Raw genomic sequence first — 144179 nt, 5'->3', positions numbered from 1 at the left:
GAACCAGTGCAATTCTCCAGCACAGAAGAGAGTTGAGCTAAGTTGTTAAATATATGCAAGGAATTAGATCCCATGTTAATGGCTAAAGCAATTAAGGGATTTACAAAGAAAGCAGGAATAAGGTGGTGAATTTGAAAGACCTGCCATCCTCATACTAAATGCTCAAATGGTCTGATCCTACTTTCTTGATTTCTTTTTTCCATGCGTTCAATGCTAAATTTTTGGGAGTTATTGAAATACTTGGCAAGAAATTAAATCTGGCTAATTATGCATTGCTCAGTCCACAATGATATGCTTGAGTGCAGTTTCTCTGAAGTACTTTGCAGAAAGGAGGATTCCCAGGGCTTTGATGGCAACATGCCAGCTGCGGGCACATCTTTCATTTCATGTTAACAACCTATTTCCACATTCGAGTGTAATTTTACTCATAATTATTTGACAGGTATTATTCTGCAAGTCCTTTTCTCTGCCACTGTGCTACAGCAAAGCAGACAGGTAACTAATTTTGATTGATTCCAGTGGTGTGTTGATGTGGGTGCTTATTTGAAATTATATTTCAACATGTTACGTAATGTCACATCTCATTGGAGCATTCATTCATTGTTTGTGCTTTTAAGATTATGCAGAAGTTGTCATTCCAAGAAAGAAAACGTGGTGAGTGTTTTCATTTATTGCATTATTGTAGACTAGGAAGTGATAACTTCATTGAAATATCACTGAACCATGTAAAAATTACTTCTCAAGATGGTGGCTGGTGACTGTTGCCTGTATTGGGGAGAATGGAGCCAGGGTTTTATTCTTTAAAGAAAAGATTGATCGTTTTAGGCTGTGATGGAATGTAATGTCTTGCAGGGTTGTGAATCTTTGGAATATTATGATCTGTAGTTCATTCAAGACAACTCGATAACTTTATAGGTGCTACAGATATAAATGAAATGGAAGGATCAGCCAAGATGGTGAAGTTGAGATTAATGAGATTAAAGATCAAACATAGAGATGTTGGAGGAACTCACCCAGTCTCCCAGCGTCCATAGGAGATAAAGATATATTGCTGAAATGTTGGTAATCCATCTTTACCTCCTATAAACTCTGCAGTACCTGCTGAGTTGCTCCAGTATTTCTTTGCTTTGACTTCAATCACATCTGCAGTTTTTGATGTTTCACTTGAAGATCAAACATGACCTGATTGAATGGAGGAGCAGTTAAATGCCCAACTCCTGATCCTCCTCCCCCACATTGATATGGTTATTTGGTGTTTGCCAGTGATTATTCTAAATTTCTCCCCTCAGTGTTCACCTAAATTTTGTTCTACTTTATGATGGGGCATGGGTCTTGGGCCTCAAAATTAAATGGCAAATTTTGGGTGATTTCAAGAACATCTGTAATGGCAAGCAATTTGACCTGATGACTTAAGAATGTTTTTGAATTTTTAACAGGCTCTCATGGGCAACAAGCATGTACTGCCCAAAATACACCCATGTGACCAATTAACTGACTAACCTTGTATGTCTTTGGAACACATACAGATTTGCATAATATTTTATCACATTAAAATATTTAAGTAATTTTAATATGAAATCTGCAAGTGCATGGGGTGAAATGGAATAAATGTTCCATTTGAAGACTCCAACTCTTCCTTTGTTATGTTGACAACTACTTTGGTGCTGCCTCCTGCACCTATGAGCTCGTCAGCTTTATCCACTTTGCTGCTAACTTTCACCCCAACTTCAAATTCACTTGGTGCATCTCTGGCCACATTGTTATCATTTTCTATATCTTTCCATCATGTGAGGCAGATATTTTGTACAAACCTACCAACTATCAGAGTTAACTCGACTACACCTATTCTCATTATTATGAGCCCAGAGGACTCCAAAACCCAGCAGCAATAGAAATTCTCCAAGATAATTGTGACTTAAACAAAAGTTGCCTTTAATTTTCTTTAAACATAATAACAAGATCAATCTTAAACTTATTACTATTAACTTAATTTAACCTAACTTAACCCCCTTCTAATTCTAAGTGCACGTGTATGCCATGTATATATTTTCAGGAAAGTTCTCCGTTTCACTGTCCATTCATTCACTTTTCACTTCTCCAAGTTCACAGGTATCAGGCAATTCTCATACTGTGCACAGAATTCAACATTTATAATTTCCACCAGGCTCTGGTGCTTAAAGTTGAATGGTTACCGCTAGGAAGGTTCTTGTTGTTTTCAGAGAGAAATTTGTTGCTTGTTGGACACACAAACTGATTTCCTCCAATCAGTTAGTTACTTCAGTGTCTTGCTGAAGAAACTTAGCCCATCATGGGTTTTCCAAATGATAACCCCTTCTGGCAGGTCACCACAGAGTTCCTCTTGTTTCCCTTATTTCAGGAGGAACACTCTAGACAGCCATTTCCTCTTGTAAGGACCACAAGGGTTTTTAACAGGCTGAACTCAGAACTCACCACCTATCTTCAAAATGGGAATTTTCAACAAGCCTGCCAGCTTGCCATTTTGCAGTCTCATCTGCTGCTGTTGAACTGACCTCTCTCTCAAAAGAGAAATCACCTGTCTGTTTTTCCTCTCTCTGCTTATAAAAACCATATGACTTCTTACAGGGCTCCAAACCCAATCTTTGAAAGATCTTATCTGTCTCTGCCTGGTCATTTTTCCATTTTCACCTCCTTGTGAAGTTCTTTCCAAACCAGTTCCATTGTCTCTACATAAAGTTCTTTCATTTTAAATGAGATTTCTTTTGTGAAGTGTAATCTAAACTAAACTCCCACAATCTATCTCTCATAAAGAACTATTTTACCCATAACTATTCTAACATATCCTGTAACAGCATCCTGTCCCCTGTAAGGATTCTATTCCTTTCTCTCAATTCTTCTGCCTCTGTCTCATCTGTTCCCAGGATGAGGTCTTCCATTCCAGAACATCTGAAGGGTTCTTTTTTAAAAAAGTGACTTCCTCTCTATGGCCATCACTTAGCATCTCTATCTGCCTTGGACCCTGCCACCCCAAGCCACAACCAGGATGACAGGATTCTCCTAGTCCTCACCTACCAGCCCACAGGCCTCTGCATCCAACATATTATTCTCCACAATTTCTGCCACCTACAATGTGATCCTGCCACCTACAATGTGATCCCACCACTAGATATGTCTTCTTTGCTTTCCACAGGGACTGCTCCCTCTGGGACTCACTTGTCCACTCATTAACTCTCAATAATTGCCCCCTCAGAGCCTTGACCGGCACCCACACTGCCATTCAGGGCCGTAAACAAACCTTCCAAGTAAAGCAACACTTTTGTGAAAATGGAGGGGTCATCTACTGCATCCGGTCCTGCTGTTATGGCCTCCTCTACATTGAAAGACTGGATACAGAATGGGAAATTGTCTAATTGAGCACCTTCTTTCTGCTGTAATAATAGAGACCTCCCAGTGACCAACATTTTAATTCCATACACCATTCCCGCACCTGTAAGTCTGTCCATGGATACGTGAGCTGCCAAACCGAGGCTATCCTGCAAATTTAATTTTTAAATTTTATTTACAACATAATAGAATCCGATTCCAGCCATTTAAACCCATGATGCCCTATTGCAGTCAAATTAACCTGCAACCCTGGACCTTTTGAAGGGTGGAAGGAAACCGGAGCACCTGGAGGAAACTCAGGCAAGGTCCTTATGGGGAGAACATACAAACTCCTTGCAGTCAGTGCTGGATTTGAATCCGGATTACTGACACTGTGATAGCATGGTGCTAACTACAATTGAAGGAACAACATCTTAATATTTCATCTGGGTACTATCCAACTAGATGGCATTAGCAATGACCTCTCTCTCGTTTTTATTAAACCCTTCCCCTGAGACTCTTTATTCCAATCCCTCTGCCTCCTTTCCTCCAATTTTCCATCCAGGGAGCTCCCTCCTTCCACAATCACTTCTCAGCTTTTTTCTTTCCTTCCTCCCAAATTCACCTATGACCTCTTGCCTGATAGCCTGTACTCTCCTCTGCCCCTTCCTCCCTCCTCTCCTCGCCCTACTTTCTTACTCAAGTGCCTGTCTGCGTTTTGTTCATCCCTTGACAAAGGGCTCAGGCATGAAATACTAGTTTACCCTTGAATTTTTAAAGATGCTGTTGTGTGTGACCTGCTGAGTTTCTCCAATAGTTTTGTGTATTGCCTACAATCACTGCATCTGCATTCTTTCCCATTTAACTAAATATTAATGATAATGTATTTATTGTTCTATACATAACTACAAATGCACAGAAATTCTTACTTCCTGTAGCCAAACAGGTACAGGACTTTGCAAAAAAAAAAGAAAAACAAACTGCAATATTGTACATTAAACTATTGCAATACAGAAATATAATAAAGATAATGGATAGATAATAAATATTGACAGAGTACTGCAAAAAAAAAGTAGATTTTTTATAATGGTGATGCTAGAGTTTTGATTAGCGTAGTGAGGGGAGGTTCAAGACCTTGATGTCTGTTGGGGAAAAAAGAGCTTGTCTTGGACTAGAGGCGCTGGTCATTAGGCTTTTTCCTGAAATGGAAGGAGGAGGCTTTTCATGATTAGCGTAGCAGTTAGCGCAACACTGTTACAGCGCCAATGACCAGGGGTTTGAGTCTGACAGTGACTGTAAGGAGTTTGTACTTTCACCCCGTGCTCCATTTTCCTCCCACTACAATACAGGGTCATGGGCCTGTTTCTGTGCTGTATTTATTAATGCTTCAGTGGATCATTTTGGTACTTTGATTTCTTTGTAGCGAGGTAAGTCATGAAATTGCAAATGTAAATTTAATAATTGTTCAGTATATCATTTCTTTTGTTCATTAGGGACAAGCTCGCTGTCCTCCAAGCTCTTTCAGCTACAGTGAACAGAGTGAGTATTTTTTTTCCATCTTGAATTTACTAAAGGAAGGGGAAGTTTTCTTGTCATGCTGTAAAATATTCAGTGTTTATTTGCTTTGTCATAGGACCCAACAGCTGCACATTACAGATTCCAAGATGATCCATACCTTCTACCCAGGACATCACCTGAGTTTGTAAGTCCTCCACCTTGGCAAACTTGCTCTGCCAGTTTGTATGTTCCATTTGAGTCATTTTACATGTCACAGAACCCAGCAACAAAGAGGAATTTAGTAATACGTCGTGTCTTGTTGTGGGCCCACTTTATGAAATCAGTTATTGCCTGTGACTTTGTGAAAGTCTATTTTTCCCTCGTCGTTTTCACTACCATTCAATCTGGTGTTTTTGTGGCCATTTAATAGCAAAATAAAATGCTGGGTTTCTGTATATGGAGATGGTAGAAAGTTGGAAGGAGCACTTAAAGTATAGATGAAATAAAGTTGCAATTCAGGTTATGAACTTTTAATAAAAATCTCATTCATTGAGCTCTGAAGATGAGAGCATTTCCCAGCAAGATGCTTATTAGAAAATCTACCAGTAGGCCTTTTCACACCCGGGAACCCCCCCCCCCACCTTGAAACTGAGGAGTGAAAAAATCAGCCCAGGAATTTTAAACTGGTCCGCGGCCCTACCTATGAACCTGAGTAATTTTCCCGGACTACCCTCTCCTTGCGATGTGAAAAGCCAAATGACCAAGCGGGGGAAGAAGCCTCATGACGTCAGCGCTTGCGTGCTGCATCACATAGACGATTAAAATTAAAAGATTCGCACCTACTAACAACAGTGGGCCACTTTGACACATTACGACGGCAGCATAATGCAGGATGAATAGCCATCCTCGTTAGCCATAATCCCTCGCGCAGCTGGAACCGATTTGTTTTTCCCAGAGAGGTTCCAGCTGCATGAGGGATTATGGGAAATGAAGTTGGCCATTCATCCTGCATTGTACCGTGGTTTCAACGTGCTGAAGCGGTCCTGAAGCGCAGAGGGTGGGGCGGACAGGCAACTGACTAATAGACAGCTGAGGAGGGAGCGGGGAGGGAACTTGCTCTTACTCCTGTGAGTGTGTAACACAAGATCATTTGGGGGCGGGACCCCCCTAAATTGCCAGAGAGTGCAAATTCCCAGGAATTTGGACCACGGTGTGAAAGGCCCAGGAGGTCCTTCATTCCCAGGAATTTCACCAGGTCCAAGTGGGGTCACCGCTCGTCCTTGGTGTGAAAAAGCCTATATTTGCTTTTGACCTTTATGTCGGATGAATGGCAAAGATTGGTCCAAGTTCTGAGGCTTTACAACAGCAATGTACATTGCAGTTACACTGAATTTGATAGCAACTCATTACTACCATATTGCTCCATAAGATCAAAATCCAGATTGGGAAGTCCAATTAGGAAATGGGAAGTATTTTTAATCATGTCATTAACTTCTGAAACTGTTCTTGGATGAAGTTGATCATGTTCTATAGCTCTCACTGTAAATATCTTGCTCTTTCAGCGTCTTTACTCCCTATCGCAGGAGTCTGGGTGTAATGCAGCCAGGTACATCGTTAACAATTATCCCAAGCTTTTCCAAAAGAATATTGCTGAACCTTCTATACCAGTAAGTTGCTTCCCTTTGGGAAATATAATGTTATATAATTATTTACAATGTAAACTATTTAAATTGTGCTATAACATTTCAGTACTCATGGGATTCATGGATGGGAATCTTGGTTTGTTTTGTGGACAGTGGTTTAGAGGACATGAACATTTCTTGCAATTCATTTGCATGGCCTTTCTTTAAATTGGCGGAAAAACTTGCAGTATTAATCTCTGGTATTTCCTTCTCTGTGCTCTCCTTTATCACCAGTAGCTTTACTAGTATTTTGTATTTTCCATCAATTATATTTTTCATGCCCCTTTGAGAGCATTGTGATGTTTTTATAGCCAGAAATTTCAGATGTATAATTACAGTTGTAGTAAACGCACGGTACCGCACGGATGGCAGTCTCTTCAATCTGAGGCGCCTGTAAGCTCACACCAAGACACAAGAGAAACTTGTCCGTGAACTACTCTTTGCAGATGATGCCGCTTTAGTTGCCCATTCAGAGCCAGCTCTTCAGCGCTTGACGTCCTGCTTTGCGGAAACTGCCAAAATGTTTGGCCTGGAAGTCAGCCTGAAGAAAACTGAGGTCCTCCATCAGCCGGCTCCCCACCATGACTACCAGCCCCCCCACATCTCCATCGGGCACACAAAACTCAAAACGGTCAACCAGTTTACCTATCTCGGCTGCACCATTTCATCAGATGCAAGGATCGACAATGAGATAGACAACAGACTCGCCAAGGCAAATAGCGCCTTTGGAAGACTACACAAAAGAGTCTGGAAAAACAACCAACTGAAAAACCTCACAAAGATAAGCGTATACAGAGCCGTTGTCATACCCACACTCCTGTTCGGCTCCGAATCATGGGTCATCTACCGGCACCACCTACGGCTCCTAGAACGCTTCCACCAGCGTTGTCTCCGCTCCATCCTCAACATCCATTGGAGCACTTACACCCCTAACGTCGAAGTACTCGAGATGGCAGAGGTCGATAGCATCGAGTCCACGCTGCTGAAGATCCAGCTGCGCTGGATGGGTCACGTCTCCAGAATGGAGGACCATCGCCTTCCCAAGATCGTGTTATATGGCGAGCTCTCCACTGGCCACCGTGACAGAGGTGCACCAAAGAAAAGGTACAAGGACTGCCTAAAGAAATCTCTTGGTGCCTGCCACATTGACCACCGCCAGTGGGCTGATAACGCCTCAAACCGTGCATCTTGGCGCCTCACAGTTTGGCGGGCAGCAACTTCCTTTGAAGAAGACCGCAGAGCCCACCTCACGAACAAAAGGCAAAGGAGGAAAAACCCAACACCCAACCCCAACCAACCAATTTTCCCTTGCAACCGCTGCAATCGTGTCTGCCTGTCCCGCATCGGACTTGTCAGCCACAAACGAGCCTGCAGCTGACGTGGACTTTTTACCCCCTCCATAAATCTTCGTCCGCGAAGCCAAGCCAAAGAAGAAGAAACGCAGTAACCAGTTTCTACACAGGCAGCTTCCAAAATCAAGTGTGATTACAATGAGGTGATCTGTTTTTTGCTGAAGATTGAGGCTAGCCAGGATAAAGAATCTTGTTTCTAAACACGAAAAGCACTAGTGAAATGTAAGTTTCCACTCGTAACAAATGAAGAAAATGTTTTCTTTTATAGTGCTTGATGCCTCAACAGTTGGAGCCCCTGATAAATGAAGTGACTGAGGAGGCCTTAAAAGAACGTGTACGGCTCAGAAGAGTGAGGGATTCTGTTGATCTCTATGACCAACTTGTGCAAGCAGGTAATCTTCAGTTTCCATCCGTTCTAATGTGTCTTCAAACAAAAGTGAGTCACAAAATTCGGACACTTGCCGGCATTTTCTCATACTTTGATGAACTTCTCCAGGATTTTGTATTTTTACTTCAAAACAACATGGGTTAAATTGAATTGTTTGTCATGTGTACCAGCAATAAATGAGAAAGGCAATTTTTGCAAAATTAAACAGAACTGCAGAGTGTTGTTCATTTGAAAACAGATCTTGTAGTAGAGAATAAAACAGAATATACAGGATATGTAAAAGAAGAGAAAAATCCAGGCTTTTTGACCATGGTTTTGTAGACTTTCACCTAAAAATGGTGTTTAGCAGAGCTTCCTAGATGGAGAAAGTTGTTGATCATTATGCATTGAGTCTGAATGGCAGTTCTGCTTTTTCTTTGACTTTAAGTTCGAGCTGATGCTTGATTCTTCATAATTTTATTTCCTGGTGATCGTGTTAATTGGGAGAGGTTAGATTAGTATGGTTTTTTTTAAATTTTCTTCCTTTTTTTGAATATTTTATTTAAATTTCCAGACATGTATTAATGTCCAAGTACAGAAAATATTAATCCTGCATCTCAAATCATAATACATGCTATTTATTTACCCCTAAATCCCATCTTCCCCCCCCCACCCCAAATAATAACCCCAAGACCAGAAAGAAAAAAAAGAAAGCTAGAAAAGAAAATAAAAAGAAAGAAAACACACCTGGTTACTAAAATATCAGTACATTCAATCAACCTTTACAATATTAATCATATACGTATCCTAAGGAGTTGAAAAGGTTCCATGAAGTTCAGGGGTACCTTTTATAAATTAATGCCTATAATATGTAAATATGAGCACCATATTTTTTAAAAGATATCATATTTGTTCCTTAAATTAGATGTAATCTCAAGAGGTGTATAAGAGCATGCCATCTATCCATTCCCACATGGGGATCTGATTTCCTGTCACTGTTATACATTTTCTTGCGACTGCTAATTCAATTTTCACAAATTCCTTTTTGATACAAATTTAATTTCAAATTTGGTCTTATCCCTGAAATATTGTCTAATAAAAAGAGCATTGGATCTTGAGAAAATTCAACTCCTGTAACCTGTTCTAAAAATGCTCCAAAATCTGTCCAAAATGGTCTCAATTTTGGACATGACCATGTGGAATGTAAAAAGGTACCTATCTATTGATTACACTCAAAATATTTATCTGATAAATCTGATTTCAGTCTACTTAATTTTTGTGGAGTAAGATGTACCAGTAATTGATGTATAAAGTTATATTGAACCAGTCTATAACTAACATTTATTGTATTTGTCACACTAGCATAACACCAACCAACTTTTCTCTCCATTACTAACATTTAAATCTGATTCCCATCTCTGTCTAGATCTGTGAATTCCCTATTTGTTTTTTCTTTTTTTTCTTTTTTTTTCTTTTTCTTTTTTTTTGTTTTTTTTTACAGCTAGAAGAGTTTGATTATTTAGATAATCACAACGTATATCTCAGTTTTGGAATGTGAGATGAAATTCTTGTGAGGATTTTTAACTTTTTTTTGATAATTCTATAAGAATGATCTTATAACTTGTATGTGACATATTCTGTATGGTATTATATAAAAGCTATATAATTATTATCTAAACAATAAAGAATGTTTAGATATTAAATATCTTTACTGTCTGAAATATGTTGCATTTAAAGTTGTAGGAAATCTTTTGAAGATGTTTTAAGTGCCTGAGACATGTTAATAACAACACATTTTGTATTTGTACTCTCTCATTCAGGGACTTCTGTGTCTCTCGAAACCACAAATACCCTTTTGGATCTGCTTTGCTTTTATGGAGATCAAGAGCCGCCAAGAGAAAATCAGCTTGAGCCAGAAGCAACTGAAAATCAGGTAAGAAATGCCATCTGCATCTTCTTGGACAGTCCCTTCAGGTCAAGGATGACTGATTCTGAAATGGGACTTTCAGATTCTAGCACAGATGGGGCAGGGTGTGCCTCACAGAATGTGTGGGTTGTGAGGTGTCTTTTATTTGAGAGATGCTGTGCTCCTGCTATTTATATTAAGTTTCTGTGTGTCCCAGACCTAATTGCTATCCAGAATGCTGTTCCTTCATTTTTGAGGGATGATCCAGTATGCCTGTTATGTTCAGTATGCCTGTTATGTTGTACAATAAAACCCCTGGTATCTGGCATCTCTGGGGATTGATAGATACTGGATATTTTAATTTTCTCTTACAATGACTAACTAATATATCTGCACTGAGAATAAACAGTTTAAAAGACAAAAGACAATACTATTCTGTATTTACACTGAACAAACATCACTTGCCTGAATTTATAAAACCTTAAATCATTTTACTTTTATTTTCAGTTACATTCTTTGAAAACATTTTACTGTCGCTGCTTCCGCAGGTTCCTCCCTCTCCACGGATCCGCCCGAAAGACAAATAATAACATAGATAAATAAACCCGCCCCCCCCTGTTAGGTCTGCTTTGTTCATGAATGAGTGAGTCAAACACCAGACTGAGTCGAAATCAAGGTTCTTTGTTCTTTATTGCCGGATTGTAACACTTGCAACTAACAGTGTTAGTTGGAGAAGGCGCATTCTGCCGTTATCAGCAATTGGTGTTTTTTATATACCTTAGGATACGTACTTAGTAAATTATCATACCATGACATTGTCCAATGAATAAACTGTTGCTATCCTTCTCTGCTAGTTTCCTGCACATCAATTTGTCATCCCCACTCTTATCTTGAGAGTACAAGGTCACAACTGCATCTTGTTACGGCCCAGCACTGGGTGACTCCTTCTACATTCCCAGCTCATGATGTTTTTACCTAACACCCCCCACCCCCACCACAAAGTTTACAGATAAAGTCTCTAACCGGAGTGACTCTTATTAAACAGGGACAAGAAGACATTTTAAGAGAGTCACCCCAACAGTGAGCAGGATCAGCCAGTTCTTCATCTTGGGTGATGCCGATGCAGTTTCAAATAACTTTATTCAAACAACTCCCATGAGCAAAGCACGATCAAGGCCCCCCGCTGACTGAATATTTGCTCCCATCTTAACCAAAGGTTTATGTGTTACTTCAGAAATCATTTACTTTTATAACGTGCATATCTTTTAACCCATTATTTTATTCTTATATATTTTAATTTTTTTTCTATTTCTCTTTTTTTTGGTGGTTGCTTGAATTCCAGATAGCAGGGGTTTTTACTGTACTTTCTGTAAGGAATCTGAGAACATTCTTGAATCATTTCCTCTGTGATGTTAATTTCTTGCTGTGGTTGGGCACAAAATAAAGAGCTAATTTCTGACATCTGCTGTTGGATGTGTGAATTTCAAGGCTGGCCAATTGGAGATGGTCAAGGGTAATTAGAGATTGAGTGCTGATATCCTCTGCTCACTGGTGCTTAGAGCTGTTTCTGTTCCTTGAGATACAGTAGAGTTTCCAGTCCCCAAGATCAATGTGGGAAACCTGCATCCTTGAGCCATTTTAATGGGAATATTTCTTGCTGGGTTCTATCCATTGGATCATATTCCTGGTCAGCCACTTTGCTATTGAAGCCAACCAGATCAGGTGACTTTTCAATGCACTCCAGAACCAGCCCTTTGTCAAGAATAATGAGCAGGGAACCCATTGCAATTTTTGCAACAACAGTTTTTCAGATATTTGGTTGGGGCTCAGGTTTGAAAAATGCTGCATCTGTCCCTCAACACTGATGCACCATCAGTGATGTGCTGTTAGCTATTGTCACATCAATATTGCGCTATTTGCAGTAATTTCCCTCTACAAGATTATGTAATAGACTTGCAGTTCAAGCAGTGATCAAGAACTTCAACATTACCTGGAAGACAGCAGCCTGTTTCAGAGATGCTGTAATCAACACCCTTAATATTTGTTTCTTTCAGCACTGATGCACAGAGGTATTGAAAGATGCACCCCTTCAGTCCATCAAATTCACACTGACCATCAACCACACACTGCATGCATCTTACTCCCCACATTCTCATCAACTCCTACCTTCTTCACCATTCACCTATGCACCAGAAGTAATTACCAATCGTCCTGCACATCTTTGAGATGTCTGAGGATATTCACGTGGTCACAAGGACAATGGGCAAACTTTACACGGTCTCTAATGCTGTGAGCCAGCAGCGCCACTGTGTCACCCCACAGCAGCACGCTGATTACTCTTCATAGCTACACTCAGTTCCTCCCATGTCCATCTTAACCACCACTGGGAAGTACATGGACAACAAGAACACAAGAGTGTACTATCAGCATGTTTCCCCTTAAAATTGTGTACCCTCCTGATTTGGGACTATATCCCCAGAACTCCCTCATTGCATAGTCTAAATCAGTGCTCCCCTAAACTCACGTTCTACCTTAAGCAATCTCTATACCATAAGTGCTCTGATTAGTAAGGAATTGCTTAAGGTGGGATGTGAGGGGAAAGAAAAAGGTTTGAAACCCACTGTTTTGATCGTACCCTATTGATTCATTATGTGCAGAGTTTTATAAAGGAAATGGATCACTGACAATTTTTCTCAAAATATTTCAATAACAATTGGATCTAGAGCAGTGTTTCTCAACCTTCCCTTCCCATTCACAAACCACCTTAAACAATCCCTTGCTAATCACAGTGTACTAATGGCATAGAGATGCTTAAGGTGGAATGTGAGTTTAGGGGGGCAGTTTGAAAACCACTGGTCTAAATCCTGAAAATCCCTCATCAACAGCATTGTTGGAATAATCTCAAAAGCACTGCAGTGATTCAAGAAACTGTCTCAATACTACTACCCTCTAAAGTGTGATGAGCGATAAATACTCTCATCCCACAAATCTAATTTTAAAGATTTGGATATTCATTATTTTCAGAAATGTTATAATAATGAATAAGCATTGGCCAGGTCACCAGGGATTCGCCTCTGAAATGTTGGTACTTTGGAATCTTTTGGATGCGTTCATTGGAATGGGTGCCCATTATCCCAACAAATAATGCCGACATTGCAACACATTCTTAGCACTGTTAGAGCATCACCTTAGGTTATAGGCTTTGCATTGTCACATCATTCTTTGGGTATTTTCTGCATTTATTTACTTTAAAAAAAAAATAGTTTTACCATTGCTTCATAAAAAGCAGACTCAGCTTGTCCTTGTAACGTGCACCCTCCATTCTCAGCAGCATTTCTTGAGATTCTCTTCTTAACCCTGTCCTTCCAATTGTAGCGACTAGAACTGGACACAGTGCATGTGCAGTCTCACCAGCATCCTATACAGCTGTAATGTAACAAAGTAAGAGTGTTCAAATTTATTGGCATAGGTATTCAAAATGCATTGATAGAGGTTGGTTCACAAGCAGACCTTGTACGTGGTACAAAAATGCAGGGTTGTCGGGAAAGATCAGTTGGCACAGAGCAAAAGCAACATACATTTTGAGTTTCATTCAGGAATCGAAAGCTCAAAGAAATTTTAAGAGAGCATAGTTAATAATCTTAAAAATATTAGAGTGGAGCGAAAGAAGAGTAGTGTAAGAGGAAGATCTGCAGAGTGCATCTGGAGTTTCTAGACTGCAAAATTCAAAAAGTGCATTTTTTTTCAAATTGTAACGACTTTTTTAATCAAGAAATCATACTAATTCTATCAAGTGGTTTCTTTTAGACCGAAGTGAGTGAAGACTCACAGAAGAGAAGGAAGGGCCGACTACGCAGAGCTGCAGATTTGCTCACTGTCACCTGGAGGTAAAAGGCCAATGCATTTGGGAACCAGTCAGCTTTCCACTTGGTCATCAGCTGGGAGGGTCCACTGGTGTATGAATGGTGATTTAAGTTCAGTTTTGGTCTCTTGACATTTAGGTGTGTTGCAAAATGGGCTTTCATACCTGCTCAGCTTTTAAACATTTGGTAGCAAAGTGCAGAGTTCTGTTTGGAATTGCAGTTTCTGACAATAATGTTAGAAACAAATCTCGTACGTGGATTGTTGTGGACCCAGTGCCATTGGCAGTCTGGTTTGATGTTGAATTTTATGACCCAAGAGGATGCAAGGTTGAATAGTCATTTTTGTACTGAATATTGTGAGGAAAATTAATTCTTGGGATTTGGATAATGCTTGCTCTGCCTCCTTTATTACCTAGGCTGATAACCCTGAAATGTTGAGTGCTTTGAAAATTGGGGTGTGTTCTCAAGGTGATGCACTCAAGTTCCCAGCTTCACCCTGCCTCGTGTCTTTCTTTGAGTTGTGAAATTTTGTGAAATTTAGCTCCTTAATCTTCATTTAAGTTTGTTGAGTGATGGACGATGATGTGGGAGCCTAGTCCCGAGTATTTTTACTTAACCTCTTAAGTTTATTCTTCTTTGTATAAGGATGACCAGGCCACTGCCTAAGTTGTCTACGCTTTTAATGCACATGTATAAACTCCAAAACTCAGGTTAACTCTGTCTGTAAATGGTAATAGACTTGCTGTTATTATTACAGAAGCCTATTTAAACATTAGCATTGTATTAGTAAAGGCAATCTCCAGGTTTACTAGGTCTGTCTTTGACTTGAATTTGTAATTAAAGTCAGAACGTACATACAATCATTAATTTAGCATGTTAAACAATTGTTTATCTTACCATATAGCATATTTAGTTTAAATTTTACCTTTCAATGCATACAAAACACTTCCCAAACATAAGTACAATACATTGTAATGCATTGTACGTTAGCAAATCTAAGATTGATCTCTAAGCAAAACAGATTAGAATTTTATAGCCAGTTCTTAATGACCATATCAATGTCATAAAGTAAAAATAATAAATCACATCAGTTTTATTGGCAATTCAGCACCCACTTCAAATGTCATTAAGTGCTGCAAGCTACTGTAGAAATTATTACTTTGGCAAGGGGGGGGTGGGAGGAGGGAGTACATATGGATCATATTCTGTTTAGTTTTCACTATATTTTTTTTAAAAAAACAAGTTTCACACAGGAGAAGTGGAAATTACCAGATGGCAGCCAGTATTCTCAGAATGGCACACTGTACAGAATGTAGCAGAAGAAAACCAAGAGGAAATCATTTAAAATTCAAGACCCATCAGCAAATACTTTCACTTTTGAGTTTTAACGATGCTAGATTGGAGTACAAGTTTTCATCGCTTACAAAGGTGCTAGCTACCAAAATTAGCAGATAAGAGTTTTATTTGGATGATTTACAACATGGAAAACTGGAGACAATTTTTCCATCTGATTCAGAAGTTATCCAATCCTGGAGAACCATGTTAGGGCGGGTGGGGGGGTGGGAGGGACTGCGTCAGTTGGGGGGCAGGACCGCGGGGTGGGGGGGGGCTGCGTGTCAGGGCGAACAGTGGGGAGACTATGTCGGGGGGAGCGCGTCAAAAATTGTTTAAAAGCGAGCATGTTTTTGAGAAGTAGTTCTCAAACTATGGCTTGATATTTTTGTTTTAAATAGGGAGAATCATAATGCAGAGAGGATTTTCAATTTGATGCCTGAAAGGAATGAACATTCATTTTGTACAATGATTCGAGGAATGATTAAGGTACTGCTGGTCATTTTGTACTCTGAATTATTTTATATTATGAATTTCAGTTCCAATATAGTTGACTTCTCCTTCTTTCTTTATTCAGCATGCTGCCTACACAAAGGCTATCAACATGTACACTGATCTATTAAACAATCGAATGAAAGGTGAGTATTGGAAGAAAAAAATTACAAATATTGAATAGTCTTAGCCATACAATATGGAACAGGTCCTCTGTCCCAACTCATTCATGCTGATCAAGTTGGCATTCAGGGCTAGTCACATTTGCCTGCATTTGGCCTCGCATCCTCAGCCCTTCCTAGCCACATATCTCATGAAATGTCCTTTGAATGTCATAATTGTACTGGTTTTTCTATCTTCCTCTGGGCACCCACAATAAATATAAGAAACAAGGAATAAAGGAGATGTTCGGAGAATACATTGAATGTAAAAAGAATCTTAAAAAAGAAATAAGAAAAGTTAAACGAAGGTACGAAGTGAAAACAGGGTGGAAATAAATCCAAAAGGTTTCTATAAATATGTTAATAGCAAAAGGAGAGAGAGGGATAAAATTGATCCATTAGAGAATCAGACCGGACAACTGTGTGTGGAGCCAAATGAGATGGGGGAGATTTTGAACGTTCTTTTCTTCAGTATTCACCAAGGAGAAGGATATTTAATTGTGCGGGGTAAAGGAAGCAAAGAGTGATTAAGAAAGGGGAAGTACTGGAGCTTTTGAAGCATATAAAGGTGGATACATCTCCAGGTCCCAATGGGATTTTCCCCAGGATCTTGAGAGGTTAGTGAGGAAATAAGAGGCTCTGACAGTGACTTTTTAAATGTCATTAGAGATGGGTATAGTGCCGGAGGATTGGCATACTGCTAATGTAGTTCCTTTGTTTAAAAAGTGTTCAAGGAGTAAGCCTAGCAGTTATAGGCACGTAAGTTTGACGTCTGTGGTAAGTAAGTTAATGGAAGGCGTTCTTAGAGGTAATGTATATAAGTATCTTGAGAGACAGGGTCTGATCAGGAATACTCAACATGGGCTTGTGCATGGAAGGTCATGTTTGATCAGTTGTTGAATTTTTTGAAAAGGTGACTAGGAATGTTGATGAAGGGAAAGCAGTGGGTGTTGTCTATATGGACTTCAGTGAGGCCTTCGATAAGGTTCTACATGGAAACTTAGTTAGAAAAGTTCTATCACTAGGTATTAACTTTGAGATAGTCAAATGGATTTAACAGTGGCTGGAAGGGAGATGCCAGAGTCATAGTGGATAACTGTTTGTCAGGTTGGAGGCCGGTAACAAGCAGTGTGCCTCAGGGTTCTGTACTGGGCCCCTTGCTGTTTGTCATTTACATTAATGATCTGGATGATGGGGTGGTAAATTGGACTGCTTAGAAGAGTGGCCTGAAAGATGGCAGATGGAGTTTAATGCTGAGAAGTGTGAAGTGCTCCATTTTGGAAGGAATAATCAAAACAGGGAATACATAGTAAATGGGAGGGCATTGAAGAATGCAGAAGAACAGAAATATCTAGGAATAACGGTTCATCGTTCCCTGAAGGTAGAACCTCATGTGGATAAGGTGATGAAGAAGGGTTTTAGTATGCTGGCCTTTATAAATCAAAGCATAGAATACAGAACAATGTTGAGACATTGGTGAGGCCAAATTTGGAATACTGTGTGCAGTTCTGATCACTGAATTATAGGGCCCTCAGTTGCATTGCCTGAAGTAAGTTGTCAATCTTACTGTGCTGATGGGAACAGTTTTTGTGAATTTCTTGTGTGTTAGGAGGCTGAAGATCTGTAAATTCTGAAAGGATGTGTTATCATTCCAAATTTGTAAGTTGATTGTTTAAGGTGTCTCGTGTAACTGGAACCAAGAACAGCCTCAAAACATTTTAAATTCCGACTTGACTAACTCCATCAGCAGTATTACATACACAAAGGTTTTGCATGGCACAATATAGAAAAGCAATATCCTTTCAACTGCTTCCAACCAACAGTCCTAAACTGTATTCAAGTAATACACTTTATCATAGCTGTTTTTATTGAACATTATTGGTCAAATTAGCAGTCTACACAGTTGAACTAGTTGTTTCTGATATTCAGAGCGTGGATGATAATGGAACAGAATTTACTGCTTAAATGGCATGGATTTTATTTTGCTAAATACAATCATCTAACTTTGTCTTAATAACTTCTTGTTAATAGCGGATGTTCATACTTTTAATGTGCTAATCTTGGCAGTCCCAGAGGTAAAGGAAGCATATAATGAGAAAATTAATTTTATTCTGGTGAGTAGAAACCTAGAACGCCACTTTCCCCCTCACTTCTGCACTGATTTAATATGATATGTATTTCCAATGCTCCTTGTGTTTGTGTGGATGAGACAGTGACTGGAGATTGAGTGTCATCTGCTCCAGTGATCAAGGCTTGAGACCTTGCCTTGGATGCAGTCTGTGTGAAGTTTGCACATTTGGCTGGAGAATCACAGGAGAGTTGAAAGCAAACTGTTGGAGAACTCGATGAGTTGAGCAGCATCTGTGGGGGCAGATAGAGAACGAATTGTCAATGTTTTGGGTCAAACGCTGCATCACAGGAAGTGAATGACCACATCAAAAGATTGGGATACTTTAGTTGGTGTGGCCATTTCTGATTGGTTTTAAGCCAGAATGCCACCTGTTTTATTTCCCAGAATAAAGGGGTAGATTTGTAAATGGGTGAAGCCATTAAATCCACTTTATTCCCTAGGCCAAATAGCATTAGTAGTCATAGACTGTTAGCCATGCGCAAGAGGATAATCAGCCAAAGAAAGAACATAAGAAATAGGAGCAGGAGTAGGCCATCCGGCCCATCGAGGTTGGCCCGCCATTCAATAAGATCATGGCTGATCTGATCATTGACTCAACTCTACCTACCTGCCTTTTCCCCATATCCCTTAATTCCTTTTATGTAAAAATGTATCAAAATAAACCTTAAATATGTTTAATGAAGTTGCCTCAACCACTTTCATGGGTAGAGAATTCTGTGGATTCACTACTCTGGGGGGGAAAAACAGTTTTTCCTCATCTCCGTCTTAAATCTACTCCCCTCAATCTTGAGCTGTGTCCCCTAGTTCTGGTCTCATCTACCAGTAAAAACAATTTTACTACCTCTATCTTATCTATCCCTTTCATAATTTTATCTTTCTATAAGATATCCTCTCATTTTTCTGAATTCGAATGAGTATAATCCCCGACTGGCTCCAAAGCCAATCTATCCTTTTTCAAGTATGGAGACCAGAACAGCACACAGTACTCCAGGTGTGGCCTCACCAGTACCTTGTACAGTTGCAGCTTGACCTCCCTGCTCTTGAATTCAATTCCTCAAGCGATGAAGGCCAACATTCCATTTGCCTTATTAATAACCTGTTGTACCTGCAACCCAACTTTTTGTGATTAATGCACAAGCACTCCCAAGTCCTTCTGTACAACACAATGCTGCAGTTTTTCACCATTTAAATAATAATCTGCCCTTCTATTTTTCTTACCAAAATGGATGACCTCCCATTTACTATCATTGTAATTCATCTGCCAGACCTTTGCCCACTCACCTATCTTAACTATATCCTTCTTCAGCCTCTCCACATCCTCTGTACAATTTGCTTTTCCACTCAATTTAGTATCATCCGCAAACTTGGCTACTCTACACTCTGTCCCCTCTTCCAAATCATCGATGTAAATGGTGAACAGCTGTGGGCCCAGCACCGACCCCTGTGACACCCCACTTACCACTGTCTGCCAATCAGAACAACACCCATTTATCCTGACTCTGCCTTCTGTCAGTTAACCAATCCTCAATCCATGCCAATATACTTCCCCTGACTCCATTCATCTGTATCACACGTCTGGAAATCCAAATATGTAACATCAACCTGTTACCCTCTATCTACCGCATCCATATCATCAAAGATCTCCAGCAGGTTTGTCAAACAAGACCTGGCCTTTCTGAATCCATTCTGCGTCTGTCTGATGGAACCCCTTCATTCTAAATGTCTCACTATTTCATCTCTAAAGACAGCTGCAAGCATTTTCCCGACTACAGACGTTAAGCTAACTGGCCAATAGTTACCTGTCTTCTACTTACGTCCCATTTTAAAAAAGTGGCGTGACATTTGCTGTCTTCCAATCTGCCGGGACCTGCCCAGAATCCAGAGAATTTTGGCAAATGACTAAACGCATTGACTATAAGTCCCGTCATTTCTCTCAGTACCCTGGGATGCGTCCCATCAGGACCACGGGATTTGTCTGCTTTTAGTTTGCTCATCACTATCTCTTTTGTAACAATTCTCTTATCAAACGAGATGGTGCCTGTGGCTTAAGGTACCCACCTATCAAGTAATTTCCTTTTTAACCCAGCCAGTGAAATGAAACACTCTGATCCCAGTGAAAGCTGAAAGGAAGCAAGGTTCAATGATGAAATTTATTATTTGGCAAAATAATTTGGACATCCTAAACGGTCCATTGTCTGGATGAGAGAAGATTTTGTGTGCTGTAACACAGCCAATGAAGTGGGTAAATTTCTCTGCCTGGGTTTTGCAGATACAAGGTGATTAAAACTCTGATGTTTAATTGTTGATCAATCACTATCATCTGTCAAGTCGTTTTTTTTTTGTTTTGAGTTCCTGTTAGTATTGTTTGCCTACTTTGGATATCTTTTGGTGTCATCTTATTTACCTTTGATTCTGTTGTGCCTTTAGTTACGTTGTCTTTGCCATTTGTTAAAACAGGAGCTACTGACTCAAATGGTACAACAAAAAGTTCAACCGAACTTGTTAACTTTTAATTCTGCATTGAAGAGCCTCCGAAGGTGTGGTTCAATGGCCAAAGGTGTTTCCCTGCAAGTAATTAATGAAATGAAGTTCTTAAATATTGGTACGTGACTGAACATTGTTTGTAGCCCTCATCATCAGTGAATTACTTTAATTTTAATGTTGGTGCTATAATAATTGAACAAAACATGATTATTTTGAACACGGAGCAGATTGGACACATAACAACAAGTTCAGCATTTTGGGGGGTCTTGTCTAATCTCTCCAAAGCCAAGAAGTTGGTTTTCTATATCAACTAGAGATAGTCAACAAATGTTGGCCTTGTTAGTACATGTTTGGTATTCATTTAGCTTTCTCAAGAGGTATGGGAAATGGTCCACATTCTCCAGGATCTCATTGTGAACCTTTATTGACTTGAGAGAAGTGAGTTGCAGGTTGGTAAAGGTCAAAGCCAATCCTCTTGAAAGTTTCATTGAATGTTACTGATGATTGGGAGCTCAGCATTCTTTAAATTTGTTGAAAGGATCAGTGAACCCACACCATTGTCTTCTCCCAGGATACCCAACATCTGCAGCATTGTCTGTCTGAGTGGAACTAGCTTCTCAATGTCACTCAGGAAGAGACAGGAAAAAAATAAGAATGTCCACCAATATGCTATCCCCACTGACTCTTGGGAATCCCTGGCCTATATCTATTCAGTGAAGAAGAAGCATTCAGGGTAGCTTTGAAAATCTTCTAGTCTATTCACCGGGTTCTCACAAAAATCCAACATAAACAGGAAAAGGAGCACATCATCTCAAAACCTCAATCACCAACTATCTATCCCATTTGTGGAGTCTGGAGGAGGTCTCATCTGTCACTTCAGCACCCACTGAACTACGGTGGAGCAAGTCGTCTTCAATCCCAAAATATTGCCTGAGAAGACTGTTGGCATTCATTCTTGTCCTGTGAAATAAAAGAATCATAAATGAATATTTTTTCATGATGCACATAATGGTCATTCATATTTTATCTCCAGAATGAGCTGTTCAATAAATTTCCTTGTTTATTGAGTTAGCCTGTATCAACTGAGGAAGCAATTGAATAAATGTCACTGCCTCTCTCAACTCCAAACTGAAAATCAGCCACTCCTACAGATTGCAGCCCATTTGGGCAACAGTATAAGCAGTAGATAGAGTGCAAAAAGTTCCTTAAAAATGCCTGAGATAAGCGATGACTCTTGTGGTGGGCAGAAGTAAAACACGAAAGACTGCAGATGTCGTGGTTGAAGTAAAAACATCACTGGAGAAACTCAGCAGGTCAAACAGTGTACTTTATGTAGCAAAGATAAAGATACATAGCCAATGTTTCGGCTTGAGGCCTTGATGAAAGTGCCCAAGTAGGCATTTCTCACTTGCCTTGCATGTGTTTGGAAAGCTGCTCTATGAGAAAAAAGACTCAATTGGACCCAGTGACTGGCAAGTTATGAATGTGAATTAACCTCAAGAAAGCACCATCTTAAATTGGTTAACATTGTCTCTGCTAAAAATCACCCTGACCCTTTATGGCGTAAAAAAAGAATGTAATCACTTGGCAATTCTCCTGAGCTGTTTGTATTTCAGCTGAAAGATTTGATGCATTTGCCGGCCCATTTTCTTTTGTTTAAAAACATTTCTAGTCTATTCTAGTGAGTGTTCTAACATTGACCTTCTTTAATTTTAGAACCAAGTTTGGCCACCTTTGATCATTTACTTGGTATATTCTATAAATCTGGTAAGTAATCATTCAAGAGTTTGCTAGCAAGAGTGGATCTTAGTTTAACAAAGTTGGCCACAGTTGGGTGATCGGACAAGTTTATTTTGACATATGGTGGTTCATCTTTGCTGAAGGTTTTGTTTATTTGCCTCTTGGCAAAATGTGTATTGCTCGAAGTTGTGTGATGGGCATGTCCTGATGTACGTTTGTAATGCTGAACCACATAATAAGTCAGTTGCCACATCCTGGTTCATACGGTATCATTTCCCATATGAATTCAGATTTTATCTGTTTCAGGTGTATACTGCTTTATCATGTTCTGGTTATAAAACACTAAATGTAAATGCTGGTGCCCTGTGCATAGTTTCAAGAGACTGCAAGATAGAGTAGGAATTGCAACACACATACTTTGGTGGGGCTTTCATGCCCTCACGTGGTTGTGAGTGGATAGGCAGTTGTGTTAGGAGTAGATTATGTTAAGAGAACAATGTTAAAGGATGGAATAAAGTGTCATCACAAGACCTGATGAACAGAAGTACACAAAAAGAAAAGTTTTATTTTTGGTGTCTTAATTTTCTGTTCCAAGAAAGACTGGTCCATGAAGCAGCTGGCAATGATGAGGGGCGCAGGGGTACAGACCTCAGCTGGATAATGGGAGCTGAGTGTAGCTGTTGTTTGTTTGGCCTACATGTGGTGGGCTTTTCAAGAAACAGCTGCATGAGAACAATCGCCTTTGACTGAGCCACCTGCTGCTGTGAGTGAAAAGTCAGATATTCACGTCTCATGAGTGTAATGTGCAGCTAATTTTGGCGTCATTGAGAGGTTAGATTAGTAGTGTCTTAAGTTTGTATGAAACCTAAAAGTCTGCAAATGCTGTGATTGTAGAAAAAACCCACTGAAATGCTGGAGGAACTCAGCCAGTCTTGCAGTGTCCAGAGGAGAAAAAGATATGAGCCCTTCTTCAATGAATACATCTAAGTTTGTGCAGCTTGCTTGGAAGATTGAAAACTAACCAAAGTGATTGGGTGTGTCACAAGTCTGGGTGAATCCTTTCTTACAGAATGCCAATGTTGCATGGCCATGGAATATTATGCTGGCAAGTTTCCTCTGTAATATGTCAGTGATTGCTGAATGAGCACTATGTACTTGCCACCTCCCAACTGAGTACGGGAACATTTTGTTTTTGCTTGTCTTCTATTTGTAAAGAGGCTGAGCATACGATCCTGGTCAACAGTTCCACACTGTTTCAGTATTCGCAGAGTTTGCTCTCAGTTCTTTGGCTCTGTAGTCTTCATGTGAGTAGAGATTAGCAGAGATGTCCCAATTTTAAACACTGGTGTTGACCAAAAAGAGCTTTAAATGTGTGGTCAGCACATAGTGGTTAACACAACGCTCTTACAGGGTTCAAATCTGGCACTGTCTGTAAGGAGTTTGTACATTCTCCCTATGTCTGTGTAGATTTCCTCCGGGTGCTCCCACCCATTAAAACATAAGTGCTTGTAGGTCAATTGGGTGGTTTTGAGCGGCACGGGCTTGTGGACCGTCCGCAACTCCCTTTCACAGAGACCATCAGATGTGGGATCTTTAAATGATGGTCAGTTTATAACCTTGGCCTGAAAGATGATGGTAACATGGTGTATTTTTATCATGCCTTCTTTGAGTTTGACCTTAAAGATGTAATTAATTTTGATATACAACTATATTAACTTTCCATCTGTTTTGAACATTTTCAACTCTACCAAAATGTTCAACAGCATTGAATAGGCAAGTGTTTGAGGTTTTATTTGACTTGCTTATCACTAGCATTGAAAGGTCATTTCAGGGTTTGTTTCCTTCAGATCAGAACATTAATCTGAGGAAACTGTAGAATGGTGAAATGACATTTAGGCATATTTATGGATTGCAAATGGGACTAGCCCATAAGTTCAATTTGGTCAGTATAGATGAGTAAGGCAGAAGAGTGGTGGCACTTTTTCAATGAAAATTTAACTGTACCTTGGTTTGACTGTTAAGTCAGGGCCTTACTTTCTTTGCTCCAGGTCTTCTAGTGAAGAAGTGCTATGTAGGTATCCTCTTTAGCAGCTAATGTTGTTCTTTCTACATTAACAGCTGCAATGAACCAGCTACAAAATGACATTATCTTTAGAATAGTGGATGAAATGGAAGGGAAGCACTTTGAACCCAAAGATCCCAATGATGGTAAGTGGGATGCAGAGAGACAAGTTAAAAGAGGGCGAAAAGTAATATGATGAGCATGGTGTGCATGGATTTTCAGCACGTGATTAAAGCAACTGAAATGTTAGCTTTTATTGCATAGAGATTGGACCTCAAAAGTAAGAAAGTCTTGCTCTGCCTGATGCTACCTTTGTTCCTTGATTTTTTAAAAGAGCTTGAATTCCAGATAAGAGGGGTTTTACTGTGAATTGAAATATGGTAGATGCTCAGTCACCAGGCAATATCTGATGTTGTCTGATCTTGGTGTTTTCTGCATTGTCATTTTGTATCGGGATCAATATATTGAAGCAGTGCAGCAAAGATTTTTGAGGAAAGATTATGAATACTCTCGGGAGGTTAAAAGAGGGTAATGTCATTTGAAACAATGGAAATTCTAAGAGTATTTGTGGCCTATGTGCCAGTGGGGGATAAATTTGAAGATGATCCAGAATCAAAGGCACATCTCAATGTGTAATGACTGTCAATATTGGAGAAGGAAAAATGGCAATTAAATATTGTTTCAAGGTTAAAATTGTGCAAAGGATTGTCTGTCCAATGGAAAGCTATTTCTGCCTATCAAAAATACAACTGTCAGACTAATAATTAGTACTTTTATTGGGCAAATTGCATTTGGATGATGGCTTTTGGATTGGATATTAAAGTCCCAATTGAATGCGACACCCCATTCATGATTGACATTCTTTGCCTGCTGTGCCTACTAATAGGTCTCATTTCCTTTCTCTGCAGTAAACTTCTTTACCAGTGCTATGAGAGTCGTAAGTATTTGTTTTGTTTTTCTCTGAGGCATTTGAGAGAATGCCTTTTATTGTCATATACAGTAAAATCCCTGTTTGAAAAGGTAGTGTGTTGCATGGATTAGTAAACTAACCGCAAGAGGTGCCAAGTTCAAACTTCCTTAGTTTTTTTTTAACCTATTTATTTTCTATGAATTTTTTTCCCGGTTGCTTGAGGCTGCCAGTTGCTTGAATTCCAGATAACAGATTTTAGTGAAGGTAAGTACATTGTACTGATGCAGAGAAATTTTTCTTGCTGCAGACACAAACATACATTGGAGACATCAATAGTGTAAGTTTACCACTATATTCCATGAGATAGAAAAGGAGATAATGCATATAAAAGGATCGATAAAATGGTTTCTTCTATCAGTCATTTGTTCTAGATTCTGTTCTTTTAATAATGGTAATTTTTATTATCACATATTGTACAATGTACATGTGGATTGTAACTCTTGCTGTAGCAAGAATTAAATTAAAACAGACAATAAATACATATTCAGTCATTCAAATGCCAAAAAATATGACTTGCCACTTTTGTACAGTTGGAGTAGTCTCTGAGTAGCCTTCTCCCCATAAAATTTGATGCCATGGCTAATCAAGAACCTATCCATCTCTGCTTAAAATACACCGAATAACTTGGACTCCACAACTGGCTGTGGCAATAGATTTCACAGATTCACCACTCATTAGCTCAATAAATTTCCCTGCCTTTCTGTTCTAATCTCGAAGTTGTGCCCTCCCACCATGGGAAATAACCTTTCTACATTTACTCTGTCCATGCCTTTCAACATTCAAAATCTTTCAATGGGATCCCTCCTCATTCTCCTAAACAAGCCAAGAGCTATCAAATGCTCCTCGTATAATAACCCTTTCATTCCTGGTATCCTTGTGAACCTCCTCTGAACTCTCTCTAATGTCAGCACATCCTTTCTTAAATGAAGAACTCAAAACTGCTCACAATACTCCATGTGAGGTCTCATCCATGCCTTATAAAGCCTCAACATCACATCCCATGCTCTTGTATTCTATTCCTCTTGAAATGAATGCCAGAATTGCATTTGCCTTCTTCACCACCGATTAACCTGCAAGTTTACCTTCAGAATATCCAGCTCAATTTTCTCCTCATTCAGAAAGTAGTTTGTCCATTTATTTCTTCACCGAAGTATATGACCATACATTTTCCAACAGCATATTTGTCACTTCTCTGTTGATTCTCCTAATCTGCCTAAATCCTTCTGCATCCTCCCTGTTTCCTCATCATGGTCTGCTCCTCCATGTACCTTCGTATCATCTGCAAACTTGGCCAGAAGGCCATTCATTCCATAATTACATTCAGTGATATACAACGTAAAAAAACAAAAGGGCCAACACCAACCCTTGTGGAACAGCACCAGCAAATGGCAGCCAAGCAGAATATGATCCCTGTATTCTGACTCTCTGCTTCCTGCCACTCAGCCAAGTACGATTCCTGTTACTCCATGGGCTCTTGTTAAGTAGCCTCGTGTGGCATCTTGTCTTCTGAAAATCCAAATACACATCATCGACTGCCTTTCATTTTTCTAGCCTGCATTTCACTTCAAAGAATTCCAGTACGTTTGAATTTTAATTGTGTTATGCAGCATGATAACAGGCCCTTCTAGCCCACAAACCCTTGCTGCCTAAATACCCCAATTAACTTATTCTGGTATGTTGTGATTGGTGGGAGGAAACTAGCACCCGGAGGAAGCCCACGCAGACACAGGAAAAACATACAAGCTCCTTACAGAGAGTGCGGGATTTGAACCCAGGTCGCTGACGCTGTATTAGCCTTGATCTTTTACAAGATTAGATCGTCAAGCAAGATTTTCCTTTAATGAAACCATGCTGGCTTTAGCTTATCTTGTCATGTGTTTCCAAAATACTCATGCCCTCATCCTGACACGAATTAAATTTATCTCTCACTTCAAGGTTAAAAGCTCCAAACTCAGCCATCTGTTGAGAATGTATTTTCACCAGAGTATTAAACCTAGTACCAAGTTCAGTCATAATCTTGGATAATCCCTGCATTGTATAAGATAATTTAGATTCAAGATTCACAAAAATCTTTTCAATTGGAAGAGATTTTGGCTCAACAGATTCCTGCTTCTTCTGCATAACCAAAGGATCTTCTGTTCCTTCATTCTGGTTGCCTTCATTGTAGTATGACTGCGTGTGGAAACCCCAGCCACAGCCTCTCCAGCAGTGACTGGAGGATGCTGGCCGGGGTTTTCCCCAGTCCATAATGTATTAAGTTCTCCCAGTACATCAAGTTGTATAGGTTCTTCTATCTCAAGAGGTGCAGTTTGCAGCGCCACCTCTACAGTTGACAAATGCCTTTGAGTAACTCTTTGTTCTAAAGGCTGTTTGGCGCCCTCTTTAGGGGGCTCTATCGATGTAACATACCTCTCTCCTGGGATCCATTTCACGCTGAGTCCCGAACCCTAATAGCAGCTGGACTCGCTACTTTGACCTTTATGGTGCTCCCCTACCTAAAGACTTTAAATTCATCGAACCCTTCGTCAAAACACTACACCCCAAAGCCTTAACTCTCCAACGACACAGAGACTGCAATTCGGTTATTGACCAGCTGGGAAAAACAACACCTTACACTTTACAGCATCAGTAATACTGATCTAAAAGAAAAATGAGGATGGGGGGGGATCAGTACCACTGAGACCAGTAACCTAAGATCAGTAACACTGATCATGGTGAAAGATCAGTATTACTGATCTAAAAGAAAAGTGAGGATTGTGAGAGATGGGAAAACTGATCTAAAATTATGAACATGAAGGAAACTAAAATTCATACATCAGTTAATGGCTGTAACCAGTACAAACAGGATGAGCTTGGGAATTAGGATGCAGGAAAGCAGAGTCAGCACGATTAACATAAGAATCTTCTAGTCTTTGTGACAAGATCAATGAGCCACCATAAGAATAAGATAAGGAGCGGTAAGGAACAATAGAATGTAGGAAGTTGAGGTAGTCTGGATCAGATAAGGGTCTCCTAGCCCTAGACAGAAGTACCAAGTTCTACATATCTAATTAGTTAACCTTACACAGATTTACAAAGTTATACATATTAAATTAGTCAACCCTAGACAGGATGAGCCAACTCTACATACCAAGAGACTGTAGCTCCGAGAATCAGGAAGGTGTGAATAAGGACAATAACATGAGGGACACCGACAGGATACCCCCTGGTCCTCCAAGTATACTGAAACTGCACGTAGGCAGGAAGGATTGCCTCTGCCAAACCCATCCAGGGGGCAGAAGAATGTAAGGGGGAGGGTATTCTGATACTGAAATTTACTGTATAAAAGTTGGGTGAGCCCCAGTATATGTGTGTATTCCCAGGGTAAGGGGAAGCACCCAACTTTGCATTGTTGTTATAATAAATGTTCTTTGTTCTCAATTTTTGTCTCGAGCAATTTCTTTAAAGGTAATTCTGTTTCTAACAAACCTGGTGTCTTTCCTGCAGGTAGGCTCCAAAACTTGAACTTTTGGAAAATGTAGTTTTTTTGATGATCTGTTGTCGTTTTTTTTGGTCTTTTTCACCAATTGTACCATCATAAGTTAAATTAACAGCACTGAAATTATCTAAACTTTTAAAGAATTTTAACGGGCATTTCTAGACAAAACAATAAGATAGAGTCAGGAGAGGACTGAAAGGCACGCCCCCACCCCCCCCCCCCTCATGACCTCATCCTGACAATAGACTCCATCTTCCCAACCACTGATGTCAGGGAAACCAGTGTATAATTTCCTTTCTGTTGCCTCCCTCCCTTCTTGAATAGTGGAATGACATTTGCAATTTTCCATTCTTCTGGAACCATGCTAAAATTTAATAATTCCTGAAATTTCATTAATAACGCCTCCACAGTTTCGACAGCTACTTGTTTCAAACCAAGGGGGCGATCAATATGGTCCAAGAGATTTGTCTACCCTTCAACCATTCAGCTTTCTGAACACCTCCCTTGTAATAATAACTGCACCCACTTCCCTTCCCTTATGTCCTTTGCTAATGTCTTCCACAGTGAAGACCGATGCAAAATACTCATTTAGCTTGTCTCCCATTATTGTTTTTCCAGCGTAATTTTCCTATATCTACTCTGCTTCTCTTTGCAGATTCTCCACATCCTCTGCGTAACTTGCTTTTCTGCTCAATTTGGTCATCAGCAAACTCAGATATGCTAAACTCAGTCCCCTTGTCTAAATCATTAATGCAAATCGTGAACAATTTTGGCCCACCATTGTCCTCTACAGTATTCTCCTCACCACTGATTGCCAGCCAGAGAAACATCTTTTTATCCCACAAATCTGTGAACCCCAGTGGAGTTGGAACTGTTCTTGCGTGGGGTGGGAGGAAGGCAAAAGGAAACTGAATCAGATAAAGTACCATTAGTTGGATTTGTCTCTTCAATTATTATTAAACAATGATTTATTGTTGGGATGTGAGCATAGCATTTATTCCCTTTCCCCATTCGCCCTCAACTGTGTAGCAATTACTATCAACTGCACTAAGTCTGGAGTGGGGTGTCAAAGTAGAGAGGGCAAATTTCCTTCCATACCCCAATCTGTTGACTGAGAAATTGAAATGCTGGATTCTTGTGGTGAGTAGGTAAAGTAACCATTACTAGGTTTGAATTCCAGATCCATTCAACTGAAATTTTTGCCACTGTGGAAGACATTAGCAAAGGACATAAGGGAAGGGAAGTGGGTGCAGTTATTATTACAAGGGAGATGTTTTGATAATTTAACCCAGAATGTGATGTTACCTGTAAAGCAATGTGAGATTCAAGTAATTGCATAATTGTATGTGAGGAACTTTTCTCAATTTCCATCATGTACAGTAAGTGCAGTTGAAATGCTGCAATTACGGAGGGAGATTTAAATGGAGACTTGTGCAATCTCAAACCATTCTTTTACTTCTTTGCAGTGCTTGGATTTGAAAGACCTTGAACTGGCTTACAGAATTCACAAAATTCTTGAAACTGGAAACAACTGGAAATTATTGGGTGATTCATATCAGCAAAGTATTTATTAGTAAGAGCTTCTGATATTTGTTACGAACTGTTCGCAGGCTCTGTAATCTGATGCTCACTCAGTGGGCTCTTGTATTAATGATTTTATTAAGCCCTGATCACTTGTGGAATTTAGAGCAGTAGGCCAATTCACGGAGCCAGAGATTCCTCCTTTTGTTCCAAATGACATGGCAAACCTCTGCTGCCATAGTATATCAAGGAATCTCAAACACAGCATGACACCACTTGGTTATACTGCATGGATTCCAAAGAAAACATTCTTGCAGTTACTTCCTCTTTCTAGCTCTTACTCTGTACCTTTTTGACTGCAGTTTATTCTGTACTTGAGTAGCTCAGTTAAGTCTACCTTCAGCTTGTCCTGTTCTAAAGAAACAACTACTACCAAACCAATCTCTTATCTTTCCAGCTATAGGAAAGATGTTATTAAGCTGGAAAGAGTGAAGTATGTTAACGGAACTGGGAAGATTTAATTGTGAAGAGAGGTGGGGACTTTTTTCTCTGGAGTGTGGAGGGCTAAAGGTAGACCTGTGAGGTTTATCAGGGTCCAGCCTTTTTCCCAGGGTAACAAGATCTAATTTATATATTTAATATGAAAGAGGAAAGATCTGCAAGTGACTGGAAGGGCACAGAGGCCAGTGGGTATATGGAATGAACTGCCATAGGATGGGGTTGAAGTGTGGCAGTTGTGATGTTCAAAAGGATGAATGGGGCATGGATAGGAAAGGTTTAGAGGGATATAGGCTGAACATCTGCAAATGTTGGCATGGACAATTTTAGGCCAATGGGCCTGTTTCTGTGCTGTAGAACTCAAAGATAAAATTTGGTCTTATAATTTAATATATCTAACTACCTTTCAAAAATATTGTATGTTTAGAAATTAATTGCTTTTCTTTTTTCTTACTGGATCCAGAAGTTACAATAGGATTAGTTGGGGAAAAACATGGCAGATGGAACGTAATGGGGAAAAATGCAAGGTCATCCACTGGTGAAAAAAACGAAAATGTAGAGCATTATTTTTAAACTGCTAGATTTATAACACCACTGATTCACCAGAGCTAACAAACAAATAAAGAATACACTCAATCATTACTTTCAGCATATCATGAAGTCGACTTTCTTTTATCAGTCACAATGTTGCATTCTTCAACTCCCCGAACACCACCCAGTCAAACCCCTCTGACCTTTTCATTGGCTCTCTGCCACACAAGTGATCCCGACGCTCTCACTCTCCTCCTGCATCTAAGATTCATCACCTGCATTCTGACGCTTAACACATGTGCTATTACCCCTGCGCGTCACATTGCTTACATCGTCAGGGCCAGCTGGCACCACTCCCAAAGAAGGTAAGTACGCAAACGCACAGCACCTCCCCCTCTTCCCCCCAACCCCAACCCCCAGCCTCTGAGCCATGCAAGGAGGCAACTGAATGGAACTGTCCCACTATGTAACAATCCAGAGAGCTGACAGTTTGGCCCAACTCATACAAGACAGGCGATACATGGACTGGCTGGCAAGGGTGCGACTGGTCCTCTTGAGGGCTGAGTTGGCTGCAGAATAGCCACCTTAAGAATGTTGTATGAGAGATTACCATCCGACCACTAAGATATCCTCCAATTCATAGGCAATCTTCTCTGGAAGACGCTCCAAGAATTAAACCATACTTCATCTTCTGACTCATCACACTGAAGGCAGAGAAACGGGCTTTGAGGATCATGAACCATGCTGGTGCATTATTAAGAAAGGAGGAGGGGAATCTTTAGTTTGACCTCCCCAACTGCCCCTATAAAAGGTTTATCCTCGTCACCATCCATTTTAAATTAGAAGGTACTGTGAACTCATGGGTTCATCACTTGTAACGGCACTGATTCACCACAGCTAACAAACCAATAAAGAATACACTCAATCATTTCTTTCAGCATACCATGAAGTCGACTTTTATCATCCACTAGACACAACAGACTGCAACATGTGGACGTTCAAAGGGACCTCAATGTCCTTATGCATAAATCACTGAAAGCTGAAAGTGATTAGGAAAGTGAAGGTTGTGTTTGTCTTTATTCTGAAAGGAATTGGGTACAGCAGAGTCATAGAGCTATACAGCATGGGACAGGCCCTTCAGCCCAACTTGTCCATGCTGGCCAAGTTGACAACCATTGATTCCATTTGGCCCATGTCTTTCTAACTTGATTTCATAAAGGAAACAGTTAAGACGTCTTGCAACATTTGTGTGGCTTGTTAAGATTGCACCTGAAAGTTCTGTGCAGTATTGGTTGTCTTTCGAAAGGATGTACTTGCCAGAGTGTGAGTGCAGAATCCAAGGAGAGTGGGTTTTTCATCTGAGGAAAAATTAAGTAAATATATGAAAATAGCAAGATGATAACGAATTTATTGTCATACACATTGGTCCATGTATACGTGTACTGAATTGTTGCTGCTGCCAAACAGATACATTTTTTTTAAACTATCATAGTAAACTAATTGAATTAAGTTGAGAGACATTAAATACATAAGATGATAAACATTCACAGTAATCCTAGTGCAAAAAAAAATTGTATAGTCCTTTGTGCTGTTAGGCAGTCCATGATTATTGTAATGGGGGAGGTTTAAGGAATGTTGAAAATAACTGTTCATGGCCACTTGACCTTTTAAGTCTCTCCTGCTATTCAATATAATTGGCTTAGGCCTCAAATCTTCTACACCAATTCTCAACTCCCTGATCTTTCAAAAAATTCTCATTAAATATCCTCAATGATCTACCTTCCATATCCCACCAAGGTAAAGAATTCCAGAGATGCACCACACTGTCTTTAAGAAGTTGTTCCTAGGCATCTCAGTTTGAAATGACGGCCCATTAATCTTGCAACTATCTTCCCTTGTTCCAACAATGGGGTGAATCTTAAACATTTTGACATTGTCTGGTATGGATTTTGTACATTTCAATATACATTTGTTTTCTCCTCTTCTAAACTCCAAAGAATGAAGATCTAACAACTTTGGCTACCTCTGGTAGGACAAAATCTCATCCCAGGAATTAGCCTAGTGAATAATTTTTAAACTGCCTCCAATGCTGGTCCATCCTTTCCTAAATAATGGAATATTATAGCCTCCTTCTGTGACAAGTTCCACATTCTCAAATAGTTTGATATCTGGACAACTCTTTTATGCCCTCTAGTTTTACTCTTCCCTTTAAAGTGGAAGTACTCTGGGTTTACAGGATATTTAGCCTCCCCTTTATAGGTTCAGCTTCCAGTACAATCCTTGTAAATCTTGTATCACGTTCTCTTTTTGTATCAATATCCGGTGCCAGCCTGGTATGGTTGCACACAGTTTTTAGTGCAAGTTCAGAATGTATCTACTATTCATTTTATTCCAGTAATTGTCAACAGTTGATTTACCTGTTGTTGTTTTTTTCAATCAGTGGGAGATTCTTCAGTATCGTATGCATGATGGAGAGCATAGATGTGGTTCTCAAATGGTACAAAGACCTCATTCCATCGGTACGTCTTTTTTATCCTGTTTGGTTTAACTGAATCAATATTGAGTCAGTTCTGAAAATAAAAGTGGGTACAATTTTTTTATATTGTTTCTTTCCAAATGTTGGATAGCAGAAACTTTGACTTGTATCATTCGGAAGAGAAGTAGGCCACTTGTGTTTGCTCTGCCACCTGTGGCTAATCTTTGGATAGGGGTTGGTGAGCATCAGAAAGGGAAAAGGTGTGTTGGCTTATCATCAGTATTTGTTTGAACATTGAACTTGAAAGGACAAAAAATTAGGGAGATGAATGAGCCGTCAGAGATAGCCCAGTTTATAAACCTTGCAGAGGTAGATGTAGGTAGAACAAGGATAAAGAGCAAAGAGGTTGGAGAAGGATTGTTCAATATTGAGAATGTTGTTCAATGGGTATGATCGTAAATGTTGTGCTCGAGTTGAGCGTTTGTTGATCTATGAGTTTCTAGATCTGGCGGAGGATCTAGAAGCCCAAGGCATTTATATTCCTGAAGCTACTTCTGTGTTTCGTTTAGTGAATGTCAAGGAAGAGTGGCAGACATTGAAGAGATGGGGCAGGGGTTCAGATATCTGGAACATTCTGGGGAAGGTCTGACCTGTACAAAAAGGATGGGCTGCACCTGAACTAGAGAGGAACCAATATCCTGGCGGCAGGTTTGCTAGAGCTGTTGGGGAGATTTTAAACTGCTTGGCAGGGGGGTGAATCCAAATGTGAGTGCAGAGATTATAGTATAAGGACAAAAGTATAATGTTATGTCTTCTAAGTTAGTGAGAAAGGACAGATGTAGCCTGTTAGAGGGTTTGAAATGTGTCTACTTCAATGCTAGGATTATTAGGACAAGATTGGCTGAAGCAGGTACAGGGGTTTAGGTATTTTAAAAGGAATAGGATGGGAGGTAGAAAAGGGGGAAGTAGGATTACTGGTCAGGGATAGTATCATGGCTATAGAAAGGGATGACACTGCAGAGAGAATGTCCACTGAGTCGGTGTAGGTAGAAGTCAGAAATGGGAAGGGAGCAATCATTGTGCTGGGAACAGTCTATAGGCTCCCTATAAGGGCATCATGATGAACAGCAAGGCGGGCTAATACACAACGCCCCCTCTCCCCCCCCCCCATGCAATAAATGTTGAATGGGCCCCCTCTAACTACCATTACTACATCGGGCCCATGACTACTAGTGCAAATTAGGGTACATATTCTGAGTGATTATAATACGGAAAGGAACTTAATAATAATTACGGAACATTGTCCTTAAAGCACTCTCTTGGACTGCCTTGGCGTGACATGCTGGACCAGTATTTGCTCGGAGCTGTTCTGGGTGGGATCCATAGATAGTTGGGTCAACGATGACTGCCAGCTTTTGCTGGCCTCCAGGGTTCTACGTGCTGGGCTGCTTGTTGCAGTTACTGGGCTACCCATCTCCACCCCCTCTTTCACTCAGCCCAAGGGTTTGGATTGCCATGGCAGACCACGGCAGGACTGGCTCTACCTCCTCTAGGTGGTGAGGTAGTTCATGGATTTTGGTGTCAGACAATGGCCGCAATTGGTCAAGGTGTCGTTTCCACAGTCTTTCTCCCACTAGAACAGAGTATGAGCAGGGGCTCAACTTTTGTAGGATCACCCCTACCACCAATGGGTCTTTGTATTGTCTGTAATCTTGTACCAGTACTCTTGCCCACCTCCAGCGTTCTAGGTAAGGTTTGTGGTGATGTGGATTTTTCTAAACGGAGGCCCAGATTAGGGTGAGTTGTGGATAGTCTTGTTCGCAGTTTGAGGCCAAATATCAATTCTGAAGAGGTGCGTTTTGTGGTAGAATGCAGTGAATTTCTGTACCCCAGTAGGAAATCTGCAATTCTGAGTCCAGGAGGCAGTTGGGAGTTTCTTGGTTTTCGTTGCCTTTTTGAATATTTGTACAAAGAAGTACTTGGGTGATAGGGTGCTGACAAAATATGTCTGATATTGTCACACATAAATTTCTTTAAAAGTTCTGATGTAAACTGGGGTCCATTGTCCGTGACCAATTCGTGAGGTCATCCATATGTGGCAAACATGGCCCATAGACTTTCAATTGTTTTGGTGATTTTCATATGCTAAACTACTGGCCATTTGGAATACGCATCCACCTCTATAAGGAACGTTTCTCTCATGAATGGCCCTGCGAAGTCTACATGAATCTGACGCCAGAGTCTGGAAAGCTATTTCCATGGGTTGGCCTCGACCTGCCACATTTTTGGCTGCATTAACTGACATATTTTGCATTCTCTCACTGTTGTCTATTGATAGCCACCAAACATGCATCCTGGCCAGCACTTTCATTCATACTATTACTGGATGGTTGTGGTACAGCACTGATATTATGGTGTTTTGCTATTTGTACCCCAAAGTAAACATCCTTCTTCAACTGATAGTTCATGGTGACGTGTGAAGTAAGTTTTCAGGTCTTCTGTTATGACTTCAGATTCTGGCCATTCATTAAGGGTGAAGTATAAGACTTTGCTTAACGTTGCCTCTTTTTGGGTTTCTTTACCGATCATCAGGATGTAATGGGCAGTTGTTGTAGTTGTTCTTGGTTGATAACTGCTGCCTCTGCTCTCCATTCAATAATTTCTTCTTTTTGTTCAGTTTCAGATTGTGGAAGCATGATGAGGCCTCAGCATGGCCGTTGAGTCTTCCCATTTTATCTTTTACTTTGAAGTTTGTGCAGCTAGTAGCATGGCCCATCTTTAAATTCTGGCTGCAGCTAATATTGGTATACCTTTGTGGGGGCCCAGAATCAAACTTAGAGGTTTGTTGTCAGTGATTAGGGTGAAAGTTCTTCTGTAGAGATATTGGTGGAATCTTTTTACACCACATATTATTGCTAATCCTTCCTTCTCCAGTTGTGCGTAATTGCGTTCGCTTGAAGTTCATGTCCACGAAATATATGCCACTGGTTGCTCATCCTTCTCTGTGATTTGGGGCAGTACTGCTTCCAGTCCCGCTGGTGAAGCATCAACGGCTAGAGTCACTTCCTTGTTTGGGTCGTAGTGGATCAGAACCTCATTTGTTGTTGTTAATATTTCTTTTAGTCATTTCTGTATTCCAGTACCATTTTTGATCTTTCTTGAGTAGGTGGCTTAGGGGGCTGCATAATGTAGACATGTTAGGGATATGTTGCTAATAAGGTCTAGAAAAGACTGTAATTCCGACTTGTTGGTTGGATATGGGGCTTTGCAAACAGCTTCTGTGACTGCTGGATCCATACATACCCCCTCCTTGTTGATTGTAAATCCTAAATATGTCACCGAGGGCAGCATGAAGACACACTTATCCTGTCATAGTCGTATGTTGGCCTGTGTAGGACCTTTTCAAGGTTTTGTAAGTGTTCCTTGTTGTTTCGGCCCGTGAAGATGGTAGCATCGAGGTAACATCCCACTGGTATTCCGTGTAGTAATTTGTCCATTGTAGTTTGAAAAGTTGCAGGTGCTCCTGAGATTCTGTATGGCCTGTGTACAGGTGAACAGTCCCAGGTGGGCATTGATTGTCGCATGTTGTCTTGATTCTTTGTCCAACTCTATTTGTTGGTATGTCTGTGACAGATCTAGTTTTGTGAACTTTTGCCCTCCATTTAGTGCTTGAAATAGTTCTGCTTTGGGCATGGGAAGTTCTGGTACTTTTAGTGCCTGATTGATGGTGACTTTGTAATCGGTGCAAATGCAAATCTCACTGTTTGCTTTCCATACAGGTACAATGGGTGTTGCCCATTCACTGTATTCTTTTGGGTCTAATATGCCTTCATCTTTTAATCTATTTAACTCAGCTTCAATTTTTCCTTTCATTGCAAATGGAACTGTCCTAGCTTTGATGAACTTTGGTTCCACATTCTCTTTTCATTGCAGTTTAGTTTGAACCCCTTTGATCTTTACCAACCCTTGTTTGAAGAACACAGCATGGTCATTGAGTTCTTGCTGGGTGTTGTCTTCGTGGTTTAGTCAGTATTGAACTGATCTCCAGTCAGTCTAGGGGAATGTGTTATAGCCAGTTTCTTAAAAGTGCTGGTGCCTGGGTATCTATGATGTAGAGATATAGTGTTTTTGGTTGTTGTTGCTTGTATTGTACCTTGACCGTACATTTCCCAAACACTTTGATTTTGTCTCCTGTAACAGATCTCAGTGTAACTTCAGTTGTTTTCACCTTTGCTTTAAATGTAATGGCATGAGAGACACTGTAGCTCCTGTGTTGAGTTCTATTTTCAGAGGTTGGTTGTTTACTTTTAGTTGAATATAAATTGCTGTGCCTTTTTCGTTTATCTTTCGGATGTGCAAGACTGCAGCTGTTGTTTTGTCGTCTTCAGAGTTGTTGCTATGTTCATTGTCAGACCCTCTCTCTCTCTCTCTCTCTCTCTCTCTCTCTCTCTCTCTCTCTCTCTGCTAGCACTTTGACCTCGGTTGGGTGGTTATCAGCATTTTGAGTTCAGCTTCATTCTACTGTTTCTTTAATTGGACATCTCAATTTGATTTGTCCTTTTTTCTTGCATCGATGGCATTTGGAATTTTTGAAGAAACAGCTTTCTGGGTGATGGTTGTACTTCCCACAATGGAAGCCCTGTTGGCGGGAAAACCTCCCGACCAGCAGGTCTTGTTGGCCCACATCCAAATTTTTGTCTGCCATTTCCAAGCTGCAGACAGTTCTATAAGCGATCTTGAGAGTTCATCATCCATTGCCAGTAATTTCTGTTTTGCCTGGCGATCTGCCAACCCCATCACCGTCGGTGTCTGTCTTGAAGTGCTTGGGTCAGAAACTGCTCGAAATGACAGTACTTGGACAGTTTACACAACACTGCGAGGTATTCACTTACTGCCTCCCCTGGCATTTGTTTCCTTTCATTGAATCGTTAACTTTCTACCATAACCAGTGATCTGGGGCTTAAAAGGAGATTGAATGTTTTTCTGCCCATTATACTGAGGAATAGGGCACGTTTTCAGTTTACCTGGGCTTCAATAATATTATGGGCTACGCAGTAGTGGTTAAATGGTTCTAGGTAATTACCCCAACTTGCATCTGCTTCTTTGATTTCTCCAAACTTTCCCACCACCATCTTGGCATGCTTTTGATTTGATCTTTTGGTGGGAACTCATGGAGTTCGATAGGTAGTCACCTTTTACCTTAATTCTTTTGCTTCCTTTCCCTGGTTGGTGCATGGAGCACGCGTAGGTTTCGTTTCGTTCCTCGTTGCCACTGTCGTGTATGCACTTGCGCAATTAAGACTTGGAGATGTGGTACTTTCTCATTCTTTTATACCATTAGACTAAGGTGGCTACTGGCATTCAGAGAGAGAGAGAGAGATATGGAAGGGTGACATGGCAGGCTTATACACAGCAATATGTACAAAGTTAAGGGAGGAAAATTTAGGGGAGACATCAGGGGTAAGTTTTTTTTTACAGAGTTGTGGGTGCCTGGAATGCCTTGTCAGGGATGGTGGTGGCAGCTGGAATATTAGGGGCATTTAAGAGACTTGGACAGGCACATGGATGGAAGAAAAATAGAGGGTTATGGAGTAGGGTGGGTTTAGTACTTTTTTTAAGGAAAGAATATATGGGGGAGGAGTCACGTGATGGAGTAGTGGCCGGTAGGGGAACTCCAGCCCTCTCGAGAAAAGTTAAAAAAAAGATAGAGAAAAAGCAAAGGCACAAACTTAAAAACCAAAACAAAATGAAAGTAAAAGTGTTAAGAAAATGGCAGCGAAGAAAGAAAAACCAAAAACAACGGGAAGAAAAGAAGAAGGAAAGACGTCGGAAGAAGAAGGTGAAGGCCTTACCTGTCCGAAGAGGCCCGCCGCGGAGAGAGAGGCCCGCTCCCACAGGTCAGTGGAGGTCCCGGGCTCGGGACTACAAAAATGGCTCGCAGAGCCGAGTAAAAGTGCGCAACCGCGCATGCGCGATATGCATGAAAAAAAACACACTGACGAGTGGGGGGGACAGCTGTGGAGTCGATCTCCACAGCTGAGAGAGACATCTGCAGCACAGCAGCAGGTGCAGAACACAGACAATAATGACAACAAGAAAGAAGAGGGTAAAAAGAAAACATGGAAACAACAGATGGTCAACCCAGAGGAAGAAGAAGAAGAAGAACAGAAAGAAGTGGAAGAAGAAGAGAAAAGCAAGACAATGGATGTAGCTCTTTTTAAAGAATATATGGAATCAGTGAAAGAATGGCAATTACAAGAATTTGATGAGATAAAAAGAATTAAGAATGCAGAAGAAAGAATGAATAAAATGGAAGTGGCCATATCAGAATTGGCAAAAAGAGTGGAAAATATGGAAAAACGAGAAACATTTGTAGATATGGAAGTAAAAGAGAAATTAGAAGAATCTAATAAAAAAGCTAAAGAGGCACAGGAGCTGTTAGCTCAGAAGATAGATATGATAGAAAACTATAATAGAAGAAATAATATAAAGATAGTGAGCCTTAAGGAAGATGAAGAAGGCAAGAATATGAGAGAATTTATAAAAGATTGGATCCCCAGGGTCCTGGGAAGACCAGAATTACAGGAAGAAATGGAAATAGAGAGGGCACATAGAACTTTAGCCCCGAAACCACAACCGCAGCAAAAACCAAGAACCATTTTAGTAAAATTCTTAAGATATACAACAAGAGAAAATATATTGGAGAAAGCAATGAAGAAAGTAAGAGAGGACAAAAAGCCACTGGAATATAAAGGTCAAAAAAAAATTTTCTATCCAGACATAAGTTTTGCAATACAGCGAAAACGATCTTATGGAAAAAAGGATATAAATTTATGTTAAGGTACCCAGCGGTACTTAAAATAATTATTCCAGGGCAACAAAACAGACTATTCTCGGATCCAGAGGAAGCAAGGAAATTTGCAGAACAACTACAAAACAAGCAGAGAGATGAAGACATGTAATAAGAGTAAAAATGACCATGATTTATATGTATGTGTGTAAAGGGGTATATGTGTGTGTGTGTATATATATATATATATATATATTGTTGACCAGTTTACCTATCTCGGCTGCACCATTTCATCAGATGCAAGGATCGACAATGAGATAGACAACAGACTCGCCAAGGCAAATAGCGCCTTTGGAAGACTACACAAAAGAGTCTGGAAAAACAACCAACTGAAAAACCTCACAAAGATAAGCGTATACAGAGCCGTTGTCATACCCACACTCCTGTTCGGCTCCGAATCATGGGTCCTCTACCGGCACCACCTACGGCTCCTAGAACGCTTCCACCAGCGTTGTCTCCGCTCTATCCTCAACATCCATTGGAGCGCTTACATCCCTAACGTCGAAGTACTCGAGATGGCAGAGGTCGACAGCATCGAGTCCACGCTGCTGAAGATCCAGCTGCGCTGGATGGGTCACGTCTCCAGAATGGAGGACCATCGCCTTCCCAAGATCGTGTTATATGGCGAGCTCTCCACTGGCCACCGTGACAGAGGTGCACCAAAGAAAAGGTACAAGGACTGCCTAAAGAAATCTCTTGGTGCCTGCCACATTGACCACCGCCAGTGGGCTGATATCGCCTCAAACCGTGCATCTTGGCGCCTCACAGTTTGGCGGGCAGCAACCTCCTTTGAAGAAGACCGCAGAGCCTACCTCACTGACAAAAGGCAAAGGAGGAAAAACCCAACACCCAACCCCAACCCACCAATTTTCCCCTGCAACCGCTGCAATCGTGTCTGCCTGTCCCGCATCGGACTTGTCAGCCACAAACGAGCCTGCAGCTGACGTGGACTTTTTACCCCCTCCATAAATCTTCGTCCGCGAAGCCAAGCCAAAGAAATATATATATATATATATACACACACACACATATATATATATATATATATATATATATATATATCGTGTGCATACATGAATGTATCCGTATTTAGAGGAAAATATAGAGAGTATAGACAAGAATTAATAAGGGAGGGAAATGGAATAGAGGGAATGAGGGAATTAAAAGAGTGACCTTTGTTACATATGAAAATTGAAATCTTTTCTGGGGGGAGCTGGGTGGGGAGGAGTTACGGTCACTGCAAAATCAGCTGACGTTTGCGAGTGAATTCGCAAATCCAAATGGAGAGGGGAGATGTGGTTGTCCGACAAGGGATAAAGGACAACTCAGGAGGGGGAGGGGAGATTGGGGTTAAAGAAGTTTTAAATAGGAGAACAGGGAAAATGTTTGATGTTTTAGAAATGTTGTCTTATAAAGTGTTCAAAACAAGAAAGCAGAAATGGATAAGAAGGAAAGGTAATGATGGAGAAACGGAAAGGGAAGATAAACAAAGTATAAAATAGCTACGCTGAACTATATGACTTTGAATATTAACGGAATACATAACCAAATTAAAAGGAAGAAACTGCTAAATTTACTGAAAAAAGAAAAAATTGATATAGCATTTGTGCAAGAAACACATTTAACTGAATTGGAGCACAAGAAATTAAAGAGAGATTGGGTAGGGCACGTAACAGCAGCGTCATATAATTCAAAAGCAAGAGGAGTAGCTATATTAATTAGTAAAAATGTGCCAATTAAAATAGAAGGGGAAATAATATCTCCAGCAGGGAGATATGTAATGATAAAATGTCAGATATATTCGGAGTTTTGGAATCTACTCAATGTATATTCACCTAACGAAGAAGATCAAAAGTTTATGCAAGATATTTTTTTGAAGATAGCAGATACGCAAGGGAACATATTAATGGGAGGGGATTTTAACCTGAATTTAGATTCAAATATGGACAAAACTGGGAAAAAAAATTAACGGAAAGAACAAAGTAACCAAATTTATAATTAAATCGATGGAAGAAATGCAACTTTTGGATATATGGAGGAAACAACACCCAAAGGAAAAGGAATATTCATATTACTCGGCTAGACATAAAACATACTCAAGAATAGACCTATTTTTGTTATCAGCTCGTATGCAAGATAGAGTAAGAAAAACAGAATATAAAGCTAGAATATTATCGGACCATTCACCCTTAATATTGACAATAAAGTTAGAGGACATCCCTCCAAGAATGTATAGATGGAGATTAAACTCCATGTTACTCAAAAGGCAGGATTTTAGAGAATTCATTGAAAGACAAATTAAAATGTATTTTGAAATAAACACGGAATCAGTGAAAGATAAGTTTATACTATGGGATGCAATGAAAGCGTTCATTAGAGGGCAAATAATAAGTTATGTAACCAAGATGAAGAAGGACTATAATCAGGAAACAGAGCAGTTGGAAAGGGAAATAGTAAATATAGAAAAAGAATTAGCAATGAAGGAAGATACAACTAAAAGAAGAGAATTGGCAGATAAAAAAATAAAATATGAAACACTACAAACATATAAGGTGGAGAAGAATATAATGAAGACAAAACAGAAATATTATGAACTAGGGGAAAAAACGCACAAAATTCTAGCATGGCAGTTTAAGACAGAACAAGCTAAGAAAATGGTATTGGCATCAAGGAAAAAAGACAAGCAAATCACATATAATCCAAAGGAGATCAAGGAAAACTTTAGAGAATTCTATGAACAATTATACCAAACTGAAAACGAAGGGAAAGAAGGGAAAATAGATGAATTTCTAACTAAAATTGAACTACCAAAACTACAAATAGAGGAGCAAAATAAATTAACAGAATCATTTGGAATAGTAGAAATACAAGAGATAATAAAAAAATTACCAAATAATAAAACACCAGGAGAGGATGGATTCCCAATAGAATTCTATAAAACATTTAAAGATTTATTAATTCCTCCCCTCCTGGAAGTAATCAACCAGATTGATAAAACACAAAGCTTACCAGATTCATGTAAAACAGCAATAATTACAGTAATACTAAAGCAAGGGAAAGATCCACTCGCACCAGCGTCATATAGACCAATATCTTTACTTAACACAGATTATAAGATAATAGCTAAACTATTAGCAAACAGATTAGCAGAGCATGTACCGAAAATGGTAAATCTAGACCAAACTGGATTTATTAAAAAAAGACGCACAACAGACAATATTTGTAAATTTATTAATTTAATCCATGCAGTAGAAGGGAGTAAAGCGCCAACAGTAGCAGTTGCTTTAGACGCAGAGAAGGCCTTTGACAGAGTAGAATGGAATTATTTATTCAAAGTATTGCAAAAATTCAGTTTACCAGAGAAGTATATTAATTGGATTAAAGCATTATATAAGGGACCATTGGCGAAAGTGACAGTAAATGGATATGTATCAAAGCAATTTAACTTAAGCAGGTCAACACGGCAGGGATGCCCACTATCACCTTTATTGTTCGCGTTAGCTATAGAACCACTAGCAGAATTGATAAGAACAGAAAATAATATAAAAGGGATAAAAATAAAAGACAAGGAATATAAAATCAGTTTATTTGCAGATGATGTTATAGTATACTTAACAGAACCAGAACTATCAATAAAAGAATTATATAAGAAATTGAAGGAATATGGAGAAGTGTCGGGTTACAAGATTAACGTAAATAAAAAGTGAAGCAATGCCTATGAATAATGCGGATTTCTCAAAATTTAAGAAGGAATCACCATTCAGATGGCAAATGCAAGCAATAAGATATCTAGGTATACAAATAAATAAAAATCTCGGCCAACTATATAAACTCAATTATTATCCACTAATGAAAAAATTACAGGACGATTTAGAGCATTGGAAAGATTTACCACTAACACTAATAGGAAGGATAAACTGTATTAAAATGAACATTTTTCCAAGGATATTATACCTATTTCAGGCATTGCCAATACACCTGACAGAGAAATTCTTCAAGGAGTTAAAGAAAATAATAAGGAAATTTTTATGGAAATGGGGAAAACCGAGGATAGCACTAGATAAATTAACAGAATGGTATAAACAAGGAGGCTTACAACTGCCAAACTTTAAAAATTATTATAGAGCCGCACAATTAAGATACCTATCAGATTTTTATCAAACAAGGGAAAAGCCAGATTGGACTAGATTAGAATTAGATGAAATAGGGGAAAAGATACCTGAACACATATTATATAGATGGGATGGAGGATTGGTGCAGCGTAGAAGTTCTCTAATATTACATCATCTCCTCAATATTTGGAAGAAGATTCATGTAGAGAGAAATAGAACAGATTATCAATTACCAAAACTAATATTGACGCAAGGTAGGTTACTCCCTTTTACAGTGGATGGCCTTTCCTTTGGAGAATGGGAGAGGGGGGGATCGAGAGAATGGAAAATTGTTTTTCAGGAGGTAGATTGTTATCCTTTGAACAAATGAAGGATAAATACAATATGGCTCAGGATACGGTGCTGGCATGTTGCCGATTGAGATCCTACTTGAGGGACAAATTGGGAGGCAGTCTGAGTTTACCGGAGGGAGGTGGCTTTGAGTGTGTGGATACAGATACAATGATAATCAAAAGATTTGCGAGGGGGGGAGAGTGAGGAAACAAATGGTGGAGCTGGACGGGAATGGGAGCAAGATTTAAATATGAAGATAGGGGGTTGTGTCCTGGAACGATGAGAAGTGCAATGGGTGCGAGGTTGCGTGTGATGCAGTGTAGCTGGATGCACAGGCTGTGCATTGCACCTCGGGAGTTGAATAGATGGGGCCCGGCAGTATCTGATAGATGTTTTCGATGTAAGGGAGAGGTGGGAGCGGCGGTGTGAGAAAGTGGAAAGATTTTGGGAGGATCTAAACCAAATATTAAATAAAATTGCAGAGAACAACGTGCCAGGGAATCCAGAGGTCTTCCTCCTGGGTGGCATGGAAAGCAAAGAATTTGGAATTGATTTGGAGGATGCACAAAAAAGATTTGTTAAGATAGCTCTAGCCGTAGCAAAAAAAATGTATTATGTCAACCTGGAAATCGGAAGATAATTTGAAAATACAACAATGGTATATGGAAATGAATAAATGTATTCCATTAGAAAAAATAACATATAGTTTAAGAAATAATATTGAAATATTTGAACAAATATGGGAGCCTTACATGAAACACAATAGCGAAAACCTACCGGGGACATTCACTACCTAAATTAACGAAAGGAGAGGGAAGTGAGAAGAGTTGACTCAGTGGAATTTCTTGTTTATTTTTAATGAATGACAACATTGTTTGACAGGTTTAATGTATCCTAGATTTTGTACTTTAAATGGATGGGAGGGGGGAAGTAGGGAGGGTGGGATGGGAGGAGGGAGGGGGGTGGAGAAAATGGCACTGTATATATTTGAAAAGGAAAAAGTATGTATCATGGTTAATGTGGTTTATGGTGTGAAAAATAAAAAATTTAAAAAAATAAAAAAAAAAGGAAAGAATATATGGGTCGGCACAACATCGAGGGCTGCACAATCTAATGAAGAGTATGAGACTGAAGGGTGAACTCTTTTTTTTCCAGCTATACTATCCCAATGTGCAGGGTGTGAAAGATCTGCTGCAGGCTTTGGACACCGAGAACCAGTTGCAGTTGATTCCACACATCTGGAAAGGTTGGTGCAACTCAGCTGTTCATTGGTGCATGGCAGGGATTTGTCAGTTCCCTGTTCTTGAGTGGAGGCTGTAATCTGACTTTCACCAGCTCAGGGCTGATTGCGGTGCAGTACACACTATTTCAGAGACTGTGGGCTCAAGTCACCCCTGAGGGTCTGGAGCACAAAAATCCAGTCTGATCTATTTTATCGACGACAACAAACATCTCTTGTCTGTTGTCTCAAGTGAGCAGACAAGAATGCATATTTTGAAGAGACCAATTCAGTTTTTAATCACTCATTCATTATCTGGTCATTGTCCTTTAGCTATTTTTGGGAGCTTGCAAAGGACAATTGAGTTTTGCTTACCATTTCATTTGTTGTAAAATACTTTGACATATAATATGCCAAACAAATTGTTTGAGTCTCCATATTTTCCACAGACATTAAGTACCTTGGTCACAGTAACAAGGAGGATCTTGTGGAGGAAGTGCTTGAACTGATGGGTCGGGACAAGCACCCTCCAGAGGTAAGGAACGTCACTGAGATCATTGATATTTCTGTACGTTGTTATTACTGCTACAGTAATAACAATGTAATAAGTGGGGGGAGGGGGGGAGGGGAATTACATTATGTAAGCACAGATGATTTCAACATAAATTCATGGAAGTGGGTGACCCTGCAAGCTGATTGAAGTGTGTTCAGTAACATCAGGGTGATGTTTATTGTTTTTTTATATATATTTAAAATTTTTTTGACCACACATGCAGTCAAGTACAAGGTTAAAAAGTACGTGCAAAAATAAATCCAGAATTTACTCCATGATGGTTAGAGCCCAATCCCCCAACCCACCCAAGAAAGACCCCAAAGAAACGAAAAAGATAGTTTTGGAAAGAAAAGCAAGAAAAAATAAAGCAAAAGGAAAGAAAGAAGAAAAGCAAGATGGATTGGTGAAAAGAGCCGCACACTCCACGGATCATAAATTCATATTCAATTAATTTTTTTTGGAGAAGATCAACAGAGTTTCAAGGATTTGGATGAACATAATTAAAGGTTTACACCAGAGATTTGTAAATATGGATGCCAAACTTGTAAAAATATGTCATACTTATTTAAGTTATAGGAAATTTTCTTGACGGGAATACAACTATGTATTTTTACATTCCAATGTGTCATATTTAGATTGTTGTGGTTTCTTGATGTAATGCTGGCAAACTGCTTCAACCCAGTGGTGGTGGTTAATCCTTGTGGTAGGAAATTGTGGGCTTGACTCAGCAATAATAAATCCGAAGATCGAGCTGAACAATACCGAGAACGTCAGTGGAATCTGCTTTTAAATTGAACAGAATGGGCAATTTTAACTGACCTTCCAGCCAAAATAAGGATTTCTTATGAAATCTGCAACTGAATAACATGGCCAGTTTCACACCTCACTAGATGAGGCATTGTGTTTGAGGCCCAGCGGCTATGTAGAGAACACCAGAATGGGAAAGTTTAGATATGAAGTAATCACTGTGGAAAGGAGCTGAGAATAACCTTGCAGAGATGTTGAAAGTGGTAAACAATTCTTCAGAAAACCCTGACTAAACCTCAGCTCTAAAGACTGAAGAGTACAAATGTAGGAATTGCATCAAACCACAATAACAAATTCATTCAGACTTTGCAATACACAAATGTTCTGGAGAAAGTCGTATATACCTGACGAAAGGCCCAGACCCGAAACATTGGTTATCCTTTACTTCCTATGGAGGCTGCATAGTCCGCAGAATTTTTCTAGCATTGCCCTCAACCCAAGCATCAGGTTTCTTGTTCAACCTTGTACTTTGTTTAAAAGTGGGAAAGTATTCTTACCCAAGGTAAATTTTAAGCACTCAGAAAAAAAAATTGAAAGACGATTTTGATTGATGAGGACAGGAATAGTTAGAAACCAGAACTTGGTGAGGGTTGAGCTGGTTAAGTGAGTGGAGCCTAACACAAGATTATTGTTTGAAACCGAAGTGATGATGGTAGCTTAGCAAGAAGTGATATTATAAATGTGCTGTGATGTTCTATGGTTCTCTCATTTCCCATAAACGTGCTTGTATGGATTAGAAGTTCCAAATCCAGCATGTAGTAGACTGACCAACAGACAGGCATGATGGTCAATATTTTTTAGTAGCATGGAACAGAACAGCATAGAATTGGCAGCATGGTCTTGGCACAATTATGAGTGTTCCGAATGAACAGTGGAATAAATAATGGGGTGGAAGGTGTATATTAAGGTGTATGGGGAAACAGCCAAACATAGATATTAGCAAGAAACAAGACCAGTCTCCAAGCAAGTCCAGGCTTTAAACAGGACAGAATCCAAAGTGTGATTATATTCCTTTTTGTATGGCTGTGCTGTCACTGGTGCAGATCCAGGAGAACGGAGACACGCTGTTGGTCCAAAGAGTTCAACTACTAATGCCAGCCACTCCAAATAGACTTTAAACTGCCTGTTCAAGAAGCTGATGTTGTTTGTAAGTAAAATACTGCAACCACGGAGGTCTGTGCCCAAGATGGCAGCACCTATGCTCAGCATCAGCCACGAGGGCTTGCAGACCCCGGGCAGTTGGGGACCAGCGCAGGGCACCAGAACCCGGGAGAACACCCCCACCCCCACAACCACCTTTGAGAAGGAGAGGCAAAGGAGACAACTCTCCAGGATGGTGACCACAACAGTGAATCAGCAAGAAGTTTAGCACAGAGACCCACACAGGCTACGGGTGACTTGCAGTCCAGGCAGCTGCAGGAATTGCGGGCTCCTGGAGACTGGCTCATGGGAACAAATATATTGGAGCCAGAATTCGATAGGATGCTGGGGGTAAGAAGGCTTCCTGAAGGGCCTTGAGCACTGAAGGCTTCCTGATTGTGTCAGCAATCTGGAGCTCAGGTTACCAATGGATTGAACTGGAGCCTTTGTGGCTGCAGAAGCGCTGCAGGTGAATCCACAGACACTCAGTGACTCTGCTCTGAAGGGACTCGTTGCTTCTCTTTCTCCCTTACTGTGAGGGGCGCTGGGCAACACTAATGGTGACTCTTCACCTTACAGCAGGCACAAAGCAATTTTGTGTAATATTACGTTTTGTATTATTACATGACAATAAAGGAATCTGATATCAAGTCAAGAATGGGGTCAGGTGTCCAATTTAACACTGAGACATTCTGAATGATTGGGTTCATATCTACCACATTATCCACCTGTTTCCACAAACAAGTCTCATTGTGATACAGAAGGAACATGAGATTCCTAATATTACAGTCCTTGGCACAGGAACCAAAATTAACCAATAAATGTCTTTACAGCTGCAAGCTGCCTTTTCTGACACAGCATTAGATATTAAGGCGACCTATATGAAGGACCAGCAGAAAATCTTGAAATGGACTGCTGCATCTTTGGGAAATGTGACTGTCCTGATTCTAAGAGGAGGTCGATTTCAAGATGCTTGGTAAATATTGTGAAGAGCAACTTGTGGTGAACAAATCAGCTTTAAAATGATTGTTGGTTCAAAAGGAGCTGCTTCATTTTTTTAATAAAGAGTAACCAGCTATTAAAATACACTCTGGCACAATTTCTATAATCATGTTTTTAACAATGAGCCAGGGATAATAAAGTGGTTGGGGATGGCAGGGGGCAAAATGGCAAGTACTGTATTGGCATTTTAACTATTACATGGGGTTTGTATCCAGCACCAAGACTTCTTGAGCATAAGTGCCTTCTCTTTTAGGCTCCATCTAGAAATTTTAATTGAAATTAAATAATATTAGTCCATCATTGTGGACTGGCCACAGCAGTCTACATGATGGTCTGACTTGGAGGACGTAGGTTAGCAGTACAACAGCACAGCTAGCTCAACACTGTCGCACCACCAGCAATTGGGACCAGGGTTTGAATCCCGCTCTGTCCGTAAGGAGTTCATACATTCTCCCCATGTCTGCATGGGTTTTCCCCAGGGCTCCAGTTTCCTCTCACTCTTCAAAATGTACTGGGGGTTGTAGATCAATTGGGTGGTCGGTATAGGCTTGTGGGCAGAATGTCTAAATTTAAAATTTAAGTACAGCCAAGGGTACACTTTGGGAGCATGGAATTAAGCTGTTGCTGAGCTAATGCGTAGGGAACCCAGGTGCATCTAATGATCGTAGACGAGAAACGCTTCAATGCAAAGCACAGTGGTTTCTTTCAATCTAATTCATCGCATAATAAATGCCCAAAGTAGAAAGGTAAGCGAGTACAAAATTTCAAGATCCAGAGAATAAAAGAAAATTATAAATTTCCCAATCTTATTGCCAGGGTGGAAATACCTAATGCTAAGGGAATAGTTTTAAAGTGAGGTGTACAGAGGAGATTTTAGGCACTTTTTTTTGCACAGTATTGTCGGATCATGGGACATGTTCCCAGGTGAAGTGGTGGAAGCAGATACGGCAGCAATGTTTAAGATGCACACAGGCATGAATGTACAAGGGACAGAGCGTTGAGGACCATGTGCAAGCAGAGGGGATTCGTGTAGAGGGCCATCATAATTAGCACAGACGTTGTAGGACTTGGTGTCTCTTCCTTCACTTTGTTCAATGTTCCTAATGTGGTGCATAGTCATTTATGTAAAATGCAATAAGTCTCAATATTAATGTTCCCATTCCACACTTCCACTTAGAAGCCTGTACCACATGCCTGTTTATTTCATATTTAATCTTGTCTAATTGAACACAATATTTGATATGAAAGTGATTTCTATTTTCACCTCTCTTCAAAACTTCAAGTGGAAACTTTCATTCCACATCAACCATGTTCAACCCTTTTATTTATTCCAGAGATGCCTTATCCTGGATCCAATACAAATTAAGGAGATGCTGCTCTTATGGAGAGTCAGAGCAAACTATTTCCCATATTTACTGCATGCCTTTGGCTCCAAAAATGTCTTGGTCTTCATAGGTCACTGGCATTCTTAACTAGTGATGAATCCAGCTTAAAAAGACAGTTTGTGACTTGGCCTGTACAGTTCAATCACTTGTTATCTCTGTCCCTAGGGAGATGCTGCCACTTTTTAAAGCAAACAACAGAGTCCCTAGGTAAGCTGGTCCCCGCACTGATTATTACTTTGTGTGATGTTTATACTTTAAAACAAAAGATGCTTTTGAGGAATATCTGAAGTCTCCTTTTTACTCAGCAAAGTTCTACTGGACGAGTTCCTGGACCACGCAAAGGGAAGCAGCAACAAGACTCTGGCTGTGGACCTAGTGAAGCTGGCTAGTACTTTCAGTCTACCTTCAACCTCTGAGTTCTTGGATCGGGTTATGGCAGAATTTGAGCTGACTGATGAAGAAAGGTAATCTTGTCTACATGCAATAGTTCAAGATGTAACCAGCTATGGCTAACATATCAATCCAAGGGAATGCCTGTTGTGCATTGACTAAGAACACAGTAAAACTCCAATGCTTGGGGTTTGGTGCTGGACTAACCGATTTTCTGGAGTATTGGATGTTATTATTAGCACTCCAGAACACTTTAAATTTTCTATTATTTAATGTTACACCCTTTTTATAACTTCCCAGTTTGCCTGGACAGTTTAAAGGGTATGAAGGAAGTGGCACTCCAGTGAGTTTCAGGGGAGCATGGGAAATATCAGTGTTTCTAGTCTGATAATGGACTATCAGAGTTTAACTGTAAGGTTAAAAACAGATTAGTTAATAACAATGGTTTTCAAAGTATAATTGTGGAATTATTTATTTTCCTCACATAAACAGGAGGACCTTGAAAGAGTTGGATAACAGCAGCAGCGACAACAGTGATTGTGAATGACTCGATCAGGGTGAATCCGTCAAGTTGTGTCCAATTAAAGTGCAGAATGGCCGACTGAGGGTTGGCCATTGTATTTCTTTGATGTATGTGCTGCGCAACTGATTGGACCATGGATGAATGTAGCATAGATGTGGATGTATTAAAAGAAATAAAACTGAGAAAGTGCAAGAGAAGCTACAGTGCACTCATAAAGAGTCCTTTACATTTTAAGGATCTAAGTCATCATCATGGCCCATCCCTTCACAAGCAAAGATGAACGCAGTGCCTTGTCGCTCTTCTGCTCTCACAGAACTTTTTGTAGTTGTTGGCACACTGTGATGTGCCACTGCAAATCGCAGAACGCCATGCAGTGCGATTTGAATTTTTTTGTGAGGCCCTCCCAGTCAGTATGGTTGACATGGAATGACTGGTCAAGTCGAGTTTATTGTCATCTGATTGCACAAGTATAACTGGATGAAACGACTCGACCTCGGTGCAAACCACAAAGACATAAAAACACAAACTGTTGGTAAACTCAGCTGGTCAAATAGTGTCCTTCATGTAGCAAAGGTAAAATTACATCCCGATGTTTCAGGATTGAGCCCCTTATTGAAAGATTGTCGGCAGGCGTTCAAACAAAAGAGTGGAGGAGGGAAAGGGGTGGCAAAGACAGGAGATGATAGGTGGAGAAGGGAAGGAGAGAACAGCAGCAATCAGGGAAGGAGGGGTGGGGGGAGGGGGAAAAAGGTGAGCAGGTTAGGAGAAAGCAGAGAATTTAATGTTAAAGTCCAGACAATAAGGAAATATTGTCTGCAGGTGGTTAGGATGGGATATGTGATTATGGGAGTGTGACTCAGAATTGAAATAGTTGGGAGGTCTCTGTGGTGGCAGAGGGAGCAGAGGTGATCAGCGAAGTGATCTTTTCTGCGACCAGTCTCTCCGATGTAGAGAAGGACACAGAGGGAGCACTGGATGCAGTAAATCAGTCCTGTGGATATACAAGTGAAGTGTTGCATCACTTGTGAGGCCTGTTTGGGGCCCCAAACCTTGGTGAGGGAGGAGGTGTGGGTACAAATGTCAGTGGGGAAATCCTATAGTAAGTGCTAGAAATTTTGGCAGATAGTGTGTTGGATATGGAGGCTGGTGGGGTGGTAGGTGAGGATGAGGAGGATCCTATGTTTGTTGCATCTGGGGGCAGAGGGAACCAGGACAGAGGAGCGGAAAATGGAGGATTTGCAGGAGAGGGCTGAGTTGATAGTGGTGGAGGGGAAGCCACATTTGTGGAAGAAGGCAAACATTTCAGAAGATCTGTACTGGAAGACCTCATCTTAGAAACGTGGTGGAGATTGAGAAGTTTAGAGAAGGGAATAGAATCCTTGCAGGGGACAGGGTGTGAGGAAGTGTAGTCAAGGTAGTTTATATCAGTGGAAAGCTAGTCTCCTGAGGTGAAGGCAGAGATCCAGGAAAAGAAGAGTGTATCGGAGATGGACCAAGTGAATTTGAGATTGGGCCGCGAAGTGGATGGAGTTGACAAATTCACTGCAGGTGCATGAGACATCCCCAATGTAGTCATCTATATACTGGAGGAAGAGTTCTGGACCTGTGTAGGCTTGCAGCATGGATTGTTCTACAAACAGGCAGGTGCAGCTGGGACCCATTGAGGTACCCATGGCTATTCCTTTAATTTGGAGGAAGTGAGATGAGTTAAAGGAAAAATTATTTAAAGTGAAGACCAGTTCTGCCAGGCAGTGGAGGGTGGTGGTAGAGGGTGACTGGTCGGGCCTTTGGTCTCTTCTTTGTAGGGGATGGATGTATCAAGGAATTGGGCATCCATCATGAAGATGATCCAGTCCAGTCCAGGGAAACTGAAGCCATTGAAGAGATGGATGGCATGTGAGGTGTCGCGGGTGTAGATGGGGAGGGGAATTAGACCAGGGGAGAAAATATGGTCAAGGTAAGATGACACTAGTAGACTAGTTCAGTGTCACCCTCCCCCCCCCCCCCTCCCAGTTCTTTTGTTCAGATGCTTAGTGACATTCATATCTTGATGAAGGGCAGATGGATTGCAAGTGCTGCTCCAGTGGGTTTAAGCTAGATTTGCAGGAGGATGGGAACCACAGTGCCAGAGTTGATTGAGGAGTGGAGGAGGGAAAAGATGTGAGAATTCCATGCATTGTTAATGTGGATTGGCATGTGAGATTATAACATTGTGGCCATTAGTGGCAGTTCAATGTTGCAGGCTTCCATTGCTTTCAACAGGATAGACCTGGGCAAGGGGGAGGAGTGGCATTGCTCATCAGGGAAAATATCACAGCTGTGCTCAGGCAGGACAGACCACAGGGCTCATCTACTGAGGCTATATGAGTGGAGCTGAGGAACGGGAAAGGTATGACCCCACTCATGGGGTTTGTATTATAGATTACCCAATAGTCAATGAGAATTGGATGAGCAAATCTATTGAGAGATAACAAAGACAGCTGCAGGAAACAAGGCTGTAATAGTAGATTTTAATTTTCCACATATTGACTGGGACTCCTGTAAAAGGGCTGGATGGCTTGGAGTTTTCAAAATGTGTTCAGGAAAGTTTTATTAAATCAATATATAGAGGTACAAACTTGAGAGAATGTAATACTGGATCTCCTATTAGGGAATGAATAAGTGACAGAAGTACGTGTAGGGGAACATTTTGAATCCAGTGATCATAATGGTATTAGTTTCAAGTTAATTATGGAGAGGGATAGGTCTAGGCTTGGAGTTGAGATTCTAAATTGGAGAAAGGCCAATTTTGAGGAAATGAGAAAGGATCTAGAATGCATGGATTGGGATAAATTGTTTTTGGGCAAGGGTGTGCGAGGTAAGTGGAGGACCTTCAAAGGTGAAATTTAAAGAGTACAGTGTGTATGTTCTTGTCAGGATCAAAGGCATATGGAACCTTAGTTTTTGAGGGATATTGGGGATCTGGTTCAGAAAGAGAGAGGTGTATATCAAGTATCGGCCACACCGAGCAAATGTACTTGTGTATAAAAAAATGTACAAAAATCAAGTAAGGAATCAGGAAGGCTAAACGAAGGTATGAGGTTACTTTGGCAGATAATGTGAAGGAAAATCCTAATGGTTTCTACAGATATATTGAGAGCAAAAGGATCACAAGGGACAAAATTGGTTTGCTTGAAGATCAGAGTGATCAACTTTGTATGAGCCAAAAGAGATGGGAGAGATCTTGAATGTTTTTCATTTCATCAGTAAAAGGACAAAGAGTAATGGGAAGTAAGGAAAACAAGCAGTGGGGTCATGGAGGAAGTGCTTGCTATCTTAAAGCAAATAAGGATGGATAAATTCCCAGGGATTGACAAGATATTCCCTCAAACCTTGACGGAGGCTAGTGTGGAAATTGCAGGAGCTCTGGAAGAAATAATGAGTATTGAAGGATAGTTCACGTTGATCCATTGTTTAAAAAAAGGGCTCCAAAAGTAACCCTGGAAATTATAGGCGAGTCTGATGTCTGTAGTAGATAAATTATTGGAGGGTGCTCTTAAGAGATTGTCTCCATAGACAGAAACTGATTAGAGATAGTCAACATGGCTTTGTGTGTGGTTGGCCGTGTTTAATCAATCTTGTAGTTTCTCAAGAAGGTTAGCAGGAAAATTGATGAAGGAAAGATGGTGAATGTTGTCTACATGGACTTTATTAAGGCCTTTGACAAGGTCCCACATGGGAGGTTAGTCAGGAAGGTTCAGTCATTAGGTTCTGATGAAGTAGTGAACTAGATTTGACAATGGTTGGACAGGAGAAACCAGAAAGTAATGGCAGATGATTGCTTCTCAGACTGGAGGCCTGTTACTGGTGGTGTACCTTAGGAATCGGTGCTGGAAGCCATTGTTTATCATCTATATTAATGATCTGGATGATAACATGGTAAATGGCATCAGCAAATTTGCAGATGATGTTAAGATTGGAGGCGTTGTAGACAACAAAGAATGTTTTCAAAGCTTGCAGAGGGATCTGGACCAGCTGGAAAAATGACAGATGGAATTTAATGCAGACAAGTGTGAGCTGTTGCATTTTGGAAGGACAAACCCAGAAAAGACATATACAGTAAATGGTAGGGCACTGAAGAGTGCAGTAGAACAGAGAGATTTGGGAACATAGAAGCATAATTTCCTGAAAGTGGCATCACAGGTGGATATGGTTGTAAAGAGTTTTTAGCATAGTGGCCTTCATAAGTCAAAGTATTTGACACAGTTTTTTTTTAGTACAGAAGTTGAGATGTTGCGTTAAAGTTGTATAAGACATTGGTGAGGCCAGATTTGGAGTATTGTGTGCAGTTTTGGTCACCTACTACAAGAAAGATATTAAGATAGAAAGAGTGCAGAGATTTACTAGGATGTTGTCTGGGCTTCAGGAAGTTACAGGGAAAGGTTAAACAGGTTAGGACTTATTCCCTAGAGCATAGAAAGATGATGGGAGATTTAATAAGAGTTATTTGAAATTATGAGGGGGAGGGGGGTAGACAGTAAATGTAGATAGGGTTGGTGAGATACAAACCAGAGGACATGGGTTAAGAGTGAAAGGGAAAAGTTTTGGGAGAACTTCACAACAGACAATGGTGGGGGTGTGGAACAAGCTGGCAGCTGAAGTGAATCCAGGTTCAATTTTAACATTAAGTGGACAGGTACATGGATAGGAGAGGTATGGAAGGCTATTGTCTTAGGTGCAGGTCAGTGGGACTAGGCAAAAAAATGATTTGGTACAGACTAGAAGGGGTGAAGAGGCCTGTTTCTGAGCTGCATTATTCTATGATGTGTGTGGCTATGGATCGGAAGGCAATAGAAGTTGGGTAGGAGTTACAGAAGGCAGAGATAAGATGACTTCCTCCTCAGCCTCAGTTCCGTGACCAATGACTTGTTCATCTACAACTCATTGGTGTCTTTCTGCTTTGTAATTGTGTTTTAGAAATTCTTTATTCATTGCTAATCCTGTTAGAATTCACTCCTCAGAATAAATGGTGCTTTATTTCTGAAGAAAGTAACTTGAAACTGCTTTGTGTTGTTGCAAGGTCCTCTTCCTTGCTTGGGATATGGGATTAACCGCTTGAAATAGTGATTATTGACAATCTGAAAAGAAATTAAATAATCATGAACTGATCCTTAAAACGAAGGTTCCTGCAGTGTAATCTCCATAAACATATCATCACACAATAAGAAGCAAGAGTGGTACCATATCATTGGGATATTCCAAACATGAAATTAATATTTTAATGCCTTCCAATCTTCGAATGTTTTAAGTTCTGTGAGCATAAAAGTCTAAACATTTGTGATTTAAGAAATTGCATTTTGATAGTCCAAGGACATCTCCAAGAACTTGAACATAGAACATTACAACATAGTGCAGGTCCTTAGGCCCCCAATATTGTGCTGAACTACATAAACCAACTTCACAACCATCTAATTCTTCCCTGCCTCACACCCATAACCATCTATTTTTCTTGTATCCGTGTGCTTACCCAAGTCTCATGATTGTCCCTATTTTACTCGCCTCCACCATCACCCCTGGCAAACTGGCAAAGCATTCCAGGCACCCACCTGTCTCTGACAGCTCCCCTAAACTTTTCTACACTCACCTGAAACAGATGTCCTCTGGTATTTGTTATTGTTGCTCTGGGAAAAAAAAATGCTCTTCCTATTCTTATACCTTTATCAAGTCACCTCACTTCAAAGAGAAAAGCCCTAGTTCTGTCAACCTTGTTCTTCAATGCAGGCAACATCTTGTTAACTTCCTCTGCCCTTCTCTAAAGTGTGTTGAGCCTTCCTATAATGAGGCAAACAGAAAGCAATGCTTCAAGTGTGTCTAACCAGAATTTTATGGAGCTGCAAGAAATTTAAGATAGTATGGAGCAGGTACTTAGCTCAAAAGCAAGAAATTTGTGAATGGAAAAAAGACAATTCTGGTTGATGAAGGAAGTCAATGCCAAAGCAAGAGAGGGCATACAAGGAAGCAAGAATTCGTGGGAAGATAGAGAACTGGGAAGCTTTTAACCTTTAGAGAAGACAACTAAGAAGGTGATCAGGAAGGAAAAAATGAATTATGAAAGGTTAGCAAATAATATCAGAGGATACTAAAAATGTTTTTGAATGTAAAAGTAGACATAGGATCGATAGAAAATGATGCCGTAGCAATTGTAATGGGAGACAAGGAGAGGAATTGAATATTTTGGATCAGTCTTCACAGAGGAAGAATTTGGAAACATACCAGACTCTCAAGGATCTCTGGGAAGAGAAGTGAGTGCAGTCAAGATCGCAAAAGAGAAGGTACTTGGGAAGCTAAATGGTCCAAGGGTAGATAAGTCTCCCGAACCAGGTGGAATGCACCCTTGGGTTCTAAAAGAGCTAGCTGTAGATTGTGGACACTTTGGTAATATCTTGCAGGAATCAATGGATTCTGGCAATGGTTCCAGTGGACTGGAAGATTTTAAATGTAATTCCACTGCATAAGAAGGGAGGGAGGTAGCAGAAAGGAAATTATAGGCCTATTAACCTGATGTCAGTGGTTGGGAAGGTGTTGGAGTCGATTGTCAAGGATAAGGTTAGTGAGTGCCTAGAGGTGCAAGTCAACAATGATATCCTTAAATATCACAAGTTGGATAGATGGCGGAGTGGATGTAGTTTTTTTTTTAATTTCAAAAGGTCTTCGGCAAGGTGCCACACAAAAGGCTTCTTAACAATGAAATGCCATGGAATTACAGGAAGGATGCCAGCATGGGTAGAGCATTGCTGATAGGCAGGAAACAAAGAGTGGGCACAAATTCAGAATTAAAGGGTGACAATTTAAAACAGATGTGGAGAAATTTCTTGGTCGTCTGTGGAACTTCTTGCCACAGGCAGCTGTAGAAGCGAGATCGTTGGGTGTCTTAAAGGTGGAGATTGACAGGTATTTAATTAGTCAGGGCATCAAGGGTTACGGGGAGGTCAAGGAGTGGAACTGAGGACAAGGATGGATCAGCTCATCATAGAATGGTGGAGCAGACTCAATGGGCTGATTGGCCTATTTCTGCTCTTGTATCTGGTGATCACCTCACAATTCTGTAACTTCATCCCTGTCGAATAAAGGCTAGCACTCTTATGCCTTCCTAACCACCCTATCAACTTGCATGGCAACTTTAAGGGATGCTTTAGCATTTAGGTGCAGATAATAACCTCTAAGAGTGAAATGATGTTCGATTTTTCAATGCTTTTAACTGAGAAGATAAATTTGAAATTGTAAAAATAGATGACAAATTCACTAGCAAGAATGGCTGAGGACATTAAAATACATTTGCTTCCTTCAATGTTCAGCCCACTATGACAATAAAGATTTCCAGTACTTTTGTATCCAATTTGGTCCTTGAACTTCCAATGTTGAAGATATTTTATTCAGTACATGACTTCAGATTACTGACTCGGTTTATTTGTACATTTATTGAATTATTAGACTTATCAAACATTGGCTCTACCATTACCTTAAGGAAATATTTCTAGAGTTTACTGTTATCCTTCTATTAATTTGTAATATGATTATTTTTGTCTTCATCTCAGATGCAAGAGTAATGAGTTTAATGTGTTGCTGGCCAGTTACTGGATGAAGCCATAATAGAATCTTTTGGAATATCCATAAGATGCTACAATCTCACTTAATTGGACTTATCTTAAATGCTAATACTTTACAATTAACAAAAATGGATTTGCACTTTATAAAACAGGAGAGCTTCTAGATCAAGAAAAACTAAATACAGTAAAGCCCCCAGTATCAGGTCCCTATGGGGATTGGTAGATGCTGGATAAGCGAACTTGCTGGTTGTTTGATTCTGTAAACGGCTAGGGGCCACCAATTTTAAACGTTTGTATTTTTTTACCTATTTATTTTCTGCAATTTTTTTGGTGGCTGCTTGAATTCTGGATAATGGGGATGTAACCGTATCTGAATTTTCATGATGTGGAATTGCATTTTAACAAGTGTTATGCAATATTCAAGTCAGGAAGGCATACACTAGTAGAAGATTGTCGGTAATTAGCATGTGGATTGAAGAAACTAAACGGAACAGAAAAATGTCAGGTGCTGTTATGAGGATTATATTTCAATAGATCTTTAAATCTTCCTACATGTATTTGTACTTAAAAGATCAATGGCACAACCTTAAGTTCAGTTGCCTGATCAAGAAGCTTTACGCTAAAGAGTATCTATGAATTTCACTTTGAGGATGATCTTAACAGCCTTCAGGATTATGCTATAAGCGGAGCCTATACTTAGAGCAAATAATTCAGTCTTCTGAAAAATATTAAGATGGATGAGTCTCCAAGGCCAGGCAGAATTTACCCCAGGTTACCATGGAAAGTGAGGGAAGAGATGCTGGGGCATTGAACATCTTTGTGTCCTCCATAGCCTCAGGAGTGGGACTGAAGGGTGGCAATATGTAGTTACATTGTTGAAACAATGTAATTCCTGGGAATTATAGACCACAGAATCTTGGTTAGTGGTAAACAGACTATTGGAGAAGATCCTTAGGGACAGGATTGAGCAAGCGATGGCTTCTCTCTCTTGAGTGACAGGAGATGGCAAATATATTTGCCTTGTTGAAGAAATGCAATAGGGTGAATCCTGGGTTGAACAAACTATGTCTTTTCTCTCTGGAGCGATGAAGGATCAAAGGTGACAATAGAAGAAAACAAGATAATAAGAGGGATACATAGGGTGGACACTCAGCTCCTTTTTTTCCAGGATATACTGGAGGACATCTTTTTAAAGGACACAGTGGTGGTGTCTGGAATGCATTTCCAGGGATAGTGGTACAATAGGGATGTATAAAAGACTTCGATTGGGACATGGATACAAAAATGGAGGGTTATGGGCTGTGAAGGAGGGAAGGGTTACATCAGTGGTTCTCGTCCTTTCTCTTTCCATTCACATACCACTTTAAATATTCCCTATGCCATAGGTGCTATGTGATTAAGGGATTGCTTAAGGTGGTATGTGAGTAGAAAGAAAAAGTTTGAAAACCACTTTTACTCGTACCTAACTGACTCATTATGTGCACGGTTTCATAACTCCACAGGAAATTGACCAATGACAATGTTTATCAAGCAAAATGTTTCAGTAACAAATTGGGTCGAGAGCAGTGGTTCTCAACCTTCTCTTCCCACTCACATCCCACTTTAAGCAATCCTTACTAATCTCAGAGGACCAATGGCATAGGGATGACTTAAAGTGGGATGTGAGTGGAAAGAAAAAGGTTGAGAACCACTGAGTTAGATTGATGTGGCTAAGTTTACATAGGTTAGTACAAAAGAAGTGCCTGTACTGTGTTGTACTCTTCAACAATTCAAGACAAAATCAAAACCTAACTAAACAAATTATTGCAACTCTGGCTGGCTCAGAATTCTGATAATGCTTCATCACAAACTAGTAATTCTGTGTTTATAAAAACAAACTTTCTGTTCAGTGTTTAATTTGGTTTTATTGGTATGCATTTCAAGGGGGGAGAAAATCAACATTCAAGGAGCTGAAATGATTATTTGATACAAAGTCCAATCCATAAAACTATAATACCAAATTACAGAGACATGTTACTTCATTGTGTACCACATACTGGAATATTGAACTCAGTAATAGTGCTTATGGAGACGAAGTCCATTGTTCTGCTGTCTTCAGTTGAATTTATTCAACTTGTGTGGTACCCAAACCCACTGCATTGGCATAAGCTGAAAGGATTTCTATTATTAGCTTTGTTTCTAGGGTTAGACGAGCCTCTCTCAGCCAATCTTGCGCTACCCTTCTTGGTTCTCCACGAAGTTGGTTCACAAATTTAGCTGCAAGCTCCAGGTCACCATGCTCAATGCAGAATGTGGCATATGATAACAGTTTAAATGTGTCCAGGTTGTCCAGGTGAAGTTCATCAGGAGGCTTTGCTACTGGGGGTTCCATTAATAGAAAGGACTGCAGATAGGAAAGGAAGTATTGAAACAGACTATTTCTCGTCTCATCTATCATGGCCACACGCCGTGCTATTTTTCGCACCGTGTAGAACCGATGACGCAATGCCTCTTCACTGTACACTCCACGGGACAGACATTCTTGAGGAAAAGCTTCAGCTAAGGCCTGGGTGAACTTATCATCTCTGCAACTACTTGTAATAGCTTCTACAGCATTCTGCAGAGGTTCTGTTGGGCTATCGCCAGAGACTGTTTTTAATGTGTATTGCAGAGCTTCTATAGACAGCCAAAGTTGATGTGCCTTTCTAGCCTCCTCTTCTGCAACAGCGTGACCTGTAACACAATATTTACTCAACTTAAAGTTGGATAATTAACACTCAAGACTAAAAAAACAAATGCAACGACACAGTCTGAATGATCGTATTTTCTACAGTAACAACAAAAGGTTTGGAAATAGGTTTATACAAGAATGCTATCTGCCCCTTTCTATTCAAACTGAATGGTGGAGATTCCATATCAGTGTGGGATGAGAAATATAAATCAACCCAAGAAATTATGCTTGTGATTCCTGGAGTTTACTATCCATTGCTCATCTGCTGTAAACCTTTACAAATCCTCAGATTCATCTTAAATTTCTCTTAACTATTGCGGCCTACTGTCAAACTTCTTCCCCAGTAAGCAAACCATTCTCAGTATTCTCTTCCCAGGCCAAGATCTTCACCATTGAATGATTTTAATCCTGAATGGCCAGCTATGAAATCTTCCCCTTATTCTGGGCTCTATTAGAATTTTTTGCGTATCTAACTAAGCTATTTATGTAAAGGTTTATAAAAGCAGGAAATCTGGAAAATCTCCTAATTTGAAACTGTTGCCTTTACTCAAAAGGTCAGGAGGACTTGCCAAGAGAAACTAAATTAAGCATTTCTTTTCATCTCAGTTCCTTGATCAGATCAACCTTTTAAGATCAGGATAATACAAAACCTACTCACTGCTACCCATCAACATAATTGAAGCTTTTAAAAGAGAGAGAATAATTCAAGAGATGTGGTTTCCCACTCCACTGCTTGTTTGTGAAATGCTGGAAATTATTGGTTTCCTAAAACGGATCCATAACTTCACTAAAATTCCAAAACAGTTGAAGATGAAAATGTATCAATCCATTAATTGTTTATATTTGTTATCCATGTAGACTAGGATCCAAGGTGGATCGCATCAAAACCCTCAACATCCCACCACCAACCTCAACTTCGCACCACCAACCTCAACTTCGCGCCACCAACCTCAACTTCCCACAACCATGTTCATTTATATTTTTTTTGAAATTGGATTTGTTCTTCTGTCCAATATAATATATTTCAAAACAAAATTGCTCCCAGGATTTGGGTAATGTTGCCCATGCCTACATGTTCCAAAGCACTCGAAACGATGTATGGAATTGGAACTGTATACTATGAAGGAATGCAACTTCACGCTAAATCATTCCTCATCCTTCTTGGTGATTAACAGTGGTTAAGGTGCTGTTGAATTAATCATAGCAACACAAGAAGTATATAACCACACAGAAACAGGCCAGTTTGGCCCGACTAGTCCGTGCCAAACATCTTCTTTCACCTAGTCCCACTGACCCACATTTGGCGCATAACCCTCCAAACCTCTCCCGCTCATATACCTATCCAACCTTTCCTTGAATATTAACATCGATCTCACTTCTACCACCACTGCTAGATGTTCATTCCATTACCCCCACCACCCTCTGCGTGAAGAAACTCCCCCTTGTGTTTTCCTTAAACTTTTCCCCTTTTGCTCTCAATCCATGCCCTCTCGTTTGAATCGCCCCCACTCTCAGTGGAAAAGGCCTATCCACATTGACTCTATCTGTCCCCCTTATAATTTTGAATGCCTCTATCAAATCACCCCTCAACCTTCTACGCTCCAGGAAATAAAGTTCCAGCATGCTCAACCGTTCCCTGTAACTCAAACCTTGAAAGCCCAGCAACATTCTCGCAAACCTCCTCTGCACTAAATTGTTCCTGTAATTCGGCGACCAAAACTGCAGACTATATTCCAAATTTGGACTCAACAATGCCTTATACAATTTCAACATAACATCACAACTCCTGTATTGTATACTCTGATTTATGAAGGCCAACAGACTAAATGCCTTCTTCACCACTATATCCACATGTGATTCAACTTTCAATGAATTATGTACCATGACTCCTAAATCCCTTTGTTCCACTGCACTCCTCAATTGTTTACCATTTAACATTTATGTCCTATTTTGATTAGTCTGATTTAATGTAGCACCTCACATTTATCAGTATTAAACTCCATCTGCCATCTTTCAGCCCACTCTTCTAAATGTCCTATATCACCCTGTAAGATTTGATAATCTTCCTCACTGTCCACAACACCGGCAACCTTTGTATCATCTGCAAATTTACTTATCCAATTTGCCACCCTATCATCTTGACAAACAGCAGTGGATCCAGTACCAATCCCTGAGGCACTCAACTCGTCACTGGCCTCCAATTCAACACACAATTTTCCACCACTATTTTCTGGCATCTCCCATCCAACCACTATTGAATCCATTTCACTACTTCATCATTAATACCTAATGCTTCCACCTTTCTTACTAACCTCTTACGGGGTACCTTATCAAAAGCCTTACTAAAGTCCAAGTAGACAACATCCACCGCCTTCCCCTCATCAACCTTTTTAGTAACCTCCTTGAAAAACTCTTAAGATTTGTTAGACATGATCTACCACGTACAAAACCACTACTTCGAACCAATCCCTGTCTTTCCAAATATAACATCTCTAAGAACTTTCCATTAATTTACCCACCACCGATGTCAGGCTTACAGGCTTATAATTACCAGGTTTACTTTTGGATCCTTTTTTGAACAGCGGAACAACACGACCCACCCTCCAGCCTTCCGACACTTCCCCCGTGGCCAGTGACATTTTAAATATTTCTGTCAACGCCCCCATTATTTGTTCACTAACCTCCCTCAGGGTCCTAGGTAATATTTTGTCAGGACCTGGACATTTATCCACCTTGATCTTTTTCAATATAGCCAACACTACCTCTCATTATTATATTATCCATAACATTAATTTCCTAACATATTTCTTCATTTCATCTGGCTCAATATTCTTTTCCTCTGTGAATACTGAAGAAAACAAATTGTTTAAAATTTCACCCATCTCCTCTAGTTTCTCATGGCCTACCACCCCCCCCCCCCCCCCGCCTCTCCATCTTGGGGTCCAATTTTATCCCTCACTATTCTTTTACTTTTAATAAACCCTTTGGATTTATTTTTACTTTGCCTGCCAAAGCAGTTCCATATCTCCCTTTAGCCATTCTAATTTATTTCTTTTTTTTTACACTTCTTGTATTCCTCAAGCATTTCATCCACTCTCTGCTGTTTATACCTGTTGTACACATCCCTCTTCCTCCAAACCAAGTTCCCTATATCTTTTGAAGACCAAGGCTCCCTACAGTTTCTAACCTTTAATCCTCACAGGCACAAACCTATTCTGCACTCTCAGAACTTCTTTGAATCTCCACCATTTTCTGCTACATTCTTCCCTGAAAATATCTTACCCCAATCCACACCCTCCAAATCTTTTCTCATCCCCTCGTAATTTGCTTCCGCCAATCAAGAATCTCAACCTTTGGCCCACCTCTACTCCTTTCCATTACTAGCCTAAAATAGTATTGTGATCACTAGAACCAAAGTGTTTCCCAACACAAACCTGTCACCTCACCTATCTCATTCCCTAATAGAAGATCCAAATTCTGCCCCCTCTTGAGTTGGTTGTTTTATGTATTGATTAAGAAAACTTTCCTGAACACACTTAACAAACATCCCCTTCCTGCAACCAAGTTTCACTGATGGCCACAATATCGTATTTCCATGTGGCCATCCATGCCTTAATCTCATCCTCCTTATTTACAATGGTCTTTGCATTAAAATATATGCACTTGAGAGACTGTTCTCCACATATACCCCTTTTGTTACCAACTACCTCTATCTTTCCTCTTTAATTTATTTTTACATTCTGTTCCTTCCATTCCTTCCAATCTAGGTATTCTTCCTCCCTTCTCTCCGTACTCTCATTCTGATGCCCACCGGACCCCACCCCCCCCACCCCCGTCAAACTGGTTTAAACCCTCGCAAACACCTCTAGCCAACCTGCCCGCCAGGATATTGGTCCACCTCCAGTTCAAGTGCAGCCCATCCCTTTTGTACAGGTCAGACTTGCCCCAGAAGAGAAACCAATGATCCAGCAGCATAAAGCCACACCGCCCCGAGTCTGATCTGCTTCCAATAAGATAATGGCTGAAGCGATTGTGCAACAGCTCTGATTTACCACAGCTAACAAATAGAGAATACATTCACTTGTTTCGTTCAGCACACCATGAAGTCGACTTTCTTTTTATTATTCACTAGACACAACATTGCATTCTTCAACTCCCCAACCACCACCCCAGCTAAACTCCTCGGACCTTCTTGTTGGTTCACTGTCACAAAGATGCTCCTGACATTCTCGCTGAACTCCTCCTGCATAGAGATTCACCACCCATATACTAATGCTTAACACACCCGCACAACGTGCTATTACCCCTGCACGTTGTATTGCTTACATCATCAGCGCCGGCCGGCACTGGTCCCAATGAAGCAACAATTGTTGACTTCAGTTACACTTTCCTGCCCAATCCCAGAACTCTCAATACTTTAGTGGTCCAAAGATCTATTTTGGCATCCATGGCCCTCATGGATGTAGTGATTCTCTCAGGTTATGAGCAGCTGATTCTACATGTGCTTCATTTCTGAATTTTACACCAGAGGAAACGTCCTCATATTATCAATCCTATTAAGACCCCTCAGATCAAGCATTTCTCCTTCTCCCAAATTCCAAGGCGTCGGCAACATTCTTGTATGTCTACCTATATTATCAATTTGCCATTGATGGGAATGACAGAATGAGTCCCCACACTCAATATTTGTAAAATAAAGGTCCTGAACTAACTTTTCCCGGGGGGGGGGGGGGGGGGGGGGGAATAAAAGGTGGAGGAGTTGCATTCCTTATTAGAGAGAACATTACAGCAGTGCTGTGGCAGGATGGTTTGGTGGGATCGTCCAGCGAGGTTATTTGGGAGAATTGAGGAATGGCAGAGGCATGAATACATTAATGGGAGTGTGTTATAGATCACCAAATGGGCTGAGGGAATTAGAGGAGCAAATTTGTACAGAGATTATGTATATGTGTAATAAACATAAGGTGGTAATTGTGGGAGATTTCAAACACGTCTCCAGAATGGAGGACCATCGCCTTCCCAAGATCGTGTTATATGGCGAGCTCTCCACTGGCCACCGTGACAGAGGTGCACCAAAGAAAAGGTACAAGGACTGCCTAAAGAAATCTCTTGGTGACTGCCACATTGACCACCGCCAGTGGGCTGATATCGCCTCAAACCGTGGATCTTGGCGCCTCACAGTTTGGCGGGCAGCAACCTCCTTTGAAGAAGACCGCAGAGCCCACCTCACTGACAAAAGGCAAAGGAGGAAAAACCCAACACCCAACCCCAACCAACCAATTTTCCCCTGCAACCGCTGCAACCGTGTCTGCCTGTCCCGCATCGGACTTGTCAGCCACAAACGAGCCTGCAGCTGACGTGGACATTTACCCCCTCCTTAAATCTTCGTCCGCGAAGCCAAGCCAAAGAAGAAGAAAAAAAGATTATAGATCACCAAATGGGCTGAGGGAATTAGAGGAGCAAATTTGTACAGAGATTATGTATATGTGTAATAAACATAAGGTGGTAGTTGTGGGAGATATCAAATTTCTGAACATTAACTGGGACACCCATACTATCAAATAACAAGAAAGGTTTAAACCAAGGCTCCAGAAAATATCAACTACTTCCCATATCTCTAGAGCTTGCTCCCAGTAAAGGCAGCTATCACTCACAAAACTCACAGATATCACTCACTCGCTATTCCCCTCACTGTGCCAGCACAACCTTTGTCTGAGGAGTGCTTGATGGCCAAGGTCTGAAACCCAGCCCAAGCTCAGAATATGAGGAGCAACTCCAATCTAGTGGGAACAGTGATTGTACACATCTCTGAATACAAGAGAAAGGACAGTTATACTAATACCTCAGACATCCCCCCCCCCCCCCCCCACCATTGGCAAGATAAGGAAATCAATGTTGACATCCTCTCGCAGACCAGTCTCATCATCAAGGCTCAAACTCAACTCATAGCTCTTAGGGCCAGGCCACGTCTTTCACTTACCAAATACCAGGCAATTTAAACAGGCAATTTACTCTGACCTCCAGAAGGCAGAGGATATTATCAAAACTTGGCAGAAGTAATGTGATATCCTCAGTAACCCATTCAAACCCCTGGCCTACAACCAACTAAAATGAAGAGGCAGATGGAGAGGTGCAGAGAATCTTGAGCTTCTTCATGAAGAAGACAAGGAAGCTCAGACAAGCATTTCATATCTCAACTGCGGCAGAATCGCCCCACACTCCCCCACTGATGCATAGTAGCAGGATTTTTGTTCCAGCATCTACTCATAAGATTCTTTATACATCTTCTAAACCTATAAGCTCATCCAGCTGAAGTACAATGGCAGCAAAGGCATTAGGGGCATCACCATTGGATGTTGTCATGCACCATCCTGACATGGAAATATATCTCTGTTCCCTAGTTAAAATCCTCCCTAACAACCTTGTGGGCATATTCACACCTCAAAGACTACAGCAGGACAAGGGCAATTAGGTACAGCCTAATGGGTTGGCTCTGTCTGCAAGGACAATATCCTTTGAATGAATTTCAAATTTTAAACCGAGCCGCAGCTCGTTGAGAAGCTCAGGAGATGAGACACTCAGAACACTATCCAGACTCTGACTTGCTCCCTTGTGAGGTAAATAAGACCGGTCCTGTTAAGGGTCAATGTTTGTTTCATATAAATTATCCAAAAAGAATTATTTTAATGACTTTCCTCTGACATTTTGTCAGAAATGTCTCCAATAACAAGAATAGTTTTGAAATTACATTGTACCTGATGTCACAGCAATGCAGGTAACGAAAATTCACCATTACACAATTCACAGATCACCACTGAAAATTTGAGGTAGAGAATAAAAACTTGTTCTTAAATTAATTTACAAGGAACAAGTACCTACATAAAAACAAAATGTGAACATGACAAATTTTGCAAATGATTGTGAAGAGTTCCCATGATACCGATGGTTTTCTAGGAACACAACTCCTCTGTAATACGAGGGTGTACCCTACTTGAATTTTGAATACATTTTACTAAAAGTTTTCATAAATTAAACATGTGGAATGACAAGTAATCACTCACTCTCCATTGCTTGTTCAATACCCTTCAGTCTGGAGTAAGCTGTATTCATCTGCAGTGTAAAGTTGTCCAGTTGTTCCTGAGATAAACGCCTGTACTGAATCTCATATTCAGATAATTTTTGTTGCAGCTCCTATGAAGTTTTAAAAAAAGCAACTAATCAAATACCATAACAATTGTATAAACATCTATTTAATAGCATTAATTGGACCAAAACAAATATTTTAGATTGAAATTATACATTTGCTTCTGCTAGTGTGAAATTGAAAAGATTAGTGAGCTCCCCAGAATGGACAGTGAACTGCACAATTTTTTTGACGAGTCCATGCTCAACCCAGATGGTAATCCAAATTGATGACTGCTATTCAGTACTCCATTCTGTTGGTATGTTACTTAGTGTACAAGATAACTAACCAAGAATGCCACAGTGCTGAACAGGCTCACTTTCATATTATGTTCAGAGAGGTTCATCAATGTGCTGAAACCTGACATGAAACCACCATAACATGTCTGTGAAAACTGCTGTTGGGCAGGTTGGAGTGAGTGGTGTGATTAGTCTCCACTGATGTAGTGACCGCAAGCCATTATTGGGATTTGAGGAATTTTAGCTATGCTCCTGTTGAATGGCAGAGCATGTTCAAGGCATGAAATAGCCAAAACTTCAACCTAATTTTTCTGGTTTCTTATGGAAACCAAGTAATGTACAGAATTTTAAATGTAACCAAAACATGAATTACAGAAAAATTTTAAATGACCCTTCCCCCCCCCAACACACATAAAGCGCACGTTATATGCATATTTTACAAACCAGGTACACCTCCCCCCCCACGTTATATGCACGTGTGCACTATATGAGAATATTTTGACATGTTGAAAGAACGCACACAATTAATAGCGGGCATGGGAAAGTCAAACCAGCAATTTATAGCGGGCGTGGGAATATAATAGCAACATGGAAAGAATGCGCACAATTAATAGCGGCTGTGAGAAAAACATGCTGGCAATTTATAGCGAACATGGGAATATGATAGCAAGTATGAGAATATAATAGCGGCAATGAAAGAATGGGCACAATTTATAGTGGGTGTGGGAAATTTTGATCTTTACACTGAATGCCATGGTATTCCTATTCACAGGACATTTTGGCTAGGGCAATGTACCTTATCAATGTTAATTGCCCAGACCCATCCCAGAGGGAGGAGATTAACATTTCAACTCACCTCTGATTTGAGACAACATTAGAATTAAAATCCTGCTCACTCTGAAGCTTGTTTTCGATTTATTTAATTGATTCCTCTCCAATGCTTGTTAATATGTTGGCAGCAGGATATCATCTATATAATGACCAATTGACACCTCTGGCGGAAGTTGATTGAATGTTAATTATGGGAGATCAACTGTGCCAGATACTGGTAATGTGCTTTGACTCATGTCCTATTTAAATAAATGTTTTTCTCACAGCCGCTATTAATTGTGAACGTTCTTTCAATGCCGCTATTATATTCTTTTGCTCACTAATATTCCCACGCTCGCTATAACTTGCTGGTGCATCTTTCCTACGACCACTATTAATGAATTTAGAATACTACACCTGTGCATTAAATGTGTGTGCACGTTATATTAAAATATTTTTACACAATGTATTATATGAGTGAAAATCAGTTATGAGGACAAATCAGATAGGCTCTGCTTGTTTTCCTTCGACCAGGAAAAGTTGAGTGATGATTGAGATATACAAAATTAGGAGGAGCATAAATTGGGTGGATAGTGAGAAACATTTCTCCACAGAGAGGCATCTGTATAACTGGAAAGCATAGGTTTTAGGTGAGGAGTTTGCAGAAGTTTGGTATGACATCGAAAACCTTACCAAACTTCTGCAGAAGTCTATTGGAAAATGTGCTGAAAAGCTGCATCACAGCCTGGTAATAGGGGCACCAATACTTTTGAGCAGAAAGCCCTGCAAAAGGTAGAGGAAACAGTCCAGTGCATCACAGGCAAAACTCTCACCACCATCAAAAATATATACACGGAACGCTGCAGTTGGAGAGCAGCAGCAATCATCAAGGATCCACACCACCCAGGGCATGCTCTCTTCTCACTGCTGCCATCGGGAAAGAGTGCCACAAGATTCATACTACCAAGTTCAAGAACAGTTGCTACCTCTCTTAAACAACAAACTTCATCAGAAACTCATTTCAGGGCTCTTACTTTGCACATTATTTATGATTGAATATTTATTTTCTGTAGTGCAATTGTTTGCAGCCTTTCTTTGTTTACATTTCTCTCTTTTCTACACATATCTTTTGTTGAGTACAGTTTTTTTTCACTACTGATCAATAGAACTTTTGCCTGGCCTGCAGAAAAAAGCATCTCGGGATTGTATGTGATGTCACACATGTACTCTGACAAATAAATTTGAACTTTGAGGAGTAAAAGAATTAGAGGGATCTGAGGAAGAAGTTTTTCATCCAGGTAAATGCAATCAAAAATGCACTGTCTGATAAAAATTAGGGCAGGCAATGTACTCCTTACTTTTAAGAAGCATCTGGATAAGCATTTGAATTTCCAAGGCACAGAAGGCTACAGGCCAAGTGCTGGTAAATCGATTAAGATGGGTATTTGGTGGCACCATTGGATTCCATCAAACAAAGCACCCGCTTCCATGCTGTATGACTCCATGGTACAGAGGAGGAGCTTAAGTTGCCGAAAGCCAATTATTTCAACACCGCAGCAAACTTCCAGGGACAACTATCCCCAGATAGAAATAGATTTCACTGATAATATCTGAATGGAAAGGTTTAGCTGATGCACCCACAGATCACAGTAACAGGCCTAGAAATTTCAGATCTGACAACTAATATTCATGCCACACAAATGCAAGAAAATGAGTATTGCTGGTAAAAGTTTAACCATCGGCCATAATATTAAACATATTGTTAACATCCCCAACAAACCCCCCCCCCCCCACAACCATCAATATTCTAGGGGGTGGAGAGCAGGCGGCAGGGAAAAGTTATTATTAACTTTAAACCTAAACAATGCAGATGTAGCAGGTCAGTAGTTGATTATCATTCACAAAGCAAGGTGGAGGGGCAGGTAGTGATGAGGAAACAGAGGCTGCAGAGAGATTTAGATAGATTAGGATATGGGGCAAAGAAGTGGCAAAATAAATAAAAGGTTGGCCAGTGAATGGTCATGCACTTTCGTAGAAGAAATAGAAGTGCAGACTATTATTTGGAGGAGGAGAAAATCAAAATTGAGAGGTACAAAGGGACATGGACGTCCTCGTGCAGGATACCCTAAAGGTTGACCTCCAGGTTAAGGCAGGGATGAAGAAGGTGAACGCAGTGCTGGTGTTCACATTTAGAGGAATAGGATGCAAGGACAGGAATGTGATGTTGAGCCTTGGAGTAGGGGGTTCAGCTTTGGGCTTCTTATTGAAGAACAGATGTGCTGGGGGGATTCCAGGGAATGATCCCTGGAATGAAGGGATAAGAACACGAGGAAAGTTTGACACTCTTGGACTGTACTTCTTGGAGTTTAGAAGAATGGGGGGATGGGGGTGGAACGTCAGAGAAACATTTTGAACATTGAAGGGCTGAACAGAGTAGATATTTCCCATGGTGGGGGAGTCTAGGACAAGAGGGTACAAGTTCAGGATTGAAGGGCACTGTAGCTGTGTAGCGGTACACTTGGAGGCAGAACCAGTACTAACAGCTCCTGTCTTGTGATGGCAGGACACAATAGCCTCTTATCTACTGGCAATTAGCCACTTCAGCCACGAGGCATATTGACTCAGCAGCACCCGTAGGTCTACTAAGAAGCCTTGGCCTACTATGTCATGAGGTCGTGACCACTTCAGATGTCAGGATGCCAGGTCACATGTCGTGTATCTGTATTAAGCCTAAAAACACTGTAATAAGCGCTCTTCTCTTCGCTGGCTGACAACTTCAGGTATGGTCTCGTCATTTCAACATCATCTGCCACATTGGTGACCCTACAATGGACATGTTCAACGGCAACATACCAATGAGTCAGCCATAAATAACAGACACACTCAACGGCCAAGCTCAAATTAATTTGGTACAGCTACAATAAATAACGGACACGCTCGCTGGACACTCTCACTTGCAGCAACAAGCAGCTTGCTTGCAGTAACGCTCCAATGCGCCAGGAACAAATGACGGACCGCCTGACCCAGTTAAAACTACTTTGCACTGCTCCAGTTGACCGTAGCGACGAATAACTGCAAATCAATCAGTGTCACATCACAGCATCAGCAAATAAATAACCAGGAGGCCAGTCGCTTTTTCCTTCACGGTTGACCGAACAAACAGCAAAGGGTGACATAGAAGGTAACCGTTTGGATGTTTGAAAGACTGTTTTACAACCTACTCACTCACTTTGGTGACTCGGAGTAGGCCAAGCTGTTGTCTAGTGTGCCTCGTGAACTGTGCAACAAGTCTGGCTAACAGGTCGCAAGGACAGGGGAATGCTTATCAGCAACATTTTAAATTGTCTGCGTGGTTTTGCTTGATACAGCATAGCATTAGCGCCTAAGTTTCTCCAGAATGTTACCGCACTCCATTTCGCTGAAGTGGTCATTTATCAGCAAGTTGCCTGCAGCCGGCAGCACAGACATTTAAAACTTGCCTGTTCGAATTCGGGAGGTTTGCATCTCAGCAGCTGTAACCAGAGGGAACATCCCCCATGTTTCACCAGCCTCCCTCAACGACCACTCGACCCAGGAACGACCAGTAACCCCTCCTAGAGAGAAGAAGCCCGCGATCCGGAGGACAACCACTTACTCCCCCGTGGCAAGATAGGGGTAGCCAGCCTCAATCCGATGGAAGATTCTGTGACCCAGGTATTAACCTGAGAACTAAAGCATAAAGAAAAAGCAGCCTGTCAATGATGCCACGGAGACCTTTTCCTGCCAACCAGGCAGACGGTACAGGTTTTTCAGTCCCAACGCAACACTGCTCAGCATAGCACAGCTCACCGGCCTAGTGGCCAGTCTGCAGCAATGGACAGTCGCTCAGCACAGCACCACCTGTCAACTCCTATATGACACTACAGACATTAAGTAGCAACAGAGAGTCACTCCACAGAGCGCCACCTATCACCTCCTGTGTGTCACTGCAGACTTTAGCTGCTACTTGACTTTCTACAGTTAACTCTTTCCTACCAGACTTTGAGATTAGTACTATAGACTCTCACAATTATCAACAATCTGCTTAGAGTATGGAGTTTCAGTTTTGGTAATGCGTCCCAAATGTTTGATACTGTTCTGGATTTCTCATATGTCTTAAATGCAGCTTTCTACTAGATTGAGCCTTATTAGGATGTATAGTGCATATCACTTCCTCCCCCAGCAGCCTTCATGCACGATGCACTGGCACGGCACCACAAATGGCAAGTCGTTTCACTCTCCCTGCTTGGTTCTAGGGCGAAACATCCGCACTAATTCGGAACTGCTGAGCCAGTTGGTTCTGGGGGGCAGCTGTGTAGCGGTACGCTTGGAGGGAGTGGGCAGAACCAGCGCTAACAGCTTCTGCCTTGTGACAGCTAGACACAACAGCCTCCTATCTACTGGCAACTCGCCACCACAGCCATGATGCATAGTGTCTCAGCAGTACCCATTGGTCTACTGGGAATCCCTAGTCTACTCAACGTAGCTATGTCATGAGGTCGTTAGCACTTCAGATGTCATGACGCCAGGTCACATGTTGTGTGTCTACATTAAGCCTGATAACACAAAAAAAAAGCAAAAAAAAAAAAGCCTGATAACACTGTAATAAATGCTTTTCTCTTCACTGGCTGACAACTTCACGTGTGGTCTCATTATTTCAACATGATGGCATGTGAGTACAAATATCATCTGCCACAGCACCCATTTCAAAGAGATATGGAAGAACTGAGGAAGTGAAAACATTGGGAGTATTTAAGGCAGAGAGTGACAGGTTTTTGAATAGTAAGGGTATCAAGGGTTATACTGAGTGGGAGAATGGATCAGCTCATAATGGAATGGCTCAATGAGCCAAATGGCCTACTTTTGCTCCGTTATTTTATGGTCTTCTGGTTATTTTGCTGCTCAGATAGATCCCCTCTCCCCAAAGCTCTTCCACCATCTGCACAGCACAAGTCAGAAGCATAAACAAATGCTCTGTAGCAGGGTTTCCCATACAGGAAAGAAGTGACAGGGAGTTATAATGTTATACCTGTTTTTCTTTAATTTACTTATTTCTTCTGTCCTAATTCGATTTGTTTCTGGGACTGCAGCGAATTGTATACTCCACCCCAAGAAAATAAAAGGTGTGGTGAAACCTGACATCAGCAATGCAGATAGCAGGCCTGAACATCATTTTTAACTAATAAGAATCTGAATTCTTCTAGAGCAAAGCCGGCCATATTTTACCAATATTCCACGTGTGCAATATTATGAACCACAGGTCGACGAATTAAAAAAGAAACTAAGAGACAGGATAATTCCTCTGAAGAAAGTACTGAAGTGTCACCGCTTTTTCCATGAAGAATCTTCAAATACACCTATATCTGAAAAATCAAATGTCATTAAGAAACAAAAATACGGGAGGAGTCACGTGATGGAGTAGTGGCCGGACGGTGAACTCCAGCCCTCTCCAGAAAAGTCGGGAAAAACAAGAGAAAATACAAAGGCACAGAAATACAAGTTAAAGAAAAGTGAGTATAAAGGTGGAAAGAAGATGGAGACAAAAGGAGAAAAATCAAAATCAACGGAAAGAAGAGAGGAAGAGAAGACAACGGAGGAAAAAGGTGAAGGCCTTACCTGTCCGAAGAGGCCCGCTGTGGAGAGAAGACCCCACTACCTCAGGTCGGTAGAAAGAGAACTACAACAATGGCTCATAGAGCCGAGTAAAAGTGCGCAACCGCGCATGCGCGACTCCTCGCGCATGCGTGATGCGCATGAAAAAAAACACACCGACGGGAGGGGGGACCAGCTGGGGAGTCGATCTCCACAGCCGGCAACGACAGCTGCAGAACACCTGCAGCAAGAAGAGACCACAGAAGACAATGGAAACAAGAAAGAAGAGGAGGAAAGGGCAGCAAAGAAACAACAGATGGTCAACCTAGAGGAAGAAGAAGAGGAAGAGGAAGAGTACAGGGAAATAGAAGAAGAAAAGAAAGGCAAGGTAAAGGAGGTACTTGCTCTTGTTAGAGGATACATGGAGTCATTTAAAGAATGGCAAACACAGGAATTCAATGATTTAAGAAGAAGAATAAACAACACAGAAAAGAAAATAAATAAAATGGATATGACCTTAACAGAAATGGGGAAAAAAATGGACAAGATGGAAGAACGGGCAATAGCAGCAGAAATGGAGGTAGAAGACTTAAAAAAGAAATTGGAGGAATCTAATAAAAAAACTAAAGAGACACAAGAATTACTAGCCCAAAAAATAGATATAATGGAAAATTATAACAGAAGAAATAACATAAAGATAGTGGGCCTTAAGGAAGAGGTAGAAGGCAAGAATATGAGGGAGTTTATAAAAGAATGGATCCCTAAGGCCCTAGGATGTCCAGAACTACAGCAAGAAATGGAAATAGAAAGGGCACATAGAGCATTGGCCCCTAAACCACAACCACAACAAAAACCAAGATCTATTGTAGTAAAATTCCTAAGATATACTACAAGAGAAAAGGTACTGGAGAAGACAATGGAAAAAGTAAGAGAGGGCAACAAACCACTGGAGTATAAAGGGCAAAAAATCTTCATTTATCCAGATATAAGCTTTGAACTCCTAAAGAAGAGAAAAGAGTTCAATGCAGCAAAAGCGATTTTATGGAAGAAAGGATATAAATTTACACTGAAGCATCCTGCGGTATTGAAAATATTTATTCCAGGACAACAAAACAGACTATTCTCGGATCCAGAAGAAGCACGAAAATTTGCAGAACAATTACAAAAATAGACTGAGGGATGAAGACGGGTAATGAGAGCAAAAATCATCACGATTTATATGTATGTGGGTAAAGACAAAAATAGACTGAGGGATGAAGACGGGTAAGGAGGGTAAAAATGACCACGATTGATATGTATGCGGGTAAAGAGGTATAAGAGTGAATAGAGACAATGGGCATATGTGAAAGTATCTGTAATTAGAGGAAAACATAGAGAGTATAGACAAGAATTAATAAGGGAAGGTAATGGAATAGAGAGAATAAGGAGGGAACTAAAAGAGTGACCTTTGTGACATATAAAAAACGAAATCTTTTCTGGGGGGGGGCTGGGTGGGGGAAAAGAGCGGTCACTGCAAAATCAGTTGACGCTTGCGAGTGGATTCGCAAATCCAAATGGAGAGGGGAGATGTGGTTGTCCGACAAGGGATAAAGGGCAACTCAGGAGGGGAAGGGGAGATTGGGGATAAAGAAGATAGAAATAGGAGAATAAGGAAAATGTTGGATGTTGTAGGAATGTTGTCTGGTAAAGAGTTGAAAATAAGAAAACAGAAATGGAAAAGGAGGAAAGGTAATGATGGAAAAACGGAAAGAGAAGATAAACAAAATATAAAATGGCTACGCTGAACTATATGACTCTAAATATTAATGGAATACATAACCAAATTAAAAGGAAGAAACTACTAAATTTACTGAAAAAGGAAAAAATAGATATAGCATTTGTCCAAGAAACACACTTAACTGAATTGGAGCACAAGAAATTAAAGAGAGATTGGGTAGGACATGTAACAGCAGCATCGTATAATTCAAAAGCAAGAGGAGTGGCTATATTAATTAGCAAAAATGTGCCATTCAAAATAGAAGAGGAAATAATAGATCCAGCAGGGAGATATGTTATGATAAAATGTCAGATATATTCAGAGCTTTGGAATCTACTTAATATATATTCACCTAACGAAGAAGATCAAAAGTTTATGCAAGATATCTTTTTGAAGGTAGCTAATACGCAAGGGAACATACTAATAGGAGGGGATTTCAATCTGAATTTGGATCCAAATATGGATAAAACGGGGAAAAAAATTAACAGGAAGAACAAAGTAACCAAATTTATAATTAAATCAATGCAAGAAATGAAACTTGTGGACATATGGAGGAAACAAAACCCAAAAGAAAAGGAATACTCATACTACTCGACTAGACATAAAACATACTCAAGGATAGACCTATTCCTGTTATCAGCCCACATACAAGGGAGAGTTAGGAAAACGGAATATAAAGCTAGACTATTATCGGACCACTCACCCCTGTTATTGGCAATAGAGCTAGAAGACATCCCTCCAAGAATGTATAGATGGAGATTAAACCCCATGCTACTTAAAAGACAGGATTTTAGAGAATTTATTGAAAAACAATTAAAAATGTACTTTGAAGTAAATACGGAATCAGTGGAAGATAAGTTTATACTATGGGATGCAATGAAAGCATTCATTAGAGGGCAAATAATAAGTTATGCAACCAAGATGAAGAAGGACTATAATCAGGAAACAGAGCAGTTGGAAAGGGAAATAATAAACATAGAAAAAAAATTAGCAATAAAGGAAGATACAACCAAAAGAAGAGAATTGGCGGATAAAAAAATAAAATATGAAACATTACAAACATATAAGGTGGAGAAGAATATAATGAAGACAAAACAGAAATATTATGAACTAGGGGAAAAAACACACAAAATCCTAGCATGGCAGCTTAAGACAGAGCAAACTAAGAAAATGGTATTGGCAACAAGGAAAAAAGACAAACAAATTACATATAATCCAAAAGAAATTAAGGAAAACTTCAGAGAATTCTATGAACAATTATACCGAACCGAAAACGAAGGGAAAGAAGGGAAAATAGATGAATTTTTGACTAAAATTGAACTACCAAAACTACAAATAGAGGAACAAAATAAATTAACAGAACCATTTGGAACAGTAGAAATACAAGAGATAATAAAAAATTTACCAAATAATAAGACACCAGGAGAGGATGGACTCCCAATAGAATTCTACAAAACATTTAAAGACCTAATAATACCGCCCCTCCTGGATGTAATCAACCAGATTGATGAGACACAAAACTTACCAGATTCATGTAAAACAGCAATAATTACAGTGATACTAAAACAAGGGAAAGATCCACTCTCACCAGCGTCATATAGACCAATATCTCTGCTAAACACAGATTATAAGATAATAGCTAAACTATTAGCGAACAGATTAGCAGAACAGGTACCGAAAATGGTAAATTTAGACCAAACTGGATTTATCAAAAAAAGACGCACAACAGACAATATTTGTAAATTTATTAACTTAATTCATGCAGTAGAAGGAAATAAAGCACCGGCAGTAGCAGTTGCTTTAGACGCAGAGAAGGCCTTCGACAGAGTAGAATGGAATTACCTGTTCAAAGTATTGCAAAAATTCAGTTTACCGGAGAAGTATATTAATTGGATTAAAGCATTATATAAGGGACCGTTAGCGAAAGTGACAGTAAATGGACATGTATCAAAGCAATTTAACTTAAGCAGGTCAACGCGGCAGGGATGCCCACTATCACCATTATTGTTTGCGCTAGCTATAGAACCACTAGCAGAATCGATAAGAAGAGATAATAATATAAAAGGAATAAAAATAAAAGACAGGGAATATAAAATCAGTCTGTTTGCGGATGATGTGATAGTGTACTTAACAGAACCAGAACTATCAATAAAAGAACTATATAAGAAATTGAAGGAATATGGAGAAGTGTCGGGATACAAGATAAACGTAAATAAAAGTGAAGCAATGCCTATGAATAACGCGGATTTCTCAAAATTTAAGGAGGAATCCCCATTCAGATGGCAAACGCAGGCAATAAGATACCTAGGTGTGCAAATAAACAAAAATCTAGGCCAATTATATAAACTCAATTACAATCCACTAATGAAAAAATTACAGGACGATTTAGAGCATTGGAAAGAGCTACCACTAACACTGATAGGAAGGATAAACTGTATTAAAATGAACATTTTTCCAAGGATACTATACTTATTTCAGGCATTGCCAATACAACTGACAGAAAAATTCTTCAAAGAGTTAAAGAAAATAATAAGGAGATTTTTATGGAGAGGGGGGAAACCGAGGATAGCACTAGACAAATTAACAGAATGGTATAAACAAGGAGGCTTACAATTGCCAAACTTCAAAAATTATTATAGAGCCGCACAATTAAGGTACCTATCAGATTTTTATCAAACAAGGGAAAAACCAGACTGGACGGACTAGAATTAGATAAAATAGGGGAAAAGATACCTGAACACATATTATATAAATGGGACGAAAAATTGGTACAACATAGAACTTCTCCAGTATTACACCATCTCCTCAATATATGGAAGAAGATTCATGTAGAAAGAAATAAAATAAATTACCAAATACCAAAACTAATATTGACGCAAAATAAGCTACTCCCTTTTACAATAGACAACCTTGCCTTTAGAAAATGGGAAAAAAAAGGGATTAAAAGAATAGAAAATTGTTTTTCAGGAAGTAGATTCTTATCCTTTGAACAAATGAGAGATAAGTACAATATAACGGGAGATACAGCGCTGGCATATTACCAACTGAGATCCCACTTGAAAGATAAATTAGGAAGCAACTTGAGTTTACCAGAGGGAAGTAACCTTGAATATGTGATTACAGATACAATGTTAATCAAAAGATTTATAAAAAATATGTATATTAAACTGCAAGAAAAGGAAAATGAGGAAACAAATGGTAAAACTAAACAAAAATGGGAACAAGATTTAAATATAAAGATAAAAAAGGAAACATGGGAGAAGTTATGCTCTGGAACGATGAGAAATACAATAAATACGAGGCTGCGTATGATACAATATAATTGGTTACACAGACTATACATTACACCGCAAAAGTTAAATAAATGGGACCCAACAGTATCTGATAGATGTTTTCGATGTAAAAAAGAAAGGGGAACAACAATTCATGCAATCTGGACATGTGAGAGAGTAGAAAAATTTTGGGATGATCTCAATCAGATATTAAATAAAATAACAGAAAACAATATACCAAAGAATCCAGAGATCTTTCTCCTAAGTAACATAAAAAATAAAGAATTTGGAATTGACTTGGAGGATGCACAAAAAAGATTTGTTAAGATAGCCCTAGCTGTAGCAAAAAAATGTATTATGTCAACCTGGAAATTGGAAGATAATTTGAAAATACAACAATGGTATATAGAAATGAATAAATGTATTCCATTAGAAAAAATAACATATAGTTTAAGAAATAATATTGAAATATTCGAACAAGTATGGGAGCCTTACATTAAATACAATAGCGAAAACCTACCGGGAACAAACATTACCTAAGTTGATGGAAGGAGAAGAAAAGAAAAGAATGGACTCAGTAGAATTTCTGGTGTATTTTTGTTGAATGACAACATTGTCTAACTGAATTAATGCAACCTAGATTGTATAACTAAAATGGATGAGAGGGGGGGGGGATAGGGGGGTGGCTTGGGAGGAGGGAGGGGGGAGGGAGAAAAAGTCACTGTAAATGTGTGGAAAAGAAAAAGTGTATATCATGGCTATTGTGATTTATGGTGTGAAAAATAAAAAATTTAAAAAAAAAAAAAAAAGAAACAAAAATACGACAATTATTTGTCGCTTGGATTCACTTTACGTTCTACACTTGATGAGTATTTTCCCAACATTTCTCGTAAGAGCAAGAGATAGGTATAAATCCTTTCGTTGTCACAACCCAACCTGCCAAAGGATATGAAAACCTAATCAGTGTAACATCCAACTTTCAATTGCAGAAAAGATTTAATGATTTTCCACCAATTTTTGGATCAGCCTGAGTAAAGACTATACTTCATTGGGAAAAACTGCTGTGCATTGCCTATTACCATTTTCCACGACTTGCATGTGCAAAGCCAGAATTTTGTATTATGCAGCAACAAAAACAAAATATAGAAACTGACTTGATGCTGCTCCTGGCATCAGGATTCAACTCTCTAATATTGTGCCAACATTAAGATCTATGATGACAAAAAACGATTTCATTCCTCCCATTAAATGCAAATTAGAGCCAATAAATAATTTCAACTTGGAGAATGCTAAGTTTATTTACTTTCTTACTATACTTTTTCATATACCAGGTATTGCAACTGTACATGATGATTAGGGTTCCACCATTTCCAAGTGCTCCCCAAAAGGGTTCCGTGAGCTAAAAGGTTTGGGAAACCCAGCTCTACAGAATGAGTAAAACTCTAGCAGCAGCAGCACCCTATCAGAATAAAGCTGCCTGCTTAAATGGCACACCATAACTTCACTCTTTGTACTACTAATGTACTATGGGTGCAGTATTAACCATCTGCAAAATCCACTCAGCATCTTGAAGGCTTCACAGTGTAAACCAAACATGCAACTGTCAAGAAGAACAAGGAAATTTTACAAAGAAACTCCACATTTTAAAGTTCCCATCCTTCATGATGTAGATATGTTTTGCCCAGAAATTAAACCACTGAACTGATTGACATTATCTAAAGATTACCTTTTAAAGTTGAATTGTTTTGCTTTGCCTCATAGGCAGCACAGGGATATAGTTCACAAATCTGTTGCCTCACAGCTTCAGCAACTTGTGTTCAATCTTGATCTCTGATGCTGACTGTGTGGAGTTTGCACTGTCCTCGTGACCACAAAGATTCCCCTGTCAGAGTTGTACAGCACAGAAACAAGCCCCTCAACCCACCCTGTTCATACTAACTATCTGTATTGATCCATATACCAGCACTTAATCCATAGCACTGGCAATTCAAGTGTTCATGTAGATGTTTAAATATTGACTATCAGTAGGTACCATCCTCTTAAACAATGGCAAACACTCTCTGGGTGATAGAGAAAATCTTCCTTACATTTCCTCTCTCCATACATTAAACCTACACCCTCTGGTTATGTACACCACTATTTCCTGTCTACCCTATGTATATATTTTGTATATATATTACATGTACAAGGACTGCCTAAAGAAATCTCTTGGTGCCTGCCACATTGACCACCGCCAGTGGGCTGATATCGCCTCCAACCGTGCATCTTGGCGCCTCACAGTTCGGCGGGCAGCAACCTCCTTTGAAGAAGATCACAGAGCCCACCTCACTGACAAAAGACAAAGGAGGAAAAACCCAACACCCAACCCCAACCAACTAATTTTCCCTTGCAACCGCGACTGCCTGTCCCGCATCGGACTTGTCAGTCACCAACGAGCCTGCAGCAGACGCGGACATACCCCTCCATAAATCTTCGTCCGCGAAGCCAAGCCAAAGAAAGAAAAAGAAGTACATGGGTGAATGATAGACTCTTGACAAAATGGATGAAACTGTGGAAAAAATGCAGATTAAACAAGTGGAAGAAAGGGATTACTCTGTTAGACAACATTGGAGGACAACACTTCAGGCCACCGAGTTTATATCACATGGAAAATAAATTTACCTCCTTGTATTTTCCTTTCAATTCCTGATCCTGAACCTTCAATACTTCCCTCAGATGGTCAGTGTGCGCAGCAGCTTGCCTGCGTAGCTGAGTTCGCATCTCTGCCTCCATCACTTCTCGTACTTCTTCAATCTGAATTTGAAACAAGATATTTACACAGTAATTTCTAGCGTGACTGACCAATGACATAGTTTCCTCAAAAATGCAGTTACAACAGCTCAAAGAAGCCAGTTGTGCCATATTCACTTTCACTCTTTAACAATGTACTGTAATCACCTGAATTGCCCACTGAGGAACTCTTTCCCTTCCTCATCTAATAAACAGAGAATGACTGAGGCATCCAAAAAAACCTTCAGGTTTACCCATCAGAGTGCAGGATACACATGCTTCTCAAGGCATTTAGATGTGAAATGAAGACGTGCCATTATGTTTCATGGTGAGTACCCAAAATACTGATTTAATATTCAAAATCACCAAAGCATATTACAGTAGTGCAATACACAATTGTGCGAGAGAAACTCAGCATGAAAAACAGAGTCCACAGAAGCAAAGAGATAGAACCAATGCTGAGCTTTTCACCTTCATCAAGATGTGCAGGCATGTGACTGAGATCAAAATAAACAAGGAAAAGAGCCGAGCACTTGCATCAGGCATACAGCGGAGATCAAGGGAGCGCAGTGCCCCTTGCAGGGTTTTTTCTTGGGGGGGGGGTAGTGCCCTCCATTTGGAAAATTTTTGAAAATATATTTGAGCACAATATATCAGACAGATACTACAATCTGTATTGAGACTCCAAGCCCCTTCCAGGTCACCAGGCAGTACCTGCTTGACCTATGCTCAAACCAGAGTGTCTTGTTTTCCTGACCCGAAGCAATACTTGCCCATAACTGGCAACCATCATGCCAAGCAGTGCCCTTGCCCAACTTGCAACCAATCCCCAAGTAGTAACTACTACCCTGCACCCAATCCCCAGGCAGCGCCTCAGTCCAATCTGCACCCAATCCCCAGGCAGCGCCTCAGTCCAATCTGCACCCAATCCCCAGGCAGCACCTCTGTCCAACCTGCACCCAATCCCCAGGCAGCGCCTCCGTCTAACCTGCACCCAAACCCCAGGCAGCACCCCTGCCCAACCTGTCCTCAATCCCCAGGCAGAGCCCCTGCCCATCCTGTCCTCAATCCTAAAGCAGAGCCCCTGTCCATCCTGTCCTCAATCCTCAGGCAGAGCCCCCGCCCATCCCATCCTCAATCCCCAGGTAGAGCCCCCGCCCAATCCATAACCTTTTCTTTGCACTGATGTTTATCTATTACTCGGGGGTCTTTCTCAGCTAATCTTAAAAGCACATAATTTTTCCCAATCGTTTCTCCACACATGGTTTTCAAGATTGGAGTAAAAATGCAAGGAAGTGCCACTGGCATAGCATTGCAACACGTCAGAAATGCTTTACAACCGAGGGAAAGTGCATGGGGATGCGCCACCACTGCTATACTTCAGGAAACATAGCAGCCAGTCAGCAGAGCAAGATCCTTGCTCTACACGGAACAAACAGAGAGAGTCAGAGCAACCTGGAAGGGCACTGATAAAACATGGAGGTGGATTTTAAAAACGCAGAAAATTCACATGCCCGAATGTGAGCAAAAAGCAGAAGTGTCTAAATAAAAAAAGTGAGAGGAGAAGAGGGAAGGAGAAGGGACGGGGAAGGAGCACAGCCCAACAGGCAAGAGGTCTCAGGTGGATATGAGTGGGAGGGCAGAAGAGAAAAAAAAGGTGAGGTAATAGAGTGTTAGGGTAGCTCACTGAATGGAGAGAGAAGGGTTTAGGGAGTTGGAGGAAAGGAGACAGGTTTAGGGAGAGGGAAAGACACCCAACGGAAACTCCAGAAGTCAACAGAGATTGTCCAGATGAAATATTAGGTGTTGTTCCTCCAATTTACAGATGGCCTCTGGCAATGCACTAGTCCATGGGTAGACAGGTAGGTGTGGGATCAGCGTGTGAAATTAAAATGATTGGCCACTGGGAGGTGCCACAATGGGATGCAGCACCCTTGATGTAGCAGATGGCCCCTGTCGATTCACAGGTGAAGTGGTACTTCACTTGCAATGACTGTTGGGGGCCCCCGCACAGTTGTGTGGGAGAAGGTGTGGCCACTTTCCCGCTGTCACAGGGATAGGTACTGAGGGGGCAATTAGTGGGAAGGTACTAAAATCACAGTGTTTTCACACTCTCCTGTTTAACAATATTAAACTGTTGTTTGCAAAATGATATTCAAAAATATCATCAAGTTTTTAATCATGTGGCCACGTAACCGGTCATGTTTATCTATTAGTATTATTTGATATTTCATCTCCAATTCTAAAACAATTCTATGGTTGTGAAAACAATTCTAGAACTGCAACTACTCTAGGACTACAACTAAGAATGTTTACAGTCAAAATGCAGCAACATATCTAGTTTGCTACAATTGTAACCATGCTCTAATTTTGCCAGACACACTTCATTGGCTGAACTTTATAATCACAGATGAACTTTAGAGCTCCACAGAGGAGAAAGTCCCAGCAAAGTGCATTCTGCTCCAAGGCTCTCACATGAACAAGGTTTCAGACCAGTTTGTCACACTATCACCTCAGCAGAGAGCAAGCAGTCTGAATTGTGATGTAGATTATTAACTGATTAATGTTGTCTTGCCTTTTTGTCCTGTTCAAGAAGCCTTTCTGATCTATGGTGTTCCAGAGCTTTTGCCACTGCCATTTCCACTTCTTTCTTGTTCTCCACTTTCTGCTGCTGAAGTGCTATTTCGATGCGCTGCTTCTCTCGAACTCGCTGGTCAGCCAGTTCTCTGTTCAATTGATCAATGCGGCGATGGGCATGGGCAATCAATGAGTTAAGGTCGTCAGTGCTCAGTTGGCTAGCTACAGTGAGAATGAATAAATCATTAGAACAGCACAAGGAGGAAATCCTCCATCAGCAAATCAGGTGACATACATTGCCCATAAAATGCTTTGCACTGAAAAATTTCAGTATCAACCTTCTTCCTCCATAAAGATTGCACATTTAAACATCGGTTAATGTTACATTATGGGAATTTTCAAAAAACTCAATCCACCACATTATATTTACGTAGCAACACTTAGAAAGTCTGCTGTATTCAGTAATAACCATAGAACACTATGGCACAGAAAGTCCCTACAGCAAATCTAGTCCATGCCAAGCTATGTATTCCACCACACCCAGTGACCTACACATGGACCATAGCCATACTGTTCCCATCCATGTAACCTATCCAAATTATTATTAAATTATGAATTCAAACTCATAACACCACCTCCACTGGCAGTTCATTCCATAATCTCACCACCTTCCGAGTGAAACCCCCCCCCCCACCGCAATGTTTCCCTTAAACATTTCACCCTTAACCCATGCCCTCATGGCAGGGCTTCAGGCTGACCATCAACTCCGCCAAATGTCAGTTTGGGCAGGACACAATTGACTTCCTGGGGCATCGGATCAACAGGTACAGGGCAAAACCACTGCCTGAGAAGGTGGACGCTGTTCGGTGGTTCACGAAACATCGCACATTGAAGGGGCTGCAGCAGTTAGCCGGTATAATTAACTTCTTCTTTTTCTTTGGCTTGGCTTCGCGGACGAAGATTTATAGAGGGGGTAAAAAGTCCACGTCAGCTGCAGGCTCGTTTGTGGCTGACCAGTCCGATGCGGGACAGGCAGACACGATTGCAGCGGTTGCAAGGGAAAATTGGTTGGTTGGGGTTGGGTGTTGGGTTTTTCCTCCTTTGCCTTTTGTCAGTGAGGTGGGCTCTGCGGTCTTCTTCAAAGGAGGCTGCTGCCCGCCAAACTGTGAGGCGCCAAGATGCACGGTTTGAGGCGTTATCAGCCCACTGGCGGTGGTCAATGTGGCAGGCACCAAGAGATTTCTTTAGGCAGTCCTTGTACCTTTTCTTTGGTGCACCTCTGTCACGGTGGCCAGTGGAGAGCTCGCCATATAATACGATCTTGGGAAGGCGATGGTCCTCCATTCTGGAGACGTGACCCATCCAGCGCAGCTGGATCTTCAGCAGCGTGGACTCGATGCTGTCGACCTCTGCCATCTCGAGTACCTCGACGTTAGGGGTGTGAGCGCTCCAATGGATGTTGAGGATGGAGCGGAGACAACGCTGGTGGAAGCGTTCTAGGAGCCGTAGGTGGTGCCGGTAGAGGACCCATGATTCGGAGCCGAACAGGAGTGTGGGTATGACAACGGCTCTGTATACGCTTATCTTTGTGAGGTTTTTCAGTTGGTTGTTTTTCCAGACTCTTTTGTGTAGTCTTCCAAAGGCGCTATTTGCCTTGGCGAGTCTGTTGTCTATCTCATTGTCGATCCTTGCATCTGATGAAATGGTGCAGCCGAGATAGGTAAACTGGTTGACCGTTTTGAGTTTTGTGTGCCCGATGGAGATGTGGGGGGGCTGGTAGTCATGGTGGGGAGCTGGCTGATGGAGGACCTCAGTTTTCTTCAGGCTGACTTCCAGGCCAAACATTTTGGCAGTTTCCGCAAAGCAGGACGTCAAGCGCTGAAGAGCTGGCTCTGAATGGGCAACTAAAGCGGCATCATCTGCAAAGAGTAGTTCACGGACAAGTTTCTCTTGTGTCTTGGTGTGAGCTTGCAGGCGCCTCAGATTGAAGAGACTGCCATCCGTGCGGTACCGGATGTAAACAGCGTCTTCATTGTTGGGGTCTTTCATGGCTTGGTTCAGCATCATGCTGAAGAAGATTGAAAAGAGGGTTGGTGCGAGAACACAGCCTTGCTTCACGCCATTGTTAATGGAGAAGGGTTCAGAGAGCTCATTGCTGTATCTGACATCAGCAGCTCAGATCATGCACCCCCTTTTCGCGCTCATGGTGGGAAAAAAAATAAAGACATTTCCTGGAACGGGGAAGCTTTGGAGGTGTTCCAGTAGGCAAAGGATGCTCTGGCTAACACCACCCTTCTGGTTCATCCCAGGCTGGAGGCGCCAACAGCCACATGATGGATGTCTCCAGCACAGCAGTCAGAGGGTTCCTCAAACAGCTGGTCGAAGGGCAATTGCAGCCCCTGGCCTTTTTTAAGCAGGCACCTCCAACCACCTGAACTTAAATACAGTGCCTTTGACACTTCCGATACTTTCTGGATGGGAGACAATTCAAGGTCTTCGCAAACCACAAACTTTTGCCTTCCACAAAGTGGCTGACCCATGGTCGGACAGGCAGCAAGAGGCACCATTCCTACGTGTCCAACAGCATGGAGACAGCAGGTTTTTGATGTGGTGCACAACTTGGCATATCTGGCCATCAGAACCACAGTGAAGATGGTGGCCAGTAGGTTTGTCTGGCACAGGCTCTACCAGCAGGTCAGTCAGTAGGCTAAGACTTGCACACTTGGTCAGGCATCCAAGGTGCAAGCTCACACTAGAGCACCTCCCCAGACTTTTGACCCAGCGCGGCGCAGGTTCATCCATGTCGATATCGTGGGGTTGCTACCGGTTTCCCGTGGGACGAGATACCTCCTCACCATGGTAGACTATTCCACAAGATGGCCAGAGGCAGTACCAATGGCCAACACGACCACTAAGACCTGCGCCGGGCCACTATTCAACAATAGTGGTTGTCCAGATTCAGAGTCCTGGAACATCTAATCTCCGACAGGGGAGCGAAGTTTACCTCGGGACTCTGGGCAGCACTGGCCAAACTATTAGGAACCCAACTCCACCATACCATGCCAATAAGTTGGTAGAGCGGTTCCACAGATATTTAAAAGCAGCCCTGATGGCCCTGCTCAAGAGGCCCAACTGCCTCGAGTCCTTCTGTGGATATGCACGGCGCCAAAAGAGAACTTTAATGCTTCCACAGCAGAAATGGTCTATGGCACACCCTTGGTAATCCTGGGGGAGTTCTTGGCCACTGCCAAGGATCCAGAAACCCCCATGGTGGCACTAAAACAGCTGAGGGAAAAACCCTAGCCCTTTTGCAGCCCCCACTGCAGAGCCATCCCAAATCTTTCATCCCCAAAGACTTACACACCTGCAAATATGTTTTTGTGTGAAGGAGAGCGTACCAGGTACCCCTACAACGGCCAGACAAGGGGACGTACAGAGTATTCAGGCACACTACAAAGTAACCTTTTGGAGTCTTGTGTCGTCTACAAGACAGATGTATGAAGATCACATGGTTTACAAAAAACTGGGGTTGCAACTGTTTAAAATTATAACTGATCACATGATTTAAAGAATTTGAACTGACCTTATTGATGATGTAAGTGGTCACATGATTTGGAGAAATATATTATCAAATTCAGACATTTTTGGGACAGTTCAGTTTGAAGTTTACAGAAGTCAAAACCCTGTCACACACAGGGGTTAAAACCTTGTGAAAGACAGGGTTGAGTTACAGTAACCAGAATAGGTGCTGTTATGTGTGTTACTCCTGGAAAAAGGGAACACACAATCAGTGGCTTTTGAAACAAGGAAGAAGAAAAAGAAAGTTGGGAATAATTTTCTGAGATAATGTAAATGTCCAAAAATCCAGATGCCAGAAATCCTGACCAACGGAGAATCCGGACTTCTCGAAACCTCAACATTTGTGTGCATTAGTGCATGTATGTGTGAGCACCATAGAAGCTTAGCTGCAACAAGTGACCATATGGAAGTTTCATGAATAAACTTATTAAAATTTACCTGTTTATTCTCCTTAAATTATAATTTTAAATGTACTGTCTAAGAATCCAGAAAATCCAAACCAACCCAATCTCCAGGCAGTCTGGATTTTAGGACTCTTACTGTACATCTATTTCAATGCAAGGAATATTGTAGGAAAGGCAAATGATCTTAGTACATGGATCAGCACGTGAACTTATGACATTGTAGCCATTTAGTGAGATTTGGCTGCTGGAGGGAAGGAGTGACAGATCAATGTTTAGGGGTATTGTTTTAACAAGACAGAGATGGAAAGATGGCTAGTCAGGGAAAATGTCACATCAGTGCTCAGACAGAACAGATTAGAGGGTTTGCTAACTGAAGCTAGAGAGGTGGAACTGAGGAATGAGAAATGGATGGCTGTGTTAATGGGATTACATTACAGATCAGTCAATGGTCAGCATAAATTGGAGGAGTACATATGTAGAAATGTAAGTTAGTTGCAAGAAACATGATTTTAATTTTCCACACTGGATGGGTTAGAGCAGGATTTTCCAAACTGCATTCCGTGGAAAGGAGTAAGGGTTCTGTGGAAGAAGTGACAGGGAGTAGTAATGTGATATCTATTTTTCTTTGATTTACTTATTTCTTCTATCCTTAATTTAATTTGTTTCTGGGAAGGCAACAACTGTACACTCCACCACAAGAAAAAAGGCATTGTGAGTCCTGACGTCAGCAGTGCAGACGTCAGGCCTGCACATCATTTTTAACCAATAAGAATCCAAATTCTTCTGGCGTGAAGCAGTTGACCATATTTTACTGATATGGCAGGGAAAACAGACATTATTAACCTTAAACCTAAACAATGCAGATGTAGCAGGTCAGTAGTTGATTATCATTCACAAAGCAAGGTGGAGGGGCAGGTAGTGATGAGGAAACAGAGGCTGCAGAGAGATTTAGATAGATTAGGATATTGGGCAAAGAAGTGGCAAAATAAATAAAAGGTTGGCCAGTGAATGGTCATGCACTTTGGTAGAAGAAACAGAAGTACAGACTTATTTGGAGGAGGAGAAAATCAAAATTTGGAAGTACAAACGGACATGGAAGTCCTCATCACCTTCTTCATCGCTACCAGATACAAGTAAATAGACAGGGAGTGACTGGGGATAGTCTACATTGTTTTCTGCATGGTGGTCATGCCTAACCAATCTTAAGTTGTTTTTTTTTTAAAAATGGTCACCAGGAGGTGGTAGATGCAGGTTTGATGTCAACATTTAAAAAACTGGACAGGTACACAAATGATAGGGGTATGGAGGGCAATTCTCCAGGTTGCACAGACTAGATAAGCTGAAGAGTCATTTCTGCCCAGTGTTATATGGAATAGTGGTGTTTAAGAAGCTTCTTGATTTACACATGAATATGAAGGAAATAGAGTAGTGGTTCTCAACCTTTTTCTTTCCACTCATACCACTTTAAGTAATCCCTATGCTCTGTGATTAGTAAGGGACTGCTTAAGGTGGTAAGTGAGTGGGAAGGGAAGGTTGAGAACCAGTGCTCTAGACCCAATTGTTACTGAAATATTTTGCTTGAGAAAAATGGTCATTGGCCCATTTCCTTTGGAGTTATGAAACCATGCACATAACGAGTCAATTAGGTACGATTAAAATAGTGGCTTTCCAACTTTTTATTTCCACCCTCATATCGCCTTAAGCAATCCCTTACTAATCACAGAGCCCTTATGGCATAGGGAATACTTAAAAATGGTATGTGAGTGGAAAGAAAAATGTTGAGAACCAGTGGACTAGAGCAATATACATCATGTGCAAGCAGAAGAGTTCTAGTTTAATTTGGGCTTCATGCTCATCATAGACAAGTGGACCAAGGGCCTGGCCTGTGTCGTACTGGCCTCTGTTCAATATCTTCATTTATTGCAGTGTTATTAATAATCCTAGAATGAAAAATTGTTAGCATTGATAAACTGAAAGGGAAAATGTTAAAGGAGAAAATTTAATAAAAATTACATTCTGATTTTAATAAGAATATTCTTCTTCTTCTTTGGCTTGGCTTCGCGGATGAAGGTTTATGGAGGGGGTAAAGGTCCATGTCAGCTGCAGGCTCGTTTGTGGCTGACAAGTCCGATGCGGGACAGGCAGACACGGTTGCAGCGGCTGCAGGGGAAAATTGGTTGGTTGGGGTTGGGTGTTGGGTTTTTCCTCCTTTGCCTTTTGCCAGTGAGGTGCCAAACACACACAAAGAGCAATTAAAACATCTCGAAATAATATTGAGATTTTAAAAAATGCATTATATTCTGATCAACAATGTTTTACTTTCCTTTGCACAGGGGATGATAAATATAAAACTCAAGTTCTAAAACCTTCATTTCTTTCTGCTCATCTGTTGAACTATCAGATACGTCGAAAGTTGTAATTACTTCAAATTTTGGAAGTACAAGCTGTGTTAAGGGAAGTATCTATGAGATGCAGCGTATGATAAATGCACTTCAGGTAATACGTATTACTGTAAATCTGGAGGCAAGAACTCCATCCTGGCAATGGAGAAAAATGTTTCAGTAAGTAACCACATTCCTTTATTTCCTTTCCATTTAGTTCACAGTAGTGCAAGCAGTCCCCAGGTTACCATTCCTGAGAACAATTTCAATGAGGGTCAATTAGCATGAACATCATTCCCAGTCTAGTTATAAAAGTACAGAATCAGAATGTCTCACACTGATGGCCTTATAGTATCAATGAGTGTTACGTATAATGATAATAGAAGATGTTGCCTTGTGAGTTACCAATGCAAATCTCAAGTGGCCTTTTTGTTATGACCTAGAAGGTCCTAGGAGGAAAAACCCAACACCCAACCCCAACCAACCAATTTTCCCTTGCAACCGCTGCAACCGTGTCTGCCTGTCCCGCATTGGACTTGTCAGCCACAAACGAGCCTGCAGCTGACGTGGACATTACCCCTCCATAAATCTTCATCTGCGAAGCCAAGCCAAAGAAAGAAAGAAAGAAAGAAAGAGAAGCTGTGTTCTTAAAGATAATTATGTCTGATTAAATTAGGGGTAGGGAATTCATATGGGTACACCAACAAAAATCAGGCTAGCTGGTACAGCTCTGCCCAAAATTGAAAGAAGCCACAGAAGGCTGTGAAAGCAACCCAAAACATCACACAAACCTCCATGCCCTCCACCATTTACAACTGTCTCAACATATTCCCAGTTCCCTGCAAGATTCTCTCCACCATCGCCTTCCGAGGGATTTAATGATCCAAATAATGATTCTTTATATAGGTTTCGACAGTAATATTCGATTGTATGAAAAATTACAGTCAAGTGTAATTACATCCTAAGTGATGCTTCATCCTATTTTCCAGAACAAATGCCTATCTAATTTGTTATTCACTATCCCAGTTTACTGCAAAGTACAAAAACAAACCAATGACTCCCTGAAATTGCAAATTTAACACAGTAACAATTCAACCTAGAATACTTTAAGTCTCTCTCAGTTCATTATGATACCTTTATCTATTAAACAATATTGAAAACAAAAATGCTCATACTTCCATTTTTGAATTCCCAATTCCTCAGTTGTCTTAATCTGACAATTCCTGTATTTAGTTGTGCCCCAATTACATAAAAAATATCATTTCCTTCATAAATGATAGAATTTAAGTTTTCCAAAGTAAAACTACTTTTTTTTAAATTTATTTATTCGTTCAAAATACAGATAATAAGTAACATATATAACAATAAACAAAGCATGAACATTATAATTTATATATATTAAAAAAAGAAAGAAACCCCCCCCCTTTCAGCCAACTCTCCGGAGAGCCATAAAAAAAAGAAAAAAAAATAAAGAAAAGCAAAGCATACATATTAAAATCTAGTCAATATCAATCAAAATGTAAATATTCTGAATATAACAACCACCTATTAATTAAAAAAACTATAGTTATCCATGAAATATATGTAATTTTTTCCATTATTAAACAATATTTCAACTCATTATGCCAAAATTCTCAAATTTAATCATTTCAGGTAAAATCATATCTCTACCAAACACATGTTTTACCAAAGATCGAACTTGATAAAAATACGCTTACGCTTAATCGAACTGTTTAAACCCCGAACATTAAAAGTAGCAAACTTCAACTTTGACATATCCACTAATATTACTAAAAACTAATAATATCAATATATAAAGAGTCAGATCAACGTAAATAGGCCCTCCAATAGGAGAAAAAGAAACCATAAATTAAAGTCTAAATAAAATGAAAATTAAAAAAAGATAAAAAGAAAAAAAAAACCCCAAAAAACTACCAAAAGGTAGTAATCCCTAAACAAAAGTTGGGTGTGGATCACCCACCAGTGGCTGATGACATAGAGCAAATTTCTCCCTCCCTAGCCAAACAAAGAATAACAACAAGATATCATAATGACATAAAAAGAAAATAAAAATAAGAAAGTTCTCTATTCATCCAAGAAATTCCAGACTCGGCGACCCTATTTCAAGGAAACGGACTCTTTCCATTCCCATTTCACCCATTTCTGCCATTTCTTCCATTTCCAGAACAACCAGATTTTTCTTTAGGAGACAATGGTGGGCTACGTCTTTGTCCTCTTACATCTGGCAACGAGTCAGCAAAACTCATTGCTTCATGCTCATTCTCAAAAAACCCAGATTGAAAGTCTCCACAAAATACCTTCAACACTGCCGGATAGCAAAAAGTAGACTTATAACCTTTACGCCACAAAACTTCTTTAACTGGATTAAATCGACGCCGACGCTGAATAACCTCTTGACTCAAATCAGGATAGAAAATAACTCTACTATTCTGAATCATTAATGGAGCTTGTCGTTGTCTCGCGTTTTGCACTGCTAAACGAAGTATCGTTTCTCTGTCCAAATAATTCAAACATCGAATTATCACGGGTCTCGGTGACTGACCTTTACGCATAGGTCCCTGGCATAGGTCTTCTTCTTAAGGTTCTATGAGCTCTTTCCAATACCAGACCTCCAGAGAAAAATTCCTGCCCCAGTATTTGTGGAATCCATTCAGTAAAAAAACGAAGAGGGTCTTGTTCTTCCAAACCTTCTGGCAAACCAACAATCTTCACATTATTCCTTCTACTTTGATTCTCCAAATAATCTACTTTCCTCTCTAACTCCCTCTCACGTTCTCACAATTCCACCTCCAACACTTTTTCTGTATTAGAAGCCACTTGTTGTTGACATTTCAAAAAATCACCCTGAAATTGTTTAAAATCCTCACAAGATGCTTCCACACGTATTTTAACTGTATCCAGTTCCAAACTGAGCCTCTAGTGGATCACTTCCATTTCCCACATCTTTCTAGCATGTAACTTTCAAGTCAATTGGTTCCAAATACCATGATTCCTTGGCCAAGCTCAATCACATCAGAATAAAGCTGCCAAGTTTATTATTACAAAGTCCAAAAAATCTGTCACCATCGGTTGCCTATCCTTCCTCAACTATGTTCAGAACAAGCATAATTAAGGATCAAGTATTATTCATTTGTGTTAGTAAATATTCCACAATTATAATTATCTATCCCTAACACAGCATTTTTGAGATTTAAATATTCAGTCTCTTTTCAATAAATAGCAAAAGTTGGAGTTAAAATTCAATTCTACAAATGGCCTCTTCCAGATATATGGAATCTGTTTTCACTACTCACACATTAAGGCTAATTCTATGATACAATTTACCTGCATGTTTCTCAAATCTTCCACAGTAAAAGGCCTTCATGCAAGTTTGAGAATTTATCTATCAGGTAGTCCCTTCTAAATCTTCAAACACCGAAAACTCAACAAAAATTCAGTCAGCATTACTCAGGTGCTCAGAGCTGCACTTAGACCCAAGTTTATGTGTTAAAAAACCATTTCAGGTCTTGCTGGGAAATTATTATTAATATGCTCATATCAATTATCCTGCTTGCAGCGCTAAATTGAAAAACCATTGAATCTTAATTTATAAGATTTACAACCTTTTCTTAAGGAAACACAAGTTTTGTTCCAAGAAATAAAAATATTGAAAAAGCAGGGAGAAAAAAAATGACAGAAACAAAACTTAATAATAATTCCTCAGTTTCTTAATATAATTAAAACTTTCAAGATTCCTTTATTGTCATATAATAGTACAGAACATGTAATATTGCACAAAATTGCTTTATGCCTGTCGTAAGGATAAAGAGTTGCCATGTTTCATCTGCCGTTGTTGCCATATTAAATATTTTACAAACCAGAAGTGAATTTCTTGTGATCAATTTTACTGCAAATCCTTTAAAAGCACATTAAATCATAAAAACAGTAATCATTCAAAGTTAAAAACAATCATATACTCACTGAGATTTTTCCAGCCAGGTTGTACATCTGGAGTGATGCTTTCCAGTTCTTTTCTGAATTCATCCCTGGCCATAGCAACCAGTTCACTGTATTGAACAACTATTTTGGCTTCTGATTGAGCTGCCTCAACCTAAGTTTTAAAAAATATTTAAACAGGAATATATCAGAATTAATGCAACCCAGAATAAAGCAGCTACAAAAAATTATATTTTTTAAAAAAAATATACAGAATTCTACAAAAATGATTAACTGCTGGTGTTCAGATTTGTTAAACACTGGAATTAACAGAAAAACAGTTTGTTTCAGGTAAATAATCTATCAAATCTGGGTAAAGTTAGAAATCAAACAAGTTTTAGATTGCAGATGAAAAGGGCAGAGAAAAATAAAGAAGATCTGTGATATGATAGAGATCAGAGAGAAGAATGTCCCTTGTGTTATAGAATAAGTTAATAAAATACATTTTAAAAGGGTAAGATTGTGAGGTTTAGTTATCAAGTCACATTTCACAAACAAACATCTATCTCATTTGCCATTCAAGAGCTATATAAGGGTAGACTTCGTGTCTGCAATTTGCTTTGCAGAGACTATGGGAAGTGCTTTCACAAGTAGGTGTTAATGGACCAGCATGTTTGAACAGTGTCCAGGTGCAAGAACTGAGAAATATTTTGGCTGTTATTCTGGTTGAAGTTTGTTGTCCTGAGAGAAGCCACACACACACACACACACACACACACACACACACACACACACACACACACACACACACACACACACGCACACACACACACACAGAGGATTCTGCAATTCTGCAGCAGTTTGTGGTGAATGCTGCAAGTTGGCAGACCTGCTGCAAGACCCCATTTCTAGACAGGTTTTGAGTTTGGAGTTCAGCCTGTTCCAAAACTCTGTAGACAATTGCAGAAGTTGTGGCTGGCTATTGTGTTTCTTCTGGAATAGGAGAAAAAGAATTACTTGTGGTAACCTGGAAGAATAGATTATCTTTTGGAAAAACCCGAGAGGGAGCAAGTTTTTTCGGTAAGACACTTCAGTTACTGGTTAAGTGAGATCAGTTTGTGTGTCCAACGAACAAAGCGTGTCTCTCTGAAACCAACAAAGACCTTCCTGAGTGGTAACAACTTAAGTTAAAACACCAGAGTCTGGTGAATAAAATATCTGTATAATTCTATGCACAGTATTTAGAGGTGGGGTTTGGGAGGAATTGTTCGAGCAGCTTGCACACATACATTTTAAAACACAGAATATTTGCAGGACTTTTGCAGAATGCTTTTTGCAGGAGGCAACAAATTATCAACAGCAGTTTGCCTGGGAGAGCATGTGATCCTTGCAGGCAGTGGAGAAGAGTTTTGCTCTCAGAGAGGGAGGGTGTGAAACAGAGAGGAGAGAGACGGAAATCCATTCCAGAGGGACAAGCTGGCAAACTTTGGAAGGCTGCCTGGTCAAAGGAGAAGACTGGTGGTATGAAAGGTGATCTGAAAGAAAGAGGATCATCTGGAGAACCTTGAAGTGAGATTGAGAAGGAATTAGTTGCTGATGTCCTGGAAAAGGAATCTCTCTCTGAACCTGGTGAACTTTGTTAATGCTAACTTCTGTACACATTACAAGAACTGCCTGCAACCAGTGTGATGGAACTGTGATCCAAATAACTTTTCTAATCTTATATACACATAACACACACCTGCGCTTAGTGTTAGAGGGGGGATTAAGTAATAAGTTTAAGTTTAATTCTGTTTTCTTGTTCAAATATAATTAAAAACAACTTTTGTTTAAGTAACCCTGTGTTGTGGTGCATATCTATAGCTGCTGAATTTTGGGGTCCTCTGGACTCCGTAACACCTGATACCAATGAAATTGAATAAATGAAAAATGAATGTTTAGACAGTGAAAAAGAACTTTTCTGAACACATAAACATTACATACACGTGCACTTAGAATTAAAAGGAGGTAACGTTAGGTTAAGTTAATAGTAATAAGTATTGATCTTTTTATGATTATTATTAAGAAAATAAAACCAGTTTTGTTTAAGTAGCCATTGTCTTGGTGAATTTCCATTGTTGCTGGTGTTTGAGCCCTTTGGGCTTGTAACACTAGGTAGTGATGGTGCCAGCTGAAACAGGGTGGTAAAAATGCTGAATTAAATCTACAAGAGAGGGGAAAATTTCAAATACTGAAAGTATGTCATAATTTTGCAATGGCTGATCAGCAGAAATTATGGAATTCAATGGTACTATTCCTCAAGTTCCATGGGCTCCACTGGGACAGTATAGGAGACTAGAGAGGTAGGTCAACATTTAATTTTCAATCAATTGAAAGATTACTCTTGAAGGTTACATAGACGCTTTCTGTAATTGGTTGTCCTATCTATGTAACTTCCCTGAACACCTTTTAAAAAATAGAAAAGATGCTGAAAACACTGTGGAAAGAGAAACAGAATTACTATCGTGTGCCTGAGACCCATAACTTAGAAAGAGGCAGAGAGGGCAGGGAAAAAAATCTGATAAAATGAAAACAAACGGGTTAGGTTTTACTAACATCCCACAGTTCAGCAACACATAACAGAAGCAGCATTTTCTGTTTCTAACTGCCAGGTTGATTATAGAAAAGTTTATTCAATGTGAAAACAAGTTCAGACTGATAAAGATGTGGAGTAAGATTGGTCAGGCCTCTGTTTAGGAAAGAGATAAAGGGGCATCAAGCTGCCTTAAGGTGGGTGAAGACAAACTGGAGATGTAAAGGACTGGACACAAACCAGATGAGATTATAAAATGTGTCAAGAAGTTAGATGGGAAAAGATTGTCCAAGGTCAGGCAGAATAGGAAATGTACTGTGGGACAAGAAGCTGAAACAATAGATGTGCTTCAATGAACAAGAAAATAGTCCAATTATAAAGCCACTGGTTCGTGTCAACTGGTCTATTGGTAACTCTGCACTTTTGGACCACTTCTTACTTGTGCTCCAGTATGTGAGAGACATCTACTCATCTGCTTGCAAAAAGTCACCCGTCGTTGCATTTTGTGACAATAAACTTGGAAGAAATAGAAGCGAGGAACACAAAGTAACAAATTCAATGACTGAGAAACAACAGCAAAATCATAATTTTTCCTCACAATGTTGTTTCAATATAGAGAAGACAATCAAAAGATTGGGTGACTTGTATCAAATACTTCAATTCAGTCCACAAGTCCAATTGCAAACTTCCAATTCTCCAACAATTTTAACTCTCCATGCCACTTTGACTTCAGTCTCCAATAGTACTAGCTCAATGGGCAGCACTTCATCTTTTGATGGCATAATACAATCTTCAGGACTTAACATTTAATTCAACAATTTCTGAAACATTTAATGTGTCTAAAACATTAATTGTATATCTTTCAACAGAAGCTGCCAGACTGGTGCAAACCTGCAATTTATTTCTGATTTCAAGCATTCACATTACTGATGACTTACTTCATTCTTTCAATTATAATGATAAAAGTTATCAAAGGGTTGATTTTATGGCTTCAATAACTAAATAAAAATCTCCCAAAAAATCTGCAGACAATAGAAATCAGAAATAGAAAAAAAAGTTCTTTTTACAACGGCACAGCCTGACCTGCTGAATGTTTCCGGTGTTTCCATCTTTGTTGAAGTCAGGTGTTTTTCATGATTACATTATTGAGACAATGAAGCAATGGAGAAATGCAGGCACAAAAAGAGATAGGATCCTGCTTTTGAAAGAGGAAACTAAATAATTATATAACCACTTACAGCACAGAACAGGCCAGTTCAGCCCGACTAGTCCATGCCGTAACAAATTCCCACCCTCCTAGTCCCACTGACCAGCTCCCGGTCCATACCCCGAGTCCTTTATCACTTTTAGTGTCATCACCAAGGATATGGTAAGTAAGTTCAAGCAGCTGAATGGAAATAAGTATATTCTTAAAGCATCTGAGAAATTATCAAAAACAATACACAAGGGCAACTTTAACCTGATATGACCACACACAGGTGTAGAGTTTTCTTACTGTTGCCTATATGCCAAAGTAGGGAGTAACAAATTATACTTCATTAATTCAGAACTCAAGAAAGGTAGACATTCGCTTACATTTGGTTAAATCAGATACACAAACCATTCGATAAAAAGATTGTCTTCAAACTACATATTACCCATTAAGAATGTCTTTCAAAGGACTGTTTAATTTGAATAGCACAAAATCTTTGGAGAAATAGCAAGAAGCTCCAGGGAAAGCAAAGCATTAATTACAAATGCATGACCACTGCTAATTTCAATGCAAATGTGGTCACTTTTTAATCAAGAAGGGAAGAGAATTGAGACAGGGCTTCTAATCATGCTTGCCCAACTAACAAAGAAAATGGTAAGCATTTACTTCAAACAGTCTACTGATACCCTGCACCCTGTCTATATATCAGAAATAAAAAGGAGGCACTCAATTTAATTGTCTTGCCACAGGTTGCTGCATCTCAGACAAAAAAAGAGGGAGAAGTAGAGAGCTGTATAAAAATAGAAGCTACTGATTACCTTCTTTACTACCTCATCCAGATCCAATAACATATGGTTAAGATTTTCTTCTGCTGCCAAAAGCTGTGGTCTAACAGCAGGAATCCGAGTATGCTTAGCTTCTTCAATTGTTATCCGAAGATTATCCAATTCTTTTCTAAAATGAAGGAAACAATAAAACAGGAATCTGATCATAGTGTCTTTTTATGAAGGAAGTTGCATTTACCGAGGAAGGTTATTTTTCTCAGTCATGATCAACCTCCTTTTAATCGCACAAACTAATTGGTACTGATCACCCATTTTAGCAGATAGAGAATTGAAAAGTGACATTTGAATATACCATCAACTATTAACTTGTTTTACAAAACATTAATCATACAGTCATTGAAAACAGAAATGTTCCATAAAAACTGTCTAAGCCCACAAGGTACACAACTCGATGTAAAATACCTCTCTTGGAAAACCTTGGTTATTTGTTTTGGCCTTCAAAAATAATTTAATGAACTCCAGAAAAAAAGCCCTCAACCATGCATCTCCTCAATATTCTTCCAACATCAACCTTTTCTTCCATGTTCACTGGTCTATAACTAATCAATGATGCAAAAAAAATGAATATTTGGGAGACTGGATATGAAGTTATTGGTGGTCATTCCCGGTGCTCCTGAAGTCCACGATCATTTCCTTTATCTTGTCCACGTTGAGGCTCAGGTTATTACTCTCGCACCATTTCAGGAGATTTTCCACCTCTTCTCTGTAGTGAGACTCATCATTGTTGCTGATGAGGCCGACAACTGTTGAGTCACCTGCAAACCTGATGATACTGTTGGAGCTGGATCTGGCGATGCAGCTGTGGATCAGTAGTGTGAACAGGAGCAGACTAAGCACACACCCCTGAGGTGCACCAGTGTTTGGCATGACTGTGCTCAACATTCTGCTATCGACCTGGACAGATTGTGGTCTTTCCATTAGGAAGCCCAGAATCCAGTTAAAGAGAGAGGTGTTGAGTCCCAGCAAGGACAGCTTCTCCAACAGCCTCTGAGGAATGATTGCATTAAAGAAATATTAAGGAAAATGTCCTTGTTTGTTGACAAAGAATCAAATGATGGCCTTTCCTGGTATGCAAATGCGAGTTCAAGAGTGAAAAAATATTCAGCAGTACAGCCATATGGCCTCTACCATAATGTACAATCTACATTACTTACAACCATCCGTAAATACGACCAATAAAAAAAACAGCTGTGTGCCATTCGGTAAGCTTATGATTCCCATCTCAGACAATATATTTCCACAAGCTGCACGTTACATTTTAAAGAGCAGCATATGGCTCACGAGCTGCTGCTTGGCCACCCCTGTTCTAGTTGATGGGAATTAACTGGCATATTATACATAATATTGTTACCAAAAGTACTCAATTGCTGATATTAACATTCCTGATCTTAAATCTTAAATGTACGCACAAGCAATCCAGAAAACCTACCTTGCCCTTGTCAGTGCTTCAGCTGCTTTGTCGACAATCTTGCTGCGAGTAGTTAGAGCATTTTCCAAAGCTCGCCATTGTTCTGACTTGCGATTTGCAGAATGCTGGAAAGGGAGAACTTGGCCTCAATAGAAAGGTACTTAGGACGCAATGTCAAAGTAAATCTGATGTCATTACAAAGAAACAACACCAAAAAAAACTACCTCTAATTTCTTGGCTGAACTGCTTCCAGGCCTGCCTAACAATACATAGCAAACAAGTAAGAGTGTACTGGAAAACCACAGATGTGACAGTTGGAACACAAGTTCTTTTACATTCCTCATTTCAAAGAAAATGGAAGAAGCAACCTTTTGTTAGAGGATTTCCATCCAGAATGGCTGGGAAATGTTTGTAAAATCACATTGCTGGAGAAGAACAGCAGGTCACACACATATTTTATAAAGATACATACATGTTTGCAGTTCACAGAAATGTTTCTGGTCAGTTGCTGCATTAATTAATACATACTGTTCAATGCCAGTCCAAGTCAGGAAATGCTGCACAAACAATTCACTGAAAACACTACCGACAATCTAGCTTTAAGATGGCCATTCTGAAGATTTGGGAAAGTATAAATTTTGGCTCATTCTATTTATTTTTTTCAGTCATGTTTTATGATCAGGAAATATCTGAACTCAGTCTTAAGCTCCACAAGCTTAGTCAGTTTATAAATTTGGCTGAAAAGTGAAGAATTCAAAAACGCAAGAGGCTTTCTAGTAGATGCAGAAGGCAATGATGAAATACTTTACATCTCACTTAAGGATAGGATATCGGTACCATCACAGAAGAGAAAGTAGAGGAGAGTTTTAACAGGAATCTGAGGGGAACAATTTTTCAAACAGAGATGGTTGATAATATGGAAAAAGCTGCCAGAAGAGGCAGTTGGGTCAGGAACTATTGCAATGTTTAAGAACATTTAGAGAGATACATGGATGGGATAGGTTTTGAGGGATATGGGCCATACGCAGGAAGATGGGACTAGCATAGGTGGAAAATTTTGGTTGGTGTGGACAGTTGAGCCGAAGGGCCTATTTTCACATGGTTTGACTAATTCTAACTAGACCAAATTAAAATGCAGAATCTTGAGGATAATAATGCAGGAGTTATTACTGGAGTCACATGCAAACTGGCATGGTCTTGAATGAAACAGTATCAAGTGAGTGGTTCAAAGAGAAACACAAGAGACTCTAAGAATTTGCTAACAATTTAATAATTTGGTCTTCATTACCTCAGAATTATCCATGGCTTCCTTCAACCTCTGAGCATGAGAGGTAATGGCTTGAATCGCTGAATCCTGGGCTTCAATTGCCTGGAGTGTTACTTGAGCACTTCTGCCAAGAGCATCCTCTAAAGTTGATGTTATTGCTGCATCAAAATAATGTATATTTTGGTGAGTACTTACAACAGCAGTATAGTTACTTTTTATTTAAAATAAAGAAACCACTCAGTCAGTCCTTAGGAAGTCAAGAATATTAGGTATTCAGTAAAGCAGAATGGGCACAATAAAACTTAACAAGTGATCCGTGGGTGGAACATTTGCAAAATTGTAACTATGACATATGCATTGCCAGAATACACTCAAGAGTACAGTCAGGAAAGAGAATCCCATTTTCAATTTCCCATGATAAAAACAGCTGGTTTACAATCCAAGGCTTAAAATGATAGTGCATTTATTTCACTAAATCTTAAAGAAAGAATACTTGTTCTAGTTTAAACGTGATTCTTATCCCAAATTAACTGGCAGAGACATAGGAATTTGATTGTAAAATAGGCAGTGGTGCATGAGCTGCTGTAATGGCAACACTGCCACTGGTGTGGACCCAGGAGAGCAGGGAGCAGAGGCACAACGCTGTCAAAGATTTCAACCCCCTGCTCTCAATGCCAGCAGCTTAGTACAGGTTTTAAATAGCCTGTTAAAGGAGCCAACGGTATTTACAAGTAAAATCCTGCAACCACGGGGTCTGTGCCCAAGATGGCAGCACCTGTGCTTAGCAGCAACCACTAGGCATTGCAGACACTGGTGGAGCAGCAGACTGGCGCAGGGCACTAGAAATGAGAAGACATCCCCTCACATTGAGAAGAAGCAGAGGAGTCAACCCTACAAGATAGTGATCACGGCAGCAGACCAGCAGAGACTCAGAAGCAGACGGATCCACACAGGCTGCGGGCGATTTACGGTCAGGGGACCCTCACGGGCTGCAGGCTGATGGACACTGGTTCATGGGAACCAGGTATCAGAGTTGGAATTCAAGAGGGGGCTGAGGGCAAGGGCTCCCAAAGGGCTAAAGCTGATCATGTCAGGGCTTTGGATCTGGAGCTCAGGTTGCCGATGAATTGAACAGAAGAGTGGGTGTTAACATCTCCCAATCTGTTCTGGGGCCTCCATAATGATGCAATCACAAAGAAGCGTTGCCAGAGGCTGTACTTTGTGAGGTGTTTGAGGAAATTTGGCATGTCACTGAAGACTCTCAAGAACTTCAACAGGTGAACCGCGGAGAGCATTCTGGCTGTTTGCATCACTGTCTGGTATGGAGGCACCAACTCTCAGGACCAGAGGGTTGTTAACTCAGCCTGCAACATCACAGGCACCAGACTTCACTCCATTGAGGACATCTACATGAGGTGGTGTCTTAAAAAATAAAAGCAACCTTTATCCTCCAAGACCACCCCCTCCAGGCCACGCCCTCTTCACTCCGCTACCATCAGGAGAAAGGTACAGGAGCCTAAAGACAAGCACACAGCGCAACAAGGACAGCTTCTTCCTTGCTACCCTCAGATCCCTGAATAACCAATGAACCAATGATACTGCCTTACTTTTCATGCACTATTTTTTTTTTAATTATTGTTGTAAGGTGGCTGATGTGAATGCTTCCACCGTGACGCTGCCGCAAAACACCGAATTTCATGACTTGTTCATGACAATAAATTCTGATTGACAAATCTGTTCAGTTGTAGAGGCTGTGGGAGCGCTTGAGGCAAATACATGGACACTCAGTGGCTCTCTTTTGCTTCTCTTTCTCTTGTACTGTAAGCAATGCTGAACAAAACTAATGATGACTTTGTCTGTCTTATGGCAGGCAGAAGCTAAATTATATCATGTATGTAACATTTTTAATGTATTATTATGTGACAATAAAAGAAACCGTGGACAAGAAACAAAGATGATAGATCACCTTGGCACTGAGGAAGAGCAGATATGGCTCATGTCGACGCAAGGTATTTAAGCTAGAAAAATCAAGAAATTTAAAAATGAATTTACCTACAACTTTGGCGTGATCCTCTTGCTCTTTCTGAATTAGATGTTTTGCCACCTCTTCAGGTGAACGTTCTTCTACATGTTGTCCCTTCAAGCCTTCAGATTCACAACCACAGCCTTTATCTTTACAAAAAAGGTAATGGACATTTAATTTTAAATGAACAATTGCCCACAAAGCAATCCAAAATAAATTAGTTGACCCAAACTCTCAAAAATATCTTCAAAATACTTTTCCTCTCCAGAACTACATCTCAATGTCCATTCAGTCCTATTATATTGAATGGTATTCTTTATATTTTACACCAATCAATTTTTTCATTTCATCAGCTTTTCTGTCACATATTTTCTAGACTTCAAACATATTTTTCCAAAATAATATCCAAGATTTAAGCAATTGCATATTTTTCACTACAATGACAGAAAATAATTCCTAAATTCAGTGGGATTTGGACTGAAATGCATCTGAAGAGCTAAATTGCTGCTAAAGCAGGGCCATTATCATTGACTCTATTACCATAATAGAAAATGCATTTATGCACATTTACAACAGGAAGGTGTCCCACAAGAGAATTAACTATAACAAAATTTGATTAGAAGTCTCAAGTACATGATCAAATGCTTCGTTTCTGCAACATCCTACTGAGGGAGAATTAAAAGGTCAGGAAATTATTTGGCTTAAGAGTTCATGTAGGCCATCAGTTATACACTGATGAGAAATGAGAATGAGCAAGATAATGTTAACACTGAACAGAAACATAAACATAAGGCACTTTCAGGTGGCCAATCGACCCGCTTGTAAAGCTGCATATTTTGGCAAAATGCGGCTGTGGGAAGGCCACGTGACTGTGCAGGAGGTGCATGCAAGGCGAGCTCGGTAACTCTCCTCTGAGAGGGGTAATTCCCGCAGCACAGTGGCCTCCCCAGCCATCTGAATGCAGCCGCCTAAAAGCGGCTGCATTCGGATGACAGTCAGCTAGCCAGTGCCTGACAGCTCCTCTCTCAGTCCCCATACTGTTGGGAGGCCGGCGCGGACTGTCAGCACAGGGACGTCCCCACACTGATCCCGCTGCCCCGCTCTCTCTCCTCACTCATGAGATCAGTCCCCACAATGTCGGGCAGCCGGTGCGGGCTGTCCCGACAGTGTCGGGACAGATTTTGGGAGTGGGGAGAAGGGACTGGAGTGGCTGGCGGGGGGGGAAAGGGGCTGGCCAAAACAATGCTGGTACTCGACTCAAGCGCCTCCTTCTCCCCCACCGGTGCTCCAGCTTCCTTCCCCCCCCCCCCCACCAAGCCGCTCCAGCCCCGTAAGTGGGGAGAGAGCAGGGCAGCGGGATCAGTGTTGGGACGTCCCCATGCTGACACCCCACGCCAGCCGCCCAAGAGTGTGGGGACTGAATTCATGAGTGGGGAGAGAGTGGGGCAGCGGGATCAGTGTGGGGTCGTACCGCGCAGGACGTCCCCGCGCTTATAGCCCATGCTGGCTGTCCCAGCTGACAGCCAGCCATCCTGAATCGACAGCCCCAGGGACAAAAGCCAGAATGCGCTCAGATACACATCCTGGCGCAGCTGTCCTTTCAGGTGGCCAGCGCTGCGCTTTCAACGCTGCCACCTGAACTGCAATTTAAAGGGATGCTTCTGCTTCTTCAGGCGCATTCTTAGCGGAGAATGCACCTGCAAAAGCTTATCGAAAGCTAAACCTGCTAAGGAATTAAACTCAGCAAATCAGTATATCCCTTGCGAAGTACATTGGCTATCAGATTAGTTTTGAATGAAAAATATAACAACCCAATGATCCAAAGAAACACGATGAAGTTGTAGTGCTCTCCGATTAACTAAAAGCTAGGAATAGAGATTCTTTTTCCTCAAAATATCCACTTCACCTACCATTTTTGTGTTCCATTCCATGCTGACTTGTAGTTTCTGAACCTTGCTCCTGAGCACTGGGTTCAACTTGCACCACAGGAGCAGGTACTGATGGGGCATCGCCAACAGCAGAAATAATTGCAGCTGCATCCTTGGAAGAATCTGAAAAGAGTTTGGGTTTGTGGTGGGGATAAGAGAATTACATTCCTTGCTTTCAAGAGAAATGTGGTCAAGTTCCCATCTCACATTCTGGCTGTTGGCACTAAGAATGATATATTTGTTTAGAAAAGTAAGGATGTACAATAGACAACAAAAGGGAAAATTGCTCTTCGAGGAATTGTTGGAAGCTAAAGCATACCATCTACCACATTTTCTGATTCTTATAATGATACGTCTGTCATTGGCCTCATCCATTGTTAGGGCGAAACCAAGTGTAAACTTGAGGAACAAATCATATTCTTTCTGGACAGGCTTGAACTTAACAGCATGAAAGTTGACTTTTCCAACTCTACTTACCACCCGCCCCCCCCCCACCCCACCCACTCTATCTGGATCCACTATTACCATTTCTTCTTTATCTACTTCTAACTTTTCTTCCTCCATCCCTTTCCTAGTGGTCTCTCCCTCTACCCGTCTTTCCACCTGTCATACCTCCAGTCCTATTTCCATCACCTCTTGGCACCTCCCCCAGATTCTTTCCCCTGTGCAGAAAAAGAATCACATCCTTCTCTCTTTAGTCTCAATAAAGGGTCCAGATAAATCCAAAATGTTTCTCCCATTGATGCTGTCTATAACTCACTGAGTTCCTCCAGCAATTCTTTGTTTGCGCAAGATTCCAGCATCTACATTCTTTGTGATTCTCTACGGGCATTGAAGAGTTGGCCTAATGGCTATTTCTCAGAGATATACCACACAGAAACTGGCACTTCAACCAACTGAGTTCATGCCAACCATCAAGCATCCATTAATCCAACATTAAACTCATCAACTCCATCCCTCACCCCACACTCCCCAGCCACAGATTCCACCATTCAACTAAACTAAGGACAATTTACTGTGGTAATTAACCTACCATATATTTTTGGGATATGAGCACTTAGAGAGGGAATGTGCAAGCACTACTCGAAGAACCAGAAATCAAGAATGAACCAAGAGGCTCTACTTTGTGTAACTCTATTAGGAACAATTAGAAACTTGAAATAATCAAAATCAAGTTTTAAACATGCACGAAACTCCGCTAACTTATTTCACCAATGGACAAGCTGACCAAACTGAGTCCGACATGTGTTGTCCTTTTCTCTACACCCACATATTGATGACCCAATTAAAATAGAGATGACCTCTATACAAAAAAAGGCAGATTAGTTTTCTCCGGTGGAGAATGAGGAGACACAGCACTCTTCCGCAGGGTTTTACCGCTCAGTCCAACTACTGACGGCTCTGTACAAGTTTCAAACAGCCTGTTAAAGGAGCCAACGGTGGTTACTTTTAAAATCCTGCAACAGCGGGGTCTGGATCCAGGCTGGCAGCGTCTATGTTCAGCACCAACCTTGAGGGGTTGCAGACACCAGGGGAGCAGAGGACTAATGCAGGGGACCAGAAAATGGGAAAAACCCCCATCCTCCACCGTTTGAGAAGGAGAAGCAGAGGAGACAATCTACGGGATGTTAACCATGGCGGCAGACTGTTGGGGACTTGAGGCAAGGAACCCACTCAGGCTGCAGGCAACTGTGGTGAAAGGACTCACACCAGGCTGCGGACTGCTAGAGACTGGCTGAAGAGGTACCAGCTATCAGAACCGAGATGCGTAAGGGTGCTGAGAGGGGCATTCCCTCTCAAGTTACTCAGTTTCTACCCATACTCCAAAAATATATGATAGATTAATTACCACTGTAAATTGTCGCTAGTTTAGGTAAAAGGTGGAATTTATGGCTGGGTGAGGGATGGAGTTAATGATATTTGTGTTGGATTAATGGATGCTTCATGGTTGGGATGAACTTGGTTGAAACACCTGTTTCTGTGCTGTATATCTCAATGAGAAATAGCCATGAGGCTTCATGATCATGTTAGAGATGCAGATCTGGAGCTCGGGTTACTGATAGTTTGGGCTGGAGCTTGTGTGGCTGCAGGAATGCTGAAGGCAAATCCAGATACTCAGCAAGCCTTTGGGGGGGAGGGGGATGGTGAAAAAGAGAGCCGGAATTGGTGGGGGGGGCGCACTCTCTTTTGTTTCTCTTTCTGATTGCAAGAGGCGCCCGGCAATTTCTGCTGATGGCGAATTGGTCTGCCCTATGGTAGACTTGAGTAATGTTACACCCGTTTTATTACACAATGAAGGAATCTTGAATCTGGATCTTTTTCTACTTGGGCACTTCATCCATCAATCCTTCACAATGCTGCAGAATATTTTCCAACAATATTAAACAGGATCCACTAAAATCTTAAATTACATGAACCAGAATTACCTTCTCCTGCAGTCTCTTCAAAGGGTAAAGCTTCTTTATCTTTATGACGCATGGTTTTCGGCAGTTTGGAATCTTTAAACACTTCAGTCGTCGTTGATATTTTCAATGGTCCCTCTGCATCCTTAAAAAAAAATGAAGTGTCGAATTAATCAGTACAATCCTACATATTTCAAAATTATCGACAGAACTGAACAGAACTAAGCACAGACAAGTTCCTGGCAAGAATTGACTTCACTGAAAAATGTATATTTATATGGCACTGCAATTCCCACTCTAAAATCTATTTCAGAATAAAAATAAAATTCTACAAATGTTAGGAGTAAAACACAAAAGTCTGCAGACACTGAGATTGAAGTAAAAACACAACATTGGAGAAATTCAACAGATCAAACAGTGTACTTTATGTTATCTTTACCTTTGCTACATAAAATACACTGTTGACCTGCTGAGTTTCTCCAGCATTGTGTTTTTACTTCTACAAGTGTCAATCATTATAACTTTTAAAAATTAATTATTTGCGTCACTATATCTTGTAATGTGTGAGCAACAAGTACAAAAATATATTTGAGCAAATTCTTGGAGTACAATTTTAATATAAAGTCAAACAAGTTCATTTGAGTCCATACACTTAACATCTACTTCTGTAATGTTTTCCAGCTCAAACTTATTTCAAAGGATTCTCTAACAACACGACGAGCTTTACATTAAGGTAAATTTTAGAAGTATTCCATTCACGGGCAGTGCTTGTGGGACATGTCCTCCTGAACGAGTTGAAAAAAAGTTATTTTAGGGTGGCATGGTTAGTGTAGTAGTTAATACAACACCATTTCACCGCCAGCGACCTGAGTTTAAATCGGGTACTGTCTGCAAGGAGTTTGTACAATCTCGCAGTGTCTGCTTGAGCTTCCTCCTACGTTCCAAAAATGTATGGGGTTTGTAGATTAATTGATGTATTTGGCTCATGAGCCAAAAGGTCCTGTTACTGTGCTATATCTCAAAATTAAATCATAGCTTCAAGCAGTTTCTTGACTATGGACTATCCTTAAGGAGTAGTCATCAGGATAGAAATGTTCCTTCAGACAGACACAGCATGGATTCATGAAGGGCAGATCATGTTTAATTATTTCATTGGAGCTCCTTGTGTATATGAGCACTATGGATAAAACAGGAGAATGTTGTATACTTAGATTTTCAGAAAGCATTCAACAAGGTGCCACATAACAGACTTCTGCATAAGGATGTATGAAGTTGGAGGTTATGCATTAGCATGTTCAGAGGATTGGTTAACAAATAGAAGGCGAAGAATTGGGATAAATGGGTGTTTCTTTGAAGCGGAGTGTCACAGGGATCAGAGCTGCACTCATAAATGCTTGGGGGGGGGGGGGAGAAACAAAGTATCGTGCAGCTAAATTTTGCAAAAACGCTAAACTTGTTGATAAAGAAATTTCTGTAGAGCAGAGAGAGAGAGTCTGCAGAGAGATATAGATAGGTTACGTGAGTGGGAAAGAGGTTTGCAGATAAAGAGCCACATTAATAAATGTAAGGTCATCCATTTTGGCAGGAAAAGTAGTGAATCGGGCTATTGCTTAAATGGTGAAAATTTATGAAGAGACCTGGGGGTGCTTATATATGAACTGAAAAAAGCTAATGTGCAAGGCCTGCAGATGGTCAAAAAGACAAATGGGAAGTTGGCCTTCATTGCAAGAGGGATTAAGTTTAAAAGCATGTGGGTTCTGCTGTGACTGGACAGGGTACTGGTGAAGCCTTCTTCATATTTGAGGAAGGAATATGGCAGAACGGAGGAGGCTCACTGGGTTGATTCTGAAAATGAGATGATTAGTTTACAAGGAGAGAGTGAGTAACCTGAAACTAAACTCATTAAAAGTTAGGATGGTGGGTGAAGGGGGAAGGAATCTTATAGAAATATAAAATCATGAAAAGAATAGATTAGAAGCAAGAAAGTTGTTTGATTGGTTAATGATACCAGAATTGGGGACATAATCTCAAGGTTCAGAGTAGAATTAAGACAGATGAGGTGAAACTGCTTCTTCCAGAGTGTAGTGAATCTGAATCTGTGGAATTCTCAGCTTTACAAGGACATGTTGGCCTTGAACTCTTAGGGCGGCACAGTTAGCGCAACACCTTTACAGAGCCAGCGATCAGGTCCAGACCTGGGTTCAAATCCCACGCTGTCTGTAAGGAGTTTGTACATTCTCCTCATCTCTGCGTGGGTTTCCTCCGGAGCTCTGGTTTCCTCCCACCCTTCAAAAATGTACTGGAGTGTAAGTTAATGTTGAAGGGCCAAATTGGCCTGTTACAGTGCTGTATGTCTAATTAAAAAATTTAATTTAATTTATTTCTTGCTGTTTCTCTTTTGAATGCTTCCCACTTGGCAGATGTAGATTTACGTGCAAGTAGATGCTCTTGCGAACCAAATATACAATTCAGAGAGACATGGAGAGTTAGAGTCTTTTCCACCCAGGATGGAAATGTCAAAATTTGAATGCACTGTTTTATGGTGAGGGGAAAAGTTTAATGGAGATTTTTTTTAAAGTTTTTTTAATTTTTCACACTGTGAACCATATCAATCAAAATACATACAAACATTTCCCTCTTAAATATACACAGTGGCATTTTCTCCTCTTTTTTCCCCTCTACCTTCCCTCCCCCCTCCAAACCCATTAAACGTTCAACATATACAATACAATAAACCCATTAAACAATGTCATCACACAATGAAAATAAACAAGAAAATTGTGTCATCTACTTTTACACACTGGGTCAGTTCATTTCGTCTTCTTCTCATTCTATCATTTTAGGGGGTGGAGGTCTGCGGTAGGTCTTCTCTGTTATGTTCCATGTACGGTTCCCAAATTTGTTCAAATAATGTGAATTTATTTTTTTAAATTATATGTTATTTTTTCCAATGGAATACATTTATTCATTTCTATGTACCATTGCTGTACTCTCAGGCTCTCTTCTGATTTCCAAGTTGACATTATACATTTTTTTGCTACTGCTAAGCCTATCATAATAAATCTTTTTTGTGCTTCATCCAGTTTTAGGCCTAATTCTTTACTTCTTATATTACTTAGAAGAAAGATCTCTGGAATTTTTGGTATGTTGCTTTTTGTGATTTTATTTAATACATGATTTAGATCTTCCCAAAACTTTCTCACTTTCTCACATGCCCAAATTGCATGTACTGTTGTTCCCATTTCCTTCTTGCAGCGAAAACATCTATCCGATAATGTTGGATCCCATTTATTTAACTTTTGGGGCATGATATATAACCTGTGTAACCAATTATACTGTATTATTCGTAACCTTGTGCTTATTATATTCTTCATATTTCCAGAGCTTAACTTTTTCCATGTTTCATTTTTTATCTTTATGTTTAAATCTTTTTCCCACTTTTGTTTGGGTTTATAGCTTATTTCATTATTTTCCTTCTCTTGCAGCTTGATGTACATGTTCGTTATAAATCTTTTTATTATCATTGTTTCTGTAATCACATATTCAAAGCTGCTTCCTTCTGGTAACCTCAGTCTGTTTCCCAATTTATCCTTTAAGAAGGCTTTCAGTTGATGGTATGCAAACATTGTACCATGAGTTATTCCATATTTGTACTTTATTTGTTCAAATGTTAATAAATTATTTCCCAAAAAACAATTCTCTATACTTTTAATTCCTTTTCTCTCCCATTCTCGAAAGGAGATGTTAAAGGGATTAGATGATTTTGAGTCAATAATAATTTTGGTTGTTGGTAATTTGTTTTTTTTCCTTTCGAAGTGAATCTTCTTCCATATATTTAGTAAATGATGCAGTACTGGTGAGCTTTTATATTGCACCAGCTTTTCATCCCACTTATAAAGTATATGTTCCGGTACTTTCTCCCCTATTTTATCTAGCTCTAACTTCGTCCAATCTGGTTTTTCCCTTGTCTGATAAAAATCTGATAAACACCTTAATTGTGCTGCTCTATAATAATTTTTAAAGTTTGGTAACTGCAAACCACATTTTTTGTACCACTCTGTTAATTTATCTAACACTATCCTCAGTTCCCCCCCCCACCCCCACCTTTCCATAAAAATTTCCTTATTATTCTCTAGTTCATTGAAGAATTTCTCTGTTAAGGGAATTGGTAACGATTGAAATAAGTATTGTATCTTTGGGAAGACATTCATTTTAATGTAATTTACCCTCCCTATCAACAATAGTGGTAATTCTTTCCAATGTTCTAAGTCTTCCTGTAATTTCTTCATTAATGGCTGATAATTTAATTTGTTCAGGTGGCTTTATTATTAGATTAGTATCTAACCTGATACCTAGGTATCGGATTGCTTGTGTTTGCCATTTAAATGGTGATTCTTTTTTAAATTCTGTATAATCCGCATTACTCATTGGCATCGCTTCACTTTTATTTGCATTGTTAAGTTTAATGGAAATTTGAGGTAAGTATTTTTTTAAAAAGAAATGGTAGATACCTGGAATGCATCACAAGGGAAGGTGGAAGAAGCAGATATCATAGCAATATTCAAAAGACATTTAAACAGACACAGGATCAGATGTGTAATAAAGTGATAAGGATTACATACAGGCAAATGACATTAATTTAGATTGGTATCATGGTTGGTGCAGACATGGCAAGGCTGAAGGGCCTGTTTACAGGGTCTTCAACCTGAAATATAAACTTGTGTAGCGGGAGCAACACTGCTAACTGAAGGATCGCACAACCAGAAGTGGAGTTCAGTGAGCAAAGACTGATTTATTGCAGGCTGCCTGGCTGGTCTTATACTCCCAGCTCGGATCTAGCTTAGAACCGCACTGGGGGCCCCGACATCACCAGAGCATCACGTGGGTCCCCAAGCGCGGTCTTCTGATCCCGGTGCTGAGGTCGGGAGGAAACCCCCGACGGCACCATTTTGGCCAGCTGCCCCACCACGTGCGTGACAAGCGGGGGCGGTTCGCCTGCCTAATGGCGTACCGCCACACAGCCCCCCCGCCCCAGAACTGCCGCCAATGTCCTTCTTTGTCAAGCGGCCTCGCTTCTTGAGTTGGGCCAAAACTACTGGTTCGGTGGGGATGAGATGGGCTGGCTTTAACCTGTCCACCATAAACAGTTCCCTCTTACCACCGATGTCCAGCGTGAAAGTAGATCCTGAATGCTGGACGACTTTGTATGGCCCTTCGTATGGTCTTCGTAGAGGTGCTGTGGACAGGCCCCGCCTGATTAAAACGTACTCTGCGGAGTACAGCTCGCTGGGGATGTAAGAGGCCCGTGTGCCATGTCTGGGCGGCGGTGGGGTTGTGAAAGAGTCCAACTGGGCCTGGAGGTGGGAAAGTAGACTGTGCGGTGACTGCTGGGGGTTGTGAGGTGTGTTAACGAACTCACCGAGTAGGGCTAGCGGTGCACCATAGACCAGCTCGGCTGATGACGCCTGTAGGTCTTCTTTGGGTGTCGAGCGGATGCCCAGGAGCACCCAAGACAGCTCGTCCAACCAGTCGGGGCCGGTGAGGCGGTGCAATCGCTCGACTAGCCCATTGGCCTGTGGGTAATAGGCAGAGGTGAATTGGGCGCCCCGATCATTGGTGAGGTGGTTCAGAACACCGAACCAGGCAACCCAACCTTTCAAAAGCACTCGGGAGCAGGAGTCCATTGAGGCACCTGGCATCGGGATCGCCTTGGGCCAGCGAGTGGTGTGGTCTACCACTGTGAAAAGGTAACGGTTACCTCGGGAAAAGGGTAAGGGTCTGATGATGTCCACATGTATGTGGCTGAACTGCTCCCGGACATGTTCAAAATCTTGTACGGGCACTCTGGTGTGCCTGTGTACCTTGGAAAGCTGGCAATAGGTGCAGGTTCTGGCCCAGTCCGCAATCTGCTTCCGAAGCCCGTGCCAGACGAAACGTTCTGACACCATATGGACCGTGGATCTGATGGAAGGGTGGGAAAGGTCATGGATATAGTGGAAGACTTGTCTGCACCAATGCTGGGGAACCACTGGTCGCAGGGTGCTCATGGAAACATCGCACAGGACAGTGCCCTCACCGTGAGGAGTCGGGAGGTCCTGGAACCGCAGGCCCGCAATGGCAGTCCTGAAGGCCGGCGTCGCCTCGTCGGACTTCTGGTCCCAGGCAAGCTGGTCAAAGTTGAGGCCGGGTGTCAGTGCGCAAATGGCTGGTCGTGAGAGTGCGTCGGCGACCACGTTGTCTTTCCCTGCCTTGTGCCGAATGTCGGTGGTGAACTCCGACACAAAGGAGAGGTGACGCTGTTGGTGGGCCAACCAGGGATCTCTTGCCATAGCGAGCGCCTGAGTGAGGGGTTTTGGTCGGTAATAATGGTGAAAGGCTTCCACTCCAAGAAATAGCGGAAATGATGCACCGCCAGGTACATGCCAAACAACTCACGATCGAAAGCGCTATAGTTGCACTCTGGTAGACGAAGAAGTCAGCTAAAGAATGCCAGTGGTTTCCACTGTCCGTTTACCTGCTGCTCCAGGACGGCGCCAACGGCTGGGGCAGAGGCATCGACGGAGAGCACCATATGCAGGTCGGTGCGTGGGTGAACAAGCATGGTAGCCTTCGCGAGGGCATCTTTTGTGGCTTCAAATGCCTTGCTGGTCTCTGGAGTCCACCATAAACAGGGATCCACCAAATCCCTGCCAACCTGAAAAACTCCCACTTATCCCGACTCTCTGCCTCCTGTCAGACAACCAATTTTCAATCCAGGCCAATATACTTCCCCGGACTCCACTTTCCTGTAACTTACTGATAAGTCTCTTGTGCGGCACCTTATCAAACGCTTTCTGGAAATCCCACTCACGGTGTTTGACCGATGAGGATGAAGAGCGGCTGCATGATGCGCGCAGCGCCCGGAATGAAGTGGTAATAGAAATTGACCATACCCACGAACTCCTATAGCCCCTTGAAGTTGCCCAGGCGTGGGAACTCCCTGACTGCAGTGACCTTCGTAGCAGGAGGTGTAGCTCCTTTGGCCGTGATGGTATGGCCCAGGAACTACATGAACTCTTTCCTGAACGGATTGATCGTCAGGCCGAAGTCGGCCAGTCAGGAGAACAGGGTGCACAGGTGAGATTTGTGTTGTGTCCGGTCTCTGTTGGTGACAAGGATGTCGTCCAGGTAAATGAATACGAAATCCAAATCCCTGCCCACTTTGTCCATGAGGCACTGGAAGGTCTGGGCGGCGTTCTTTAGCCCGAACGGCATGGATAGGAACTCGAACAAGCCGAAGGGGGTGATGATGGCCATTTTGGTTATGTCCTTGAGGTGCACCGGGATTTGGTGATACCCGCGCACCAGGTCGACCTTGGAGAATACCCTCGCACCATGAAGGTTGGCCGTAAAGTCCTGGATGTGAGGGATTGGGTAACGGTCAGATACTGTTGCGCCGTTAAGCCGTCATAGGAACATAGGAAGTAGGAACAGGAGTAAGCCAAAAATGGCCCATCGAGCCTGCTCTGCCATTCAATAAGATCATGGCTGATCTAATTTATGACCTAACTCCACCTACCTGCCTTCTCCCCATATCCCATAATTCCTCTATCATGTAAAAATTTATCTAACCAAATTTTAAATATGTTTAATGAGGCAGCCTCAACCACTTCCCTGGTTAGAGAATTCCAAACATTCACTACTCTCTCGGAAAAACTATTTTTCCTCATCTCTGTCCTAAATCTACTACCCCAAATCTTGAGACTGTGTCCTCTCGTTTTAGTTTCCCCGGCCAGCTCAAAAAACCTTCCTACATCTATCCTATCCATACCCTTCATAATTCTATATGTCTCTATAAGATCTCCTCTCATTCTTCTGAACTCGAGCGAATACAATCCTAGACGATTTAATCTTTCATCATAAGTCAACCCCTTCATCCCAGGGATCAACCTAGTAAACCTCCTCTGGACCGTCTCCAAAGCCAGTAAGTATATCCTTCCTCAAATATGGAGATCAGAACTGGACACAGTACTCCAGGTGCGGTCTCACCAGTACCTTATACAGTTGCAACATTACCTCCCTACTCCTGAATTCAATTTCTCTTGCGATGAAGGCCAACATTCCATTTGCCTTCTTAATAACCTGCTGCACCTGCAACCTAACTTTTTGCGATTCATGCACAAGCACTCCCAAGTCCCTCTGCACAACAGCATGCTGTAGTTTTTCACCCTTTAAATAATATTCAGCTCTTTTATTTTTCTTGTCAAAGTGGATAACCTCAAACTTACTAACATTGTACTCCATCTGCCAGACCTTTGCCCACTCATCCAGCTTAACTATATCCCTCTGCAGACTCTCCACATCCTCATTACAATTTGCTCTTCCACTCAATTTGGTGTCATCCGCAAACTTAGCTAAACCACATTTTGTCCCCTCCTCCAAGTCATCAATGTAAATGATGAACAGTTGTGGGCCTAACACCGACCCATGCGGCACCCCTCTTACCACTCTCTGCCAACCTGAAAAACTCCCACTTATCCCGACTCTCTGCCTCCTGTCAGACAACCAATTTTCAATCCAGGCCAAAATACTTCCCCGGACTCCACTTTCCTGTAACTTACTGAGAAGTCTCTTGTGCGGCACCTTATCAAGCGCTTTCTGGAAATCCAAATATACAACATCAACCTGTTCCCCTCTATCCACCGCACCCATTATATCCTCAAAGAATCCTAACAAGTTTGTCAAACAAGATCTTCCCTTTCTAAAACCATGCTGCGTCTGCCTGATTGAACCCTTACGTTCCAAAAGTTTCACTATTTCATCTTTAATGACGGCTTCAAGCATTTTTCCAACTACAGACCAAGCTAATTGGCCGATAATTTCCAGTCTTCTGCCTATATCCCTTCTTAAAAAGTGGCGTGACATTTGCTGTCTTCCGGTCTGCTGGGACCTGCCCAGAATCCAAGGAATTTTGGTATATGACCACCAATGCATCAACTATAACTTCTCCCATTTCCTTCAGAACCCTTGGATGCATAATCTCTGCAGGAGCGCCAGCCGCTGGAGGCTTTCAGGATCAGGTGGAGTGGTGAGGCCCAAGGACTGTCGGAGTGTCGAATGATCCCCAGCTCTTGCAGATGTGAGAATTCTTCCTTCGCTATCCAGAGCTTATCTGGCGGGAGCTGGTGTGCCTTGGCGAGAACCGGTGGGCCTTAGGTGGGGATGTAACGAAGCACCCTGTGGTGTGGTGAGGTGGCGAAGAACTGCAGCTTGAGGAGGGATGGGAACTCGTCCAGGATACGCTGAAACTAGTCCTTGCGCGTGCTGAACATGGCCATCTGCGGCTGCTCTGTGTGGAATGCGAACGGATTAGAAGGTATGGGCATCTACCAGTGGCCTACCTCAAAAGTCGACCAGGAGTCCGTGGAAGAGGAGGAAGTCGACACCCAGGATGGCGGTTGGAAGGGATGAAATGGTGAACCTCACGAGAATTTCCGCTGGCCGATCTGGAAGTGGACAGTCTTGTCTCCATATGTTCGGATCTCTATCGAATTGACTGCACGGAGGGGAGGTCCTCGAGGCCAGTTCCGGGACTCGATGGCTGTAGCCGGGATGACGCTGATCTGGGCCACGGTGTCGACGAGGAATCGTTGGCCTGACTGAATCCCACAGGTAGAGAAGGCCGTGTTCTTGGCCAGCTGCCACAGCCATTAACAGCGGCTGGCCTGCTCGTTTCCCTGGAACAAGCAGGGCTGACGACACGTCTGAGCTTTGGCTCCCCAGCACTGGTGGAAGAAGCACAGGCCTGAAGTGGATGACTTGCTTCTGGCTATGCTCTTTGAGGCCACTGCAGCACTAGAGGAGGGCTTGGCATGGTCATGCCCGTGACTCGTAACCTGTTGGATTGCTGAGCCCTCTGGGAATCGTTCGAGCCATAGCTCTTGAGCCTTTTGAGTGACCTTCCTAGGGTCGACGAAGCTCTCCTGGGACAGTAACAGCCGGATGTCTTCAGGCAGATGGTCAGGAAGATGTGCTCGAAGAGTGGGCAGTTGGTGTAATCACCCATGAGAACGAGCATTTCATCCATCAACACGACTGGCCCCAAGCCATGGAGGCGCAGCATCCGAGCAGCACGCTGGCTCCTGGAGAGGCCAAGGGAGCCAGTGAGCACCCGCTTGATGATCCTGTACATAACTTCCGCGGGTGGGTGCTGAACGAGTTGCAGCACTCGTGTGGCAGTGGCCTGGTCCAGGGCGGCAACCACATGGTAAAACTTGGTCGAATCCAATTAAATCTGGCGGAGGCGTGGCTGAACCAGGTCTTCGGCTCCCGAACCCAGAAGTCAGGAAGCTTGATGGCTATAGCGTTGATCAAAGGCTCGTTAATGTTGGGTTCAAAGACGTTTGAACCTGTCAGGGTCACAATTGTAGTGGCGGCTACACTGCTAACTGAAAGATCGCACAATCCAGTTGAGTCCAGTGAGCAAAAACTGATTTATTGCAGGCTGCCTGACTGATCTTGTACTCCCAGCCCGGACCTGGCTGAGAACCGCGCTGGGGGATCCCGATGTCACCAGGGCATCACGTGGGTCTCCAAGCGCGCCGGTGCTGTGGTCAGGAGGAAACCCCCGACGGCGCCATTTTGGCCGGCTGCCCCACCGCGTGTGTCACAAGCGGGGCCAGTTCGCCTGCCTAATGGCGTACCGCCACACTTGTTTCTTTTTCATAGATGCAGCTGACTGAGTATCTCAATCATTTGAATTTTTATTTTTCAGACTATGGAATTAAAGTTTGTACATGATCTGCAAAGCTTTATGTGTTTGTTACATAATGCACATTCATGCTTCAGGTATTAAGATTTATACATTTGGATTGGTGTATCTGGAAAACAGACCTAAATAAGGTATTAGTTTAAGCAGACAAAATAATAATGCAAACATTCTTACCTCAAGTGAACTAAAACAAATAACAGAATGACCACATGAATACCTGTTTCTTTGGAGGCATGCCAAATGGTGCTGGCCCAATAGTTAGTTCAAACACTTTTTCAGCATATGGGACAGTTTTCTCTACATGCTCCCGAAATTTAGGATCCCATTTTGCATACAATAAACTGCCACCAAGGCCTCCTCCAATAAATAGGACACTTCCTCCTACAATTTTGCCCACAGATGCACTGTAACAAAAAAAGCACAGTTGATTAATAATTTCATAGCTTATTCACTATTAAAGATAGTTATTTTCTGTATCAGTTACTACATACAACCACCAATATAAACCAAATGTCGGGGCTAGGATAAATCTTTCTCCTAAACTGTTGTGAGGAACTCAGCAGGTCAGACAGCATCCAGAGAAGGCAAAGATAGTAACATTTCGGGAATTCCTGACGAAGGGTTTCATCCAGCAACACTGACTATCTCTCGCCTTCCATGGATGCTTTCTGACCCATAAGTTCCTCCAGCAATTTGTATGTTGCTCCAATTTTTTTGCCAACTGCAGTTTCTCGTTTACCATAAACACTGTTCACCAATTTACTGTCTTAAGGTTGCCCAAACAAGTTAGTTTCAATACAAAACTGGATTTGATATTACTTAAGATCATTTTAATCACTTTATTTTCTTATTGCCAGCACTTATTCTGATAAATTCAAGTTTATCAAAAGAATCCAGTGTACAAATGCAACATTTCTAAATCATACCAGTAATGTCTAAAAAGATAAAGTACAGGCAGAATTTCTCTCTAAAATGGAGACAAATGTAAAGCTAAATAAATGTAGAAATTCAGTATCAGTGAGCATACTCCATGGTCGCATCTTTATTAAAAAGGTCTGGCTCAGATCTCATCTAATTTTGGCAGGAATATTGGAATAAGGAATGCAAACATACATTCCAGAAGTGTGTTGCTTAGTCCCTTATGGGAGATGAAAAGTGTATTAAATAACGTAGACACAAAAGAAGTAGCTATTTTTGATGTTCAATGAATATGAATAATAAATTTTAGAACTAAATGGTATATACACACCCAGCATTACTCCCAGTTTTGTACCCACGACACTGTTGCAAAAGACATTTCTGTGAAGGAAAGAAAATAGGTATTAAAACTTTGTTTGTCCCCAAAACAATTCAAAATAATATACTATGGATTCTATGCGTTGCTATATGACAACGCCAAAATTACTTACTATTTTCAAAATACAGTATATTACAATTCACTGGAAAATATGGGACCCAAAAGACAAAAAGACACAGAATGAACAGAATTTCTCTCCCTGAAAATGGGAAGATAGGTAGAGCTAAATAGATGGGAGAAATTCAGTACCAGTGAACATGATCCATGGCTGCAGTGTGTCACCTGTGTATAAAGTGCCCTCCATAATGTTTGGAGCAAAGACACTTTTTTTTCTTTACTTGCCCCTGTGCTCCACAGTTTTAAATTTGTAATTAAACAATTAAAGTGCACATTCCAGATTTTATTCAAGGCTATTTACATACATTTTGCTTTGACCACGTAGTAATTACAGCACGTTTGATACACAAGTCTCCTCATTTCAAGGCACCCTCAATATTTGGAACATAGCTATAGTAATGTATTTAAGAAGTCACGTTTAATACATTGCATATCCCTTGCATGCAATGAATGAAGTCTGTCGGCCCTTTCATGCCAGGTCTCCAGAGGAGGCTGCCTACAAACGCGGATGGAAAACATAAAACTTACCTTTCATGCAGCAGCCCTAAAAGGTGCTCGAGCGGCACCTTGTAGCACTCTCCAGAGCCAAAAGGAGGTGGGGTGACTGATGCCATAGCGTCACCTGTCATAAATACATGGCAGACCAATGGCCACCTTCCCTCCCCATAATCCCCCACACCTGGAACCACTGTGATTCCCAGAACAGTTTCAGCTGCATGGGGGATTATGTGTAAGGGAAGACAGCCATTGCTCTGCTACAGAAAGCGACCCCAAAGGCTGAAGCGGCCCAGTAAGGCTATCACAGCCTGCACCGGCCACCCTCTGACAGCCTCTGCCCTGACAGCTCCCACTGCTTGACAGCTCCTGCCGGCCCCTATCCACTGCCTCCTGCCTGGGGGAGAGGGGGGGTCATGGAGGGAAAGGGGTGAGTGGGGAGATGGGTCATGAGCTGACAGCGACATCAGCCCGCCCCTAACCAGCCGCTTGCAATGCCAATTATCCTTCCCTCAGAGGGATTGCAGTCATTGCCTTTGAGCTGACTACGGCGCATTCAAGAAGTAAATGCCTGGACGTAAGGGCGAAGAACCTCTGCCATTACAGTCGGGCTTTTTCTTTGAGTGAAAGGGCCTTGTGATTCACAGACATCATCAAGTGCTGAGCATCTACTCTGGTGATGTTCAGTCAGGCCTCCACTGCCGCTATCTTCAGTTCCTGTTTGTTTCAGGAGCTTGTCCCCTTAAGTTTCTTTCATCAAATGGAAGGCATGCTCAATCAGGTGACTGACTTGGCCATTCAAGAATTTTCCCAAGTTTTAGCTTTGAAAAACTTCTTTGTTGCTTTAGCAGTATGTTTGGGATCTTCGTCTTACTGTAGGATAAAGTGTCGTCCAATGAGTTTGGAGGCATTGGCTTGAACTTGAGCAGATAAGTTGTTTGCTATATACTTCAGAACTCACTTTGCTACTGCCGGCAGAAGTTATATTAACAATGAAGATAAGTGTGTCAGTACTGTGGTAGCATGTGTGACCATGCCACAACAACCACACCCCCCCTCCCCTCACCACATTTCACAGATGAGGTGATATGCTTTGGATCTTGGGCAGTTCCTTTGCACCTCAACACTTTGCTTTTGCCATCACTCTGATACAGGTTAATCTTGGTTTCATCTATCCACAAAACCTTTTCCAGAATTCTGCAGGCTCTTTTAAATACTTCTTGGCAATATCTGTAATCTGGTCATCTGTTTCTGTGGCTAACTAGTGGTTTGCATCTTGCAGTATAGCCTCTGCATTTCCATTCATGAAGTCTTCTGCAGACACTAGTCATTGACACATCCATACCTGCCTCCTGAAGAGTGTTTCTGATCTGTCGAACAGGCATTTGGGAATTTTTCTTCATTATGATGAGAATTCTTCTGTCATCAGCACTGGAGGTTTTCCTTGGCCACCAGTTGCTTTGCGGTTACTGAGCTAATCGGTACGCTCTTTCGTCTTAATGCTGCTCTGAACAGTTGACCTTGGTAATCCTAAGGTTTGTGCTATGTCTTTTACTGTTTTATTCTTATTTTTCAGCCTCATTATGGTTTCTTTGACTTTCAATGGCACATCTCTGGTCCTCATGTTGAAAAAAGGCAACTACAGACTCCCAAAGTGATCAAAAGCTTTGAAGCAAACCTAGCTCTCATACTGTACCTGCACCAATGAAGCAATTAAACATTCCTGAGTCCTCACAAGCACCTGAGACCTCACAAGCACCTGAGTCCTCACAAGCACCTGAGTCCTCACAAGCACCTGAGTCCTCACAAGCACCTGAGTCCTCACAAGCACCTGAGTCCTCACAAGCACCTGGGTCCTCACAAGCACCTGGGTCCTCACAAGCACCTGGGTCCTCACAAGCACCTGGGTCCTCACAAGCACCTGGGTCCTCACAAGCACCTGGGTCCTCACAAGCACCTGAGTCCTCACAAGCACCTGAGTCCTCACAAGCACCTGAGTCCTCACAAGCACCTGAGTCCTCACAAGCACCTGAGTCCTCACAAGCACCTGAGTCCTCACAAGCACCTGAGTCCTCACAAGCACCTGAGTCCTCACAAGCACCTGAGTCCTCACAAGCACCTGAGTCCTCACAAGCACCTGAGTCCTCACAAACATCTGTGAATCCAAATGGTGCCCTGAAACTAAAATACATGTAAATAACCTTGAATAAAATCTGGAATGTGCATTTCTCCTCACATGTGAATTGTTTGATTACAAATGTAAAACAGGGGCAAATAAAGGGAAAAAAAGTGTCTGTCCCAAACATTATGGTGGCCACTGTAACATAAACCATTATTCATTTGTTTGCAAGTCAACCTTTTCAATAGAATACATGCAACTTTTTTTTAAAAATCAGGCTGCACACGCAAAGGGTGGTTGGGATATGGAATAAGCTTCCGGTGGAGGTGGTTGAAGCAGGAACGTTATTTACATTTAAGGAAAGTAATTACATGGAGGGGAGAGGATTGGAGGGGTATGGACCAGGTGCTGGTCAGTGGGACGAGGAGGGTGGGGATTTGTTCCGGCATGGACTAGTAGGGCCAAACTGGCCTGTTCTGTGCTGTATATGGTTATATGGTTACAACAGTTTAACAGTTATTTGTTCACTGCTGGTAATGACACACATGCTCACAAAATTACTTTTAAGCATAAAGTTTGACCAATTTTACAATTTTAACGAACAGTTGAAATATAATTTCTATAGTTCTCTCACAATTTTTAAAACTTTCATGCCAAAGCTACTAAGTAATGCACTTTAATCTAAAAAAAGAAACTACCCTTGCTCAAAGGAGTTAAAAGGAAGACTGCCCAAATTCCTGGTCAGAACTGTATTTTTACAAAGGGTTTATTTTTTAAACTAATGGCCTGTCACTAATGCTGAATGTCTAAAATTTTTAAAAAATAAAAATGCAGCCAGCAGATGAGTTAAATAAAAAAAATAACACCCCAGCGGTAACAATGGGGGAAAATGAAGAGAAACCATTCAGAGATGCTGTGGTAATAAGGATGAGATGCAGAATGAACCAAAGATAATCCCAACAGAGGCTATGATAGAGGTTTATGTATCAATTGAACTGTGTCACAAATGACATGAAATGAAGGAGACAACAGTGTTATGGTTACAGTCACAGAAAATGCAACAAGTCAATCTCAGTTTTGTCTGGAACAAAACCAAATGAAAAGTTCCAAAGTGAATTGAAGAGTGAAGGGGAGGATGGAATGATAATTTACATTAAGGGTCAATGCTGAATTTGAAATAGGAGTTGATAATGGTTGGGGGGAGATTGATGTTCTTCCCAGACCTAAAGCTCTGCTCTGCTAAAACAAAGAAAAGAGTTTGACCAGGTCAAGAAAATACTGAGAGGCATTAAAGTTGAATAAACCATTAAAGTTCCTGGCCATCCTAAAAGTCATGCTGACTGGAGGGGAGATGAAATATTTCAAGGAGCCACAGGAAGCTATGCAATGTGCACTGCAGCTACCAGAAAATGTGCAAGCCCGCAAAACACAGGGTAAACGGAGCCCTCTGAAGGAACTATGGACGGAATGCCTAAATAGCCATGAGATAATGGGGGCTTACTACAGTTCTATAATCATTAACTCATAAAAAACAATTAAAACAATTTTGGACATGGCTGGGGTTGACAAAGTTCTGTAATAGTTGGAGGGAATGGGGAACTGTATACTTTTACCTTTCCTTGTTTTTTTTTAAAAGAAATCTGTAAATAGGAAAAAATAATGGGAGCTCAAGGCAGAAGAAACTGCATAAGGCTGCAGTGCAGATCGAGCAGGAAAGATGGCACACAAGAAGACTCGTAGTAGGAGGGGGAAATGGCGCAGGAGTAAGGAGAACCGCCAAAACAGAAGACGGGATTATTTTGAATGTTTTGTTTGTTAACATTGATATACAGGGATTTTTTAAGGTTTATTTTTATTTTATTTAGACTAGTTTATGGGGAAAGGGGGTTATGTTACTCTTATGTCTATCTTCACTCTTTTTTCCAGGCTGATGTGGACATTGGCAATGGAGAGACCATGAATGATGGAAAGGCATGATAAGGGCACAACTCAAGACTATTAAACGATGGTGTTGTAAGGTGAAATGATAAGATATAGAAACATAAATGAATAAGACTATCAAATTTATCAGTATTAATGTGAATGGCTTGAACAGCCCCATAAAAAGGAAGAGGGTCCTGGCTCACCTCAAAAAACTGAAAGCAGATAATAATATTTTTATAGGAAACACACTTGACAAAAAAGGAACATGACAAACTTAAAAGGAACTGGATGGGGCAGGCATTCTCCTCCTCCTTCAGCTCCAAAGCTGGGGGGGGGGGTAGCCATTTTAATACACAAAAGAGTTTTGATGGTGATGAGCGATGAGATTACAAACCCTACTGGGAGATTTGTTATGGTGCACTGCCAATTATATTCAGAACTATGGACTCTACTAAACTTCTATGTGCCAAACATTGATAATGAGCAGTTTATACAAATGAAAATGCTTTCCTGAGTGTGGCAGCGTGTAAACAGAATACATTGATTGTTGGAGATCTAAATTTCTGCCTGGATCCCATTCTAGATAAGACAACAAAGACACTGGTGAGGTCCAAAGCAGCAAAAATAACCCTGGCCTTTATAAAAGAATTAAACTTAATAGACATATGGAGACACAGGAACCCAGAGACGAGGGACTACTCCTTCTATTCAAAACCCCATGATCCCCACACCAGAATTGACTACTTTTTAGAGTCTGTCCGGTTGGAGAGCAGAGTCCTTGAATCTGAATACTTAGCAAGACTAGTATCAGATCTCTCGCCATTAACTCTACCGATAACAATGCCTGAAAAACTGGCAACTGCATATAGATGGCGCTTTAATGCTACATTGTTGAGAAATCCAGACTTCTGCTCCTTTGTAAGAGGACAAATTACTGCCCCTCAACAACAACAAATTTTTATTATGGGATACACTAAAGGCCTACCTAAGGGAGCAGATAATCTCATACACCAATCGCATTAAAAAAAAACCTAAGGGAGCTAGAGACACAGGAACAGGAGATCACAAAATTAGAAAAAGAACACCAAAATTTGGGATCAAATGAAAAATATTGGGAAATGGAAAATAAGAAACTTAAATATAATACTCTGCAAACATACAGAGTAGAAAAAATGCTCCTGCGATCCAAGCAAAGATATTACAAATTAGGTGAAAAAACACACACAAAATATTGGCATGGCAACAGAGAGCAGAGGAAACTCTAAGGATGATTAATGCAGTTCAGTCCGGGCCGGACTCGATAACACAAAACCCAAGAGAAATTAATGATACTTTTAAAAAGTATTACAAGAAATTACATAAATCCAAGGCGCCAAGAGATATGGATAAAATTGAGGATCTCTTGGAGAGGAATGAACTGCTGAGACTGGCCCAAGAGGACCAGATGGAATTAGATGCCCCAGTCTCTAAGGGGGAAATTGAACAGGCCTTGGGAACCTTACAAACAATTAAGTCTCCAGGAGAGGACGGCTCCCCCCCACCCCCAAGTTCTGCCACTGTTAATGGGGGTAGTGAGCCAGGCGGCGGGGATGTAAACTCTCCTGGAGTCTTTTTCAACAGCCATTGTTGTAGTGATACCAAAAAATAACAGGGACCCAACAAAGCCATCCTCATAGAGACCCATATCACTATTAAATACAGACTACAAAATAATAGCCAAGGCACTGGCCAACAGGTTGGTTCAACATCTCCCCAAAATGATAGATCCAGACCAAGTGGGCTTCATTAGGAAAAGACACTTCACCAATAACTTTAAATAGAGTGCTCAACATTATATATTGGCACAAACAAAGCAAGATCCAAGTATAATAGTCTCACTGGATGCAGAAAAAGCCTTTGATCAGCTATAATGGCCTTTCCTCTTTAAAGTTCTGGAAAAATTTGGAATGGGACAAACGTTTGTTATCTGGATAAAAACTCTGTACGATAAACCGCAAGCAAAAGTCAGTACAAATGGACAAACATCACCAATATTTCCCCTTAGTAGATCCAATAGGCAGGAATGTCCTCTGTCGCCAGGACTATTTATCCTAGCAAATGAACCATTAGCAGAGGCTATTAGAAAAGATTCTTTGATAAAGGAATTCAAAGTGGGTCAATGTGAGCACATAATAAACATAATGGGCTATTAATGTATTGTTGTACCTGACAGACCCAGCCAGATCCTTGCCAATGCTGCTCGCCACACTGGAGGATTATGGTACAATATCAGGCTACAAAGCCAATATAGAAAAAAAAGCAATATTATACCACTGAATAAATTTAACTATGAAGAACACCAAAAAAAAACAGCAATTTCAGTTGGCAGACAGGAGCCATACTAGGAATAAAGATTGATAACAATTTGGAAACCCTGTATAAACTTAACTACCCTCCTATGCTTGAGATTTAGGGAAATTTGACGAGGACCATTCATCAACAAATGGGCTACCGAGATGCACAGCTGTATTCTCATGGGAAAAAACTGGAAATATCGTCTAACACACCACTGATTCATAATGAATTGATGTCCATGAATAAGGGCAATAAAATCTTGGAGATTTGGCACTGATAGGGAATCTGATATATCAAGGACTACTACAAAATGGAAAATATGATGAGGGATTGCTTCGACAGGGAAACGCACCCAAATTTATACAAGAATGTACTCGGTACTCCAAGCTGAAAACCCAAAACAACAGCTCTACAGATCAAAGGAAAGATAGGAGTCGGACCTGGGCATCACAATTGACGAAAGATGCTGGTCGGACTAGTGCAAGAACAGTGTCACAACAATCATTATCTCGAAACAGATTGGCTCAGTACAATTTTTTGCATACCACAAAAAATCCACAAAGCAAAACCTGAGGTGCCAGAAACATGCTTTGGATGTGGAGTGGAGCAAGGAACATTTCTTCAGCAACTGGTGTAGCCCCATTTTGGCAAGTGATGGCCAACACACTAACCAAAATAATAAAGGTAACCTTTCCTGCTAGGGAACCTTATGGATATAGGCTACAGATTAACCAAATTCCACATCCAATTCACATTTATATCTCTAGCCACAGCAAGAAAATGCATAGTGATGACCTGGAAGTCCGCATCCCTCTTCTCATCAACAAATGGGCTACCAGGATACTCAGCTGTATTCCCATGGGAAAAAAAACACAGCTATAACGTTAGGAACCAACACAGCATCTTTGTTGGAATATGGCAGCCATATTTGGAATGCATGGGAGCACAACTGTAGCCACTTCCTGACAAAAAGGTTTAGAGAATTACAAACATATAGATTAAGAAAAGTGCCTACACAAAGGAGTGGCTCCACGGTCTCCATGGAACTGCAAGTAGGCAGACAAAGAATTACCAAATGCCAAACCAATCCAGGAAGCAGAAGAATGTTAGGGGGGGAGGGTACCTCTACACTGAAATGAACTGTATAAAAGTTGGGTGAGCCCCAGTATGTGTGTGTGTATTCCCAGGGTAAGGGGAAACACCCAACTTTGCATTGTACAATAAATGTTCTTTGTTCTCAATTTTTGTCTCGAGTGAAATCTGTGAAGGTACTTCTGTTTCTCACAATTTCTACTCTATTATAGATTGGAAATACCCTTCGCAATAGAGGCGAACTTTAACTTTTCTTTTCCTTTCAATCCAAGCTTGCTGATTCATCTTCTCACCTGCACTTTTTGCTCGGATTACAAAAGGAAACAGGCATCTCAAACACACTGCACGAAAATGTGATCAACTGTCAACAATAGATTGAGATGTAAACACTGCAAGTGGATTTTATTGCAGGTGCTAGAATCTAGAGTTTAAAAAACTATCTGTGGAGGGAAAGTGTCAAAAGTTTCATGGTCAAGACTGTAAATCTGGACTGAGATTGGTGAGAGGGAACTGATATTCAATTTCATTGCTTAATGCCCATTAAAATCATTCTAAAATGTGGAAGGATTCTGGAGAAGGTCTGAAGTGGGGGGGGGGGGTCAAGGAACAAGGTGGAAGGCATAAAGTTGCCATTTTCCCGCACAAGGTCACAGTGTTTTCTCTTTTAAATTGGACTAGTTGAAAATGCACGTCTTTGCTGTTATGGGTGGGAAATGTCTCTGATTTGGTACTTTGACTGAATGAATATTAACTTTCCTCATCCGCCTAAACTTCCAGGGGAAGGGAAAGAAACCCCCTCTCCATCGCTGCATCTCGACCGCCCCTGGTCGATTACCCATCAGCCCCCCGGAATCGGAGCCCCACCCCTTCCTGCTGCTGATTGGTCACCAGCCTGTGACCCAATCGACCCATTGGTGCAGGCGCACGTCCGTCGTGCCTCCCTTTCCCATCGCTCCGTGGGAGCGAATTAACGGCCTGACCTGCAGCCCCGTGCCGCGCGCCGGGGAGGCCGCGCGCGCGCACACGCGCGCGGACGGGGCTCAGGGCATGCCCCGCACCCAACAAACACGTCAAGCAAGGCCACGCCACGCTGCCGGTCGGGGCGGCCACCGGCGCACCGACTCGTACCTTGAACGGCGGAGCCACTTTCCTCGAAGCCCTCAGCATGTTTCAGCCTCCGCAACGTACGCTCTTTAGTAATGACGGCACCCCGCCGATTAGAACATTTTTACGAGAATGGGGAAACCAAAAGACATGGGGGGGTGGGGGGGGGGAGAGTCGGGGCCTTGCTCCCTCCTCTTTGCCGAGGCGTCCGCTCCTTTCCCCGCCGCCTCTGGCTGCGCCACCCAACACGCATGCGTGCACCCTCACCCTAACTCGCTGCTTCTTCAGCCGGAAGCCAAACTTGATTGGAAAAGGATTGGTTTCACTGCCACTGTACCTTGGTGCTTTGCTCCTTGGGGAACCCTCTGTCTGTACTGTTTCCAAAGCTAAATGTTAGGCCCCCCGCCACTATTTGTGCACTATTTTTATTTGTGTAAGGTGGTTTATAGGAATGCACTGTGATGCAAACTGCAAAAGCACTAATTTTTGGACTTGTCCTTGACAATAAATTCTCATTCTGACCCTCAGCATCTGTTTTATTTTTGCCTGCGTCGCTGAATGATAATAATGCAAAAAGATTTCTGGAAATACTCAGATCAGTGTCAAGCTGCGATTGCCCAACCCAACGAAACAGCGGTCCTCGGTGCAAAACCCACCACCAGACATATGCAGGACAAGTCTTCAAATGTCCAAATAAAGAAATATTTCATGAATGTGAGAGTCTCAGGTGAAGTGTCTGAATTGTCAGGATTTCAAGTCAACTATCTTTAATCAGACCTGCAAAAAGATAAGATTTAAAATAGAGAAAGTGTGATTTTCCTCTTTTTTTGGCATCTTAGAACTCGTAACTTCTTGAAGCTTTAATTAATATACCTGTAACAAAATTTTAGCTCAACTGGAATATTTCTGTTCCACAGATCTTGAATGAACTTCTGGACATTTCCAGTATTGTCACAGTCATTGACGACTTGGGTGAGGTAAGTCATTTACTCAGAGGGCAGTGAATCTTTCGAATTCTCTAACCTGTAGACCAATAGAGGCTCATTCGTTTTCATTCAGAATAGAGATGAGTAGAGTTCTGTACAATAAGGAAGTGAGAATATTGCAGGGAAATGGAGTTGAGTAAAAGATGATCTATGATTTTGTAGAATAGGCATTAAGCACTGTCACATTTGTGGCCCGAAATGTGAAGTTAATAAAACATTAAAAACAACTTTTATCAGGTAAACTTCTCTGTGGCTTTTATTCTCCCGTTTCCTTTGTTCTCCTGCTTGTGTTCTTATCTCTCTCTCTCATACCACGTGACTTCCGGTACATCTCATACATATTCATTATCATGACATCCCTCCTTTAATCAGAAATAAACTTTACCTTCACTTATCAATATCCCTCGGAAACCTACAAACATCGTAACTAATGGTAATACTATAACTCAACTACATAAAATGTACTTCCTACAGCACTCATACATGCACTTTATGATATAAGATTAAATACTGTCCCAAAGTTCTTATTAAAACTATGGCACAAAGTCTTCGTATCGTTTGGGCACTTTCCAGTTTCGTTTCGGCCTGCCTGCGATATTGTCGTCGCTTCTCGGTTGTTCACTCTCAGCGTCGGAAATACTGCTCACCACGGCTTCGGGTGTTTCTGGCGCTCTAGTCACTTCATCAGGAGTGCTGGTAACTGCCTCTGGAACATCATCAGTTCTCTCAGTTTCAGCATCTCGTATTGGCCTTTCAACCTCTTCGCTCGATGTATCTCTGGACTGGTACCTTTTTACACTTGATACATTTCTTTTATACAGGACTCCAGTCGGAGGCTTGACTGTCACCATACTGCCACTTCTGGATACGACAGTATAGGGTTGATGGTAATAAGGTGTGTCTAGCTTACCACCAGTTTCATGCCTCACTAGAACATTATCTCCTGGCATGATGTCTGAGTACTTGGCTCCACGTTTCGAATCTGTGTACAGCTTTGCTGCACCTTTCTTTTCAGCATCGTGGTCCCTCATCTCCTGGTCGTCTCGGATTTCCTTTATTTCTGGCATTTTTGTGCGGATTTTTCTCCCAAAAAATGCTTCTGCAGGACTTTTTCCAGTGGTTGCATGAGGCGTTGCTCGATAGACAGCCACATAAGATAGCAATGCTTCTCGCCAATTTTGTCCTTCTGCGTGTGCAATTCTCAATTGTTTTTCAATGGACTGATTTTGTCTCTCTACTTCTCCGTTGGCTTGCGGCCATTTCGGAGTTACTTTATGATGGTGGATACCTGTGGTCCTCATGTATTCCGCAAATGTCTCTGAAATGAATTGTGGACCATTGTCAGAGTATAATGTAACAGGTAATCTATATCTTGCGAATATCTCTGCTAACCCTTGTATTGTTTTTTCAGTGGTTGTGGACTTCAACACCACGTACTCATAGTATCTGCTGTAGTAATCTATCACTACCATAATTGATTTACCTGTCGGTAAAGGTCCAAGAAAATCAACAGCTACGTCGATCCATGGTCTTGTCGGAAGTTGCGTACTCCGGATCGGTTCTGGCGGATTACTCTTACTTGTGATTTGACATCCGTGACAAGTTTTAACAAATTTCTCTGCGTCTTTATCACAACCTGGCCACCATACCTTGGTCCTGAGGTTTTGCTTGGTACCAACAATGCCTAGGTGTCCTTCATGCGCTAAGGATACGATCTTCGGTCTCAATCTTTGTGGTATCACCAATCTGCAACCTCTCAATACACACTGTCCGATGCAACAAAGTTCGTCTCTAATGGGAATGTAAGCCTTGTGAGTACACTTGTCCCATTGTCCACTCTATGCATTCTCTTACTTCCATGAGTTCTGGATCACGTTCGGATTCTCTCTCGACCTCCTTCGTAGTCACAGCTTTCGGTGTCGCCTGAATAGCTACGAAGCGTACAAAGCTCTCTGTCTCTGTTCCCAATTCTGACTTGGATTGTGGACCACCAACCTTCACCAATCTGGACAGCGGATCTGCAATGTTTGCTTTCCCTGCAATGTGGATTACTTTATATTTGTAGGGTTGTAGTCTGAGTACCCATCTCTCTATTCTGGCACATGATTTGGATCTAGGTGCATAGATCACCTCTAATGGCTTATGATCTGAGATGAGTTCAAATTCAATGCCGTATAAATATGCATGGAACCTCTCACAGGCCCATACAAGTCCGAGTGTTTCTTTCTCTGTCTGAGAGTATCTTCTTTCCACATCTGATAACGATCTGCTGGCATAGGCAATGATTCTTGGTCCTCCATCATGCATCTGGACCAACACGGCTCCTAAACCAACTGGGCTGGCATCCACTATGACTTTGGTTGATGCCGCCGGATCGTAATATCCAAGAGTTTTTGCATCTGACAGGCTTTGCTTCAGCGCTGTGAACGCTTTCTTCTGCTCAGATCCAAAATGAAATGGTACACCTTTCCTGGTTAGTTTCCTTAGTGGTTCTGCCACTGTAGCAAAATTAGGAATGAACTTTGCACAAAAATTGACCAATCCCAGGAAACTCCTCACCTCTGTTGCGTTCTGAGGTGCACGTGCATCTGCAATAGCTTTCACCTTGGCCTCTGCAGGGTTTAGTCCTTCCCGTGTAAGTCTTGTGTCCCATGAAGTCCATTTCTGACACACCGAACTGGCACTTGTTTCCATTCACGGTAAGGCCTGCTTCCTGTAGTCTAGGTAGTACACGCCTCAACCGTTTGTCATGCTCTTCCTTCGTTGGTGCATGGACTATGATGTCGTCAGAAATGTTGGCAACTCCAGGAATGCCTTGAATCACTCGATGGATTTCATACTGGTAGATCTCCGAAGCTGCATTAATTCCAAATGATAGTCTCTTGTAACGATACAATCCACAGTGAGTCACAAATGTTGTTACATCTCGGGAACCTGGATCCAGCTCTAATTGATGATAGCCCCATTTCAGATCAATTTTTGAGAATATCTTGCTGGTAGATAGTTCTTGAAGTATTTCCTCCACTGTTGGTATAGGGTGTCGTTCTCTAGTTATAGCTTCATTGGCCATTCTCATGTCAACACATAGTCTTATGTCACCCTTTGGTTTGGGCACAATCACTACGGGACTGACCCATTGTGTCGAATGTTCCACCAGTTCAATAATGTCTCGTTCGATCAATTCTTTAATTTTGGCTTCGACTTTCCCACGAAGTCCAAACGGAGTTCGGCGCATTGGTTGTGCCTTGGGTCTGACTGTTTCATCTACCGCTAGCTTCAATTGTCGACCTTTCAGCTTTCCTACTCCTTGGAAGACTGCGGGGAATTCTTGCTTCATATCCTCGTATGACTGAATTGAATTGACACAAGCTCCAATATGAAGTATTGCCAGGTCTTGCGCTGTGCTTCTACTCAACAATGGTTCTCCCCTCTCTTCTATGACCATAAACTCTGCTTCGGTGTACATATCTCCAGCTTCAACAGTTGCAGTAAAACATCCAATGGTCTGCAATGGCTTGGTTGCTGTGTATGGATACAGTTTCTTGGAACACTTCTTTGAGGTACAGATGATCTGTTTCCTTTTCAACTTCTCCCATAAATGTCGATCAATCACATTACTGTCACTGCCTGAGTCTACAATGACCTGCACTGTCACTCCACCAATGATCACTAGGACTTTCTCATGATGTACTTCATTCAACGTAAATTGGTAACAACTCTGTTCCTCCTGGGTATCATCATCGTCACCGTCTATCTGGCGAATGGTATCTTTCTTTCCAGGATACTTTCCTTTCCCCCAGGATTTGCCTTTGGAAGTTGTACTCTTCCTCTTCTGGTCTGCATTGGACTTGCTTTTGCACTTCTTTGCAAAGTGGTCCTTACCTCCACACTTTCTGCAAACTTTGCCTTTGGCCAGGCAATATGGGTCTTTTCCAAAGTGACCTCGTTTTCCACATCGATAACACTCCACGTCCTGTGTCGGCGTATATCTTGGCTGATTATGGCGATGTGAGAGCCTCTTAATTTGCTGGCTTGAGTTGTCTTTCAGGGTCATGGTATGAAATTGCCCTTCAACAGCCTCTAATGCAGCAGCAATGGTTAAAGCATCGGTGAGTTCCAACTCTCTCCCTCTTTCCAGTAGACGTCTTCTGAGTTTATCTGATCTACAGTACTGTACGACTTGATCCAATAATTGGTTGTCCAAATCAGCTGGCATGTAATTGCATCCAACAGCTAGCTGGCGTAGTCTCGTCACGTACTGAGCAATTGTCTGGCCATCTTCTTGTCTCGTTCTCCGAAACAAATGGCGTTGAAATGTAGCATTCGGTGTCACTACATAGTGTGCATTTAATGCATCTACCGCTTTCCGGTATTCATCCTTTCTTCCAGTATTCAAAAGTGTCTTAAATGTTTCCCGAACTGAGGGTCCTGCAGTGAAAAGAAGTAACGCCCTTCTCTGTGCTTTTTGTTCAACTGTACCGGTATCTAAAAATAGGCCACGACTGTCGGCGTAGGATTGCCAACTGCAGCTGCTCCTTTCTTTACATTATTTCTATTTTATCTCAAAGTAATTCATTCAGTCCCATTCGCCTACCATAATAGTCTTTTATATTTTTTAATCATATTTATCTACATCCGTTGTGCAGTAGTAACTTCCACCTGTAGGCCATAAGACACAGGCCCATTGTGTCTGCCCTGCCATTTAATCATGATCTAATCCATTTTCCCACACCCCTTTGTCCAGCCTTCTCCCCATAACCTTTGATGTCCTGGCTAATCAAGAAAGTATCAACCTCTATCTTAAAAACACCCAATTACCTGGCCTCCATGACCACCTGTGGCAACAAATTCCACAGATTTACCACCCTCTGGCTGAAGAAATTCCTATGCATTTCTGTCCTGAGCAGACACCCTTCAATCCTGAAGTAGTCAAGTCACCTTTATTTGTTGTTCATACCATGCATTGTACAGTAAAGATGATATAGCATTTTTCCAGGACCATGGAACACATTTACATAAATAAGTTAGAATAAAAGTTAAATATGTTGGAATATTAAAATATTAAGATGTATACAGTAAAAGTCCATGGTACATTATCCATATATGTTCTGGGAATTCAGGAGCCTGATAGCTTGGGGTAAAAAACTGTTGCCCATTCTGGATGTAACGACCTGAGTGCTACAGTACCTCCTACCAGATGGCAGAAGGGAGAACAGTTTATGTGAGGGGTGTATAGAGTCCTTCACAATGTTTATTGCCTTTTGCCTGCATCAAGAGTTGTTTATTTCCTTCATTGTAGGAAGAGAATCCCAAAGATCTTTTCCGCTGACTTCACTATCCTCTGCAGGGTCTTGCGGTCTGAGGAGGTACAGCTTCCAAACCAAGCGGTGATGCAGTTGTACAGAATGATCTCAATATATCCTCTGTAGAATGTAGTGAGGACAGAGGCTGGGAGATTAACTTTCCTCAGCCTTTGCAGGAAATAAAGGCACTGCTAGGCTTTCTTGCCTACAAAGTTGGTGTTAAGTGACCAGGAGTGCACAGTCTTGTCCTAGACTCTCCCACCATGGGAAACAACCTTCTACATTTACTCTGTCCATGCCTTTCAAAATTCAAAATGTTTCAATGAGATCCCCCCTCATTTTCCTAAATTCCAACGAGTACAGGCCAAGAGCCATCAACACTTCTCATATGATAACCCTTTCATTCCGGAATCATCCTAGTGAACCTTCTTTGAACCCTCTGATCCCCTTTCAGTAAATATAAAAGTGAATCCTAATCCCCCTGGACACCTCATTTTAGCATTATACTGGAATAGGTAAATTAGTGAGGAGAAGTCAAGTTTATTCCTGTTGCTGACCCAGTCTGACAGCTACTGTATGTCCTTTAGGGCTCAGCTGGGCTGGTGTTGCCACCAAGCCACTTTAAACCCTGTCCTATTATTACTTTCTGTACTTCTTCCGATAACTACTCAATACGGTTAGAGGTAGTTAACAATCGGGATGAAGCTGATTTTCACAGTACTCTAGATATGATCTCATTCATGCCTGGGTGCGAGCATAATGCTCGGGGGGATCATCCAGTGAGTGGGTGGAACTTCGAAATAAGAAAGGGGATGCTCACTTTGATAAGGATTTATTACAGGTTCCACAACCCCCAAAAGTCAGTGGGATTGAGAGGAAAAATATGCAAGGAGATTGCAGACAGCTGCAAGAATAATAAGATCTCAATAGTAGGTGATTTCAACTTCCATCATGTTGACTGGATTCTCACAGTACAAAGGGTATGGATACAATGAAAATGATTAAATATGTCCAAGAAAATTTATCAAACAACACATACCGTTGATACTGGTGACGTTTCAGAAGGCTGGAGGGTGGCTCATGTTGTTTTTTTTAAAAAGGCTGCAGGTAAGGTAAGCTTAAAGTCAATTGTCAGTACACACTGGGGGCAATTTACGGTGGCCAATTAACCTGTGAATCCACATTTCTAGGTCAGGATGAAAGCAAGATATCCAGGGAGAAAGTGCAAATCCCACACAGACAGAACTGCAAATCAAAATTAAGTACAACTCTCTGGAGCTGTGAGACAGCAACTCTACTAGCTGCACAATTGTTCTGCCAGAACTACACCACTATACCACCAAGATAGTAGAATCTTCTATTGTAAAGACTGTTGCAAATTATGGTTTATGCCTCTGTCATTTCCTTATTCCCAGTAACTATATTCCTAGCTCATTCTCTAAGTGGCCTATATTCACTTGGATCACTTTTACCTTTTTAAAAAAAACATCCTTCCCCAGTTTTGCCCATCATGGTCTATTTTCTCTACCTTTTTTTGTCTTTTGCTGGATTTTGAATTTTTATGTCTTCAGGTCAATAACTAACTCTTGCCTCCTGACACTATTTTACTTTCAACAATGCCCACTTACCTTCTTTGATAACTATGGTTGATTCCATCCATCCCTCCTTCCTCTTTGTTTGGATATTTTTCTTCAAATGTTGTGAATTACCTCATTAATTCTCTGCCACAAAAGGCAAACTCTATTTCCTACTCATCTATCTGCTCAGTCCATTTTAGCCAACTCATTCCATTGTAATTCCCTTTATTTAAGTTAACCACAGTTGTTTCTGACCCAAGTTTATGACTACTGCTTTAATCGATCCCAAAGCTTTGAAATTCAAATTTATAAAATGTATCTATAATACCAAAAGTAGACAGGGTGATTGAATTGAATACAACTTTAAAAAATTAAAGATTAAATTGAGGTTATCAAGTGTAATAGAACCATAGAATAGGGCAGCATTAAAGCAGGCCCGTTGGCCCATCTCATCCCTGCCAAACTTTTTATTGAACTTAGTCCCATCGACTTCCACTAGGACCTCCATACCTCTCCAACCCTGTACAAGTCCAATCTTCTCTTAAATATCAGAAGTGAACCTGCTTCCACAACTTCTGGCAGCAGGTCGTTCTACATTTTCACCAGCCTCTGAATTGAAAAGTTCCCCGTAACATTTCACCTTTCACCCTTACCCATGACATCTAGTTCTTGTCTCACCCAACCTCAGTGGAAAAAGCCGACTTGCATTTTCCCTTTCTATACCCCTCATAATTATATATACAGTGGAACTCTGATTTAACTCAAATTCGGATATAACACAATGAGTCATTGGACCCCTTATCGTCGACGTTCCGTTCTTTGAGATAGGACATTAAGTGAGCCCATTTTATAAGATGCAGTACCAGGGAAAATAGATGACAAGAAAGTTATGCTTTGAGATGAACTTTCACATGAATCAAAAGTATATTTATGTTGATAAGGAAAGATGTCATGTTAGTCACAAAGCTGCAGAATATATAACACCGTAATTAAAAGATGTATTCAACTTTAGCATTTTGTTACACTCAGGAATATACTCAAAGAATAGGAGCCTTCAAAATTATCTTTGGAATAGACTGCAGCTGTCAATATTTCATTGTGGCAGGAAGATATGATAAGATAAGCAGGAAAATAAAGTTTTTCAATGTACTTGGTAAATCAAAAAAGCTGTGATTGACAGAAGTGAAATATTAATTTGTGCAACTTAGTGAGAAATTTGAGCCAAGAGCTTATGTGCAGACATTGGTCCCAGTTTACTATATAAATCACATCTGAAACCCATGTAAGCTTGAGTGGATACTCAGTGCAGAGAAAGAATTACTGAACTCTTCCTCACTTCTGCTAGCATTTACTACAGTTGAAGTAATAAAAACTGTTTGTATTTTAAACTAGTTCTGTGGTTTTCTGCTGTATTCTTTATTCACAGATTTATTTGCAGCCCAAGCTGACTTTAACAATACCTGCTCTATCTATATTGATCTGCATCTCCAGACTTAAAGATCTGTGATCTGGCTCTCAGCAGGTTCCGAATTTCATTGTTCATCCAGGGCTTTTGATAGGGGAAACCCCCCAAATGATTTGGTGGGCACACGCTCATCCACAGCTCTGTTGATAATGTCTGCGACAGCCCTGGTGTAATCGATTAGATTCTCAGCTGAGACCTTCAACACCACCCAATCTGTTGACTTGAGGGAGTCCTGTAACTGTTCTTCAGCCCCCTGTGACCACCTTCTTTCTGTCCTGATCTCCGGAGCCTCTCTTTTTAGGCTCTAGTCTATATAAAGGCAGAAGGAGCACAGCCAGGTGATCCGACTTGCCAAAACGTGGTCTCTGGGCACGTGATGGAGTAGTGGCCGGTCAAGTAGAACCAACCCTCTTCAGAGAAAAGGAAAAAAGTCCGAAAAAAACAGAGCCCAATAAATATGGTAATAAACACAAAACACAGGAAAAAGAAGATAAAGTTACAAGGAAGAGCCAGGAGATGGCACCGTAAAAAGAGAAAGCAAGAATAACAGAGAAAAGAAAGAAAATCCCCGGGAAATAAACGACGGCCTTACCTGCACATGGGAGCAAGGAGCTACTGTGAAGAGGATTGACCGACCCCCGAAGCTGGTGAGTCCAGAGGGGGCAGTGACTTCCCACTGGCAGACTACAAAAATGGCTCACGGAGTCAGACAAAGGTGCGGAACTGCGCATGCATGAGGAGTCGCGCACGCGTAGTGCACAAACAAAGTAAAAGCAGACGCTGGCGGGAGGGGGGCCAAGCTGAGGGACAGACAGCTGGTGGAAGCCCAGAGTTGAGAAGAGCTGGAGAGCGATCGGCAGCGGGGAAACCATCAATGGGACAACCTGCAGCAGGGGCCCAACAGCGGGTCAACCTGCGGCAGGAGGGGGAGAGTCACGTGATGGAGTAGTGGCCGGACGGTGAACTCCAGCCCTCTCCAGAAAAGTCGGAAAAAACAAAGCAAAACACAAAGGCACAGAAATAAAAATCAAAGTAAAGTGAATATAAAGGTGGAAAGAAGATGGCGACGAAAAAAGAAAAGTCGAAACCAACAGTAAGAAGAGAGGAAGAGAAGACAACGGAAGATGAAGGAAAAGGCCTTACCTGTTCGAAGAGGCCCGCGGTGGAGAGAGAAACCCGCTCCCTCAGCTCGGTAGAATATGGACTACAAAAATGGCTCGCTGAGCCGAGTAAAAGTGCGCAACCGCGCATGAAAAAAAACACACCGACGGGAGGGGTGACCAGCTGGGGAGTCGATCTCCACAGCCGGCAACGACAGCTGCAGAACACCTGCAGCAAGAGGAGAACATAGAAGACAACGAAAACAAGAAAGAAGAGAAGAAAAGGATAACAAAGAAACAACAGATGGCCAACCCAGAGGAAGAAGAAGAGGAAGAGGAAAAGTACAGTGAAATAGAAGAAGGGAAAGGCAAGATAAAGGATATACTTTCTCTTATTAAAGAATACATGGAGTCATTTAAAGAATGGCAAGCGCAAGAATTTAATAATTTAAGAAGAAGAATAAACAATACAGAAGAGAAAATGAATAAAATAGATATGACCTTATCAGAAATGGGAAAAAGAATGGACAAGGTGGAAGAACGAGAAGCAGCAGTAGAAATGGAGGTAGAGGACTTAAAAAAGAAATTAGAGGAATCTAATAAAAAAGTTAAAGAGACACAAGAACTGTTAGCTCAGAAAATAGATATAATGGAAAATTATAACAGAAGAAATAACATAAAGATAGTGGGCCTTAAGGAAGATGAAGAAGGCAAGAATATGAGAGAGTTTATAAAAGATTGGATCCCTAGGATCCTAGGATGTCCAGAACTACAGCAAGAAATGGAAATAGAAAGGGCACATAGAGCATTGGCCTTTAAACCACAATCACAACAAAAGCCAAGATCTGTTTTAGTAAAATTCCTAAGATATACTACAAGAGAAAAGGTACTGGAGAAAACAATGGAAAAAGTAAGAGAGGACAATAAGCCACTGGAATACAAAGGGCAAAAAATCTTCATTTATCCAGATATAAGTTTTGAACTCCTGAAGAAGAGAAAGGAGTTCAATACAGCAAAGGCGATTTTATGGAAGAAAGGGTATAAATTTATACTAAAGCATCCAGCGGTATTGAAAATATTTATTCCAGGACAACAAAACAGACTATTCTCGGATCCAGAGGAAGCACGAAAATTTGCAGAACAATTACAAAATAGACTGAGAGATGAAGACGTGTAACGAGAGTACAAAAGACTGCAAACTAAAAAGACATAAGTTTTGGACTCCTGAAGAGGAGGAAAGAGTTCAAAACATCGAAAACGATCTTATGGGGAAAAAAAAATCTATTCTCGGATCCAGAGGAAGCAAGGAAATTTGCAGAACAACTACAAAACAAACAGAGAGATGAAGACATGTTTGATGTTTTAGGAATGTTGTCTTATAAAGGATTCAAAACAAGAAAACAGAAATGGATAAGAAGGAAAAGTAATGATGGAGAAATGGAAAGGGAAGATAAACAAAGTATAAAATGGCTACGTTGAACTATATGACTTTAAATATTAATGGAATACATAACCAAATTAAAAGGAAGAAACTGCTAAATTTACTGAAAAAAGAAAAAATTGATATAGCATTTGTGCAAGAAACACATTTAACTGAATTGGAGCATAAGAAATTAAAGAGAGATTGGGTAGGACACGTAACAGCAGCATCGTATAATTCAAAAGCAAGAGGAGTAGCTATATTAATTAGTAAAAATGTGCCATTTAAAATAGAAGAGGAAATAATAGATCCAGCAGGGAGATATGTAATGATAAAATGTCAGATATATTCGGAGTTTTGGAATCTACTCAATGTATATTCACCTAACGAAGATCAAAAGTTTATGCAAGATATCTTTTTGAAGATAGCAGATACGCAAGGGAACATAT

At 41.0% G+C, this 144179-nt stretch overlaps 2 protein-coding genes, 1 long non-coding RNA gene and 1 other non-coding gene across 7 annotated transcripts in view; 3 read left to right on the top strand and 1 right to left on the bottom strand.

The window, feature by feature from the left end:
- Window positions 1–52396, top strand: part of ptcd3 (pentatricopeptide repeat domain 3) — a 57899-nt gene extending 5503 nt beyond the window's left edge. Inside the window, exons 1-24 of one of the 3 annotated variants that reach the window (XM_069923656.1) lie at window positions 56–122; window positions 443–495; window positions 618–654; window positions 4836–4881; window positions 4976–5044; window positions 6402–6506; window positions 8142–8265; window positions 10061–10173; window positions 13954–14033; window positions 15743–15830; window positions 15919–15979; window positions 18026–18108; window positions 20583–20727; window positions 22326–22376; window positions 24468–24557; window positions 25320–25348; window positions 30326–30432; window positions 33850–33928; window positions 46336–46426; window positions 46849–46934; window positions 49733–49875; window positions 51452–51493; window positions 51592–51750; window positions 52169–52396. In XM_069923656.1, the coding sequence (XP_069779757.1) occupies window positions 73–122; window positions 443–495; window positions 618–654; window positions 4836–4881; window positions 4976–5044; window positions 6402–6506; window positions 8142–8265; window positions 10061–10173; window positions 13954–14033; window positions 15743–15830; window positions 15919–15979; window positions 18026–18108; window positions 20583–20727; window positions 22326–22376; window positions 24468–24557; window positions 25320–25348; window positions 30326–30432; window positions 33850–33928; window positions 46336–46426; window positions 46849–46934; window positions 49733–49875; window positions 51452–51493; window positions 51592–51750; window positions 52169–52223 (1986 nt within the window). In that variant the 5' untranslated portion in view covers window positions 56–72 and the 3' untranslated portion in view covers window positions 52224–52396. Of the gene's footprint in view, window positions 1–55; window positions 123–442; window positions 496–617; window positions 655–4835; window positions 4882–4975; window positions 5045–6401; window positions 6507–8141; window positions 8266–10060; window positions 10174–13953; window positions 14034–15742; window positions 15831–15918; window positions 15980–18025; window positions 18109–20582; window positions 20728–22325; window positions 22377–24467; window positions 24558–25319; window positions 25349–30325; window positions 30433–33849; window positions 33929–46335; window positions 46427–46848; window positions 46935–49732; window positions 49876–51451; window positions 51494–51591; window positions 51751–52168 lie in introns of those variants that run through there. The other 2 variants (XM_069923657.1, XM_069923658.1) reach the window with 2 other exon arrangements.
- LOC138759739 (small nucleolar RNA SNORD94) lies at window positions 22966–23104 on the top strand. The gene has a single exon (XR_011355068.1). It is a non-coding gene; the product is annotated as a small nucleolar RNA SNORD94 (small nucleolar RNA).
- A 9267-nt stretch (window positions 52397–61663) lies between the features above and the next one.
- On the bottom strand, window positions 61664–132103 carry immt (inner membrane protein, mitochondrial (mitofilin)). 2 transcript variants are annotated; one of them, XM_069923654.1, is made up of 14 exons: window positions 131904–132103; window positions 122648–122697; window positions 121616–121802; window positions 110673–110793; window positions 108229–108369; window positions 106348–106467; window positions 104317–104453; window positions 103050–103153; window positions 101594–101729; window positions 97057–97186; window positions 86710–86933; window positions 84027–84158; window positions 69557–69686; window positions 61664–62497 (listed from the first exon to the last, which is right to left on the bottom strand). In XM_069923654.1, exons 1-14 carry the CDS (start codon window positions 131940–131942, stop codon window positions 61890–61892), a joined length of 2259 nt encoding a protein of 752 aa, XP_069779755.1. In that variant the 5' UTR covers window positions 131943–132103; the 3' UTR covers window positions 61664–61889. The 2 variants fall into 2 exon arrangements, with proteins under 2 accessions (XP_069779755.1, XP_069779756.1); XM_069923655.1 differs by lacking the exon at window positions 108229–108369.
- On the top strand, window positions 131710–141136 carry LOC138757036 (uncharacterized). The gene is made up of 3 exons (XR_011353287.1): window positions 131710–131959; window positions 132797–132856; window positions 139359–141136. It is a non-coding gene; the product is annotated as an uncharacterized lncRNA (long non-coding RNA).
- The last annotated feature ends 3043 nt before the right edge of the window (window positions 141137–144179 follow it).

This window comes from Narcine bancroftii, chromosome 3 (assembly GCF_036971445.1).
Source record: "Narcine bancroftii isolate sNarBan1 chromosome 3, sNarBan1.hap1, whole genome shotgun sequence".
Taxonomy (NCBI): Eukaryota; Metazoa; Chordata; class Chondrichthyes; order Torpediniformes; family Narcinidae; genus Narcine; species Narcine bancroftii.
This window is presented reverse-complemented; position numbering and strand designations above follow the sequence as displayed.

What these genes read in the sequence shown, in the direction of transcription:
- immt (XM_069923654.1), bottom strand. Translation starts at nt 131,942, where the DNA reads ATGCTGAGGGCTTCGAGGAAAGTGGCTCCGCCGTTCAAG. An exon ending in TGGAATGGAACACAAAAATG is followed by an intron (nt 106,468 to 108,228) that starts GTAGGTGAAGTG and finishes TTTTTTGTAAAG; the next exon opens with ATAAAGGCTGTGGTTGTGAA. An exon ending in AAGCCATGGATAATTCTGAG is followed by an intron (nt 103,154 to 104,316) that starts GTAATGAAGACC and finishes CTCCCTTTCCAG; the next exon opens with CATTCTGCAAATCGCAAGTC.